We start from the raw sequence: 144,179 nt of genomic DNA, 5'->3' as shown, positions 1-144,179 counted from the left end.
GTAACATGAAAAAGAATGGTTGTGGCTGTGTTCCGATTAAACTTTTTGTTTACAAAGACAGGCATGGAGCTTGGGGATTTGGCCCACAGGCAAGAGTTGGCTGGCCCATGATCTAAGTCACTCACCATTGCCCATGAGAACATGTATTTCCTTGACTCAACCTCTTAGCGCTCCGCATAAAATGGACGCCCAGATGCATTGCCCCAAGGGAAGGTTTTCTCTCACCAGCGTCTTTCAGGGCCACCACTGACCAGGGCTGTACTGTAGTGGTCCATTTTCCACCTACAGCTACATATCAAGTCAGTGAATCAGTGGACTGAGCTTGAGCTAATTTCTCCTCCTTCAGAGAGTTGTGGGAACCCCACACGAGGTTTGAAGGGTGAGCCCTGAGAGAAGAATCAACGGAGCACTGGTAGGTGACATGAGGATCTGGGCTACTTGTCTGTGAAGCTTCCTTGTGCCCTCTGACCCTGCTTGTGGTCAGGGTCAGAGGTACCATTGAGGTACCATTTCTGTCTAACAATGGTTTGTCACTGGCTCTGCTTATTTCATTGCTTGGTTGATTTGGCAGCTTCCAGCTTATGACAGGCAGTTCTGGTCACATAGTCATTGATGTCCTATCATCAGGTACTCTGTTTCTACCAAGCCCAGTTACGTGCCAGGAGCTGTATTTTGAATGGCCTAGAGTTCTCTTCCATAGACTTCATGGCCTTGTTCCAGAACTCTAGGGGTTTCTGCTGTGTCTCTACTATTGGAACCACAGGTTCCTCACGGTATCTTTCTCTTGCACAGATACTTCTAGTACCATGGGGTTTCTTGGTTACATAGTGCAAATGACAGGGATGCTTATGCCGTAGCCTAGTCCTACTGTAGAGCCCTTGCATGCTCTGGGCCCCACTCAGAGCTCGAAGCCTTTCAGGTCACCTGATGTGTTGGATTGCATCAGTTTTCTCAAGTGTGAGATATGCTGCCTCCAGAACCCAGAGGCCTACCAAGTTTGTGCTTCCTTCTTGGTGGTAAGAGGTCCAACTTCCAAGAACTTTACTTTGGATGGAATGTCCTGGCTTGCCTCAGACCACTGAACATCTATACAGTTCACCAATGTGGCAGGCCTCTGATTCTTTGTAGGGTTTATCTCCCATCCCCTAGAGTGTCCTACTGTGGCATCCATAGTACGTCTTGCTCATTGGGTCCAATTCATATGGTATCATTAACTTAATAGACCAATGCATTGTTCTTCAGGATGTCTACATAGCACCCGTCCCTTCAGACTGTATTATAACAGAGATCAGGATCGCTCTGGGGCAAACCTTGTGCGTAGCTCCAGGGCAAAACTGTGACCGTATACTCTTATCCATCTCATGCAAATACAAACTGCTTCTGACCCTCCTTCTTGATGGTTGTGGAAAAAACCACATTCACCATATTAATAGCACATACCATGTTCCCATGTTTGTGTTAATTTGCTCTAGTAAAGATACCATATATGGCACATTAGCTGAAATTGGGGCTATTACTTGATTAAGTTTGTGGTCATCCCCTTTCATCTGCCATGATCCATCTGATTTTTGCAGGGGCCAGACTGATGATGGGGACCAGCACCCATGCATCCTTTAAGCCTTTGATGATGGCACTAATCTCTGCCATATTTCCTCTCTCAGGACTAGATAGATGATAGGTAGAGAGGTAGATAGATAGGCATAGATATACATATTTATATTTAGAAAACTCTATATAAATATGTATATATTTTTTACTACCATGTCTTGACAGGGGCAGAGGGATGCTGAAATTTTAGGAGCTTCCGCTTGGTGTTTACTCTGCGGATTAAGAAACCAATGTGAGGGTTCTATCAATTGCTTAGTATATCCATTCACATGCATTTAACCCAAGAAATGCCCAGTGGGTACTATCATGGCCCTAGTGGACCTACTGTGAAACAGACTTGCCCCAGGGTTCCATTTATCACCTGATCCCATATGTCTGCTCTAACAGTGTTGCTTTATGCTTCCGGGTATCAGCGTGTATTTAGACCTTGTATCCAAAATCCCTTGAAATCTCTGGGTATCCACCTTCCCCAGGTTACCCAAATTGATGGATGTAGGTCCTTGAGGAAGAACTGACACTTGCTCTGCTGTTGCTGGAGCCACCCTCACCGGGACTTGGCTTCTCCTTCAGTCAATGCGTTCCTGGTCTGAGAAGTGGCACAGGTCTGGAAACTGGGCAAAGCATTATGACTTTCTCCTGAGACAGCTGACCTCAGCCTTTTCCTCATCCATCCCCGAGCTCTTGATTATACACATTAAATGGTACCCTTGCTGGCTACCCAGCTGTCTTGCCCTAGGGTGGTTATGAAGGCATGGAATAGCTGGGGTAAGCAAGTGTGAGTGTGTAAAAAGACTTTTACATACGTAAAAGTCTTTACGTATGTTAATAGAGGGTCACCAAGAAGGTGAGTTGGGACCATGGGGCCTGGGGCTAAGTTCAGAGAAATCCTTGTTATGGGGTCAGGTTGGGTTAACTAGGTTTTCCGTCATCTCTCAAGAACCACTTTGGCTTCTACCTCAGCAAAGGGAGAAATGACTCAGCATTGATCCAATTAATGTGATAGAAGATACAAGAAAACCTTGAGGTTTATATCTTAGCATCTCAATATCCTAACAATTGTGCCCCAGTTTTTTCAGAACCACCTCTAGAGTCTAATACATACATTAAACTTCCTGCCAACTTCTTGGGTGAAGATTAAAGCAAATCTTCACCCTATGTTTCCCTCTAATTTTGGGGTGGGGTGGGGTGGGGGGGTGGTGTCATTTAACTGAATTCCCTAGAAGAATTTTATCTTTGTTTCTTCAAAAAGGTTCCTTCAAATGTAACCTAGGTACGACACTCTTCCTTTTATTTCCACCAGGGGAATTTGGTCTTACTGTCTCTCATGCCTGTTATCTGGGCCACTGTGGAGCCACGGGGCCTTCCAGGGTTGCCAATAACTTGGGACAGCTCCTTAGTGATCCAGGCAGTGAGAGGGGAGGTTGGAGTGAGGAAAGCCCATCAGCCTCAACTCCATTGGATCCCCCACCAGATGCTACGGAAGCATTCATTCCCTTCTCATCTGTCATCCACTCACCAGTCCTCTCCAGATCAAATAGACAGTGGGTGACAATGGGAAGAGGAGCGAGTTCTCTCAGTGGGGGATGAGCACTTTACTGCAGGGTCAGGTGGATCTCATAGAGCAGCACGGAAGTATCAGTTATCTCCAGTGATGTCATGATCATCTCCTAACAGAAATTCTCAAATCCAACCTTCTTATAAAATGTCATTTACAAAAAGACAAATGCCCATGATTCCACCTATACGAGGTAACTAGAGAGTCAAATTCATGGAAACAGAGAGCAGAATGGTGGTTCCCAGGGGCAGGAAGTGGGGAGTTATTGTTTAATGGGTATAGAGTTTCTGTTTTACAAGATGAAAAAGTTCTAGGAGGGTTTGGGGGGAGGGATGAATAGGCGGAGCACAGAGGATTTTTAGGGCAGTGAAAATACTCTGTATGATACCATAATAATTAATATATGTCATTATACATTTGTTCAAACCTGTAGAATGTACAACACCAAGGGTGAATTGAGATGTAAACTACAGACTTTGAGTGATTATGTGTCTGTGTAGGTTCATCAGTTGTACCAAATGTACCACTCTGGTGGGGGATGGTGATAATGGGAGAGGCTATGCATCTGTAGGGGCAGGGGGTATATGAGAAATCTCTGTACTTTCCCCTGAATTTTACTGTGAACCTAAAACTGCTCTAAGAAAATAAAGTCTTAATTTTAAAAATTCTCGCCAAAAAGTTCTGGAGATCTGTTTCACAACAAAGTGAATACATTTAACACTTCTGTACACTTAAAAATGGTTAGGATGGTATATTTTATGTTGTGCGTTTTTGCCACAATAAAAAATATTTTAAAAAGTCATTTAAACTTCACCTACTTCCAAACCCAGGGGGCCCCAAGCAATTAATAATAGAATTTTCACATGTATGAATAAAGCCGGCTGTTCAAGGCATGTACATTTGCACACACTACATGTAGATGTGCACACACATGCCCCATAGTACTTCCAGGAGAGTGGAGTTGTGAGCATCCTAAAGCCAAATGGAGAGAAATTGTTCGGGACACTGGGAATCAGTGCTCCCATCTCTGAAGTGGTAAGAAAGTGGAAGCTCTGAGAGAAGGGCGGTCTAGTTGAGCTGAGGCGATTGGAGCAGAGGAAAATGGGATCCCACCAAGAAGAAGATTGTAAAGAGAAAGGAAAGGCCTCGCCCTTCAGGGACCTCCTCATCCTCTAGGATCGCAGGAGCCACGTTTACATAGAGCACTGACCCTCTTCGGAGTTTCAGAGGGTGCATCTGCCGTGCGGGCTTTTGTGAAGACTTGGATTATTAAGATGCAAATTAATAATCGAAATTCCTGGCCCTTAAATGGCACCTCTTCCTGAAGGCCCTCAAAGAGCTCGACTATTTACTGTTCTACACAAAATCCTGCTTTCTCCAACAACACTGTGAGTTATAAACGGCCACAAAAGTGATATAAAAGAAGACATTTTAAATACAGTCACTATCGCAGGTGCATTTGGGATGGGAAATGTATTTGGTTGGATAAATTATTATCAGCTAGGCTTTACCTTCTTCTCTCCCTTTTTAAGCCACCATAAAAACCCAGAGTAAGTTACCATGAAAAGCTATAATAATGCTCATTTTGTTCCCATTTCCTGTTTTTTTCCACTAGACTTGAGGCTCTTTAATATGACTTTAAAATTTTTTCCCATTAATAATACCCTTTCTTTTGGGCTCTGCTCTTTTGAAGTTGTGTTATTATTTCCCTCTATGACTGACTGCGGCATATTTGCTGTTTTAAACCAGCTCCTAATGCATGAAAGCAAATTTTCACGGGCCACGCTGTCCACCCCAAAGTTTAAAAGCTTCCAAAAATGAGTGAGGATGCATCATCCTGCATGGAAACATTCTGGGGCAGCTTGCCCTGAAGCTTCCTTGGGAACATGCAGATCTGCAGCACGGGGTGCATCTCAATGAGGAGACGTGCGTCTGATCTGTCACTCGACGCCTGCGGTCCTGGTAACCGCCCAGGCACGAGCCATCCCCACACGTGGTAATCACCCACCGCGGGCAGCAATTTCCTGCACACTCCTGCTCACGGCCCCTTTCCCTCCTCCCCAGCAGGGGAACAGCTGCTTTTTCTCCAGAAGGGGTCCCCGAGGATACACAGATGCTGAGCTGGGGTGTCGAGGGCATCTGAGTCCGGATTTGAGAAGCATGGGGAGCATTAACGCAGAAGTGAGAATTAGGTCAACTCCCCGTGGCAGCTTTAGCCTGGTCTCGCTCATCAGAGGCCCTGAAGGACCATCACACGTGCCTTAGACCCAGCCCCAAACTGAGGAACAAGTTTGTTATCTTAATAAACACAGCTTATGTGGTGGAAAAAATCTGTTTATTGAATAAATGAATGAATGAGTAAATGAAAAATAAAGGAATGATTTGCATTAAACCCCACCACAACTCTAAGAGGTAAACAGTATCATTATCCCCATTTTATAGATGAGAAAACTAAAGATTGGAGAGTGTAAGCTTTTGCCAAGATCGGGGAGCTGGCTCCTGGCAGAGCTAAGATTTAAATCTTTATCTTATTCCAGAGCCTGGGATTCTCCACTTCCCCTTCCAACCTTGTGCTCACACTCATCGGCCCAATTCCCACCTCGAAGTCCACTGGATTTGGGGACGATCTTGAAGCATTTTTACAACTTTGTCACCAGTAAATGAAAATAGTAAAATGGCATGGAATCATAATAACTAACATTTATACGGCACTTATACTGTGTCAGGCACTGTTCTAAGTGTTTTGTGTATACTAGTTAATTAAATCTTCACAAGCCTCCAGTGAAGTGGGGTTAGACTCCGCCTTTACAGATGAGGAGACTGAAGACAGCTGGACTACTTGTCAGCGAGTGGTGAAGACTGGACTCAGAGCTTGGCAGTTCGGCTCCAGAGTTCGTGCTCACAAGATCTGTGCTGTCACCTGTGATAGAGATAGGAGCTCTCTCATGTCCCCTCTGCCCCCTCGTGGGGCTGAGGGATGTCAGGCCATCCCAGCCTCTTCCCCCCAGCATGTACAATCTCCGTTGTCACTTCTCAGGTGGGGAGAAACCAGGGGAGAGGAATGGCCCTGACATGCAGACGGTGTCTTCAGCCATGCGCCTCTGGCATGAGCCTGGCTCTCTGATGCTTGGCACAACCATTGACTCTGTCACCCATCCTCTGTTCACAACCACCTCTGCTGCCCCCTCTGTGCACCTGCAGGTTTCTAAAGCAACCAACCACCTAAGCCAAGAGCCCTGAGAAGTCTGTGCCCGAATCCCTGACAGCATCTTGGAGGAAAGACCCCTTCTGTCTCATCCTTCTGCCTACTGCCCTCTTCCCTCAGAGGCAGTTGGGTCCTTTCTGCATAATTTGCTACTCTTGCTTAGAGGTGGGTCCTCTCTGCCACCTCAGGAGTTGACAGAGCCAGAGCCCCCTTCCGTGGTTTCAGAGCAGCCAGGAATGAGAACTGTCTACACGGCCCCCTCTCCCAGGCTCTGGGTCTTTAGTATGTGGTTTATGTGTTTGCAGAATGTGTGTGAGCCCCTTGAGACCAGGAATCACATCCTGTTTATCTCAGTCTCAGAGTCTAGCACTGACTCTGGCTCACTGAGGTGTTCTATTGACGATCGTCGAATGAGTGAATAAATGAGTGTAGGAGCTCGGTCTATTTCCATTACATTGGATGAGGGAGGCCCCCTACCTCTCTCCAGGTGATGACTTGGGAAGAAACAGCTTGGAAGTTTCTTCCTGCACAAGACAAGGCCCCCTTAGGCCCAAGGGGTGGAGCACATTGCGTGCAGGGCTACAGTGCCTGCTCCGGCTAGAGTCAGAGCAGCTCTTCTCTCAGCTTTTACCTAAGGAGTTTCTGCGTGCATCAGTCCCAGCAGGAACGAGATGTCACATTTCTGTGGGATAACTGAGGAGAATTTAAATAAGAGTTTATTTACACAGGTGTGGGTAGGGTTAAAGAAAATGAAGCTCTTGAGACGAACAACAGTAGTTGTTCCCCATGTCTGAAGGGGTAAGGTTGGGAGATGGTTCTGGAACCCAGAGGGAGAGAAAGAGAGGTAGAGCTGAAGGAGAGGAACACCAGGCAGGAACACAGGCGCTGCCAACCAGCGGCCTGGCAGGGAGGGAGCTGGGGGAACAAATACCTTGATCTGACTCTTCTTCCATCCTTTCATCTCCTGCTGGCTCCTCCTCCTGGCTGAACCCGAGTGGAAGCAAGGGGGTCTGCTGATGTCATCCTCAGCATCCCAGAGCTCACGGCAGGGTGAAGAAGGCTGGGGTTTTAGTCCAGATAATCTGCTATAACAAAAATACCCCTAGATGGGTGTCTTAAATAGCAAACATTTATTCCTCACAGTTCTGGAGGCTGGGAAGTCCAAGAGCAAGGTGCCAGCAGATTCAGTGCCTGGTGAGGGCCTGCTTCCTGGTTCACAGACTTCAGTCTCCTTGCTGTGTCCTCACATGGCCCAAGGGGAACAAGAGAGCTCTCTGGGGTCTCTCTCATGAGGGCACTAATCCCATTCATGAGAGCTCCACTCTCATGACCTCAACACCTCCCAAAGGCCCCACCTCATACCATCACACTGGGGATTAGGTTTCAATACACAAATTGTGGGGGTCACAAACCTTCAGTCTCTCGCAGCTGGAGTATAGGTCTAGAGGAGCAAATCAAACATTCAGCCTAGTGAGATGAATTCACTGATAACAAGCCTCCTACTATTAAAAAGGCAACACAAAACAGAACTTTGAAAACCATTAGTCTGATCTGTCTCCCTTATTTCCCAAGCGAGGAAACAGAGGTATAAAATAGGGTTTCGAATTAATCCAAATTGCAAATCTAGAACCCTAGCTATCTGATTGGAAATCTTTGATTTGTCCTCAAGGATATCCTTCTAGCTTTTTCTCACGGACACACTTCAGAGTCACATGCTTCTCTAAGCCTTGGTGTTCGCAACCACTTGCTGATTTTTCGTGATAGGTTTCTTAAATCATTGCCATAACCCACTGCCTGGCCTCTCCCATGCCTCTGAATTTACAGTTCCAGTTAAAGTCACGTTCATGAAGGAGGAGGGACCAAACGGCTCTCCCCATCCCTTCAAGCCCCCAAATTGATTTGGCACTCGAAGTCACTGTTATATTTTATACTGTCTTCTGAATCAGTTCATTGAATTTTAGCTGTAGCTATATAAAATCCTCTCCAGTGAAATTATTTGGCCATATTGCGGATGGTTCTGCCATGATTTATCAATGCCACTAACTATCAGCAATAAAAAAAAAAAAACCTCCTTCTTCTCTTTTCATTGTAATGAATTTTCTAAACTTGGATTGAACCCTAGAATGCACTTTACTGGCTTTTTAATTTTTAAAAGGTAGCATTTTGTATCTTTCTATGAAATACGCAAGATGAGTTGTGGCAAATTTTGAAGATTTCCTATGCTGTAGAAAGGTTGCTGGGAAGATTCGGGAAAGCTTGGCTCCGATTTCTTGGCAGGAAATGACAGGCTTCAGGAGGGCTCACGGGAGCCTGGTTTGACTTAGATACCTGTGATTTAGTGCAGGTCAGAGGGGTGGAGTTTGTTAAGCACAGAGCAGGTATGAAAATCTGGCTGGGATGATTTCAATGCATTAGTGCATTGATAAAGGGGAAAAACATGGCATAATGTATCCAATGGTCACAAAAATATATATTATGGTCCTGCACAGGCACGTGATTTCCAGGTCAGGTAGGGAGCTGTGGAAGCTGACTTTAGAAAAGCATGACAAAGTGGCTTAGACGGAGGAAGCAGATGGCATCACAAAGAGGAAAACATTCACAGTTAAGGGAGGAAAAGCTATGAGCACATGTGAATCTTAGACATCACAAATAACTGTGTATTAAAAACCTGAGTCTTAAACTCTAAGAGTGCATCTGGCCTTGACAATAAATGAGATTTTTAAAGCAAATCTTTAGGCTAATGATGAAGGTGGAGTTAATATTAACTTGCTCAATAGGCTGGCAGAGAGGAAACTCCCACCCCTTGCTAGGATAAAGTGGCCACATAGCCACCAGTGCTCTGGTGTTTTGAGAGAGCTGTTGAATATATGTGTTCCCTTCTCAGGGGAAAGCCGTTTAGTTAATCAACAGTTTTTCCTCTCACTGTCTATACAATGGCATTTTAAACAATGGAAAGTCAAGCAAAAAGATTTTGTAAAAACCCTTAGAAAGCACTCTCCCTTTGTGGCAACATTTGCATTACTTTTGTAATTAGGGCAAAAAAAATCCAAGAAGATATTTTAAGGGAAAAAAATGTTATGTTTGAATGACAGAAAATTTGACATAAAAAGTTAAGTCCTCATTCCTCTACAACCCAGCTAAGTGTCGACCACATCAAAGACACATATGAAGACAACAGATACTCTGTATTAGTTTAGGTTCTTTGGTTGCAAGCAACAGAATCTGACTCACAAAAAGGGATTTGCTGAAGGATACTGGGGACTCACAGAATCTCCAGGAGGCTTGAGAACTGGCTTAAAAATGGACAGGATTTATCTGGAGGGCTAGGCAACCAAACCATGACACCCACGTCATGGTGATGTCTGATCATAGCACTGGGAAGAGTCAATACTGTATGTTTGTGTCTGCATCTCTTGCTTACAATCCAAAGTCCAAGGAGAAAGTGTGATTGGCCAAGCATGGGTCACGTGCCCACCTCTGTATTAGATCAGGGACAAAAAGGGCCCAGCTTCAGAGTAAAGTCCCCTGAAATGACCATTTCAGTGGCAACTCCCCCAAAGCAGTATAAGATGATTTGACACAACTCCAAACAGCACATGTCCACTACAGAACCCAAAAGAAAAAAAGAACCAGGTTAGAACTTCCCTTTTCTCAAAAATATTTTATCACCCAAATTCTTTTATATTTTCCCCTGGAAAAGTACTTAGCGTTTTTTCCTAGAACACTGATCCTCAAGTTGTGTTCCCCAGACCAACAGCATCAGCACCACTTGGTGTATTAGTTTCCTCGGGCTGCCATAACAAATTACCACCAACTGAGGTGGCTTAAAAAACAGAAATTTATTCTCTCACAGTTCTGGAGGCCAGAAGTCTGAAATCAAGGTTATGGCAAGACCGTGCCCCTTCTGAAGGCTCTTAGGAAGAATTATTCCTTGTCTCTTCCTAGTTTCTGGCGGTTCCTGGCAATCCTTGGTGTTCCCTGGCTTGTAGATGCATCACTACAGTCTCTGCCTCCATCATCACACGGACTTCTCCCTGTGTGTCTCTGTGTCTATTTTCCTCTTCATATAAGGACACCAGTCATATTGGATTTAGGGCTCACCCTAATCTGGGCTGGTCTTGTGACCTGTTTTCACCAATAGAATGCAGAAGAGTTGGCAGTGTGCTGGTTCCAGGACTAGCCTTTCAGAGACCTGGAAGCTTCCACTTTTGTTTTCTCTGGGGGGGCCAGTTGCCATGCTGTAAGGAAGATCAAGCTAGACTCCTGAATGATGAGACACCATGGAGAGAGAGAGAGAGAGAGGACACGTGGAGGAGCACTGAGACACCAAACACGTGAATGAATTCTTGGACCTTTTGGCCTAGTCCAGTGCCAACTGAATGTGGCCAAATGACTGACCCCAGCTGACACTACATGAAACTACATGGAACAGAGAAACCAACCAGCTGAGCCCTGTCCAAATTTCTGACCCACGGACTCATGAAAAATAATGTCATTGTTTAAAGTCACTAAATTTTGGGGTAGTTTGTTTCCAGGCAATAGATAACTGAAATATTTTCTAATTCCTCATTCTGTGCTACAGATTGAGTGTGTCCTCCTCAAAATTCATTCATTCATTCAACCAAAATAGGTCGATGGTATTAGGAGGTGGGGCCTTTGGGAGATGGTCCGGTCATGAGGGCAGAGCTCTCACGAGTGGGATTAGTGCCCTTACAAAAGAAACCCCAGAGAGCTCTCTTGTTCCCCTTCCGCCGTGTGAGGACACAGCGAGAAGACAGCCATCTATGAACCAGGTATCAGACCCTCACCAGACACTGAATCTGCCAACCCCTTGATCCTGGACTTTCCAACCTCCAGTACTGTGAGAAATAAATTTCTGTTGTTTGTAAGCCACCTAGTCTATAGCACTTGGTTATACCATATTTTTATGGTATTTTGTTACAGTGGCCTGAAAAGACTAAGACACTGTTTATTTTTCTTCATAGCAATTATCTCAGCAAGAAATTACACAATTATTAGTTTATCTGTCTACTGTTTATTATCTGTCTCTCCCTCTAGAATATAAACTCTATGAAGAAAAGGACTTTGTTTTGTTCACCTCAGCATTACCAGTGCTTGGAACCATCCCTGGCCTAATTTAGGACTCAATAAATATTTGTTGAATAAATTAAAACACCAAGAACTCTATTTGATATATGAACCTTACTGATCTACAAAAATCCTATCCATCTTCATGAAAGCATTTTCCTTTAAATCCCAACATCTATTTGCATTTCTCTTTTAAGCCAGAGATCTCTATCAGGCTACTAGGAAAACATCACACTTTTTTTTTTTTTTTTAAATCTAGAAAATACTTTAGGTCAAGATCTACAGTGCATTTTAAGATGACTTATTACCATTCACTGCATAGTGCAAAGCAATCCTGTGGGTAGGTTAATGACAAAGTACCACTTGGTCCCCTATCCTCTCAAGATAGACTTCTCATGCCACCCAGGCCCTCCCATTTAAATACATACGAGTCCCCACTTTTAGGATAGAACGTCCAAGCAGGGCTGATAGTTCCTTTTTAATTCCTGAGATCCCACCAATTTGTCCATCAGGGCAACAGGAGAACAGCCCCCTCTTTGTTAGTCATCGAAGAAGATCATTTTCTAGTATTTTTCCTCCTTGACTCACTGGCCCTCACCATGCATCAGACATGGGACACCGCCACATTGGGGAATGCCTTCCTCTGAAATAGGTTTACTGCAATTTCTTTCATGCCTGGTTGGAACACAGAGTCATAATTAGAGCAAGGCACCTCTCTCAGATCATTGCTCTCATGGTTCTAAATTGGTTCATACAATCCCATTTCTTTCTAAATGACCAGGATCTTTGCCTTTCTGACTGTAGAAGTGTGAGATTGACCACCGGGTCCCTGACACTGCCCTCTGACTACTGTTTTCCCTGGTGTTTTCAGGTATGCTGCCCTATACATTTCATTTTGGGAGCCACATTGCTAGGTTGTAATTTAATTTTTCTAAATTTAGAAGGGTCACGGCCAATGGAAGGGGATTACAGCTTACCAGGAATCCACATTTAAGAAAAAGAAAGTCCTCCCTGGGGATCTGGATTTATTTATGGAGTCTGGGGACTCAAATGAAGACCAAATAGACTTAGCAGCCACGCTTCCCCGCTGCAATTTAACAGTCTCTTAAGCACAAAATCAAACAGAATATAAATAAAGTGGTTCGAGTCTTTCCTGAGTGTCTTACCTTAACTTCTGCTGCCTTCTGTCTTGCTGTCCCCTAGATGTCCCCAAAGACCCCTTCTATCTTCTTGAAGACCTGTAGCATTTTAAGGAGAAACAATCGCATCTCCTGAAATGCTTCCTGATACCTCGGGAGCAATCCAGCAATGCAGAAGGTAGAATTACTAAAAGAGCAGATCTGTTGAAGATCTTGATTAGAGAAGGTACCAACTGTGTGCAATACCACTTAGAAAACCTGTTATGTGCCTAAACCTTACTTGGCATTATGGGAAATAAAGAAATAAATCAATTTTGTATCTCACTCTCTGCTAGTAAGGTACTTAGACAAGCCATAAAGTAGTCAAGTGGTTCAGAGCACGCACTGTGAAAGTAAACTGGCTGTGTTGTTAAAATGCTTAGCCTTTTTGTGCCTCAGTTCCCTCATCTGTAAGTTGGAGACAATAAGAGTAGCTACCTCATAAGGTTATTATGGGGATTTAAGTGAGTTAATCAATGTAAACAGGAGAGTGTCTGACGCAGTAAGTGATTTCTATTTTCTATTTTATATAGATATGGATATGGGTATTAATATATATGTGTGTGTGTATATATATATTTTTATATATAGATATCCATACAGTGTAGAAAACACCTATTACAAGGGAGGGGCACATACAGCGCTATCAGAATTCAGAGGCAGGACATCGTTTGCAGCTGCAGGGAACCAGGAGCCTTCCTGGAAGAGTGGCAAAGACAATAATACTCACTATATATTACATTTGCTTTGCCTACTTCCCAATCCTTTTGTCAGGGTCACGTGACAAGTTCTGGCCAATGGGATACATGTGAAAATCTGGGCTTGTTTGGTCTCTTCTCTCCTGCTGCAGTGAATGAGAGGCCCCCCATTCCAGGTGTTGCAGCTATAAAGGGTAGAAAGGCCATCAGCCTGGGTACCTGAGTGTTGGTGTGGAGTAGAGACACCTCCTTTGACCCAAACACACACAGACAATCCCACAATGGATATGTATCATAAGCAGAATATAAACCTTTCGTAAGCCGAGCCATTGGGACTTGAAGCGTAATTTGTCACTGTAGTGTAACCTAATTTGTCTTAACCAGGGTTGTGTGTGTGTGTGTGTGTGTATATATATAATATTTTATATACATTAGATAATATATAAAAATATAAATGTATATCTATATATGATGGTGGTGGTAGAACAGCCCAAGACAAAGAATGGAAGTAGGGCAAAGTACAGCATACTGGACAAATATTTTTTTGATTGGAAAGAAAAACTGGGGTCAGATTATGGAGGGCCTTAAATTCTAGACTAAAGAGTTTACACTTTAATCCATACGGCAACAGGGAACCATTAAGTACGTTTCCTGGGATAATTACACCAAGCAGGTAGCACCAGTGGGAGCTCTTTGAAGAGCAAGAGGCTTTCATGAAGTCCAATATTTTGGTTGGTACCTTCTGGAGCCAGAGGGTCCCTCCCTTCCTCAAACAGCTCAAAACACTAGAAGTTTGTTCTGTAATTCAATACCAAGAAGAAGTGGGTTTTATGATCTCTAAGACAGGAATTTCTACCATGACTCCTAACCCATCTCCATAAACTCCCTCTGTCCAGAGTAGCAGGAACCCACTCTGCGTTTGTTGTTGGAACTAGAACAATGTCTCAGTACGACAGCTTCTAGGAAGAACAGCCAAAACTTGCCTGCTTTCCTTCGCTGAGTAAAGGGCTTAGCTGAGTGAGAGTGTTCCTGGAAATGGAATGGTCTTTAAATACTTCCACAACCAAAAATAAAACTTAAAAAGGAACATATTTGTGCCCAAAGTGGAAAAGAATCAATTGCCTAAGAAAATCAAGAATTAAGATTTTCATACTTTTTTCCAGAAATACTAAGTCTGATTATATTGGTCAAGCTAATCCTAACTACTGTAACAAATAAACCCAAAACTGTGTATTGGCTCAAACATGGTAGACATTTATTTCTTACACAAAATCCCAAAATAGTGTTTCTAATTGGTAGGCGGCTTCTCTCCATGTGATGATTCAAGGACCCAGGCTGCCTCTATCTTGTGGCTTTGTTATCTTCCGGATGCAGTTTCCAAGGTCACGGTGCTAACCCGGATCAACTGAGAGAAGGGGAAAGAGAATGGAGGGTCATGCCTGGAAGCGTGAGGGGCCAGATCTTGAAGTGGTACACATCGCTTCTGCTCACTTTCCATTGGCCGGAACGCAGTTATAGAGTCTCCTCTAACTGCAGAATAGGCAAATGTCCTTTACCTGTGTGTCCAGGAAGGAGAGGAAAGATGCTTGGGGAACAATAGCCAGCTCTGCCACACGTGGAATTGTTCCCCCTAAACACTTTTCCTTTTGATATATGTCTATTAAAAGAACGAGTTAGGAAACTTGTAGTTTCTTATTCTTTCAACAGACATTTATTGAGGACCTACTCTGTTCAAAGCACACGCTTGGTGGCTGGGGCAGGAGGGATGCCGAGAAGAACAAAGCAGAAAGTCTCCCTCCAGGAGTTTGTAATCTAGTAGAAGAAAGAAACTATATATGTATAATACAAGGCAGAAAATGACAAAAGCCCTAAGAGAGGTTCAGATACGGCTTTGTGGAAGTTCAGAAGAAGGGGTAGATGGAGGAGTACGTGATGGGAGTGGGATGTTGTAGACGAAACACAAGCAGAGGCACGCGGTAGGTGATCAGGGAGTCTTTATGGCAGGAAGTCAGAGATTCAGTTTGACTGGAGTGAAAGGCGTAAGAAGAGGAGAGAGCAAGTTTAAGTTGGAAAAGTGTGTTGGGGTCCAATGCCCACAAACTCTCACTAATCACATTTCTGAGAGAGGATATTCAATCACCTATCCCCACAGTTTCTATTTTTTCCCCATCTATTTTTCATTAGGCAGGTACCCTGCTCCCTTTCCACTTCAAATAATTATAAAGATGATTATGGAAATGATAGCGGTGGCGGTGCTAACGATTAGGAGGGAGAAGAGATTTTGCGTAATTTCCTAATCTACCCAGAAATCTGTCTGTCTCACTCTGAGAAGAATCCTTGAGATCATCATTCGTGAGCTGCCGTGCGTCGATTTCCGCTCCTTGGGAGGCCACACGAGAAAAAGCATAGCAGATTATGGACTGCTTCTGAGAATCGGCAGAGCAGGGCGACTTGACAACCGGTTTGGCGAACACAGAAGTCACAGAGCAGCACATTTAGGCCAGCTCTGAATAGGACCAAACATCTTCACCAGACCATGGGCCTGAAAACCACTAGTATTGAGACTGGTTTTCTCCATCCTCAGCCTTTCAAAAAAGCACCAACGGGTAAGAGCTAGGGCACTATGCTAATAAGGGCACTTACTCTTCATTTAAATTAGGCAGACTGACCAGCTAAGGGCAACTTGGTAGATAAGGTTTAGCAATAATTCAAGATCATTTCAGTTGACTACAAATATCACCTAAAAAAAGGGTGTGTGCTGCCCAGCCTGTCACATGGAGTGCAACCTGCTCCTCTTGTTCTTTGCCTTCCTTCCTTACCTTCTGGATTCATCTCAGCTCCTGGACATATTAGGGGGTGACAGGAAAACACCTCAACTCTATGAAGACCATGACACATCTGTGTTAGTTTCCTGGGGCTGCCACAAAAAGGTACTTGGTGGCTGAAACAACAATTTATTCTCTCACAATTTTGGAAGAGCATTCAAAGCAGAAGGAACAATCATTGCAAAGGCTCTGAGGTGGGAGGGTACCTGGTCGGCGTGATGAGAGCAGAGAAAGCAAGAGAGAGAGTAGTGGGAGCTGAGGTGAGCCCTGGGTCACCTAGTAATGGTCAGGGTCACACACCAACAGTGGTAAGAAGTCAGCGAGGCCACGAGGAAAGTGACAGAAATACAGGAGGTCAGCGCTGAGCCACTTTCTTTTACACACACCACGCACCTTGTTGGAACTCCTACACATCCTTCAATCCATCTGGTGCCCACTTTCCCTGATTCTGCTCCTCCTCCTTCTCTTCCACCACTTCCTCCTTCCTGGGCACCCGCCCCCTCTACACACAGTGCTAATCTTGACCTCTTTCATACCAAACCATTCAATGTAGGTATCTCTAGAAAAGCACCTAGCATGTTGTTTTGGACATAGTAAGCACTGAGTGGTATTTCCCTTGTTTATCTCTTAAAATCCTTACTGCAACTTTCAGGATTTTCGCTGCAAATCAAATTTGAACTGAGTTTTTAGAGAAGACTTAGTTTATGTGCAAAGACGCAAAGATGTAATAGAATCCTTTCAAAGAGCTCTCTTGGTAATGCTAAATCGTAGGGAACAATGTATTTCCTGACATTTTCAGAGTCCCACACCAGAGATAGAATGTGATAGGGGGAGAGAAAGTGGGGAGCAGTTTTGTAAAGATTCTTTGGTCCCATCCTTCTGCCAGACTATATCTTTATTCATGGGGCAAAAGGAAGGAATTCGCATAGAGTAGAATAGATTTCATGGATGTGCACCAGCGTGTGTGCCCTGACTTTTGTCCAAGCCTAGTTCTAGCAATAGAAAATACACCTCTTCTGTAAAGGATCTAGGGAACTCTAAAGGACTCCAGGGTGGTACAGGAAAGTTTGTGTATGCGTGTGTGTGTAAGTGCGTGTACGTGTGTGTGTGTGTGTGTGTGTGTGGAGAGAGAGAGAGGGACTGAGTTCGTGTATGTTGGAGATGGGAGGGGATGGATCAAGTTAATACAAGGAAGTTATATTTTATATATGTGTGTGTGTGTGTGTGTGTGTGTGTGTGTATAAGCATTTGACTGCTTAGCCAAATATAGAATTAGTACCTAGAGAATACATCATTATATGGGAAGGGGGTTGTTTGTAAGAGGAGCGCTTCAGACTAGGAGAAGGTTTCAGCACCTGCTCTAATCAACCTTACAACTATTTTTATGAAGATTTACACTTATAGTAGTTTGAGTAGTTTTCTCGAGTTCCTTCCCTTTGCTTATAGTTTGGCATTTTTCCATGTTTTTGGACACAAATAAATGCAGCTGTTTGCTCTGTGAGAGCTGTGGGAAACATATATTTATGCTGCATTTGTAATATAGAGAATGTTCAATTGAGAATGAATTTGGCTTCTTGCCTTATGTTTCAACTTTTCTTTTTAATAACATAAGGTCCTTCATTCATGCAAATGATGCTGTTGATTCATCAGCATGGTATAGCAAAAGAACAGGGGTCTGGGCATAAAAACAACTGAGTTTCAAGTTCTGCTTCAGTAATGACCTTCTTGGATGTGGCAGTTTATATTTTCCAAAGATGGCCTCAAAAATCTCACATCCCATCTACTCCTTTACAATGTGACCTTGACAATTTCCCATCAGGAGGAAGAGTCTGTGTCCCCTCCTCTAGAATCCAAATGGGCTCGTGACTTCCTTGTAACCAGTGGAATGCGGCAGAAGTGACCACACATGACTTCTGAGGCTGAGTCATAAAAGGCAATGCAGCTTCTGCCTTGTTTGCCAGAACATTTGCACCTGCTACTATGTACAAAGTCTGACCATCATAAGGCCGCCATATTGTGAGGAAGCTAAGCAGCATGGAGAAGTCACCTACAGGTACTCTAGTCCAAAGTCCTGGACTTCAAGTTCTTCTAGCCCAGGTGCTAGACTGATTGAAGTAGCCTTCAAATGATCCAAACTCCCAGTCATAGAGTCACTCTCAATCCTCAAGTATCTCCATCTCCATCTGAGGCTCCAGACAAGCCAGAGATAAACTATTCCTACTATGAGCTTTCTGAATTCCTGACTCTCATAATCTGTTAGTCAGTATTTTATGCCACTAAGTTTGGAAGCAAGAGGAATAGAATTAGCAGCAATGGAAACAGAAAATTTGGAATCTGGATGTGGGGGGCTACTGTAACAAAAACTAAAACATGTGGCACTAGCTTTGGGACGCAGTGACAGGTGGACCCTGACAGTCAGGGCAGTTAGAGCAATCTGGAAGGGCCTCAAGGAGAGGGCTTATGAGAGTTTAAAGGAAATTGAGGAGCATGGTACCAGGAATGGAAGGAAAGGGGATCCTTGTTATGTAGTGGAAGAATTTCAGCAAAACTGTTCCCTGTAATAATGTACAAAATAGAAACTATATCTAGTAAACTTGATTTCCAGGCAGAGTATTGAGGGTGCTACCTGACTTCTAGTTGCCTGTAACAAAATGAGAGAAGAGTGAGATAGATTAAAGAATGAATTCTTAAGTTTTCAAGTGTGATTTGGAGACTATATAAAGGTCCCAGAATGGTATTTTCAGCCAGGAAAGGGTCTCAAATTGGGAAGTGTTTTCTGGAAAAATATAAATTTAAGATATGGTTGTAAGATCCTTTGTTAAATCTCAGAAAGATCTAAGGTGCTACCTCAGAAATTCTTCCAGGAAGATAAAAGGCCTTCTAAGGACATTTAGTGTGTGCCTTGTAGATCCTCTTCATTAAACAATAAGACTTCTAAGAATCTTAAGGGCATTGTCCCACAATAGCCACAGGAGGGCCGGAGAGAGAGAAGGGCCTGACTCAAAGAGATTTGTAAGTGTGGCTTTGTCTAATAGAGTGGATTATATATTGATACCCAGTAAAAAAACAAATTTTTTTTTTTTTGAGGAATTTTTTATGTGAGCTTTGACTGAAAGGAACAGAGACTGTATAAAATAAAAGGAGGTGTTTTGATCCCCAATCTTTTAAGGACAAGAGGCAGGCAGAAAAGTCTATTCAATTGCATGAGGGAGTCATTTCTTATGGAAAAGGGAGGATAATCCAGAGGGGAGAACGAAGGGCCACAAAGAAAAACTCCCAAAGAGTAGGACTGAGTCCTAATGTGCCCAGAGTTCTGAGCTGCTATGGACCAGTGACCACTGATGCCTTCTGTTTTCCCTAATTTTGAATGGAAATGTTGACAGCAGTTATCCTATGCCTGTCCTACTGTTGTATGCTGCTTGTATGGGGGACAGATATCTTTTTATCATCTCTTTAGTTCATAGATGTACAGATCAAGAGGAAAGGTACTTAAGGAGACTGAAGCAAAAAACTGTACCTGAGGAGTTCCATCCACACTTGGACCTGATTTAAATGATGAGGTTCTGGACTTACAACTGAAGCAGTTAAAGGATGAGACTTTGTGTGTCGTGGGAGAGAGGTGATTCATTTTGAATGTGCAACAGGTATTGTGCCCAGTGGGTGTGGCCAATGTGGCAAACTGTATTTTCCAAAGGGTACTGCAACAATTTCTCCCATCCCACAGGCTCCTCTAAAATGTAACCTTGATACTCCTCCTATCAAGAGGTGGAGACTGGACAAGTTTTTGACTCACTCATGACCAGAAAAAAGTAGTGAAAATGATGTTGAATGACTTCCAAGGATATATCATAAAAGGCAATGTAGTTTCGCCATTGGAATAGTCATTCTTGCAACTCCCCGGCACCATGGGAGAAATTCACCACCCTGAGACTTCCATGTTATGAGGAAGAACAGCCGCATGGAGAGACCACATGTAGGCACTCCGGTCAACAGTCTTACTCTTAGAGTTCTCTCAGACCAGGTATCAGGCATGCAAAAGTATGAGCCTTCAGGTGAGTCCAGCCCCAGCCACTGAGTCACTCTCTGCCTTTCAATCTCTCCAGCCGAGACCCCATGCATCATGGAGCAAGCTGGCCCTCCTGTGCCCTTTCTGAATTTCTGAACATAGAATCTGTGAATATAATGACATATTTTACATCACTAAGTTTGGGATGCTTTGTCGTGCAGCAATAGTAACTGGAACTCTGGACTTCATTTTGTTTTCACATTTGTAAGATGAAGAATTTGGTCTATATGACTTCCAAGGTCCTTTTTCAGCTACAAAGACTTGAAAGTCTGATCTCATCACTTTGTGGCATAAAAGCCTTTGGGTCAGACTGCTAGTTGGGCCCCTTACCCCAATCTCTTTTATTCTTTCTGGGCACATGACCACGCAGCTGGCAAGTACATTTCCCAGCCTCCTTTGCAGTGTTATGTGGCCATATGACTAAGTTCTCACCAAGAGAATCTGAAAGGAAGGGACACACGACATTTCCCTCTCACTTGCTTAGAAGGAAATTGCTAACCCTGGACATTTTTCCCTTCCCACAGCTGGAACACACTTGGGTCAGCAACTCAGCTTCAAACCTGCACTTGAGGACAGTGTCCGCCGTGAAGGAAGACCTACAACACGTAAGGAACCTACGGCCCCGAATGGCCTTGGGGAGCAGGGCTGCCCCGCCAGCCTGTCACGTGTTTAAGCCACTACATATTTGGGTCTCTGTTACTGAAGCTTCACTTTAATCCTAATACACCCTTCAAAGGCTCCCAGCGCTTGTGTGATAAATTCCAACTTCCTTAACGTGGCTAAAGCTCTGGCCCTCCCTCCAGCCAGATCTCCTGTCACTCTCTTCCCCACTCTCTGTGCTTGGGTTAAGCTGGTCTTCATGAAGTTCTTTTGTCTCACACGGTTCTCTCTGCCTGGGGGCCCTCCTTCTCAGCCCATCCTCTTGCCTTGCTAACTTTTACACATCCTTCAGGTCCTGCTTTAAATGACACTTAATTTGGATTCCCTATTATATGCTCTCATAGCATCTTTGTATTTTTCTTTCATAGCACTTATCACCTTGCTAATTAAATAATCATTTGCATAACTGTTTGATATCTGCTTCACCGCTACACTGTAGACATCACAGGGACAAGGACCATGTCCTTCTTGTCCTAAACAATGCCTGGCACATAGTAGATATTCAAAGAGTATTTGTTGAATGTTATTGAATGAGCTTGTAAAATGGCTGACCGAGGTTTGTAGTTTAGGCTTGTGGCCATATGAACCTGCCCATATGGGTATCAACCTACGACCTTGGCTTCGTCGTTATTATGCTCACAAATCAGCTGAGCTCACTCCACCAGGCTCTGGGCCTCCTGAGTTTGTTCCTTATAGGCCATCTTGAGTGTCAACAGGGACACTTCTGATAATAGAATCTCTCTCTTTAAAAAATTGGTTTATGGATGAAAAAGTCCAAAGTATATAGGATGCTGAGTTTAGCAGAATCTGTATGTAAATTGGTATTTTGCTGGTGATCAATCTTGTGCTAAAACTGGAAAATCAATAAAAAAAAGAAAATCTAAGGGGAAAAATAAGTTGTAGACATTTTTGGTCCAATGAGTTTCCAAGGCCGAGGACACTGCATCTGAGACCAAGGTTACAGTCTGTTTGAAAGGAGTGTGCAAGAAAACCAGACGACCATCTCACACACGCAGAGTAGAGCAGAAACTCCCAGTGAGAGAAAAGTTCCAAAGGCAATGCTTCCTAGAGCACTGCCTGGGAAAGGCCTGTGCAGTCTTCTCGAGACTAAGAAGGGATTCATCAGACATGAACAGCAGTTCCAGGATCTCTCGAGCTGCAGAGTTCACTGAACTGCTGAAGAGACAAGAGCTGACCTCGTGTGCCAGTGATTGCAGAAACAGCAGTGAGATTTAGGACATTGAAATATAGCGAAAAAGAATAAAAATGAGTAAAAACACCTCATCTCAGAGCCTTCAACTAGATATCAAAATGGGTTGGCACAATAGAAAGATATGGATTGCGTGGGGGAAGGGCAAATGACGCTGAGTCAGCCCTAGCTCAAATCACTTGTGATGGAAGAAAGGGAGAAAGCCTTGGGAATGGTTAAGCACTCATTGGGGAGCTAGGAGACCTCTACACTGTGAACTTTCTCCAGATAATTTATGTAGATGCCTAATTATCTTTGTTATTAATGGAGGAAGTGTTGTTGAAAAGAAAATAGCTGTTATGGGTTAAATTGTGTCCCCCTCCCCAAATTCATATGTTGAGATCCTAACTCCCAGTACCTCAGAATGTGACCTTATTTGGAAATAGGGTCATTGTAGATGTAATTAGTTAAGTTAAGATGAGGTTGCACTGGTGTAGGGTGGGCCCCTCATCCAATATGACTGTTGTCCTTATGAAAAGGGGAAATTTGGACTCAGAGACAGACACGCATAGAAGGAAGACAATGTAAAGAGACACAGGGAGAAGATGTCCATCTACAAACCAAGGAGAGAGGCCTAGAACAGATTCTTGCCTCACGGCCCTCAGAAGGAACCAACACAACGGATTTTGATTTCATACTTCCAGCCTCCAGAACTGTGAGACAATAAATTTCTGCTGTTAAAACCACCCCCTCTGTGGTCCTTTGTCACAGCATCCCTGAAAACTAATACAGTAGCCTAGCACAAGTGCAGACCGCATGGAGCTGTGAGTCAGCTTAGTCCTGGATCCACCCCTTACCAGCTGTGTGACTTTGGTCAAGTCATTTAAAAACTCCAAAATTCCCAGCTTCCTTTTCTTGCAAATGCAGATAATCAGCAGCGATATTCAAATTATTTAACAGCCCATAAGGTACACTGAAGAGGCTAGCAGTTCCACAAGTGGCCACAGAAGAGTGACTCCAGGCACATTAGTTCTTGAAGATTCATTCCAGTCTTGTTTAGGCTAGGCGGGCACCAAGCGTTTACCTGCTGAGGTGCCAGCACCACCACCAGGGCTCTGTCTACCCCTTCAGCATCCAGTCAGCTCAGGCCAGGGAGACACATGGGGACAGGAGCCATTGTGTGGGAACCCCACAGAGTCTCAGACATGATGGGGGCCCCCTGGCCAAGCCCACTTGGGCCTCTCCCGGGCTGGAGTGTTTGGTGTGGGAGAGGTATAGGGTAAGGGATTCATTCAAGGGGCACAGAGCAGCTGTTATTTACCAATCTGTAAAGGAGTATTTTATAATTTCAATAATCAATAGGGCCTTCCTGGTTTTTACCCACTGAACATCAGAACTGGGATGATTACCAGTTACTTATACAGTTTTGTGAAGATGAAATGAAGTGACACATGTCAAGTGCTTAGCAAAGTGCCTAGCATACAGCAAGTGCTCAATAAATGCTAGTTGACATTATAAGTAAGAAGAATGGTATTTAAATAGAGCTCAAGAAACATTTATTAAGCACCTGCTATGTCCTAGGTACTGTCCTGGGCAGTAGGGATACAGAGATGAATATGGCACAACCCCTGCCCTCAAGGAGTCTGTTTTTATTCTTTTTTACTTCCCTGGTTTTCATAATGAAGGGAGGTGGAGAGTCTTTTAGCGTTTCGGTGCCTGTCTTTGTCGGTTCCCCCTTCCTTTCCACACAAGATGTCCTCATGCCTTCCTCATTTGAGTATTTCCTTAGGGACTCTCCTGTGCCATGGTTTGGCTTAAATAATCTCTGAACTGATAGATTCTAAAAAAACAAAACAAAAAACTTGTATGGAGGCCTGAATTCAATTGATTTTGTTTCTATTAAGATAAAAAATGTCAGGCTTGGTTAATACTTGCCCAGTATTCTTTTTTCAAACGGCACCAAAGGATCATTTGTGATAAAAATTAGATGCTGATAGCTTGTTTCCAAAGATGACGGCCATCAGATTCTTCCCTTCCTGTATGCACATGGCTCCACCATGCCCATCTAGAGTAGAATCTATTCCTCTACCTTCTTGAATCTGAGCAGACCTGTGACTACTGTGACCAATAGGATATGGTGGAAGTGACGCTAAGCCAGTTCTACAGCTGGCCTTTAAGAAGACCGGCAACTTCCACTTTGCTATGGTCTGAATGTTTGTGTTACCTCAAAATCCATATGTTGAAATTCTAACCCTAAAGTGATGGCGTTAGGAGGTGGGAGGTGATTAGGTCATGAATGCTCTGCCCCAATGACAGGGATTAAAAGAGACTCCAGAGAGCTAGCTCACCCCTTCCATCATGTCAGATCACAACAAAAAGATAGCCATCTAGGAAGTGGGCACTCACCAGACACTGAATCTGCCTGCACCATGATCTGGGACTTCCCAGACTCTGGAACCGTGAGAAATAAATTTCTGTTGTTTTTAAGCCACTCGGATTTTGGTATTTTGTTATAGCAGCCTGAATGGACAAAGACACACTTCCTTTCCTTGAAACACTTGCTCTTGGGAAGCTCCCTTTGAGAACCAGGCTCTATGTTGTGGGAAGCTCAACATGAAGAGACATGAGTAGGTGTTCTAGTTGCCAGCCTCAGCTGAGTTCTCAGCTGACAGCCAGCACTGACTGCCAGCCATGTTAGTGAGCCGTCTGAGACATCCAGTCCAGTTGAGCCTTCAGAGGACCACAGCCCCAGCCTCTATCTGACCTCCACTCAGCAGACTGCACATGAGAACCACTCAGCTGAGCCCAGTCAACTGACAAAATTTAGTATCCCACAAGAATAGACAATAAATTGATGTTTAAGTCACTAAGTTTTGGGCGGTTTGTTGCTAGCAATAGATAACCAGATTCTGCTCTTCATGAACCTCAAATATTCTCAACTTCAAAGCATTGAGAGGGAGCCAAGGCATGGGAATCAGAAGTTCTGGGCTCTTGCTACAGCTCTGTCCTTAACAAGCTCTGTGGCCTTGGGCACAGTGCTTTATCACTCTGGGCCTCTATTTCTTCTCTTGTACCATCAGGGGTCCAGATCTCTAAGATTCCTCATACTTCCAACACTCTATGGTGCAGTAATCTTTCTTGGATGATATTAACAGCACCTCCACTAACCTTTTGTAGAGAGTTCCACCTAAATGTAAAATTCTGCTTAATTTCATAGAGTCATAGACCTTCAAGGTCATCTGGCCCAATCTGTTCATTGCATGACACTAAGTCACAGAGAAGTGAAGGTGCCCCAACTCCCACACGCACTGCTCCAACTTGCTGCTCTCTTTTTAAAGTTTTTGTCCAGTTACCACTTCCTTCACCTTGGAAAGGGGTCATTGCTTCCTTTTTCAAATGTTCTGGGATTTGGTGAGTAAACTTGCTAGCTCGTGCTTCCTGTGTCTTTGTAGTCTTTGATCCTGCCCTCTCCCAGCTTTCCAAATGGACTTGGTTTTTCTTTTTGTGTGTTTTTAATTTTTTTCAAGGTTTTTTTCTTTTTACCTTTTTTATTACAGTAAAATATAGGTAACATAAAATTTGCCATTTTAATCTTTTTTTTTTTTCATAAGGAAGATTAGCCCTGAGCTAACATCTGTTGCCAATCCTCCTCTTTTTGCTGAAGAAGATTGGCCCTGGGCTAACATCTGTGCCCATCTTCCTCCACTTTATATGTGGGACGCCTGCCACAGCATGGCCTGACGAGCGGTGCACAGGTCCATGCCCAGGATCCGAACCTGCGAACCCTGGGCCGCCACAATGGAGCACGTGAACCCAATCACTATGCTACCAGGCTGGCTCCAACCCATTTTAATGATTTTTAAGGGTACCAGATGGATCTAGTTTTCATGGTTCATTCCTGGTTCCTGAAGAGGCTGAATGTATGACACGTCATAGCTGAAGAGGCCAATTCTGGAACAATCTCTCCATGTTTCTGCAGTGTTCAGCTGCTTGGGGAACTTGGCTACTAGACTAAGAGCCTTGTGGACAGAGGACCCGGTCTTAGCCTGGTTGTCATCCCCACAGCCTAGCTCAGCATGTTGGACAACCTCAAGAAATGTTTGTTGAGTGAATAAATGAGCCTGTATGTTAAAGGAGACCCTCCTAAGACTCTCTTATATCACCTTAAGGTTATTTTTCCTGTCTCCTGGGAACAAATAGGGTTAATAAATGGCAACCATTGTGTCACATGTGGGCATATAAGGGGCGTATATGTGCCTCTTTTCCCAAAGGTAAGCTACTCGATGGCACGGACATGATCAGCTCGTAAATACCCTTGCTGACTGTCTCCCTTTAGAAATCATGTTTACTTGCCATGTTGTGTTTCTGTTAGAGAACAAAGAGAAACATGCCCTTAGGTGACTGAAGGAGGTCAAAGCATTATAATTGGTGTCACCAAGGGCTGACAATTTCCGCCCCACGGATGTAATAAAAGTGAGCAGATCACTGCCATCCTTTGAAACATTTGCTCGAGAACGCCCACAAACCGCGCAGTGGGCTGCAGCCAAACACCTCTGCGTGTGCCCCCAGCCCAGGTGAGCCACAGCAGCTAGGGCCCCACAACAGTTGGGACATTGAAAGGAATCGCAGCTGTGGGGGAAAGCATTTGTCACTAATGGAATGAAGGGACAGTGAAACCCGTTGGTCTGGCTTTGTCTCTTGGAGTCTTGAATCTCCTGTCTCACTCACAAGTTGCAGAGGAAGGCGTGGCCCAGAGAGGCTATTCTCAAACTGTGACAGGTTCTCTTTGCTGTCGCGGTCACGGCCAGCTGAAGAGGCTGCTACCAAGTAGGAGGGGCACACCATTAGACAAACGCCATGACCCGGTATGAGGGCGGAAGATAAAAATCGACATCCAGTGTTCTGAAGGACAGCCTAATGGACAATAAATATTTCACCAGCTGCCGCCATTTATATGGAATGCCACCTTTTCACCTTCTCTATCAAATTGTTTTCTTTTTTTTTCCTCCCCCAAGCCCTGTTATTCTTGCATTGTGTGGAAGGAAAAACAACATTTCTGTCACTTCATTAGCGAATTCTGTGCACACAGTAGGTGCTTGATAAGGTTAATTCTCTTTTTTGTCTCCCCTTTCATTGAAATAAGCCTGCCCATCTCTACTGGATAAAAACTGTCCCCCCACCCTACGACAAAAATCAGACAGGAGGACAATGTGGGTGATCCTATTTTAGACTGTCATCAGACTTTTTTTTAATAAGCCTTCCAGAGCAACAGGGTCAGTTCCTCTCTTGGCCTGCAGGAGAGGCCAGTGGCCCTCAAGTCAGACGTTTCTATTTTCAGCTCCCCAAGTCCAGAGAGCTGTAACCTCTGCCTCGCTGAGGGCCACGCAGCCAACCCGCCAGCCGCAAGGGCCTGCAGCCTCTCTGCATTTACATTTCCATAAATTTACATCAAATTTGTGCTGAATCATATCCCCCCCCATGAAGAAGAAATGAAATACATTATCAATAAGTAAAACAAATTTGAATAATCTGAGAGCGGAGTGACTTTCCCTGACTCTTTTCTATTTAACTCCTTCCTTGGGCTGCAGTCTCACTCCACTCCTCAACCAGCGCGGGTTGGATTTTTCCCAAACCACCCCTGTGCCCAAGGATTTCCGCTTTTCTCCCACGGTACTTGATTTTCTAACCTCTCATCAGGAGCCCCAGGCCCTGCATCTCCCTCTGCCTCTCCTTTCCTTCCTCCCCTCCTCCAGCTCATCGCCCTTTCCTGCTGACATCTCAGTCCCTCTTCTCAGAACCCTTCCATCAGCAGAAGGAGCTGCACCTCTGCCTCCCGGCCCCTACTCGGTGCCCCACAACACCCAGGCAATCACACCCACACCCCGCACCTCCTCAGGATGGCAATTGCAGTCCCCAGCCTGCCAGGTTGTCATCAGCCCTACTCAGTCATATTGAGCACCTCCACTGCGTTCAGCGGGGAGTTGAACTTCCTTCCACCCCCTGCTGCCCGGCTGATTGGCAGCCAGCGGGGTTTAGGGGCAGCAGCAAGCAATTGATTGTTTGCTGCTGGGCAGGGAGGGCTCAGCAGCGGCAGAGAGAGGGCCCAGGAGCTCAGGGGGCTAAGAGACAGAGGATGCTCTGAGTCAGGATTCTGGCCAGAATCTCCTGTCTGTCTGTCTGGTGTCTGGCTGCCGGTCCTGGTAGGGAAATGAGGGATGAGACCCTTTGCAGAGTATCCCTAGGTTGGGGGGAGAGAGAATGCTTATCTTTTACAGAATTGAGGCCAGTGGCCCAGGGTACCTCAGGTCTCAGGGCTCTGCAGGAGGCCAGACTGCAGTGTCCCCTGGGATCTGTAGTCCCCTGCCCCTGGATGAAATCAAGAACAAAGGAAGGCATTTAGCAACCAGCCCACGGGGGGCTCCCGGCAGGACCTGTCAAAATGGCCCTCCCTTGACAAGAGCAAGAATTGGGATCCTTGGCTCATATAGAGCTAATTAAAAAAAATTATATATATATATATATCTCACTATAAGCCACAGTCATTATGAATCATTTTCTTCCTAGGCTCATCAGACTGAGTTTCTTTTTTTCTTCTTGGTGAGGAAGATTGGCCCTGAACTAACATTTGTGCCAATCTTCCTCTATTTTGTATGTGGCACGCTGCCACAGCATGGCTTGGTGTGTGGTATGTAGGTGCGCTCCCGGGATCCAAACTCATGAACTCTGGGCCGACAAAGCAGAGTGCGTGAACTTAACCACTACGCCACCAGGCCAGCCCCCAGACTGAGTTTCTTAATTCAGGTGGGAGAAAAGTGACTGGGAGAGGTGTGGCCATGAATATTGCCCCAATTGTATTGTTTAGAGAAAAACTGAGCCAAACATCTCTCCTGGAGATTTGCTTAGTTTCCTTCAGTGAGAACTCTGACGTTTTCGCTGGGGCAGCCAGAAGCCGAACTGAAAATGCTGTCTGGAGAGGTCGCATCAAAAGCTTTAGGGCTTTCCCGCGTGTCTGGGGCTGTTGGGACTTGGCTAAAGTCATCTTGCAAGTTAGTGGAGAACCGTGACCAGAGGTTTCGGTTTCTACCAAAAGTTCACGTCATCCTTTCTTTCCCAGTCTCTCCAGAGATCTTATGTTTTGTTTTGTTTTGTTTTTGTCAGTATTTGCTGGTTCAATTTCTCAGATTAAGCTATTTTGGAGTTTCCACATCTAAAACCCTCTCAAACTTTCAAAAGTGAAAAGCATCACTCAAAAGCATCTAAGCACTTTCTTTTAACGCTACATGTGCATAAAAATAAATAAATAAAGCTGGCCCTGGGGCTATGAATATGTGTAGAAAAACTGGGTCCCTAGAGATTTTTCAGAGAGCTGAGGGGATGTGAAAACAGAGGCTAAAGCCAGCATTTCAATATTTAGTGCCGGGGTGGCAAATCTAAGACAAGGTACCTTGTTTTAAACTGGTCCTGTGAAAATGAACTGTCAGATGTAGCATTTAATGCACTGCTTTTATCAGAGGTAAGGATAGTTGGGGAGTGGTTTTATTTTTTTCTTTGAAAAAAGTTAGCCACAATATAATTTGTTTATTTTTGTCAGCCTGGGCTGCTGCTGATGAGGTGTCTGGAGGCCTTCTGGTATAGGTGCCTAAAAGCTTAAACTGCATTTAATTATTATTATTACTCAATGTCAGGCTACATAAACGAAAAGAGATAAAACAGCATTGCTTGCAGCTATGTCGCCTTGGTTTGTGATTTCATCACATCTCACAGGCTAAGCAGGTTCGAGCAGGCACTTGGGACATGAAACCTCGAAGGGAAACCCAGACAACTGGAGATGCCGTTTCAACTGAGTTGGCACTTTCTCCACGTGCTGGGGGAGGGTAGAGGCTTGCCACTCTTTGATTTTCCTCCCCAATTTGTTTTTTAATACCTGAATAGCTGGCTGACTTTCTCCAGGGAAAGGAAGCAAATAGGGAAAATGGAGTCACACAGAGAGTTGTCTTAAAGGTACATGGTCTCTAATGTGAAAATTTTTTGGCTCCCAGAAGCTCTCTGATTGTCTGTCCTGCTGCCTGAAATACCAGTCAAGGCTCCAAAGCAGCAGCCGTACAGACAGCCGCAGCTAAACATGGAAACTGGAAGGGGCGGGCTGCTTTCCCACCTGACTGCCAGCAGAGAGCAAGGTGCAGACCGGGAGGCAGTGGAAGGCAGATGGACTAAGTTATGCCCACTCTTCCTACAGTCTATTTCATGGACAGGTCAGAATGAAACCAGATGGTCTGCCAGAGGGCAATAGATCGGCAAACAGTACCTTGCTTCTTAGCGTGAGACATCGGGCTGTTAGGAACAAGTGCTTGGCACTGAGTTAACCCTAGACGTTCAGCTCAGGGATGACCTTCTTTCCACCTCTTTGGATTAAAAGAAGAAAGGATCAAGTGGCCCATAATGGTCAGAAGAACAGAAGCCTTAGATGAATTCTAGCTCCTTCTTTTTCTCTTCTTGTTCCCTATAGCGTTAGTTTGCAAAACCTCGATGGCAAGGTTTGCAAACTCCTCCCAGACAGGGACCATGGTCTGCGATGTTATTGAATGTCCCCAGGATGAATACAGTATTTGTACGCAACAAGCATCGAATAAACATGCTGCCTAGTAGACTGGGTCCTTCTCCTCGCCCCTGGCCTGCCAGAATCTCTTGTAGAATCTTCTTTAGATGAGGACCCAACAAGCCATGATGCCAGGAGCTGTTGTTTTTTAAGGGCTGCCAAGGAGAGTTCAGGTCATCCAGGGTCTACATCAGTAGTGTCACCGTCTACATCAGTTACCACCCCAAACCTTAGCGGCTTAAAACAGCAAGTTTATTTAGTGCGTGATCTGTGGGTCAGCAAATTGGGCAAAGCTCGGGGGGTAGTTCTTCTGCTGGTCTCAGCTGGGCCCATGCACGCATCGCTGCTAGCTAGGGGTCAGTGGCCTCACTCACATTTGTGGCAGTTTGTTAGTTGTTGGTCATGAGTCCTTCATTGTCCAGCAAGCTATTCTGGGCTCGTTTCTATGGTGGTGATCACAGGTTCCCAAGAGCGTAAGCAAGGATAAACCTCACTGCACAAGTGCTCTGCAAGCCTCATTGTGTAGCACATTTGCAGACATTGCATTGACCAAAGCAGGTCACATGGCCGAGCCCAGAGTCAAAGTTACAGACAGCGGCTGGGACACGGGCAGGGAATAATTGACGCCATTTTGCAAGCAATCCACCACCCCAACAAAACAAGGCCAAGAGCAGAATGCAATATGTTCAGCTCCCAGGGGTGATGCTTCATTTTTAGGTTTCCAAGAAGCTGAAGAGGGCCCCTTGAGCCTGAAGTCCTAGTAGAGTCTCTGTTTCTCCACTTTTCAGGCCTCTGTTTCCTCATCTGATAGATGGGGATAACATCCCTCTCACAGGGCTGATCCAGGATCAACAGGGACTAAAAATAATAAATGTTGGCTGTGAGGCTCCCACAACTGTAAAATGCGTTCACGACTTCACCTACCTGCTCATCTCCACAGGCAGTGCTCCCGCAAGTATGGAAAGCTCACTGTTGGTGGTGGTCCATCAGAGGATTTTAGGCGGCACACGAAGACCACCTTGAATAATATTGACTCATGTGTGAGATTCGCCCGCCCTCCATTTGACGCTGTCTTGAACACCTCTCGACGCATGCTAAGCATCACAGAGCTTTTGGTCCTATTTAGAATTCAGTATTTTATTTTCAGTTTTTACATTTGCTTTCTATTTATGACAGCTGATAATTTAAGAAATAAATATAAATAAACATGAGTAGCTTTGAAAACAATGTTAAATGTATATAGCATGTGGTGCATTCACGCCCGCGTTCAACAAAAGCGTATTTGTGGACGACCCACTGTGTGCCAGGCCCCGCACCTGCCTTTCATCAGAGAACAAAGCTGACCCCCTGCCCGGGTGGGCTGCCACTCTGGTGGTGGGAGTCGTGATGGAGGGCAGGGAACGGCTGGATGGGGGCATTTGCTTCTTGCGGGGGACGCACAGGTGCCCGCCTCCAGCCCTGGAGCGCCGTAACGCTGGGGTCGGGAGTTTCCCGCGGGCGGAGACCCGGGCCGCCCCTTCCCTCCGAGGCCGGGCGCGGGGCCGGGGCGGAGGTCGGCGCTCCGGGGCTGCGCGGGTCGGGCCGGGCTGCGGCTGCGGCTGCGGCGCGGGCGGCCGCGGCTCCTCCTCCCCTTCCTCCGCGGAGCTGACGTGGAGCCCACAGCGCGGGCGGCCCGGGAGGCGGCGGCGCGGCGGGTCGGAGGCGCCCGGCCCTCTCCGGGCCCCGCGGGGCGCGGGGGCGGGGGCGGCGACGGCGGCGGCGCGGCGGGAGGAGGAGGAGGTGGAGGCGGAGGCGGAGGCGGAGGCGGAGGCGGAGGCGGAGGCGGAGGGCGGCCTCCCCGAAGCCGGCCCGCGCCTGCAGGAGGAGGCCATGAACAGCGACCGCACCGAGAGCGACTGGCAGGGGCTGGTGAGCGAGGTGAGGCCGAGGCGCCGGCCAAGCGGGATGCGCCGGGCCGAGCAGCCGCCAACCCCGGGCCCGCGCCCCCGGGGGCCGAGCCGGGGCAGGGACGCGCGGGAGACGCGCACCCGGTGGCCGCGGCGCGCTGCCCCCGCGCGACCCGCCAGGTGCGCCGCTCCTCCCGCGCTTCCCGGTCTACCGGGCGCCACTTTCTTCCGCGCCATCTGGTGCCAGCCTTTGGGGAGGGGCCTTCCCTCCGGCACAGGGATCCGGTGGAGAAGGAGCCAAGCCCCACCTGCCATCCTGGTCACCACTGTTTTGGAGCAGAACGATTGGACGCCCAGGGCTGAAGAGGAAAGGTGGTGCCAGGGAGGAAATCCGGGCCCTGGGGTGACACCCGGGCCAGATGGAATAACCTGCAGCGGAGGTTTGGGTGGGAGAGTTGGAGGTCCTCCGTAGCCTTCATTCATTCACTTATGCAGTTCAATCAACACATGTTTACTGCGGGCCTACTGTGTGTAAGGTGGTGAGCCATTTATCAAAGGAGTGAAACAGGTGCAGAAGTCATTCGCTTTGTGGAAGCAGAAAACACCATGTCCCCCAAACTATTTTGTCATAAACACCCCTGGGGGCTGCTTTTGGATCCCAGAAATTCTCCATTCTCTCGGTCAGGAGAATCATCCCCCATCCCCGAGGCCAACTTGGGCCTTCTTTTCCTTTACTCCTGTGCACACACTGCACGGTGTAATGGTTTGCTCTCTTCCTTGCTTTGTGGGGTTTTGGAAGGGAAGCCCTGTACGGTCTTCCTCCTTTAATCATTTTCTGGACCTCCAGGTCAGTCTGATAACAGTACTTAATGTCCAGTGTGTGCAAAGCGTTGTATTTCTGAAGAGGAATGAGATGTCATAGCTTCTCCCTAGTTTAGTTTGGTTACTCTGGGTCTAGTAGTTGAAAGCTCCTAACTGTACAGTATTACAATACATTGTACTGCAGCCTGTTCCTATCTCCTCTAACTATCAGGCTTTATGTCAAGGGACAGATCCTCTGGGAATCTTTTCTCCTGGCCCATTAAAAATCAGACCCAGTAGTCAAGGAGGCTGGAGGTGGTTCTTCATGGAAGTCCAGTGTTGGGCTCTGAAATAGGAGCAGAATGTTCATTACTCCAACAAGTACTTATCGAATGCCTGTTAGGGGTCAGGTGCATTGCTCGGTGCCTGGGATTCAGTGGTGAAGAAAACAGACAACCCCTTCTGCCCTCAAAGAACTCCTGGAGCATATGGTATAGTTTGGGAGGAGAGTCACAGTAAACACTAAGAGAATACTAAAGAACAGAATGTAAAGGATGGAAAAACCAAAGGAAGGAAGTGCTTAATTGCACAGATGTCCTTGGAGTGTGCCTCTCAGTGGTGGGCTCACCTCTGCCTTGCCCTGACCACACTGTGTTCTAGCCTAGTGGTCTCCTCACTAGGCTGTGTTTTATTTGGCTCTTTGTTCCAAGTGCTCACAAGCTGAGCTCCATGCAAAGCAGGTGGTCAACAGATGCTTGTAGAATAAGCCAAGATCCTGAAATGGGTCTTTCGGGAGTTGTCTTGCCTGTCCCAGCTGCATTTCTCCAGAGTAATGCCTTGTTGCCTTCCAAGGACATTCGTTAAAGGCATAGGATGTGGAAGGCACATAGTGAGGGGCTGTGGGGATGTGAAAAGGAATACAACACGCTTCCCACCTTTATAATAGCTAATGGCTATTTCTTTCCCCCCCCAAAGCCCCAGTACATAGTTGTGTATAGTTATATCTTCTTCTGGTTCTTCTATGTGAGCCACCACCACAGCATGGCTACCAACAGATGAGTGGTGTGGTTCCACACCCGGGAACTGAACCCCGGCCGCTAAAGTGGAGCATGCCAAACTTAACTGCTAGGCCATCTGGACTGGCTCTAATGGCTATTTCTTGAGTCCATCCTCGATGTTAAGCATTTTACGTGGCCTCATTCTCATAATGGTATAAGGTAGGAATTATTTCTAATTTTACAGATAAAGAGACTGTGCTCAGACAGGCTAAGGAACTTGCTCAGAGCCTTACAGCTGGAGGGGGCAGAATTTAAACGCTGGTCTTTCTGACTCATGAGCCTGGGATCACTAGGCTACACTTTGTATTTTAACCATCGATCCATCTGTGTCTTCCACTAGACAGCAGATTCTCCATGGGAGGGGACCGTGTCTTATTCATCTTTGAATCCTCAGCAACTGGATTAAGTGTTTCTCAAAGTATGATCTATAGATCGCCTGCATCGGAGTGGGTTGAATTCTCCCCCCACCACAGATATGTCTAAGTCCTAATCTCCCCTGCCCCGACCCTCCTGAATATGACTGTATTTGCAAATAGAGACTTTGCAGATATTATCAAGTTAAGCATCTCAAGATGAGATCATCCTGGATTTAGGGTAGGCACTAAATAGAATGACTAGTGTCCTTTTAAGAAAAAGTAAAGATATTCAGAGATTCAAGGGAGAAGGCTACGGAAAGACAGAGACACACTGAGAGGAGGCCATATGAAGATGAAGGCAGAAATTGGAATTCTACAACAACAAGCCAAGGAATGCCAAGGGTTGCCAGCAGCCACCAGAAGCTGGAAGAGGCATGGAACAGATCCTGCTTCAGAGCCTCCAGAAGGAACCAATCCTGCTGACACCTTGATTTGGACTTCTGGCCTCCATAACTATGAGAAAATACATTTCTGTGTTTTAAGCTACCCAGTTTGTGGTACTTTGTTATGGCAGCCACAGGAAACTAATATACCTACAGCATGAAAGTGCCCGGGGGTGTAGCCTCTAAGTCTGCCTATCCCACAAACTGAGCTACTCAGGTGGTTCTCTGACCCACTCAAGTTTCGCTGGCCAGGTGTGGACTGGGTCCGGCGTGGAGAAACTGTCTGGTATTCAGCCAAGTAGGATTCAAGGAAGAGTGGGGTCAGTGGCTAGTGGTGTTTCAGAATGATTTTGGAACCCAGCCGAAGGCACTGGGGAAGATGTCACCAGACACCTGACCTGGGCCAAACGGGCTTTTTGATGGGCTCACATCTCTTTCTGCGGAAGTCCTGCTTCTACCTCCCGCCCTGGATCTGCACTCCTCTGCCCTTCCTGCCCAGAGCCCTGTGCTCTCTTTCCATCAGTTTGCTTCCTTCACTTGCCTGTGGGAAGCAGTTTTCATTTAAAATGATCCTACAGAGATCAGTTTTATTTTCCTATTTTTTGTATAACAAGCTGAAATTACAGCCTTCTCTCAGACCCTGAAGTAAACACGGACACGCACGTGAAAGAAGCACGGCAGGGGTCCTGTTTTGGAAATTAAATGTCTGGGGAGGGGACAGTGTTCTTCCTATCGCCACCTGAGGTGATCTTTCGAAATCTGGGGGAAATCTTGAAATGCAGCTGTGCAGATATCAATAACTTTATTTCCAAGATAAAAGTCCTGGTCCTCTGTCAGCCTACTGCCCTATGATAAACCATGCCTGATTCAATTTCACCATTTGAATTTTGGTTAATTAATTAGATTGCAGTACATCTCGTGTTCCTTGAGCGTGTGGTATGCAGTGGCTGTGAGGCAGAGAGAAAACAGTTAACCCTGGGCCTCTGTCCAGAGTAGAGCCACTGGCTTTTGGAAGAGAGGGGTCGAATAGGCATGTAGTCTGGCCCTGTGGTTAAGGGCGCAGCTTTGGGTCTCGGTTGTTGACTGAGATCTGAGAGTGAATCTTGGCTCTACTTCTTTCTTTTATTTTTATTATTTGTGCTGAGGAAGATTCACTCTGAGCTAACATCCATGCCAATCTTCCCCTATTTTTTTTTTTGTTTGGTATGTGGGCTGCCAGCACAGTATGGCTGCTAACAGAGCAGTGTAGGTCTGCACCCGGGAACTGAGCTGGGCTGCAGAAGCGGAGTGCACCAAACTTAACCACTAGGCCACCAGGGCTGGCTTCTACCTCTTTCTTGATGCTAATGATCAAAACAGGGAAATTTGGACACAGATGCACAGAGGGAAGACAATGTGAAGACACAGAAGAAAGAAGACCATGTCATGATGGAGGCAGAGCCTGGAGTTATGCAGCTGCAAGCCAAGGAATGCCAAAGGTGGCTGGCAACTACCAGAAGCTAGGAAGAGGCAAGGAAGGATCGGCCTCTAGAACCTTATTAGGGAGCATGGCCCTACTGACACCTTGATTTTGGACTTCTAGCCTCCAGGACTATCAGAGAATTAATTTCTGTTGTTTCAACCCACCCAGTTTATAGCAATTTGTTACAGCAGCCCTAGCAAACTAATACAGCAGATGTGACTAATAATTCCAAGATAGGGGTGGCTTTGGGCACAGCTGGATTCAACACTCATATGGACACTCTCTCTTCATCTTTGGGTCTGCTTGCTGCCTGGCTTCAGTCTCAGTCTCCGTCTCCCATTCTCCCAAGTACAACTCCAGAGAGGAAGACAGAAACTCTTATGTAGAGATCCCATAAAACCCCAAGAGTCATTCCATTTCAACCCACTTAGATCACTCGCCTGCCCTGGAAGAAATCGCTCAGGAGTTTAGTGATCTGATTGTCTTAGGCCTGGAGTTGTGCACAGAGCTCTGCCCAGAACACTTGGACTGTGAGTGGGTTGGGGCAGAAGAAGGGGAATGGACATGGAGGGGATCACGGCACCCTGCAACTTCTCTGAGCCTCGTTTTTCACATTTTTAAGTAGGATAATAGAGTACCTACCTCATAGGTGCTACAATTGTGAGGATCAAATGAAATAATGCTTGTTAGTCCTTTGCTCTCTGCCTGGCAAGTAGTAAGTGTTTAGTGAATATTAGTACAGTGAGGGTGAACTTCAGGTGTTCATGACATGAAAACTTCTTTATTTGGCTATAACATCTTAATTTAGATGACAAATTCTCATTGTAAGGGTAGTGGAAATGTAATCTGGACTGGAGTTATGCCTCTCCTTTTCCCTGATTTGTATTTAAGTTCTGGGGCTTAAGTAGTACTCAGTCATTGGCAGGGCTGATGGGGTAGGGGGTGTGCATTTGGTCTGGGCTATTTTTGTTTAGCCACACTGTGCTCATTTCAGTCTAGTATCTGGTCATTGGTCACTTTAGGTCACTATTGTGCCCTCCCTTGTTCCCCTCTTAAGCCTCTTCTGGCCCTTTGGCCATCTATCTCACATCCACATCACTTTGAGTGAATGAAGAACAAGTTGCTGTATTGCTCTTTCATTGCTCTGGGCATAGGGGACTTCACTCTGTTGCCCAAGTTGGGGTCAAGGTCATATTCTGCTCCCTCTGAATCACTCCTGAGCTGAGGGAAACTTTGGGAAACTATTGTGCAGTTGTCTCCATAGACACACCACACAACACAGGCTGGGCCCAGGGAAGTCGGGATTATTTTTTATTTCCTGGGAAAGAAGGGTGTATTTGTTAGGGTAAAGTCTAAGCCACTGTAACAAAGATCCCTATTCTCAAAATATTTTGTTTTAAATAAGCTAGACATTTAGGTCTCTTTCATGTCCCAGTGTGGTGGTCCAGGCTAGGAGGGCAGCCCTGCTTCATGAGTCATTTAAGAACTCAGGTTTCTTCCATCTCCTTGCTCCACTGTGTCTTAGGGGGTGGTCCTCAACTGTGTGTTAAAGCTGGGGTGGTGCCATGTTTTTGTTCCAGCTCAGGGCAAGGTGCTTTTCTTTAGTTAGGGATGCCTGGAGAGCTGAGCATATCACTTCTGCTCACATCCCATTGGTCTGAGCATGGTCACATGGCCACACCTAGCTGCAAGGGAGGCTAGGAAATGCAACCTTTAGCTGGGTATACCCAACTTAAATTTGGGAAGATTCTATTAAAAAGAAAGAAGGGTACATAGGACATGAAAAAGACAAACCATAAAAGAAAAAGAAAAGGATAAGTAGGACTTTATCAAAATTAAAAACTTCTACTCTTTGACAGACTCTGTTAAGAAAATGAAAAGACAAGCCACAGACTGGGAGAAAATTTGTGCAGCACCCGTATCACGTATATTATATGCAGAATATATAAAGAACTCTCACAACTCAATAGTAGGAAAACAACCTAATTTTAAAAATGGGCAAAAGAGTTAAATAGACACTGCACTAAAGAAGAGATTCAGATGGCAAATAAGTATGTGAACAGATACTCAATATCATCAGTCGTTAGGGAAATGTAAATTAAAACCATAATAAGATGCCACAACACACCTATTAGAATAGGAAAACAAACAAATAAAAAAATGGATAAACCAAGTGCTGACAAGGATGCAGAGCAGCTGGAAGTCTCATATATTGCTGGAGGAATATAAAATGGTACCAGCCACTTTTGAAAACAGATATGCAGTTTCTCATAAAGTCAAACATATACTTAACCCAACAACCCAGCAGTCCTGCTGCTAGGAATTGACCCCAGAGGAATGAAGACACACGTCCACACAAAAACCCATATGTGAATATTTATAGCAGTTTTATTTATAATTGGTGAATGCTGGAAACAATCCCATTGTCCATTAACTGGTGAGTGGATAAACTGTGGCACATCTATGTAAAGGAATCTCACTCAGTGTTAATATGGAACATAACTACTAATCTGTGCAAAAATATGGATGACTTTTTAAAACATTTGGTAAGTGAAAGAAGCTGGAGACTCAAAGGTACCTACTATAAGATTCCATTTATCTGAAGTTCTTGAAAGGCACAACTAGAAGGACAGAAAACAGATCGATGGTCTCCAGAGCCTAGGAGTAGGGTGAGTGGATTGACTGCAGAGGGACATGAGGGAAATTTTTGGAGTGATGACATATTCTATGCCTTGATTGTGCTGATGGCTACATGACTGTATCAGTTTGTTAAAATTCATAGAACTGTACACCTGAAATGGATGAATTTTTCTCTATGTAAATTATCCCTAAATAAACCTAATTTTTTGAAAAGGGGGAAATAGATATTCAACACAGCCATTGCTGTAGAGAGCTTTACTCCTTACCTCTCCAGTTCTTCAACTCATCAGGTTTCCATCACCACTAGCCATGCCTCCACCACCACTGCCTCAGTCCCCTGGTCCTTGATCTGCTCTCCCCACCCCAGGCTGATTAGGCAAAACTCAGTTTTCATTCTTAGAGACTCACTGATAACCAAGCTCTCCTTCCTTGCACTCTGATTCTTCCCTTTCCTCAATTTTGGAGATCTTTTCTGGTCTTTTGGGGGAGTCATGGAGGAGGGAGCTACTGGGGAGACTCTTCTGTGAGCTGATGTCTTAAGGACCGGGCTTTCAAAACTGAAAAGCCAATCACTTTGTTCCCTGTGTTCTGCTGGGCACTCCGTTCCTTGAGACATGAAGGCAGAAGGTCTGGCTTCTAAAAAGGGACAGGGCTATGTGGGGAGAAACAGGGTAGAGGTTACAGGAAGTGGAGGCAAGGTGGATAGAAAGGATATCAGTTAATATTTTAAAGTATTATTCATATTAATAGTATTATTATTAAATGGAAAAAGTGCACAAGAGTGAACAATATTATCTTAGATATGTATAAAGGCAGTTGGTGAGGCTTGAAGTGAGAAAAAGCTTCTTAGAAGAAGTGGAGCTTGAAGTGGTTCCTCCTCTTTGGCCAAAGAGGGCATGGGCGATCATGACAGGCCTTTGAGGAAATGATCCAGATAAAGGCTGAAACCAGTGGGTTGAGGTATAGCAGAAATTGAGGTTAGGTAGCCAGGGTAGATCAGATGGTGAACAACTTCAAAAGCAAGACAGAAGGGTGTGTGCTAATGTAGCTGGTAGTAGAGAGGGACTGAGTGCTTTTTTAGCTGGAGTATAAGTTGATGAAAATACTTGGGATAGATTTGTTTCCACTGAACTCCATAATCATTGAGGCTTTATCATCCACAAGGCACTGTGCCAGGCATTGGGAATGTAAAGACAAATTTGGTAACTGCTGGGAATCAGAGAAAGACAAGTTAAAATGAGCGATCAGTCTTTTCCATCACCATCAACATTCCCAATTACCCCTGTTGCACCTAAGTCATACCACACATCACATGATTTTATAACTAACCATTGACTTGTCTCTCTTTCTACTGGACCCAAAAGATCTTGAGGTCCTTGAGAGTTGGGACCATATGTTATTAATTTGTGACCTTAGCACTTAGCACTGTACCTTGCCATTTGTAGGTACTCAATAAATATAGAATATATGAATGCTTGGATGCTTGAATAAATGAGGTGATAAGGGGATACAGCATCAGTGGGAATACAGAAAAAGGGATGGCTATAAGAAAAATTTTAAAGGAAGATGCCTGCAGGATTTCATAGTCAACTGGATTGGGAAGATGGAATAGAATGAGTCCAAGATGACCCTTGATGGATGGCCAGAGAGTGGTGATGCTGGGTATGACAGAGGGTTGGGGGGTGACTGAGTCTGGTAAGAAGAGGACGAGCTCCATTTAGAATTCTGCATTGTTCAAAGTTTCCTGGGAGTGCTTGAACTCTTGTGAGGCAAGCTGAATGCTTACTGGGAACATTTTTGATGAGCAGCTATCTTCATAGTGGCAGGCTAATTTCAGAGTAAGTTTATTAAAATTAGCATGTGGGGGAAAGTGAGCACAACTGCTATTTTTAACTAATGGGATTCATGTTCTCTCCTGTGCATGGAAGTTCGCATATGTGCTTCTAAAATTGACAATTTCTACTCTTATTATGTTAAAAAATTAATTTAGTGACTTTCACATTGAATAAAATACAGTGACTGAAGATTAGAAGAGGACTTTGGCTAGTCCCTGAATGAAAATGACCAGAGTGAGTGACATTTCTCACTCACTGCCTGGTTTTCTACCAATAAAACCATACTGGGGCTTTGGGTACCTCATGGCCGAGGACTTTGCTTAGTGGAGAGTCTGCATCTCTCTCTGGCCCTTTGGGTAAAATGGCGCCAGTGGTAGGAGATACCTGGTCCCCAAGGAACGTAAACTTTTGATTTATTTATTTTGAAGTCTTCCCATTTTCATTTTACCTCTTCTAGTCTACTCTCTTTCCATTATCTTGTGCTATTTTATTGTAACAAACATCTTAATTATGTTCAGGATATCAGATCTTCTTCAAGCCAGTCCACCCTCTAACAACTAGCCTATTAAGCCACCTTAAAAAAAAGAAAGAAAAACACTTATCCTCAGGTCCTCTTACTCAGAAACCTTCAGTGGCTCTGCGTTACTGGTATTCAAGGCCCCCCTCAAGTTGGCCTTGACGTATCTTTCTAGCCTTTTGTCTCCTGCTTCCTTCATAAATTGGCTGCTCCAGCCAAACTGATGTGTCATGCGTTCTGGCTTCCACCTTATTCTCACACTCTGACCTCGTCTGGGTGGGCCTTCCACTTATTCCCTGACCACAGCCTTTACCAGTCCTTCAAGGTGGAATAGAAGCCCACATTCCTCATAAAATCACCCATGACCACCCACGCTTGAAGTGAGCTCTTTGTCTTGTTGCCTTATGTAGCTTAGGTTCCAAACCACTCATATAGTACTTATGTGCTCTCTGAGAAAGGAAGGGACCTTCTCTGTGTGTGGATCATGACTCCTGCACAATTTAGTGAGCTCCGAAGAGAAGGGACTATGACCGCTTGTGTTAGGGTAGGAGACAGGAATTCTAGAATTATGAGCTTCATGCTATGGCTCGGGAGGTATAGGTCCTAAGTGAGGATACTGATATAGTATCCCAGAACCTGCTGAGTTCTGGCCAGTTTGCAGGGCCTCCACTTTGATTTCACATTCTCATTCATGAAAAGGGTCTCATAGATGTGCTTGCCAATCTATAGCTTTATTAATGGCAGATGCACAGGTGAGGGGGAGGCCAGTAACATCAGGATGGATCCATCACTGTGTTAGGTTGGTTGGTTGACATGAAGGAAGAATGAAGCACAGCTCAGGGATATTTCAATGGGAGAAGTGGATAGCAGGGGAGAAAGTTAGCGTTCAGAGTACCAGATGCATATTGAGTGCTACTATGTGCAAAGCCTTATTCAGGAGACAGTTACTCTCAAGGGGTTTACAGTCTAGTGGTGATAGAGGATGGGGATAAGGTCCATACACTACACACTGTGATAAGTGCTCTGCAGGTTAAGGGGAAGTTAATTTAGATTGTGGGACTGAAGAAGGTTCTTGGTGAGGGTAGCACTTGGGCCAGGAAGGTTGGGCAGGATTTCATCAAGTGGAGATGTAAAGGAAGGGTGTTCTGGGCAAAGGAATGGGGATAGCAAAGGTGCAGAGGTGGTAAAATGCAGGGCTTGTGGGGGACATCCCAGATTGTCTGGTCCCTGGTTGGAGACACAGAGTGGGGCATGAGGTGGTGTTTGTTAGGCAGACATGGAATGCTCTATTAGGGTATAGAGAGTGCTAGGGTCCTGAGTGTGGCCTTCATCTTGGAGGTGACTGATGGCATGATTGTACCCTTTGAGCAGCGAAGTTGCCTGGATGTATTGGGAAGGTAACTGATCTGTCAAAAGTGTATGTGAGGGGCTGGATGGGAATGAGGGTTGAGCAGGACACAGAGGCCCATCTGACCTGTAACTCTGTCCCTTGCTCTCATCCACTCTCAACCCACCTGAGTCTGCCTTCCATTCTTTCTTTGCTCCTGAAAATGCTCTTGCCAAGGCCATCCAATACCAGCTTCCTGTTTGCCACACCCACTGGTCTTTCTTCAGGCCTCAACCTACTTGACACCTGGCTGAGCAGCCTCTGACTCTCGTCTCTTCTTTTCCTACATGCTGGGCTTCTGCATCCCTCTGCATGGCCACTGGCATGTCTCACGGGCACCTTACACTCAGCGTGCCTTAACCTGAATTCATCCTCCTTCTGCCTTCTGCCTTTCCTCTCTCTTCCCTTCTTCCATCCCATCTCAATTCATGACATTGCTATGGAGCCTTCCTTGATTCTTCCTCCCACATACCCTCCCCACATCTAATTCTTCATGAAGGCCCATATTTTCTGCTTTTGAACAAGTCCTTAAATAAGGGCTCTGTGTTGCCATGCCCACCATCCTGCCATGGCCCAGGCTTTCATCTACTCTCCCCAGAATATTTGCAACATCCTCTAAGATCTTCTTTCCTCCATGCCGTTAGTGACGTTGTCATTCAAAGCACTGAAATGATTTATCACTCCTTTGCTTAAAGCTCTCTGATGGCTTTCCAGGGCCTGCAGAGTGAAAGCCAGTCCCTCAGTTGGCATCCAAGGGCCCTGCTCCCTCCTCATCTCCAATAACTCCCCTTATGCACCCTTATGCCCACCACCTTGCCCACTCTCCATAGAACTCCTGACTGTTACCAGATCATTCTATGCCCTGAGGCATCTGTAGGCCTTTGCTTATGTCCAAAGGTGACCTCCTACTCATATTTTAAAGCCCAGCTCAAATGTCATATCCTCCACTTGAGTTTCCTACCTCCCTTGGGCCTCAATAAGTTGGGAAGTAGATGGTATATTTCAGTTGGGAAGATGATGTGGGGGACTGTTGGCAGGATAAGAAGGCAAGGTAATGGGCTTCCTAAGGATGAGAGACCGTCAGAGAGGTGGGTGGTCACCGATGTCAAGCACAATCCTTGGCTCATGATATATAACAGGTGCTTGTGGAAGGAAGCAAGAAGGGAAGGGAGGGAGGGAGGGAGAGAGGGAGAGAGGAAAGGCGGGAGGGAAGGAGGAAGGGCATAAATAAAGAGAAGGAAAGAAGGAAGGAAAGACAGTCCACCTTGCCGTTTCCAACATTCTCTTTGAAGCCAGCCCTGCTCACCTGCTGGTGTGTCCCGCTTCCAACTTCTCCCCCAGACTGATCATGGCCCTGAGGGAGCTGGGAGTGAGTGTCCACACGGCCTCAGCACATGCCCAGTGTCCTGGCCAGCCTCTTGGCTCAGGCTGCAGTGAATTACAAAAGTCATCAAGCTCTGCCACTAGGTAGCTACGTGGTCCTGGGAAAATCTGATTTCTCTAAGACCTCAATTTCTCTGGACTTTATACAATGAGGATAACAATACCTGCCCTGTGTCTCTCACCCGAGATGAGGATAAAGTGAGATAATGTATGTGAAAGTGTGCTTTAAAGTCCCCAACCCTCTGCAGCCAAGGTGGTGGTCGTACCCTAGCCTGGGCTGGAGGAAAACCCTTCTCAGGGCTTCAGAGGTGCTTCTGCAGAGGGAGGTGATGTGTCAGCTGCTGGCTGTCAACATGACGCCATTGAAAATTCATATTGATGGGGTGCAGATTGACGTACCTGCTTGCTCTGCCATCTGCAGACCCCACGACCAAGCAATATTGGAGGTGGCAGGGATGGGACTCCCTTTTCCTAGCCAGTTCAATTTGCTTTTTAATTTGCTCCAGCCTGGTGAGTGCTGTCAGGGTCAATCTGTAACCTTTCGTTCTTTCCCAATAGGCTCCAGCTTTGCAGGCTACTCGATCAATTCCTGGGCACCTTCGTTTTCCGTGGCCTCTTCTGTGCTCCCCTTACTCACCTCCTGACTTTATACCCCTCTTAATGTCCCCCAGTCCAGTCTCCTGCCCGAATCGTTCAGCCCCTCCCCGTTTGTACCCCTCCCTGGCCTTCAGAGTCATTTGCTGACACCTCTACTTATTTGTTGACTAAGCCTCTTATTCAAGCTGATTGCAGTGCTTAGGAAAAGACACAGCACTTGCTCGCAAAGACCTACAAGTAACCTCCCGCCTGGATTCTTGCAGGTGCCTCCTTCTCAGCCTTCCTCCTCCTGCGTCTGTTTCTGCCTGACCCAGTGCCTGGAAGCAGAACTCCTGTCCTGACCCTTCCTGGCTCAATATCGCTCCTGTTGGCTCTCATTTTGGCTCAAACTCTGTTGTCATTTAAGGCCTTTCTACTTTCATCCAAACCAAACATTCCAGCCTTACTCTGTATTTTTCCTTTTCACATGTCCTGTGCTCCTGGCAAACAGAACCACTTTGGGTTTCCACACACCTGGCCTTTGCTCAGGCCGTGCCCTCTGCCTGGACTCTTGTTGTCTTCTCCTCACTCCTCTTTCAAGCCTTGGTCATGACCGCCTTGCCCCCCAGCTGAAAGCACTCTTGCCTTCTGCAATCCCACAGCATCTCTGCACATGCCCGTGACCAGTGGGTCCCTGGCCGCCTGACTTTGGAATTATTTATGTACATGCCTCGCCTCCGGCCTGGAGTTACTCGGAGCAGGAACAGGTCGATTCGTGTTTGAATCTCCCACCGTGCTCAGCGCAAAGTCCTGTGTGTAGTTAACAAATCTAAAAGAGATGACAAACCTATTGGGTTCTCAGTTAATACTTGAACTGAAAAAGTACTGAAGTAAAACAAGGACATCTATTTCTTTTTTTGTCAGAACAACATTCTCATCTGTTTCTTTCCCCAAAGTCCCCTTGTATCCATTTTATCTCACAGACCTTCTGACTTTGAAAATATAGATTGTGATCTTTTAAAGCTAGTAAGTCAAATCTCCTTTTAATAAGCTCTAAGGGATTTATGAATTTACTAGAAGCCAATTCCTCCCTCCCTTCTTTTCCTTTCTTTCTTCCAAACTGGAATTTTATTGTGTGAGATACATTGCTTGAAAAGAGTCAGGCAGAAGCTGTGGGTGGGAAATCATTTGGTTATAAAGAGCTGCTTTCTGTAATGGGCTCTGACCTGTATCACAGTGTGTCTGAACACACGCCAGCCTTTAACTCTGCTCTGGACTAGAAGTTAAGCTTGCTCTTATGTTATTTGCCACCCACGGTTGACTCTCATGTAAAGAAATTGTGCAATTTCTTTGGTCCCCATGGTTGTCTTCTCATCATGAGAAATAATAAATAAAAATAATTCCTTACATTTGTCTTTCTTCCACTGATATTTAAGAGGATTTACCATGTCCCAGACGCTTTGCTGAAAGTTGGAATGCTAAATCCAACAGGATGTTGTCCCCTTCCTCTACATTCCCTTATCTAATCCTCATAACCACCTTGTCAGTTAGAATGAGCAGCGGGTAGTGTCCTCATTTTATAGACAAAGAAACAGAAATGCAGAGTGTTTATGAATGTTCAGAAATGCAGAGCCCTTTTTTGTGGTCACTCGGCAAGAAGTGAATGTGTGGAGCTAGTCCTTTTAGCTTCAAGTCGGATGTTTTCCCACCAGGAGCTTTGGGTTCAGACCCTCTACACACTCCACGTCAGCTGACTTAGCTCTAAATCCAAGAACTTGAGCTAAAAAAGAGACTTTTGGGGTCTGGTTCCAGGTCGTTGGTCAGACTTCAATATAGGCTGGACGTTGAGCAGAAGTGGTGTCCAGAGACCTGCAGATGTGACCATGTCCTGTTGTGGCTGAAGGCCTGTGCGCCAGGTGACCCGGCCCTATCCGAGCAGAGGCTCCGAGGAAGTGAGAGACTCTAACAAGGCCGAGGATTCACCTCCCCGCCCGCTCCTGCTTTCACCTCCAGCCCAGAGAGTCTCCCCTGCAGGGGCCCTGCCCTTGGTGGCCTGAATCTGTGAATGAGGAAAGGTTTGCGAAGAAAAGTGAGTGGCTGAGGATATTACCTAGACATAATAAAACCTTAAGTCATGATGGATTTAATTTTAAATATCTGAGTAACATAAATTCACTGCAAACCCCTGTTTAGAAAATATAGATACATTTAAAAGAAGAAAAGTATAATTCCAGTATCTAGAGGGAACTGCTCGACATTTTAGTGTATAATCTTTCAGACATTTTCCCATGCCTTCATTTCTAAAACTGAGTCTATTGTATGCTATTCTCCTTTTTTATCTGTTTTGAAGCTAACACACGTACAGTAAATGCACACGGTGACTGCTTGATATATTTTTACATACGCACACACCTGTGTAACCACCACCCATAGAATCTTCCCAGCTCCCCAGAAGGTTCCGTATGCCCTTGACTGGTCAACACCCGCCCCCCCCAACCAAGGTAACCATTATTCTAACTTTTTCTCTCTATGCTGTTTTTGTAACTTGTTCTTTTTTCCTACTCAGCAATAAGTAGTGAATAGTTTCCATGTCACTAATTTAGCAACATCATCATCATCAACATCAGTCATGGTGGCAACATAGGACCCCCCGGTATTGACAAAACACACGTTTGTTGGACTTCGAGCCTATGTCTTAGAAATACTGATTGTCTTGTTTCCCACTATCAGAAAACCCAGATGTCTGACATCAGGGGTTCTATTTAGAACAGGCTGCAGAGTCAGTGACCTCAAGATTTCCCTGTGGTTTTTGTCAAGGCCTACTTGTGCCTTCTCTGGCTTACTTAGTTTCTTTGAATACATGTGTGTTATGCTGAACATCCCAATACCCACCCCTGTGTGTGTTGGAAAGGGCATCTCGCATCCTAGCATGTGGTATGAAGGTTTTTACAAGAGAGTGGATTCTAGGTTCCTCCCATTCCTCGATTTCTTTTAAAGAATTCATTTTTAAAGGAGAAGAGAAATTCATTGGACAAGTTAAACACCTGGGTTTAGAGAGAGGTTCTTTTAAGATGTCACTGGTGAGCAAGGAAAATAGCTATTTTGATTATTGGAATCATTCATGAAGACACTGACAAGGAGAAAAATGCCACGCATGTCCCAGAACCAGTCTCCTCCTGGGGGCCGAAGAGTTAAGTCTTGATCATGAAGGCATTAACCATGCACGTTTGGGAACCTTCCCCAATTCCACCCCCTCTCGGTTTAGCTTTTGATTGTTTTGCTACCACTGTGACTATGGCCACTACTCCAATTGCTACTACTTCTCTTAGTATCATTATTATTACTAATAGCAGTAAAGTTGTTCTTATATTGTTTCCATTTATTAAGCACTTGTTGTATGCCAGGCACGACATGAAGCATTTTTCATATAAGGTTCAGTTCAGGTGCATATTTGAAGGAAAAAGGATACATTATATCAAGCCCTTTTTAATGTGCCGAGTCCTGTGCTGGATGCTTTATGAATGCAATTTCATCAATTCCTCACAACAGCCTGGGAGGCAGCTAGACTTACACCACCGTGGGATAGCTGTGGTCAATACAACTAAGAGATGAAAAGTAAACGTGAGGGAATATGTGAGTAATGCAAGAGCTGGGATTTGAACACCATGCTTTTCTGATTCCAAAGCCTGTGTTTTTCCCACTCTTCCACAGCCTCACCAAATGAATGAATGAACAAATGAATGAGTGAGTGAACCAACCAGCCTGCTAGAGTGAAGTACTCATTTTTAAGAAGTATGTGTTTTGAATTATGGAGCTGGAAGGAAAATATTCTTTCATTTAAATTCTATTTAATACCTTGATATAGTCCTTACGGACTTTTGTGTTGTGGATAGCCAAGGCCACTTGTCAGTGGTGACATAGAGCTCTATTATGAATTCAATTATATATTTTACATTCTAAGATGCCAGATTTCTTCAATATCAGTTGTTTTGGCATATCAGTATATTATTTAGGATTAATTGTAATGTAATACCAGAAACAACAGTGGTTTAAATAAGATAGAATTATCTGTATTTCTTTCTCAAGTACAGTAAATTTGGAGGAAGGCAGTTCAGGTATGGTAGGGCAGCTCACAGATTGTCAGGGATCCAGGCACCTTCCATTTCTTGGGTATATTACTCCATTCCAAGAGTGAGGCTTTCCATTTTGTGGACCAATATATTTCAGGAAGGAGGAAGACATGAAAAAGTTATGCCCCTCCCTTTAAGGAAACTTCCCAGAAATCCCACAGGACACTTCTTCCATCTTGTTGGCCAGCACATTATATAGCTATGAGGGATCATCTTAGTACCTACCCGATAGGGCCTCATTGAGAGGACTAAATGATCTACTGTGTATAAAGTGCCCAGAACAGTCCCTTGCACGCAGTAAGTGGTAGAGGAGGGTCTGCCATCTGTGTTTTGACTGATGCTTGCATGGTCATATCTGGGATCTGAGCCCACCAGGCTTGGTAGGTCTTTCCCAAGTACTTGTTTTAACTACTTTAGTCTTGGCACCCTCCCATACAATGTGGACAGCAACCAGTCCTGATAATATCCATGAAGATGATGATTATGGATGATGATGATAAAGATAACCCCTCAGTAAATGCCAGCTCCATGCCAGTTACTGGGCTAAATACCTTGTTTCATTATTTCATTTAATCTTCTCACAAACCCTATGAAGGAGGTACAGTCGTGGTCCCCATTATACAAATAAGGGGTCTTAGGCTCAGCAAGAGATGGATGAATTTGCTCATGGTCATTTGGCTAGATGTGGCAGGGCAGGGGTTGGAATCCAGGAAAGTCTAACCTCCAAGCTCAGGTCTCACTTGGGATATGCCCTGCCCTCTGTATGCTTTTAGGTCTCTCTGCCTCTGTAATTTCCTCTCCTTTTGGAGTGGTCAGACTGATCACATATTTAGCAATTCGTCACAATGCTACTGTCTATAGTGATCCTGATTATCACTGAATTTTCTTTACTGAAAGAGCAATGCCCAAACTTTGACATTACCTGCATCAATGATGTCTGTGTGCCTTTCTCCAAGGAATTTTTTAAGTGTCAGGTCTTAATTCTGTACTTGCAGAAGAGTAAAGTGGAATAACCCATTTTATTGTCATTTAAATGCTCTCCTAATGAACAGTGATGACGGAGGTAGTGGTGGTGGTGGACGAATTAACTGTCAAGGAAAGCAATTAAATTTGTGCCCAATATTGCCTTGTGGTCCATTGGTGATGTGTAGCCCATGAGGATTTTGCCATCTTCCCTGAAAGCCATAATTAACTCAGGTCACCCAGGGGAGCCTTTCGCTAACAGAATCAACCCATTTGCGTAGTTACCAGCCAGAGAAACAGACCTGGACAGAGTCGCCACCTTAAGAAATGTTTACAATTTAGTCTGGTCTCTGAAATCTCCGGTGATTTGAGTCACCAGGATTGCACGCCCACCCATGTTCCAGAATGAATCTCCACCTAACTTTTTGCTGTGGGGCTGAGTTCTGAACTGACAGTTCTTGTTGAGGAAAATTTCTCACTAATCAGTACTGCCTGGATTGGCGGAGAGACAGTAAGAACGACGAAGATGAAGTGCAGGAGCAAATTAACAGTGCTCAGAAAAATATGAGCAAGGCGTAGAGAGAGGGAAAAAACAGCTCCCAGCCAAAACTTCAGCTGGGGAGACCATCCTGTAGGCAGAAATTTGGGCCCAAGCGGCCCTTTAGCGATGACTCTGTGGTTCTCATCCAGAGAGAACCACTGGGGGAGCTGTAATGATCACGATTGGTTGAAATCTTGGCAGGTGTTGGTAAGAGCTCTGTTTACTTGGATAATTAAAATGGTGATGGATTTGCATGGCTGATTTCAAGATCTCTAGTCTGCAGATGACTGCCTTTTGGGGGCAGACTGGGATGGAACACCTCCTTGCTGTAGAGCACCTGCACCTGACTCAAGTATCAGAGCGATGGGAGCCAAGGAGTAGTCCCACAAATGCTCCATCTTGAGTTGAATCTTCATCTTAAGCACTCTGGCCCTCTTGCGGAACTATTCATCCCAGTAGGGAGATCATATTTTTCAGAAAGGCAAGGTCTGCTGACCCACTTAGGAATGGAGATTGTTTTCTTTCTTTGAATAGGACTAAGTTCTTCTTCTTCTTCTTTTTTTTTTTGTGAGGAAGATTAGCCCTGAGCTAACATCCGATGCCAATTCTCTTTTTTTGAGGAAGACTGGCCCTGGGCTAACATCCGTGCCCATCTTCCTCTACTTTACATGGGACGCTGCCACAGCATGGCTTGACACGCAGTGCATCGGTGTGTGCCCGGGATCCGAACCTGTAAACCCTGGGCCACAGAAGCGGAGGGCGCGCACTTAACCACTACTCCACCATTCCGGCCCCTAGGACAAAGTTCTTTTGATTACTGTGATCATTAATAAGATTGGTGCCTTTAGAATTTAGTGAGTGCTTTTTTTTTTTTTTACATGCATTGTCTTACAGAATTCTTACGACTCTTCTGTGAGGGAGGCAGGGCACTGTGGCAGAGAGGGCATGGAACAGGCCTGGGTTCAAATCCCACCTTTGTCACTTACAAGCAGCAGGATTTTTTTTTCTCTTTTACCTCCTAGAGCCTCAGTTTCTTCATCTGTAAAAGGGGGTCATAATGTCTACCTTTTGGGGTTGTGATGAGGATTAATGATTTATATACGTGAAATGCTGAATCATCTCTGCCTCGTGGTGTTCGGGGGCAGACCTGAGAAGTTAAGAGCTGATGGATGTGCAAGGGGAGCTGTAGCTCATCAATAGTGGGGGTTTGGGGTCTTTTTATGATTTCTTTTGAGACAAGAGGAAGATGAGCCACAGCAGTTTTATAGCTTTTAAAGACAGTTTGACCAAAATATTGTCCATGCTTTGCTGGCTTTTTACTACTACCCAGCCCACAAGAAAAGCCCTCTGCAAATGAATTGCATTTTTACCATATGATGAAGTAACCAGTGAACCTATCATTACATTCCACGTGTGACTGTTATATGTTATAATATGTCATTGCATACATGAGGGTTGGTGCTGTGGGCTGTTGCATGTAACCAGCATATCCAATGCCCCTGGCACCCTGGAGAGAAAAGAGAGACCCTCAGATGCATGGATAATTTTAGTGCCCCATTCTGAACACCTGATTTCTGAAACAAACCAGAACTGCACGCCCCGCCATCAGCTTCTCAGCTCGAGGCAAGGTTGGATCAGCCTAGCACTGGGAGAGAGCAAATTCACTCCAGGCAGCAATAATTTTTAAAAATATATGCTCTCTTCAGCAATTGAGAAGGGGTTTCCTAGCCCAATTATGGCCAACTAGAAGGAAAGCCAATCTTTTCCCCTTCTGTTTCCTCCTCATCTTTATAGACCTGAAAAGAGCAAGGGCACACTCATTGGAGAGTGTAGAGACTAAGATGGTGGGGAGAGGGAGGAAAGGAGAAGTGACGGGTGTGCAAGGATTGAAATAGATATTCAGGCGAACCTTCGTTATTCAAAACTTCAGTTAACCAAGACTGTCAGTGAGTTTCACATACCCCCCAGCTACTATAGTTCACATTATAAACTCTTCCAATTACCTGAAATCTCACTTAACTTAAATTTCAGCACATCCCCGGGGGCATTCAAATAATCAAAGTTTGTCTGTCGCAAGTAATGCTGGAGAAGGGAAGCCGCCCTGGTGACTCTGGGACAGACAGATCATAAAAACAGTCATCGTAGAGAATGGCGTTAGAATCATTAAGTTACCAACTTGAAATTGCTGAAGTGTTATCTAAAAATTACAGAGGCGAACATAGATTTAGAAGAAGGCTGTGGAAATGCTCAGGGAGCTGTACAATTGGGGACTGGGGTACAGACGCGGACGGGAGAGGCACCAGCGAGTTAGCCTTGCGTGGTTGGGATTGCTGCGGGCTGGAAGACTTCAGTACAATGGACGGCGGTGCGTGGTTAACCCCACAGGGCATTTTGCTCTGTAGAATTTTGCCAAACTCGGACTGGCGAGATCAGGTGTATGTGTATCTCCAAGTGACAGTCCCATATGTCTGCCTCAAGTGGTGAATCTGCAAGACTTCAGAGAGTGAAGGTGGTGAAGGAAGTATATGCCCATATGATGTAAGGTAGTGTTCATTTAAAGTGTTAAAAATGGGGCTAGCTGGTGGCATAGCAGTTAAGTTCGCGCGCTCCGCTTTGGCGGCCCAGGGTTTGAAGGTTTGGATCCTGGGCACACCAATGCACTGCTTGCCAAGCCATGCTGTGGCGGCATCCCATATAAAGTAGAGGAAGATGGGCACGGATGTTAGCCCAGAGCCAATCTGCCTCAGCAAAAAGAGGAGGATTGGCATCCGATGTTAGCTCAGGGCTAATCTTTCTCACATACACACGAAAAAAGTGCTAAAAATGAAGTTAAAATACCAATGCCATTTTGATAATTCTATAGGAGCTATCCTGTGGCCTCTTCATACATGTTGAGTTTATGTAACTGGACTTTTTTTCCTAAACATGATGCTGAAATGGGATTTAGAGATTTAGGCTTAATAATAAATTGATAGCTACCTTACTAAAATATATATATTACATGTATATATTGTATAATATATATAGAAACAGCTGTATAGTATATATTTATATGTATTTTATATATAACATATGTATGTATATATTTTTTCAGCTTAGTGGGAACTGAAACTCATTTATTTCCCAAATACTCTGAGCACTCACTCTGGGTCAGGAGCTGTGCTCGGCTTGGGAGATACAGAGGTGAATGAGTCAGACCCTGGCAGCAAAGAGGCCTCAGTCTGGGCAGGTGGACAGGTGGGCCGGTGCTGTGATGCAGCATGATGCTCTCATCAAGGTGTACCCAGAATGCCGTGCGGCCACTAGGAGCCAGCTGTTACTCTCCCTGGGGAGTGGCAGGGGACTTCCCAGACAGGGACTTGTGAGCTGGGTCCAGGATGGACAAGAAAAGAGAGAGGTGAGGGAGAGTGAGCATGGCGTAGCAGTAGGAGGGACTGATATTAACATGGGGGGCAGGAAAAGTCAGAGAGGTCGATTGTGGCCAGATAGTGATGGGCTCTTGTTTGCCAATCTCCTTAAAAGAGATATTTTTAAAAGAGTGGCAGGACCTGATTTATGGTTTTCAAAGGGACTGCAACCTGGACTAGACAGGTAGGGGGACAAGAGAAGGCTGTCGTGATGACCCTGGCCAGCGATCGCTGGACAGGGCAGAGAAGGGGTTCCGGGAGTGGAGGGAGGGCGTACTTGAGGATGGAGAAGCTAAGGTGGTGGTTGAACAGTACTTGCCTAAAGCTACGTATTGGATAGGGGTAGGGAAGGAGGTATCCCGGGTGGGTAGGCAGTACCAGAGTAGAAAGTAGATGGGGACCAGAGGAGGAAATAGCTCTAAGGGAAGAGTGAGTCAGCAGTTGAGAAGTTTCTAAATTATTCCTGAACAGGAACCCTTCAGCCACATGTGTTTATCATCACACTGAGAAGCCCTTCAGGATGAGCAGGCCATGTTCTTGCAGTGGCTAACGAGGGCTAGCCTGATCCCATCAGTAAGTCACCGAGGACCATGCGTCACTGTTGGTGGAGAGGGTCACCTGGTGGAGAGGTCCCCTCCCTCACACCCCAGCTACCTTCATCTCTCCCAGCAGTTATCTGGCTGTAAAGCCATCCAAATAGTAATGTAGTATGTCAGATAGCCATTTAATTATTATGATCTTCCTTGTAGCAATTATGACTTGCTTTATTGTAGATAACAGTAAATGGGTAGATAAAAGCCACTTGGTGAAAACTGTGGGTTTGGGTTCTTAGGATGATGAGCACAAGGCTACCTTCATGGCGTTTGTGTGTGGGCATGAATGAACATCAACAAATGAGTTATGAGCTCTGTTTTAAAAATATAAATGAAATGCAATTCAAAAGAAATCTGTTTTTGAGAGGAAAATAAAAATATTTCATGATATCTAGTATACATGCCAAAAGCTGGGTGTATTTTACCAAGTTTATTCCATTCACATTTCACTGATTACCCAGTATACTTGTGTGTGGTTTTTTCTTTTCTCCATTTGGTAGGTATATACCTCACTGCAGCCACATACACTTTATCACTGTATATGTGTTTCTGTGCATGATTAATACAGGCTCAGAGGTTAATTAAAATAAAAGGAATTGTTATTAAATGATGGTCATTTCTTTTTCAACATTTATTCATGAGCCACTGGAAGGAGAACCTGAGCAAGGCTGAAAAATAAGCTCAATAGAATGGATTCTACCTAGGTTAGTGTGGTGAACATTTGTTGTTTTCTTACATCCCAGCATTTATTTCTCTTTCTCAACAGCACCCCATTTTGGAGGGTATTATCACTGGATACAGTCTGGAGGGATAGCAGACAGGCATCCTGTCCTCCCCCAGGCAAAGGATGGCACGTGATCTGCTTTAGGTCAGTTGGAGACACTCCTGAGCAGAGAGACCAAGAAACTGAAATATAAGGGAATTCAGTTCTACACCATTTGATAGTCTCTGACCCAACCTTTCTTGGGCTGAAACCTGGTGGTACCTGGTCCTTCCTCCAGCCTCCAGAGTTGCCTCGCTGCCTACCTGTTTCTAAGTCTAACTCTCTATCCTCCTGGCAATTCTCTGAGTGCAAGTATCCTTCCAATACTTTCCTATGTTAGAGTGTCAGTTACTGTTGCTTACAACCAAAGGGTCCTAATTGATGTATGCAGAGAACAGTCTGGCTCTGCCGCTTATTATCTTTGTGATGAAGGATTAACTGACCTCTTTGAGCTTCAGTGTCCTCATCTCTACAATGGAGCTAATAAAACAACCTATTTCATAGGGCATCCATCTGGATTAAATATAATGTTTCAAATAGAGCATTTAACACAATTTGGAAAATGGTAATGTTCACTAAATAGTGGCTGCTACACTTTCTGTTATAATCAAATAAAAGTCTTCTTCTTATTACTCCCAACAGTACCTAGCACAAAGTAGACATTCAAAAAATACTAATTTGTTTTCTCCTTCCCCTGTCCTAAAAACAGCCCCAAACCCTTCGTTCCTAGGGTAGAAAGGAGAGCAAAGGGGTCAGCTCCCTGGCCCCTATACTGCATATGAATTTGACAAGCAGAATTGCACCAGAATTACACGCAGAAAACGGAGGCATAGGAGAACCGAATGTGTATCCCTTGGCCCCACCTGAGTGACCAGAAAGTGGGGCGTTTTCCTGTGGGTTGCCCCTCTCAGCTCAGCCGTTTGGAGTGTGGCTGGGCGGCCACGTGACCCACTCACCCACGGATGTGATTCTGATACCAGCTGCCGTGGCGGAGGCTAAACCCATGCGTGCATCTGGTTGCCTGGGTAGCACCCTGCCTAACAATATTGCATTAGACAAGGTGATAACAGACCCCACATTAAGAAACAGCAAGCCAGTATGTTCTTTGTAAGCCTGACAGATCAGATCAAACCACAGGATCCAGAGGCGTGTCTGCAAAGCGGGCCCTGAACCCCAACTGCCTTCCCCTCCCCTGTGAGCTTGCCAACAAATTCCACCCAAGCTGAACAGTCCAAGATAATTTACACCCCGTGAGGTCAGGACGAAATTGTCTTCCTAAAAGGATTCTGAATGTCACTCCCCTATTCAGAGAGCCTCGGGGCTCTGCTTGCTGGAAAAATAAAATCTGAACTCCTCAGCACCACTTCCAGGCCCTTTCTGAGCTGGCCACCATCGATCTCTCTTTCCAGCTTCACCTCACGTAGGTTTTATTCCCATCTCTCCACCAAGGCCAGCCCAGTGCATCCGCTCGCTGTTCCGACAAAACGTCTCCTGGCATCTCACCTTTGTGCTTTGCTGTGGCTGCTTCCCTGCCTGGAGTATTGTTTTCCCATCACCACGACCTGTCACAACTTCATCTCTTCCCAGACAAAATGAACCCCTCTACCTGTTCTTCAGGATCCATTTCAAATGTTCATATATTCCTCCAACTCTTTGAGTACTTTCTTGGCCAAGCTGTGATCACTCTCCTGGTGATAAAAATAATAGTAATAATTAACACGCATACAGCACTTACTATTTTAAATGTTTTACATATACTAATTCTTTTAATTCTCGCATCAGCCCTATGAAGGTACTATAATTGTTCCATTTAACAAATGAGGAAACTGAGGCATGGAGAGGCTAAGTAATTGATCACGTAGCTAGTGAGTGGCAAACCCAAGATTTGAACTCAGGTGTTCTAGCTCCTTCTGCCATGCTCTCAACCACTACTCTGAACTGCTTTTCTTTGTGTTCTGGGAGCTTTGTCTCGCTTTATAGCATTTAGCATACTATAGTTAGTAACTATTAGTGAGTGATGACCAGGATGCTTATTATCATCTATTTTATTATAATAATTATTATTACTATAAAAAAAGTACCAGGCACCTGTCTATTTATAAACTTATAAACCATCCCTAAGTTTATGGGGATTTATATTTCTCTATCCAGGAATGTGTGCCTTAACTTGGTAGTGTGGAGAGAGTGCTGAACTTGGAATGAGAAGAATCCTCCATTTAGGTTTTAGCTCTGGTTCCTACTAGCCAGCCTTGGATAAGTCAGTTCACCATTCTGAGTCCTGGTTTCCTCTTCTGTAGAATGAGGGGCCTGGCTTAGATGATTCCTGAGGTCTTCACTAGCTGTGTCTTTGAGAATCTGTAAAATGGGGATAATACCACATGTATCACAGGTATTTTGAAGCTACTTTGGAGTAAGATAATGTATGAAGTTTTCTCCTTCATTATATATATATCAAGCACCAGCTATGTATCATATATTGTTCTTAGTGCTGGGGATCTGGGATGAAAAAGCAAAGTCCTTGCTGCCATGGAGAGAGAGATGTTGACAATAAACCAATAATTAGTTATATAACTCAAGGTCAAGTGATAGTGCTATGAAGGAAAGTAACAGCATAAGGGGTTGAGAGACTGGGTGGTGGCAGACAGGGACAGGCTTCCTGAGAAGGAGACATTACAACAGAGATTTGAATGAAGCCAGGGAATAAGCCGTGCAATTCAAGGAGAGGGAATGGCAGTGCAAAGGCCCTGAGGTTGGAGTGGAGTTGATGTGGTCAAAGACTAGTAAAGAAGCCAGTAGGAACTGAGAGCAGTGAGCAAGGGTAAGTGGAAGGACTTTGGATTTTGTTTTAAATGTCATGGGAGGCCATGGGAGATTTTGAGTCACCACATGGCACCATCTGCTTTCGTCTAACAAGCATCTTTCTCATTATTGTGTGGAAAATAGACTGTAGGTGGGTGGAAGCAGGAGGTGAAGGCCACAGTCCCATCAAGAGGTGATGGTGGCTTCAATGAGGGTGAAACTGGTGGAAGTGGGTGAGAAGTATTCAAATTCAATGTATCTTGTGAGGGTATCACCCACAGGATTTGCTGATGAATTTATTGAGGGCTGGGAGAGAAAGAGAAGAGGCAGGGATGACTCCACAACTTTCATGGAAAACCAAACATGGTTTGTACCATTTACCAACTGAGAAGATTTGGAGAGGGGCAGGTTGGAGGGGATAGCAAGGGTTCAGTTTAAGATGCCTCCCAGATGTGCCGATGGAGGTACACAGGTGGATATCAGAGTAAGAAGTGCAGGTGAGGGGTCTGAGCTGGTGGTACCACTTTGGACGAAATCAGCACAGAGATGGCGTGAAAGCCACTGCACTATATGCCATCACTTTGATAGGGCGGTAGGAGTGGGATTAGAGTTAGCGAACGGAAGAGGGCTAGGGCCTGGGTCACAGTTTCCACAACTATGTGTGCAAGTGCTCTTTGCAAAATAAAGTATTTCATGCCTGCAATTCAGCTGGTGAAGACCCCAGTGTGGTGAACCACCTGTCATCCGATGCTGGCTTAGCCAGAACTCATTGGGACGTGGAGTTGGCTGATCACTGAGCAGATCTGTAGGTGGCCCCTTGTGCCTCCGCCATTCCCCATGGAATACATTGAAAAGGCCCCAGGAAGGTGGCCTGTCTTCCAAACAGGGCCTCAGAATACTAGGAATTAAAATGCACTGCTTTCAGCTACACAGTTACCTCTGAGAGTGTCTGTTAAAAATATGGTTTGACCCAAGAGAGGTAGTATGTGGAAATGCTCATAATTTATTTGATATTAATACAGAATCGCAAAAAGAGCCTGGAATTTGTAGTTAGAAGACCTAGTTTGAGGTGACAGTTGTTAGTTACGTGACTCTGGGAAAGACATTTAATCTCAGCTATTTTGTCTGTAAAATGGGAAAAACAGTTTTTGTCCCACTTGTCACATAGTGTTGACTATAAATGAGAGAGTGTCTGTGAAAGTGTTTTGGTAGCTTTAAATGCTATAAAAATAACACCTTTAATTTAAAAAAGTTTACGGAGCCTCTTAGCACAGCACCTTTCGTTTCAAGTTCACAGTAACCTCAGCGAGGCGGGCAGAGCCAAGTATTAATTAATTAGAATTGTGCCTCAATCCCAAAAAGCTCCTCCGTTTAGCTTTTCCTTCCTACCCAGCAACCACCCCCCAGCCCCACTCTGCCTCTTTTGGTGACTTTCATTAAATATTTGTGGAATGAATGAATAAATGTGCAGAGCGGCTTATTAGAGAATAGTAGTTTTCAGACTTTTAAAATGACAGTCCAGGGGCCGGTGCAGCGACGTGGCGGTTAAGTGCTCGCGCTGACTTCGGCGGCCCGGGGTTCGTGGGTTCGGATCCCAGGCTCACACTGACGCACTGCTTATCAGGCCATGCTGTGGCGGTGTCCCGTATAACGTAGAGGAAGATGGGCACAGATGTTAGCCCAGGGCAGATAATCCTCGGCAAAAAGGCGAGGATTGGCATTGGATGTTAGCTCAGGGCTAGTCTTCCTCACCAAAAAAAAAAAAAAAAAAGACAGTGCATAATAAACGTGTGAAACTATGCACATATGTGTGTTTATTCCTACACACGTACTCAAAAAGCAATGTTTCATGAAGCAATACTTACCTTTACTGCTTAGGATGCATGCTGATAATTTCTGTTCTATTCTGTTTCTTTTTTTTTTTTTAAAGAAAATGAGGGTTGCAACTAAATTGATTTTGCCACCTAGAACTCACAACTGGGAAAACACTGTTATGGAATACGCTGGCAGCTGGGAACCTTATTCTTTGCAGGTGGGCAAGTCACTTGGGTTGTCTTCGAGGTTTATCACAGCTCTGCATTTGATGCTAATTCTAAAGAATAAAGAAATTAAGAGGCTATGGGAAGAGGTGCATAGCATTATGGCAGCTTGAACCTTTACTGTATGTAATGTACTTTTAGTTTTTGTTGGCTTACATGAGGAAGTCGAAATCTAGTGACTGCTTAGGTTTTGGACAATTACTGTTTGGGAAAGGTTTGATTTTAGTCACACATATGTCATCAAGACTATGTAGAGATTTGTAAGGGTGACTTTCAAATAAAAGTCAGGTTCTCTGTCCAAAATCCTTGGGCCCCAGATGAGTTTCGGATGCAGGAGTTTTTACATCTGAAAGGAAATGCGATAAGCGTACTGTATTTTCTGTATCACCCCCAGGAGAGTTGTGGGCAGCTGCCAGTGATCAAACACATTGATTTGTCTTCAGCAAATGTCTGAATATTCACACTCAGTGGCATAAAGACCATAAAAACCCTCACATCAGCTGAGGTCGTGAAGGGCATAGGAACACGTTTTCAGTTTTCAGACTTTTGAGGTTTCAGAAAATCCCATAAGGGATTGTGGAAATAAAATGTTGTTGTCCAGGTATCATGTTTTTCCTTTTCACAATCAACAGGACCATTTCCCCCTTTAGGAGATCAATGCTTGGCTCAGTGCCTAACACATAGAAGGCACCCAGAAAATATTTGTTGAATGAATGATTGAGACCAACTATGGCTTCTAGAAAACTCCTGTTACCACTGGGCTGCTGCTTTGGAGAAAATAGCCCTCTAGTTTTATCTCATTTCTTGTAAGTGGATGGAAACCTTATTGCTTCCCCTTGGCTCCCGCACAAGGACCAGAGGGGAGAGATGCTTATGGGTTCCTTTATTTTTTTTCCTTCTTCCTTCAGGCCTTGATTCTGAGGAAAGAGGATGCAGGCCCACTAGTTTTAGAGGGGGTGAGGTGAAGAGATAAAGATTTTACCTATTTGTTCTAGGTCTGAAAAGTAGCCAAACTCAAAATTGCCCTTTCTTAGCTTTCTTGTTCTGGGAATACCAACTTGATGTAGTAACCAACTCCATGAATATTCTGATTTTTTTTTTTTGGCACAGAGTGCTTAGTTTGTCAGCAATTGGGATTTCACAGGCTTGGCTCTACCAAGATCTCAGTTCAAATTCTGGCTCTGCCAACCCCCTGGCACATTACATAAACTCTTTAAGTTTCACTTTCTCATTTAGAAAATGTACATGATGACAACACACGGGAACCTCATTGTGCTGTTGTGAGGATTAAAGGAGATCGTACCTAGAAAGGATTTGTCACGAAACTTTTGTTGTTGTTGTTGTTAATAGTAATAATGATGGTGATAATATTAATCCTCTTTTTCATTGTGGTGACTTAGCAGAAACCCACACCAGGGGCAGATAGAATCTCCACCGTTCTCCCTACCCTCGCATCCTTTGATATGGACTGTATTAGTCAGGCTGGGCTAAGTTATGCTCTGGTGACAAACACCCGCGCCCGCCCCTTCCCGCCCGCCCCACAACCTCTGTATCTTAACACCACAAAAGTTTATTTCTGGATCGTGCACATTTCTCCGTGGACCCAGATGACTCTGCAGGCCAGTTGTGTGCTGTGTTGGCTCCACCCTCCAGGCTGTTTTGCTCTTAGGCTTCCTCCATAGCAACACATGTTTCCACAGCTGTTGCCGCCAGGGGAGGAGACAGCTTGGCGATTCGCACCTTCACTCTTGGGAGCTTCCACCCTGGACATGACTCATGTCTCTTCCAGTCCCATTTTACTGGATAAAGCAAGTTACATGGCTCTGCCTTACTCCAAAACAATGGGGAGGACAGTCCTGCCAAGTGCCTGGAAGGAAAGGAGAACTGGAAGTGTTGGAGAGAGGTGCTACTGTTGACCGCACTCTGTTGTGAATGGCTATTGCAAACACAGCTTCGGCCCCAGCACCGTTCCCAACCAGGTGGCGATCCTGAAGCTCCTGCTATACAAAGATTCTGGAACTGCCATTGTCGCAGACGATCTTTGGAAATCATTGAGCTGGCTCTGACCTAGGGAACACAGAGGAAGTAATTTCTGTGTGCTTGAAGTGAGTCATACCTGCTGGACCGGAGCCCCTCACCCCCAGGGTTTTCCCACTACCCTTCACCCTCCCCATGATATTGGATAGTGGTGTTAACATTGTTCCTCAAGTTGGAGAGTACCCAGGAACTCCCGTTATTTTCCGAGTGAGGAAACAGAGGCCCAGGCAGTCTGTGTTTTTGTTCCCTGTGTTCTGTGGCTCTCCCAGGGTCCCAGTAGTTCATGGCCCATCACTAGACCCACGTCTGGGTGGAGGCCTCCCGGTTCTGCCTGGTGACTTTCTGCTGTCCACTTCGTCCATCATCTGCACTTATTCATCCTCCTTTAGGAGCCAAAACATCCCAACCGCAGTAACTGGGCTTGTCTGGCTTTCTGTTCTATTTTTGGTCCCTTCTAAAGCTGAGGCTGGATCCATGCTTTGCTTGTTGTTCAGAACTGCCAACAAGGGAGGATCTTCAGGACCTTTTTATTTCCTTCCAGATTTTTTGTTGTTTGTTTCCAATTGGAGGATATGGGACATTTTAACAGTTGCCGTCAGACAGACTAAACTATCACCATTTTAGAATGAGAGTGAGAAATTCCATGAGATTCACCCCTGCCATACACACACCTTCCAGAGTTCCTATTGATATTTTAATGAAACTCTGCATTTATAGGATCTTTGGCCAGACAGTAAAATACAGTTCATGCTTGTACTTGTGTAGAATCCCTCTGTGCTACAAAAAGGGGCACAGACACCCCCGGAATGGCTCTGAGACTATGTCTTGCTCCTGAACTTGTGAGCTACTGTCACGTGCTACAGTCACAATGCGCCTATCAGTGTCTCCAGACTATTGTAACTGGTTCTAACTTTTGAGACACCATGAAACTTGAGGCCTCCAGAGCCTGGGTTTTCAAAGTGTGGATTGAGTAAGAATCACCCGTGCTGTGTGCTAACAATGCAGATTCCTGAGCCGGCCACCAGAGATTCTGATTCAGGGAGTCTGGGCAGGGGCCCAGGAATCGGCATTTTCACAAGCATCCCACCCAAGATGATGCAGAGCAGTGTTTCCTAAGGTTCCTTGTTGATGCTGCCTCACCAGGGTGGGGAGACCACAGGGGAGGCATCCCACCTTCGGCCAGGGCAGCACCGCTTTGAGCCATTGTAGAAATGAGGCTTCAGTCTAAGGTTTGTTCTACTGATAAAAACAGACATAAAATATTTGAGTAAAAATTTTTAGAATTTTTTACTGCAGAAGAAAGAGCAGTCCAGCAGTGGCTTTCTAAAAACCACCCTTTTCTTGGTGTGGCTTCATCTTCTATACAGCATGTGTTTGCTTTCTGACCCTTTGGTGGAGTTATTATAATTATCCTGTTTTCATGCCCGAGGGGGAACTGAACTGCAGCGATTCTGCTCCTCAAATCCCAGGTCACTGGGTCTTGGCAGAGGCCTCTGTGTCAGTTTTCTGCCAGGTACCTTAGACCCAAGGGAGGAGAGGCCTATTACTGCCCTTCAGAGCTCCCGAGGCCCCATTTGGAGCAGGCCTTGGGAGAGAAATGGCTTCTCTCTTGGACTCTAATGGATTGCAGTTGAAGGTCAGGAATTTGCATTTCCACTTAGCCAATACGTGGTGGCCCTTACCTGTTCCCTTTCAGTAGGCTGGATGTTGCATCTAATCTGCCTACCGCACTTGACAAGGTCTCCAAGTGATCGGGATTTTTTTCCCCAAAGTCGGAAGGCACTGAGTATCAGGGGGGCCTCGTATTTGGATCTGATAAATTGGAGGGACAAAGGTGGCCATCTTGTGTCACTAGTACTAAGAGCACTGACACCCGAGGCTGCTGATCACGGGTGAAGACCTGAAGGCACAGGGGCAGATGTGTTAAATTGTGTGTAAATGGTATTTTTTCCTGTGAGGTCTCAATATCTCCCTTAGGACCTTGCAGCTGATGGTTTTGAGCCACTCTCCTCTGATATTTACTCATTGGGGATTTTACTCTTGGGAAATCGCTGTGGCAACAGAACTGTTTTGCCTCCATGAAGACGATGTCACAGTCTTAAAATCCAGGACGTTTTAAGGCAGGATTCCAACCTCATTACTGCCAGGCATAACATTCATCCAAGGTGGAAGTGTCCTCTCTTAGAACTCAAATCTGTCTCAGAATGGCTTTTCTTTCCCCTTTGTTTTTGAAGCTAAGCAATTACATTTTTTTTTAAGAAAAAAAAATTGTGCTAATGCACAAAACTCTCTTTTTTGCCTTTCATTTATTTGAAATTGAACTTAAAAAAGTCAGTTCCAAGCAAGCACTCTATATGAGTAATGCTTTTTGTCCATAAAAGAGCATTGACTCGAATGGTATGGGAGCGCTGATTCTCTCTGCTTTGTGTGAGCGTCCACAATGACAAAGTGCTCATGTCAGAGTGTATAATGAAACTATAAATTGTTTTCATGAATGCTCTGAATTTGGTCTTTTACGGGGCAAATTCAAAAGGTATTTAGTGCCACATTTCACATATGTGAATAACACCAGAGGGTGCAATATATCCAATGAAAGTAGGGTCCCAGACGGGCTCACAGTGGCCCATGTGGTGGGTGATCGTCAAGTGAGGGTGGTTCAGGTTGGGTAGAGGGGAGAAGGAAGGAGGAAGATATCCTGTAACTCTGAGGAAGAGTTCCAGCTAGGTACACCCAACTGTTCTGGGATAATTCAAGGTGTGGCTAAAATACATAGCTCCTATAATCCGTCTCTGAGTGGTAGGTGCCTGTATTGGAATCAAGTTGTGCATATTTTGGCCAAGTGCGTGAACAAAAATTCTCAAGTGAGAAAACGTCTGCTGGGTTGCATGGGCGGGTGCAATCTATTGCAGTGATTTAAGGTTCATTAAATTATATTTAATAAGATTTTTTGTATTTTTTAATTATAGAAGCCATATGGGTTTATTCTAGAAAATTTAGAAAACACAGAAAAGCATGAAGAATAAAATAAAAAAACACATGCAAATAATTTTGCTACCAAGAGGTAATTGCTAGTAATATAAAAAATTTTTATTAAATATCTTTCTGTGTATATCATTTTATCTTATCTAGATTTAGAAACCCTTTTTAAACAAAATTGGGGTCCAGCTGTCTATTTATTTATGTAATTTTTAAAAAGTATTCTACTGTTTTACTTGTTTGTCAATTAAATTATTTTATCTGTCCTAGTTTGCCAAAGTTCATGAAGGTCCAAGGTTTTGGTTCTGTCATGAGGGGAATAAGTCAGGTACCAGAGCAGACTTTAGGTACATATGTCATTCACTAAGGAATGTCTCTGGGTGTATGAGCTCTAAAAACAAAAAAAGGCAACAAGACAAACCAATCCAGGGTGGGTTAATGCAGTGTGTGTTATATGGAGGCCGGTTGACCTTTCTGACTAGTCGTTTCCATTTGTTGGCTTTGCAGTACCTAGTGTGTAAAAGGAAGCTAGAGAGCAAAAAGGAAGCCCTGCTGATCCTGTCCAAGGAGCTGGACACATGCCAGCAGGAAAGGGACCAGTACAAACTCATGGCCAACCAGCTCCGAGAACGCCACCAGTCCCTGAAGAAGAAATACCGGGAGCTGATCGTACGTGTTAACGTCACAGTGACGTTCTTACTCCCTCACTGAGATAGAAAGAGGGGATTTTTACATGCTGTGTCTGCAAAAAAGGATTGAATCCAAACAGTTCCAAAGTGGAAAAATTAAGAAGTGAAGGTTGTCACTCCTGTTTCCTCCACAAGCCAGTGCCACTCGCTAGTCGAGACGTATATGCTTCCGGGCTGCTTGCTCGGGCACCTGTGAAATATACACGTGTACGTGTGTGTTCGTGTGTGCCTCTTTACTGATTAACCTATTTATATGGAGTTTTTTAAGAGGATTCGTATTGTAAATCTGCACTGTCTAATACAGAAGCCACCAGCCACGTGTGGTTATTTAAATTTCATTTTAAATTAATTAGGATTAAATAGAATTGAAAACTCAGGTGTTCATCTCATTTATCACGTTTCATGGGCTCCATCACCCTAGGTGGCTGGGGGCTACTGTAGTGGACAGTTAGCTATAGGAGATTTCTATCACTGCAGAGAGTTTTATTGGACAGCATTGTATAAATCTTGTTCTATAAGTTACTTTTGTCACTCAGCACTTTATTTTGGACATCTCTCTAGGCCATACATAGAAATTTGATTTGTTTTTAAGAATAGTTGCATAGTAATATTTCCATATTTTTCTTTAACTTTCCCTTATCCTGGGCATTTAGATTTTTTCTAGATTTTCATATGGTAAGATTTTTAAGGATGCAAATTATACTGAAATGGAGGATACCAACTGCGTACTGCTATTTTGCATTCTTGCTCCATTTTTCCTCACTGATGCAATCTCTTTTTTAAGTGCTGACACTATTGCTAACATTTAACCATCTGTGCCGGGATCATTGAACTGACCTGGAACAGAAATAGAGTAGAAAGATTCCTCAGGTTAAAATAGCGTTGACCTCTATGTGGACTGCATCAGATAGAAGAATACTCGTTTACTGAGCATTTACTCGTTAACCTGAGATATTTGCATTCCCAGATGGCACACAAAGGAGAGGAATTGAAGTTTTAAGACAAAAAGTCTGATAGGACTGGAAGTTGTCAGTTAATTTTCTTTTATTTTGAGCATATCCTCCTATACCCACCCCCCAAAATTATTTTGCCGATAGGAAAGACTCAAGTTGTGTGTGTGTCCGTCCATTACTATTTCTTTGGATCTAACTATTTAAAAGAGGACCTCAACTCAAACCAAATGAAATATTATTTCAGTTTAGGCTCTGCTCAAAAAGAATTTTGATAAATCCAATTTATTTATTTATTTAGGTTCACATAGTTTTAGAAAATATATCCGTTTGGTCCTAATTGAAACTGATTCCCTAGAGGTTTTCCCAAAGTAACTCTGGTTCAGTTTACAGTTCATTTTTTTAAGTATACTTGAAGTTGGTTCAGCACATTACTGGTTTCAGGGGGCAGGAGTGGGGAGGGTCTGAATTTAGTTCATAGTTTGATTCAATTCCTTGAATGTAAGCACATCTATATTTTTTTAAAATAAAGTGTAACCTTTGTTTCTTTGTAGGATGGAGATCCATCACTTCCCCCTGAAAAGAGGAAACAGGTAATACTTATTCTTGATTTTTAATAATTCTCAGATTGTGCATATTGATGCCTTACAATTGGGGAGATTAGGGAATCCCACAATGTATAGAGAAATCTTTGAATTTCCCAGAATCCTTTTGTATTCCTGCGGGGGGAGTGGGTGGTAGAGAGATACTGACTACAGAGAGGGGTTAGGGTTGGGGTGAAGGAAACCCAGTGTTGTCTGACAGGGTGGAAGAGGACCCCAGTTGACTGCATTCCCTTTCTTGTTGGGAATCCTGTTGGGACCCATGAGTGAGGGCTCACGGCTGTTGCACTTTACTGTTGCTGTTACTTTACGCTTCACTGTTCCAGGATGGATACTATTCTGCCGTTTAGCTTCTGCCACTTTAGACTTTTAAAAGCCATCCTACTAGCAAAACTCACAAGCCATTTATTTTCTTTTCTCCTGAATGGTAGCCAGCATTGCTTATTGACGAATCCATTTTTTCCACACGGATTTTAGATGTCCACTTTTATCAATGAACAAATTCTTATATATACACGTTGGATCTGTTTCTGAACTTTCTGTTCTGTTCCATTGAGCTTCCTGTACAGTCCTCGTCCCATATTGTTCTGTTTTTGCATGATAATACTTTTAATATCTCTTTGGGCTAGTCTTCTTCCCTTTGCTCTTCCTTTTCAGATGTTTCTTATTTGTTAGTTTTTTTACATAAAACTTACAAACATTTTATCAAGCACTCCTCTGACTCCACCAAAAAAACCCCCATACCTATTGGTATTTTGATTGGGGTTTTGTTAAATTTATAGATTAATCTGGGGACAGAACACTTTCATAACATTACCTCCAGGAATATGGTACATCAGATTTCTTTTAATCCAGTTGCATACATACATACATGTATATATTGCTTTTTCCAAAGATATCTTTGTTAGAACTTTCCTTAACTCTACAATTGTTCTGTATACTGACATGCCCTGAATTACAGCCTTTTATGGGCTTCAAGGGAGCCTGGATGATGGTGATGTTAATGCTGTGTGTTCCATGTTATGGGGAAGCCTCTGCACCAGAGCAGGGCTTCAAAACTGGTAGATGCAATAAGGGCACATGTATTCTTTGGTCTCTTCCTAGCTGTAATGGCTAACTCAGCATCCTGTTTTTGTTCATTGATCATATACATGGCACTGCATATAAACTCCTTGAGTTCATTACCTTGTGATTTTTGATGCTGAGTAAACAGTATGCCCAAAACACACATACACACACACACGCAGTCACACAGAGGATGTTTACCCTTAAATAGCAATTCAGTCCTGTGGTCATCTATTCAGTCACTCAGTTCTGCTCACTCCTGTACTCCCTTTCTATTTTATTTGATTATTTTCTAATGCTCCAGGTTTGATCTAAAATCCGATTTTTCTATGGAACTAATTGATGTTTTTTTCTAAACAAAATTACGTGGAAATTTATCATAAATGTTTAAAAATTAGAATCCTAAATCTGGAATTGCTGGATGTTTTTGTATTTGTGTTTTTGGTGGCTATAAGCAGTCATCTTTGCTGTGGTTTTAGAGTTTGTTAGTATTCATGGAGGAGTTTTACAGTTTAAGTGAATTCACGTTCCGTGACGTTATAATAAAAAATTTACATCGACTGAGGAGAATCTGATGAATTCCAGTGAGCCTGTCAAGCTGCTTTCTTACAGCTCTGAAAAAACAAGTTCAGTGTCCTAAGCTCTGGCTTTGTAGCTTTTAATGTCGTGTTTAGTTTCTGTCCCTTTAGGATTTGATATGGTGGTCTGAGTTTGGACTCTGTGGCCTTCTTGCTGGGTTGGAACCATCGACTTGCTGCATAAGATAGGATGCATTGGGGTGCAAGTGACAGAAATTCTAAACTGGTCAAACAATAAAGGCATCGATGACCTTACATAACCAGAAGTTCAGAGGTAGTGCGGGCTTCAGATGCTGTACAGTCATCATATACTTACTCTCTCCACTGTGCCACACTTAGCAAATGAAAAATACAAGACACTCAGGTAAATATGAATTTCAGATAGACAATGAATACTTTTTTAGTATACAAGCCTGTCCCACACTATATTCGGGGCATACTTATACTAAAACATTATTCATTGTTTATCTGAAATTCAAATTGATCTGGGCGTCCTGTATTTTATCTGACCGCTCTACCATTGTGCCACTTTTAACATCTGCTTCCTCTTGAATTTAGCATCAGCTTCCTCCTAAGGCTGGTTTCCTTAAGCAGGAGAGGCAGAAAACCCAGCCATGGAACATAAGTCCTTCCCTCCAGTGTGACTGGGCTGGTGTAGGACATGCTCCCATTCCTGGTCTACTAACATTCACCAGGAGAGGACTATACATTAATTGGCTCAGATTAATCACCTGGAATGGAGGGCCATTAGGGAGCCAGCAAACTAATTGTGTGGCCTTGGGAAGGTTCTTTTGGGTGTCTGAGTCTCAGCTTTCTCATCCATAAAATGGCAATAAATATGGTGCCCACCACATGGTGTGGCTAAAAGGAGCAAATGAAATAACGCAAGTAGAGTCCTCAGCACAGTGCCTGACACAGGGTGAGCATAAATAAATATTTATCGTCCTCTCCTCCTCATCATCATCCCTTTTTTAAAAATCAATTGTGTATTAGTATGTTGATTCTGTCCACCACTGCCCTTGTCAGGACCGTTTTGGTTACACTTGGCAGCTTGAAGTATCTTGGGCCAAAGAGGACTTTCCTGGCTCATAGGACCTCAGAAGGGTTGGTTGAGCAGCCACCATGGGAGGCAGAAATGCAGCCGGGCCTCAGGAACAGCTACCACGAGGGCTCGGGTGCCCCCAGGTCCCTCCACTGCCCTGAGTTCTCTCTGTGTCAGTCATCATCTCTTTTTCTGGACTTCCTTTCTCTGTAGACTGGGAAACATGGCTGCTGATGGCACGAGGGCTACAGACTCCACATCTTTGATCACTAGAAAAAGCTGCTCCCTGAGTCTCAGGGGAGAGCTCCCCTAGGCCAGGCTCAGGCCAAGGGCCCATTTCAGGGTCAGATGGGCATGGCCAGGCATCCTGTAGACACAAGGCAGCTTCTACTACTGTCATGTTGAAAGGGTGCTGAGTAGACAAGGTCATAACCATTGACTCTACACGCCTTCTTAAGACAGTCTTGGAATGACAGATAATAATGATGGCAGCCAATGTTTCTGAGTGCTCACTCCTGCAGTGTGCTGGACCCTGTGCCCAGCGCTACACGGTGGATGATCTCATTTAGTTCTCACACAACATATGAGGTAGGTGCTCTTATTATTATGGCCATCTGACAAATGAGGAAATTGAGGCCTATAGTGGTCAAGGAAATCACCCAAGGGAAGTGACGTAACTAATTGGTGATGGAGCCAGAGTTTGAACCCCTGCAGTGCACTCAGAGCTCATGCTCAGAACCACCATGACTCGGTATTTACTGAGCACCTTATGGGCGTCTTGTGCTAATTTAGACAGTAGGGACACAGGGGTGGAAAAAGTCAGATCCCAATCCCAGAGCTTACGGAAATTCCGTTGTATTTAGGGTGGCCATACGTCCGGTTTCCCAGGACCATCTCCATTGACACCTCTTCTCCTGGCATAATTGGTATTAGTGCTCTCTTTTGCTCTCGAAGGTGTCTTGGTTTGGATGATAAATAATATAGTCATCTTAATTTTTGTGGAGATGCTATGAATTAAATATATAGGATGTTAAATGGTGATCAGTGCTACAGGAGAAAGATATAGCCCAAAGCAAGGGAGAGAATTCTGGCTTAGTAATGGAAGGAATGTCTTGATAAATAGTGGGGGAAAATCATTCCACTACTTGGAAAAATGAAGAATCTTACTCATTTAAAATATATACCTTTAAATTTTGTTTACCTTTAGTTAGTTAATTTATTTAAGCATGTGGTTGCTTTTTGGGTAGAGGGTGTTAAGATGCCCTCTTCATTAGCTCAGTGTGGGGAGGGAAATGCACCATTAAATTTTTACGCACTGGTTATAATGAAACCTTCCATTTAGCCAGAAGCAGACAGCCTTGGCACACATATGCCAGTATTGGAAGAGAGGCACAATTACTTTCTAAACTTTTTCATCAGCAGGAAGTGGGTAGAAGTGTGCACTCTGACCTAGTGTCTCCTATATTACATTGCATGTTTATCCCAAAGGCAAACAGTGGGTGAAGTATTTACCCCTCCAGCTGCAAAGCAAATGAACCTTGTGTAAACAGAAGACCCTGGGACAAGAACCAGCAGCCTGGTTAACAGATGGGGCAAGGAGGTCAAGAGATCCACATATTGGAAAAGGAGAGGATGCCACATTGAGCATTTTGTTGCCCATCAGCCTTGAAGCTGTGGGGCAACTTTACTCAGAAGGAAGAATTTCTATGATCTCTCCTTACTGGACTCTTCCCCTGTTTTTTGACTCAGGGGGAGAGATTGCTATGATCACTCTGTTTGTGTCCCCCAAAATTCATATTGAAACTCTACTCCCCAGTATGATGGTATGTGGAGGTGGGGCCTCTGGGAGGTAGTTAGGATTAGATGAGGTCACGAGGGTGGAGCTCTCATGAATGGGATTAGTGCCCTTATAAGCATCACCAGAGAGCTTGCTTTCTCTGCTCTGCCCTCCACCATGTGAGAATACAATGAAAAGTCTGCAACCTGGAAGAGGGCCCTCCCTTTGCTGGCACTCTGATCTCAGATTTCTGGCCTCTAGAGCTGTGAGAGATAAATTTCTGTTGTTGATAAGCCACCCAGTCTGTGGTAGTGTGTTATAGCAGCTCAAGATGACTATAAATGTATTGAGGGTTCTTCTCAAACGTAGGTAGAAACAGTACCACATCTTCAGTCTTTGTGGTGCTTTGTACTTTTCGGAGACCATGTATGCATGCATGTATGTATGTGTGTATGTATGAAATCTCCCAACTATCTTCTGAGGTCACACTGGCAAGTTTGGTCTTCCATAAATTTGCAAGGCAGCGTCATGGGTGGCAGTAGATGATAAGAGCTTGGGTTCTGGCATCCAATTGTATGGATTCAAATTTAATCCTTCCACTTGCTGACTGGGTGATCTTGGGTAATCTATGTCACCTTTCTGAGACTCAATTTCCTTCTCTCCAAAATGAACATAATAATGAGACACATTCATAAAGTTCTTTTGAGGAATTGGTGTGATAATGCTTATAATGTTCTTTGCCTTGCACTTGGTTAGTGCTCAATGGATGTTGGCTATTTTTTATTCTTCCTGTGACTTGTCAAAGGTCACACAGCAGGTTCATAGAACAGGACTAAAATCCAGATCTGCTAACTTGTAGTTCAACGTTCTAGTTCGGGTTTTTTGTTCTATGTTCGACTCTTAGACCGATTGAGCAGGGAGGAAGCATAGTCAACATTTAATCCAACCCATTTTGGAAGTCCAAAGATTAAGTGCTTTATTCGAAGCCATCTGCTTAGGAGTGGTGGAGAACCAGAAACTGAACCAGGAATTTTTGCCTATTAAGCTAGTGTTCTTTCCTGTGGCAACCAACATCTGGCCATAATATTTTTCTGTTTGTTTTTTTTTTGTCTCCTCCTCAGAGGACAGACCAGAACTTTCATGTTTGTAGTTCTAGAAATACAGTTGTCGAGACTTTCTTTTAGAACTTAGAATCCTTTTTAAAACAACTCAATTTCCAATGGCAAATCGTCCGTTAAAGAGGCTGTGAAGAAATCACGACAACAGTGATGGCACTAATAGCTTCTTGTGGGATATTGAAATGAAAATTTCCTCTTGATACTCCAGGCAGAACTGTACACAGAGCACCTCTTTGCACTGCAGTGAAGATCACCAAAAGATCTCAAACGACCCTTTAAATATTTCTCTTTCGCTAAACAAGCAGTCCCTCCAAAGGAGAATTTAAATTATCTTGGGTTAATCTTCTTATAAGATAGGATTCTTTGGGGTCACGGCAGCACATTTTCTCTATGCAAACTCCTCCTTGAATAAACATTCAAACACGTCTTTGTCTTTTCCTGTTTTGATTTCAAGCAGACGTACCACGGGAGGTATTCCTCCTGGTCTAGAAGGGAGCCTTTGCTTTCTTCCCTTAAAAAGCAGTGGCTTATTTAGATGGTGACACGCACCAGGATGACAACCCTAGAGAAATCAGAGCATAGAGTGGCCCTTTGTGGGATGGGAGGGAGCCTTTTACTTCAGTAGGAAAGTCTTCTTGGTCAATCTTAGTTTAGTCCTTCACGACTGCAAATCAGAGCAACTTTGTGTATGCGTCCTGGTTTGATGCTCAGAACCTAAATCTTCCTTCAAAGATCTCGAGTGCTTTGAGATGTTTCTTTTTATAACACTTTGAACAGTACAACTTTACTGTTACACCAGGGAAGCTGGGAAGAAATCCAGGGTCCAGCCTGTGGGAGCCCTCCCAAATCATAATAGTAACTTCATTCTGAGCACTAATGCATCCTATTCTAAGCCCTTTGAATCCTCACAATGATTTTGTAAGGAAGGTGAGAGTGTCCTCCCCCTGCCGCCCCCATTTATAGATGAGGAAATTTAGGCTCAATGAGTCCAAAGAACTTGGGAGCTATTAAGGGAGCCACTAAGTGGCAGATGCAGAATCATAATGGCCAAGATTAAGCAAACATTTATTTAAATAGCAACTTCCCAAACCTATTGAAGAGTGTTTGCCTGTGGGCCTGGAAGTGCATTCATTGGCAAGTGTGTGTTTTGAGATTATGAGCTGGGAGTAGACTGCTGAGGGCTCCTTGCGCAGCCAAAAAATATGTACGGAGTAAGCTCTCGGGTGGTTGTTTTTTGTAAATAAGAAAGCTGTCGCTGTAGCAGAGGTCATCGCTTTGGCAGTTGCTATGAATAGGGGGCCCTTGCTCAGCAAAGCAAGTTTCACTCTGTTACTGTTAACACAGGAGTCGCCATAGACCAAAGCAGCAGAGTAGAAATTGCAATTAAATTTGCTATCAATCACAATGCAAGTACACTTGATGTTTCATCAAACATTTTTTTTTTAACATAGTCTTGCATAATCTAGTCATTTCCCCTATTGAAGGTGTGGGTTTAAGGGGTCCAGACCTTTTTAACACCATGTAGTTGAGCAGCATTTTCTAAATCTCTTCTTCTCTCACACTCTTTTTTTCTCCTTACTCTTCTTGAGGAAATGCCTGGGTCAAGGTTTTACCTGTCTCTCTTATTTTTTTTTCCCTCCCATTTTTGAATTCCAGTTTTGGTATGTCAGCAAATTGAGAAGTACGTTACAGAACTTTCTGGTATACATCGTTTTTACGTTATGATGTAGAATAACTTTTCCATGGCTAGGTTACTGGAATGATGTATGTCTAATAAATTACAAATATTTGGGATGACTCGAGGGATTGTTCCAGGAATGTTGCTCCTTTCCCCTCCTGGTCACTGGTCTGAATTATTTAAGGACTCAGGTGAACACATGTGGCCTGACCCTTTTAGTGCTCTTCCCAGGGTCTGGGCTAGCACAAGGTTGAAAGGTTAATCTTCAAATGTCATCATTTTCTTTCATTTTGTTTTTATCTGTTGGAGAGGAAAAACTTTTTCTCTACCCTTTTAGGTTCAGTGAATGGGGGCCTGCGAATTTAACTGACAAAAGATAGATTAACAGGAGAAAAGCATACAATTTTATGACTATTTTACATGCACGGTTGTTCACAGAAAAGAAGAGAAACTCAAAGAAATGGTTAGACTTGGGGGCTTATATACCATTTTAACAAAAGAAAGGGGGTTTGGACTTCAAGGGATGATAAATTGTGGGAATTGTGGGAAATATATGGGGAAACTAATGGAAGATAAGGGTTATTTTAGTAATGTTTGTTTATGCAGACTCATTGTGGTGCCAACTCTCCAGTGATAAGAGTTGCTCTCCTCTTCCTGATACAGGAGAGAATGGGACACCCTCACAAAGGGACATTTATGCCCAGCTTTTAGGCCTAAAAGGGGAAGGAAGAGAACTCTCTGTATCTGTTGATTCTTAATTGCCTTCAGCTCAAAATAATCCTTAGGGAAAGTAGCATACTTTGGAATGGCGTATTCTGATCCTCTCATATCCATCTTTTCATTTCTTACATCAGAGAGAGAGCTGGTATATAGTGGATCCTTTTCCCCCCATCTAAAAGATTTAGGGCTGTTTCTTACAACTAGTCTCCTAAAATCCCTTCCTCATGAACCAGTGTTGATTACCTCATCATTGAAAACAGAAGTCCTTAACAGTGATTGTCATTGCCAAATGTGATATATCATTCATTTTTTTAAAAATTTCCCATCATTTCTTATAAGTTTAAGAAATGTATTACACTTCTTGTGTAAACTGTTCTGACATACTGTGTGGGAATTGAAACACAGTAGCAGAGGCAAGAGCCGGAGTCTAGGATGCAGAGGGACTTGAAGAAAGGTGGAGGAACAGCTCCCCCGGCTCACGTGAGTGACCTGCCTCAGTGAGGATTTCTGCAAAAAGGCGGAGGGGTGGGGTGAGATCCACACTGCTCTCTCAACTCCCAGACCTCTGCCTTCACAACAGCTGTCAGGATTTGTGGTCTTCATCTCTGTGCAGAGAGAGTGTCCATGAGTATCGCAGTTCCCACGCCGGGGCTGGCCTCCGTGGAGTGCTTCTGCAGGCATCAGTTGTCATTGGGGGTTGCAGTCTTCCTTGACAAAGGAAGGTGTGTCACAGTGGAGAGCTGTAACATCCTTTCAGCCTCGGGTCTCCTGGCTATAGTTTCATCAAATCTCTCTTCCCTCCCTTGCCCATCACAATTTTCACAGAAAAACTCCTCCTAGCTAGAGTGACTTAAATGTATGGATTCTACATTATATTCCACTATTTTTAGCATTCCGCTATTATCAGAGCTAAAATGTCAGCCTTTCACATCGGCCCTGGCTAGATCTGAATATTTAAAAGAGGCTTCTTTTCAAACCTTTTCATGTTTTGCTGTTGATGCTACCCCTTGCCCCAGAGACTTAGAGGAAATAATCACTTGGTTTTGTTTTCCTTCCCTGTGAAATCCTCCCCAGTGTTAAGACTGTCTACCACTTTTTCCCTGACATTTTCTTTACATAGTGCTGCTTCTCTAAACTGATGGTCACAGAGTCCTTCTCAATAACATGGAGACAAAATGCTCTGCATAGCTGATAAATTATGAGCAGGCGCCGCGTGTTAGCTTGATGGATTGTTATAGTGAATGTGTGTGAGTCATGGGTGTTATTTTTGGTCGAAAGAATTGTGTGAACTTTTCTCCTCTATTTTGAGTGCTTTGAAATGTACTACTTTTCTTTTTTTCTTTCTTTTTGTTCTTTAAGGTGTATGTCAAGGAATTAGGCACCATATCAGAATTGTCATTTTCTAGTTTTCAAAGTTATTGTTTTAGAGTTGAGGAGGTGGAAGGACTGAAGAGAAAAGAATTGTGTGTTGACAAGTAATCCAGCCTGTGCAACCTAAAAGAAAATTACAGTCACCTGCTTTAAAGGGGGGCCTCCCCCACCTCACCCTACCCCAGGGGTCAATTTTAAAGCTGGGGTAGATTTACTGTGAATTCGCTTGGAGGCGATGTGATTCTAATTAACCATGGTTTTGCGGCTCCTGTAGAAATGCCTGCCTTTATTTTGGTCGATTTCTTTCCAGTCAGGCTGCAGAGTAAATGATGTTTGGCGATCACATCACTGGGTCTCTGAATCGCTGTTACCTAAAGCACCTCTGTCCTCTGCTTCATGCATCTTTCTGGCGCCTTCGAGGTATATACGGGGTGTGTGCCCTGCTCTATTATCCAAATACCTGCGAGCATCCTTGAGCTCAGTGCTATTCATATAGAAGCCCAAGGACCAGTGCCAGGCTGCAGGCTGCTGTTTCTGGTCCACGACAAGATAAGTGCGGAGATTGAGAGTAAGTGTTCAGGAACTTTTATAGCAATCTGACAGCATGATTTGATGTCTGTTGAATCTAACAACACTTGAGGTTTTATCTTGATGTCTTATTAAATTCATTCTCCTAGTAATTGATTTTTATTGTATTTTGCAAAAAGTACGGGCCTGTGATGGATTGGAGGTAGAGAACCAGCCTTTTACCACTGACAGATCAAGTTGTACTGGTCTAGCTTCTGCTGTTACCTTGGTGAGCAAACGTCAGGGTCTTCCCACCCACCTGGGGGGCTCAAGCCATATTGATTCAAAAAGGGAAGGTTAGGGACGTTGCAGATTTTTTTTTTTTTTTTTTTTTTTTTTTTGTCTTTTGTTAAGTTTTCACGGTTACAAGCATTTCTTTCGGAGCATCTCTTCGCCGCTCAGGAGAAGGCAGGCTCCTGTGAAGGTGAATTTTGCTGTGTCTCCTGCAGATGGGGCACTGCGAGGCCTGAACGTGTGCAGGCACGGCCGGCTCCCTGGGGGCCGTCTTCAGGCCAGCACTGGGCTGCTCCTCCCACCCCTCCTCTCGTCCAGTCACTTCGCCCTGGGGGCCTGCCCCTCCATCTGTTGGGGAGGGATTATGCTTGCTGAGCTAATGTCTGGGACCTGTTCTGGAGTTCTGAGGAGGAAAAGCAGAGGCCGCCCACTTGTGATCCCTTGTGCTAAGGAAGGAGAGCTACGGGACTGAGCGGAGGAACCAGGAAAAGAACATCAGGAACTGAGTCATCTCCCCTTCACTGCAGTCTCGGTCCACCTGCTCTTGTGGCCTTGAACTGCTCTCCAAAATAGAAGTCTTGGATGTGATGGGGGAGAGGGAGGGAGGGAAGCCAGTGCCTTTTCCCCAACCTGGAACTTTCCCCAGGATATCCACAAGGCTCCTGCTCACTGTCTCTCCTCTTTCAAGTCTTGGTTTAAATGTGGCCTTCTCAGCGAGGCCTCTGTGTGCTTTTCCCCAGCACACTCAGTGCCCTTTGCTGGCTTTATTTTTCTCTATAGCGCTATCACCCAACTACTGGGTCATTATTTATTTTATTATAAAATAATGTAATCCATGTAATAGCCTCTGTTAAAATGTAAGTTTACAAGGTCAGGGGGTTTCATGTGTATTGCTCGCTGCTGTGTCTCAGAGTCTAAAACCATGCCTGGCACATGGCAGGTGCCCAGGAAATGTGAGTTGTATAGATTAATGGCTGAATGAGGAACAGTGAAGGGCAGGTTCACAAAGGAGCCAACCGTGTCCAAGGAGGCATTCGGCCACATCCACACAACTGTCCACTGAGTGATGGATTTGGAGCCACTGGAAGGGCACAGTCAAGGGGAGGTAATCAGCCTTCAACCAGCACCTACTGTATGCCAAGCACAGTGGTGGGTGTCCTGTGTTCATTATTCAATTTAAGTATCAAATCACCACATGAAGTATGTATGGTTAGCTCCCTTTTACAGATGGGGAAACTCAAGAGGTTAAGAAACTCACCCAAGGTCATCCAACCCTGTAAGTGGCAGAACTGGGATCTGACTTAGTCTATTGGATTCCATCAAGAGAAATTTCCAGAAATAGTCAGTCGGTCATGGTGTCTCTTGTTTCTTTGCTTTTCTCTCTATAAAATGGGAATTAATTTTCCTCATCCTTCACCAGATTTTTCTCTGATGAGAACGTAAATCTGGGAAAATTGGAGTACAGCTATTACAAGATATGAGCCTTGCAAATATGAGGCTGATAATTAGATCACGTTATTATTGAGTAAAACTGGGTGGAAATCAGGGCTTGGTTAAATCCAGCCAGTGGGGATGAGCTGGGTTTCTATGCAAGACTCCATGCCAGGCACTGGTTTCAGTGTTTGTATGTATTGTTATTATTCCAGATCCCTCCCTAGGCTGAGACCACAACCTCCAGACTCAGCATATTGTCTCTCATTTTAAAAATATTTAGGGAGCATCTACTAGGTGTTTGGGGCAGGTCAATAGAGAGAACAGTTCCTTGCCCTTTGTGAAACTTCTGTTTTAATAGGGAGAGAGAGACAGGACATAAACAGTAAGCAATAAACCATGAAGTAAATTACATGGTATGTTAGAGGATGGCATGTGCTATGGAAAAAAAAGAAAAAGTAGCGTAGGGGAAGGGGCTTGGGCATTCAGGGGGAGGTGGGCAGGTTGTAGTAGATCGAGTGGTCCAGGTGGGCTCCATTGAGGTAGTGAGCTTTGAACAAAGGCCTGAAAAAGAAGAGAAGTGAGCCAACAGGTATTCTAGAAGGAGAGCATTTCTGTCAGAGAGAACACTGCAGCAGAGCTGTGATGGGATCGTGCCTGGTAGGCATGAGGAACAGCAAGGAGGGGAGCTTGGGGGGAGCTGGGTGGGGTGGGGGCTACCTAGAGGGTAGAGACAGCCAATATCCCAGTAGGTGGGATATGTGAGATGAGATAAAGTGAGGCGTCAAGGATGAGCCAAGGTTTAATCTTTACATTCTTTCCCCTCTGTTCCCTTTTTCGTACCTAACGTAATCGAGTACTAGAGTACTACAACCAAGAGTATTAGGTTGCAGTCTTTGGAGATTTAGCCACCACAGTTACACTAGTCTCCTAATGTCTCTGGATTTGGGTTTCTTCATCTATAATGTGAAGGTAATCTACAAGGTAATCTTTAAAATCCCTGTATCGCTATTTCTGAATGATTCCTTCCCAGGAGTCATATTCTGCTTGCTTGCTTCCCTCCTTCCTTCATCCATTTATTCAACATGAATCTTTAAAACATTTGCTGGAGCACAAGCACTTCCTGGAGCAATGTACGCGATGCTGAGGAAGTAGAAAAGAGAACCGCTGCCTTTCGATCACTCACAGTCCTCTTGCTAAGGTTAGATCAGAATGCAATAAGCAAGGTGAGACTTAGAGCAAGTCACAGCTAGCAAAATACAAACGTACCATAGAACAAGAAGCCACGCGAGGCAAAGTGGAACGGTAAGTTAAAGGCTTCAGTGAAAGCTGAAATATGGAATACAATACAAAATGAAAGCTTGTACAGAGTTGGAGAGAGTTAGCAATTCCAGCTCAGGGAATCTGTGAAAGGGGCAGAGTGTGGTTAAAAGGTGGTCTTGCCCCCACGTGCTCTGGGGAAAGAGGCAGTGATGGTGTGAGATGAAGCTGGATTGAGATGGGGAGGCTGGCTGATAGAGAACCACCCACGTGGGCCAGAGGGATCTGGGTCTGAGCAAGAGGCAAATCTTAAGGAAGGGATGACGTCATGAAGATGCAACTGGAAAGTGATCATCCTGGCTCATTGGTATTATGGGCACTAGAATAGAGGAATAAGAAGGTGAGAAAACCAGCCCAGGAGACTGTTGAGTTACCTCTGGATCCTGATTTCTGAAATTGTTGCACATCACTCATCTCTTCTCTGGCTGCCTCATTTTGTGATCTAAATTCTGGGCATTGGGGTACTAATGAAAAGCTCATTAAACAAGATCTACTTGAAGAAAAAAACTGTCTAAACGAGGAAATGAAACTTTTCCTATCTTGTTGGCCCAAATTTTAGAATTGAACTCTATGTCCATTTGCAAGATTTTTAGTGAGGAGCACTTAAATATAATTTTTTTTAAAGCCAAATCTGACTGACGATTCCATTACTTGTCTGTGAGCCATCCTGGAAACAAAGAACATCCCCAAATTGAGGTTCATGGCCAACTTCATTTCCCTCCATGCAGTTGTAGTGGTGTGATTTGCACACTTGCTGCATTCATCTATGTGTCTACTCTAATGGGCTTTGTTTGGTTCAGCTGGGCTTGTATGCCAGCCTCAATAAGCCGAATAAAGCCCCACATTTATCCACTCCTCTGTTTCTGATTGTATTTCATAATGTGTTGATATTTCCAGGCTAATCTTGCACAACTATTGAGAGATTGTCAGGACCGAAATAAACATCTGGGAGAAGAAATTAAAGAACTTCAGCAAAGGCTTGGAGAAGTCCAGGGTGACAATAAGGTACCATGAATATTTAAAGGGAAAAAGCTGTGTTGCATAATTGTGCGCTAGGGGTTTATGTATAGCACTTCAGAAAAATGTAATGCGGCATTTGCTGAAAAATTTGTTATAGATTTTTACATTTGCAATGAAAATTCACAGTTTAGCATTTCTTATCTTTATTACATTCCCTTTGTGGGTGCGCGTGCATGCGTGTGTGTGTTTCTGGTTGCTCTAAAATATTGTCACAATCCCTTGTCGAAGTTTCATTACGTTCAGCTTGGTGGTAAGTAACATTGTGGTTGAGGGCAAAATAAAACCCAAATGCTATACTTTCCCCCTTCTATACAAATAATGGATTTGTGGCTCAGATGATTTGGAATTATTCGCATTCGGTTTTGAATTTTAAGTAGTCATCCTACTAATTATGTTCACATAACCAATTTATTTTATTGCTAAATTTGGCAATTTGTATGGAACATTGCTCAAAATCCACTGCTTGGTATTAATCAAACTCCCCTGTTGGCAACGTTAATTATAAAATATGAACTCATAAACTCCAAACTAAATGTGTGCACTCTCTCTCCCAGCTGAAGCTGTGAACAAAAGTACAATTGAGAAAAAGAAGAAAAACTACTGAAGTTTAATTCTGTCCCCTAAATAATTTCCCGTTTTGCCAAGACAGATTCATTTTCAACTCCTTGCCAGAGGTGGCTTTCGAAACAGAGATGGCCGTTAGAGTTTGACTCAAGAAAACTACATGGTGGGGAGGAAGTGCTCTCTTGGGAAATGTCTTTTATTTATTTATTTTTTGTGAAGAAGATAGGCCCTGAGCTAACATCTGCCAATCTTCCAATCCTCCTCTCTCTCTCTCTTTTTTTTTTTTGCTGAGGAAGACTGGCCCTGGGCTAACATCCATGCCCATCTTCCTCCACTTTATGTGGGGCTCCGCCACAGCATGGCCTGACAAGTGGTGCGACGGTGCGTGCCCGGGATCCGAACCGGCGAACCCCGGGCCGCCACAGCGGAGTGCGCGCACTTAACTGCTTGCGCCACTGGGCCGGCCCTGGAAATGTCTTTTAAACATTACCAAATTCCTTGACAAATGGTGGTGATGTTCATCGTTTCTGGGAGTTGTTGGTTATTGGGAGGCGCCATTTTGAAACATGCTGGCTCTTTAAAAAATGCGCAGCAGTATCTCGGCTATCCAGAGAACTCTTCCGTAACAAAAGATCAGAGAGGATTTTGTGCGTAGTACTGGCTTGAGAGGCTCCATCTGAGAGTATACTCGGGTCTTCTTTATGTAGCCTTTTCTCTACTTAATCTGCCTTAAAATTTTTTTTTAACCTCTTGGATTTAACATATATTTGAAAAATTAGGCTCTACACTTCTGGGTCATGAAATAGGGGGTGGGAGAGAATGCCTAAGAAAGGTTCTAATTAACACTGGACAAGCTAATCAGGCCCCTGGGGTGGTTTTGTGCATCGTTAAAAGGATTTAAACTCTGTAACCTAGGTGTTTGGTCAATAATTAAAGGCCAGACCTTCTTAGTCACTTCCTCAAATGATAACAGCAGGGTTTTCCAAAGAATAAAATGAAGTGTGTGCAGTAGTTTCCTTTAAACCCATAAAAATACTACAGGAATTTTGGAGACATTATAAACCCACAAAATATGGAAACATTTTGAAATGTGATTTTTGGATTCATGGTTTTTCTTGACTGACTGATTTTTTTTTTTTTTCTTATTTTCTTTCTGAGCTACCCCTGCCCCCAACCTCTGCCCCATCTTTGGTCGCTTTTAATTTTATCACCTTTTAGGCATGAGATATTTTTTTTTTTTCCCCCCTAAAGCCCCAGGCGATAGTTGCACATTCTTCTAGTTGCTGTATGTGGCACGCGGCCTCAGCATGGCCGGAGAAGCAGTGCGTCTGTGTGCGCCCGGGATCCGAACCCCGGCAGCCTGCATCGGAGCGCACGCACTTAACCGCTAAGCCACGGGGCCGGCCCTAGGCATGAGATATTTTATGAATTGATGTTTGCAACTTATACTTCAAGGAAAGAAAGGGAGGATGTGTGTGTGTGTGTGCACGTGTGTATATGACTGTGAATGTGTGTGTATAAATGTGTATGTGTGTATGCCCATATGTGTGCATGTATGTGTATATATGAGTGTGTGTGTATGCCCACGTGTGTGCACATGTGTGTGTATGTATACGAATGTGAATGTGTGTATGCCCATGTGTGTGCATGCATGTGTGTGTGTGTAACACTCAGCATAGGTCTGGGGCTTCTTTGGCATTGGCACAGTCTAAACTCCATGATTTCTTGTGCTTTGGGTCTTTATTCCAGAAGCTGGACACATTTATCAAACTCTATTTTCTCTCCCAAGGTTTAGGATTTAGTGACTCATATTCATGGTTTGTGAAGTAATTCACCTGCCAAAAGGTGCAAGGAAGATGTTATAATGTTCAGCAGACCCTGTATCTCGGTAGCCAGCCTCTCCCACTCAAAAAGACTGCCGTGAGCCGCAGAGATCCCATTTATTCTCATTTGCATCTGAAGTTATAGGGCTGGTTATTTTCAGCCCCTGTGAGTCACGGTCATTCCCCCCCCCCACCCCACCCCCAGTCATCAACATTAAGGCCAGATTACTCATTTGATAATGGCACCAGCATCTTGAAAATCTCAGAGGCCCCTTTTCAAAGCTGGCTGTGACTGTGTGATGGAGAATAGGTTAACCCTTCATTTGTTTTTTTGTTCATCATGTCACTCACTGCTCCAACCTTTCCACTGCCGCCCGAATCCAGTCCCACCTCCTTGCCATGGTGTGCCAGGCCCTCCATTATCTGGCTGCTGTTGATTTCTCCAGCCACATCTCTTGCCATTAGTCACCTCACACTTCAGCCCTGCAGTGCTAATATCAACCCCTTTGCTGAGCTGAATTGCCCTGTGCCTCAGGGCCTTTGCACCTGCTGTTTGCGCTGTCTGGAACACTCTTCCCCTTTGCTTCCCTTATAAACTCCTGCTCATCTTTCAGGTCATAGGTCAAATGTAGCCTTCTCTAATTCGTAGGGGCAGGTCCTGTGCATGCCCACAGTGCCCTGCTCTTTCACCTTTGCTTGCACTGTGGCACCGCCACCCCCCAAGGGTAAACTCTGCAGGCTGAACTTCTGACTGGTATACGACTGTATCCCTAGGAATTAGCATTCTTAGTTCCTGATACTTAGACATTATTTAATAAATCTTTATTGAAGGAATGGGATGGAATAAATGAGTGAATGAATAAAACGAATGAATAAAGGGAATGAGAAGAAGAGCATAGAGATCAAGAAAGAGGAAGAGAAAAAGCAAAAGTAAAAAGAATACAAGAAAATAAGCAGACTGCCACTCTGGTTGTCATCAGTAACTCTCTTTATGGGGGAGGAGTAGTTTAGAAATTTGGAGAAAGGAGCTAGAAAAGCAAACCGTTCCATCCAAGCAAAAACAAAACAAAACCAAACCCCATGGTCTGAGGCCTTGGGAAGCCCCATGCAGAGAGCACGGCGTCTGACGCTGAGCCTCATGGACACGGGTAAGGGTCCTGCTCATAGGCTGCTCAAGCCTGTTAAATTCAAGAACACTTACTTAGTGTTATTGTTGGACTCCAACTCCTCCCATTCCAGACAGAGGGCTGATGACATCGTTTTATGAGTGACTGTTAAAGGGGAGGATTTTTGTCTCCGAGGTGCCATTTTAATTCACGACCCTTATCCATATTTTGGGAAGCCCAGATTCTAGATATTAAGTGCATTTAAGAAGCAAAGTGATAGGAAATTACTTGCCTTGGGTATTTTAAGGTAGACTAATTTTTCCATTTGTTCGGCTAGAGCCTAGTCACCCTATGTGCCATAAAGCATTTCCAAATAGCCTTTTGAAAGATTTGTTGCCCCCTGGTTACAAGCAGCTTAGCACCCACAGGGGGTTGGGGGGTCTTGTGACAAGGCGGGTGGTCCCCTAATCAAACACCACCTGCCATCTCTCTGAACAGTGCCCAGGAATTTCTCGGGGCTCCCGGACAGACACAAATCCCCAATCCACACCAGAAGAGAGGTGTGAAAGGGAGCCCTATGGACCCTCCCTTCCTTGATAATTATAGCTTTGAAAGCTTACTGAGGGAAGAGGAGGTCTGTGGGAAGGGAGGACTCACATGTCCGCAAATCACCCTGGGAAAAGCTCCTCATGGATGGTGGGTTGCCCAGCGCTCTCAGTGTCAGTCTGTGGGGAAATAAGGACCAATTACGTAGAAAGACCCAGACAATACTGGGGCTGCAAGTCTGAAAAGCAGACCACTGAGAGAATTGCAGCTTGCCTTCCAGCCCCAGAGGTATGCCTGCTTCCTCTTCTGGGCATTAAGAAGATTGGATGGTGACAGATAAAAACTGGACTGTCACTGGTGAACATTATACAATCTATATAGAAACTGAAATATAGCAATGTACACTTGAAATGTACACGGTGTTGAAGGCCAGTATGACCCCAATAAAATAATTAAAAAGAAAAGAGTGGATTCAGGGAGAGGGAACTAGGAAAAAGATCTCTGAGAATTTAAGGATTAATAAGAGTCAATCAACAAAACTAGCAGAGTGCATTTGAATCACAAATATCAGAGGTGAGCTGGTGAACCAGCTGTCTGAAGGAGGAAGCCTGGGTGGTAGCACTTTGCTGATATTCGTGGTATAAATACTGATGCCATGACACATATCAGGCTACCAAAGTGACATCACTAAACTTGGAGTTGGAAAGATTGGCACTCCAGAAAGAGCCAGCTCCAGCCTGCCACTGCCAAGTGGTGTAGTGTAGTATTTTCTATCTTTGGAAATTGCTAGGCCCAGGTTTATAGTCTAGCCCTGCCAGTTATTGGCTGCATGGCCTTGCACAAGTCAATTTTCTCTTCAGGCTTCAGTTTCCTCATCTTTAAAATGGGAATAATAATACCTCATGTAGAATTATTGTCAGGTTTCATCATTTTTTCATCAGCACATAACTGGGAACTTGCTATGTCCTGATTAATGTTCTAAGAGCTGAGGATACGTCAAGGAATGAGAAAAACAAGTTCTCACACAGCTTATATTCTAGTTAGGGAGACAGACGATAAGAAAATAATAAGTAAGATCATCAGACAGTGGTTAGTTCTGGGAAGAAAAGAAAGCAGGACAATGAGATTTCATGATGGAGGTGTGTGTGCATGCAGTATTAAGTGTTTGTAAAGGCTGTAGCATCGGGCCTGACATCGGGCCGTACAGACGTAAAGCTTACGTCTTTATGGAGGCATAAAGAGTAAGTGTTGCTATTATCTTTAGCACAACCTGGGCCCAGATTGGCTTAGAATCCTCTTGTACAAAAATTCCACCAGAAATCTCAAGGTCTTCCTTTCTCTTGATCGACTATTTCCAGTGAACCGGGTATTGCCTCCAGTAGAGACAAAGATTGGGGTAAGATGCCTGGCATCTGGCAGATGGATCCCAAAATCTCAGGCCCCCTTATCACCACCCCAGACTTTGCCAGCACCAGGCATTATTGCTTTGGTGCCGAGCTCCGGGAAGCTTCCTTGCATCTTGTGTGTCCCTTGTGGAATAGCACCTAACAGGATGTGCCAGGGAGAAGCAAATCCTCTTCCCGTTGAGATAGCCAGCAGTTGGTTTTCTTGTCTATTTGCTTTTGTTTTTCTTCATTTTGCAGATTAAGGCACTTTAGTGCAGAAGAACAATAATGCAATGAGAGGTATTCGAAAGCATGGTCCGTTCAGGTGAACAACTGCTCCTACCAGTGTCATGCATCTGCATTTCCTGGGCCCCCGCTGGCCAATTTCAATGTAGCTGTTTGTGATATTACATAAACACGGGGTTTTGCCCTTAATAATGAGCTTTATGTGGCACCAGCTGACAGTCCTTAAGTACCTCTGTTTTATCTGGTGTTGGCACCATAAAATGATAGAGCCCTTCTGTGAACATACCTCTATTGACATGGGACTTTTGAATGGATTCGGCGAGCAAGCCAATTAAATCAAAGCCACGAGCCAATAAAGACAGACCAATGAGCATGCAGGTGATTAATTAAAATATACTTTGTTTAAAAATAGTGCTCAGCTGTGGATGTTTGTAATGGTCCGGGATGAGGGATCAGAGAGCTCTCCGTAAATGGTTTCTCTTCGCGCTTCAAAGAAGCACAGAGATGTCTTCACCTGTAGGAAACCCAGATGAAGAGGGCACTCTAATGAAAAGCTCTCACCTTGGGGCATTATACAAGTTAATTACGAAGAATTAAAATGAGTGATAAGGGCCCTTCACTCGCTCCAGCCCCATCGTATCTTATTCTACCTGGGATCTTGGTTGTGAACTATAGGTAGTGCTCAGCTAGTTCAGCAAACAGCCAGACTAGTTCAGCATTCCTTAATGTTTTCTTGGCAAACGAATTAGATGCATTTGGTCTCAGAGACCAGATTTGAGCCTGTCCTGGTTTATATGAGCTCGTAGCCTGTGTGGGCCATGCGAGCAAAACAGTGAGGTCTTGGACATTCGTCCTGTAGACCATGCATTGTAATTACGCTGCTTCGTAGAGAACTGGTTCTGAAAGGTCTCTCTGCCTGAGACTTATTGTATAGTACACCATATCCAAATTACACTAAAAGAAAAAGATATTGAAGCAGCTTTAAAACTGCTTGGTGGGACGCCATAAATATTGTGGTTCTGGGAGCAACGTGTACTGAACTGTGTGAAGGTAATTCAGGGGCTTCCTAGCTGTGTGATCTTGGGGCAGTTCTCTGACGTCTCTGTGTCTCAGTTGTTCTCATCTGTACAATGGAGATAACGGTGGTACTTGCCTCATGGAGGGTGTTTCAGTTCAATTCATTTCAACACATCTTTATTGAGGACCTGACTATGGTCTGAGGATAGGGCAGTAAACAAAACCAATGAGTCCCTGCTTTCATGGGGCTTCCATTCAGGTGGGGACAGATGGACAATAAGCAAATAAACAAATAAATATATCTCACAGATTCTGAGATGCACAATTTTTCACATTTGAACATCTCTGATATAGTCGACAGTATCAAGTAGTCATGATTGGTACTTTTTATTCTTTTTAGATGTGCACGTGGTGGGTCTTAAAGTTGTGGAGTCTTATATTTAATGAGATGCAGTATAATACGTCAGAAGGTGCTAAGTGCTAAGTAAAAGAATTAAAGCAGGCTAGGGGGCTGCAGCCTGGGCAGAGTGGAGGGCACTGTATTGGGTGATCAGGGAAGGCATGTCTGTTCACATGCCCTTTGCTCAGAGACCTGGAGGAATTGTGGTGGGAGATGGTCAGCTAACTGAGGGACAAGGTGCAGAGACCCTGAGTTGGAGGGAGTTTGGGTGATAGAGGCACGGCAGGGCGGCCAGTGCTCCTTCGTGAGGATTAAATACGAAAAGTTATACAAAGCACTTAACACAGAACACGCTGCATAGGGGGAGCACTGTGCAATGATTGCTAAAGTTGTGGCGAGAGGCGGCAGAGCGTGAACTCCAGGACCCTCGACTGCCAGGGTTCAACCCCTGGCCCTGCCGTTTATAAGGTTTGTGAGGAGTTACTTTACCTCTCTGTGTCTCCGTTTCTCATCTGAAAATGGAAGTGGTAACAGAACCTCATAGGGGGCCTGCTGGACTGAAGTGCGTTAATATGTGTAAGCACCCGGGATGGGGCTCGGTGTGGAGGCGGTGCTGCACTCGTGTTTGCTCTGTGTGTCAAGAGACTGAAACCGTTGGTGAGGGGCACTGTGGCCCACTGATCTGAGCATGGCCCAGGGCAAGGAGACCTGGCTGCAGAGCCCATGTCAGCCTCTCTGGGTTTCTCACCTGTAAAGAGGACAGGGCGGTGTCTGCCTCCTGGAGTTGTGGGAAGCATCAAACAAGAGGCTTCCTATATTTAAGATGCTTTTGAGGACTCCCTGCCGTTAGCCAGCCACTGCTCTGGGTGCGGGGTATTCCAGTGCATATGACAAGTGGAGTCCTGCTGTGGTGGAGCTGCTGGGGAGGGCACGAGCGGAGGAACGAGATAATTTCGGTAAGTACGATGAAGACAGTGGGGCAGGCAGGTGTGAGGGAGATCCCCTTGGGGGTGAATGGCTTCAGTGATGGTGTCCAGGAAAGACTTCTCAGAGGAGGTGACATTTGACCTGAAACCTGAAGGAGACGAAAGAAGTGGGTTCTGGGCAGACCTGTGGACAGGCTATTCCAAGGGCAGAGGAAGTGCAAAGGCCCAGAGACGGGCAAGAGCATGGCATGTTTGAGGCACTGAAGGGAAGCCGGTGTGGCTAGAGACAGGGGAGATGATGGGAGATGGGGGCAGGATGAGGGCCAGAGCAGCTCATGCCATGCCTCATCAGCCCTCGTAAGGGCTTTGGTGTTTTTTCCAGTGCAGTGAAGTCACTGGAGGTATCGTGAGTAAGGAAAGCTTCTAGCATGTTGTTTGGCCCGAACTGGGTGCTCGTTAACCAGGAAACATTAATAACACTAATGGGTGTGTGCATGATTATCTCCAGAGCCTTGGGAGGAAGAGAATGAAAACTGCTAGTGTGTGTGTTTTAAAGTAACAAATTCTTTTGTTTAAAGCTAGAACTGGACTGTCATATAGGTCTGGGAGTTTCGACTCTGGTTTACACAATAGAGTTCCCACTTGGAGCCTGTTTAATCTCTCGCGTCCAGTTTTATCAAGGGTATTTCAAAAGTTCAGGGGGCAGCTGAAGAGGATGTGGAGAAAACCAACAGGAAGAGAAAAGAAAAGCTAGGCAGGACCTTGTTTACTGAGCCGCCCGGCACAACACCGTGCCACATGGACGTTTAACCAGTGCCTTCTGGTGCTGACCTCTCCCTGGGCGTGCAGTTTGCAGCAGTGCACAAGGACTGTGGGTGGGGAAGGGCTGGCGTCCACTTCCTGTTAACAATGCTTTCACCTGGTCCTCCCGGTAACCCTGGCAAATACAGTCACTGTGTATGACTTGTCACCAGACCAGCTGTCACTGGGGAGCACACTTTTAAAGCTCTGTGGAGAAATGCATCAACAGTGATCATTGCATCTTCACGTTGTGAGGATGGGGACCCCAGAGTGGTAGTTGTGCAGTGTGCTGGCTGGGCAGCCAGTGTCCTGGGCAGGACATAGCTGTCCTGTCTACAAGATAGCTTTTATCCTTACTATAGACTGAATGTGTCCCCCCAAAATTCATATGTGGAAACCTAATCCGAAATGTGGTGGAATTAGGAAGTGGGTCCTATGGGAGGTGATTAGGTCATGAGGCTGGAGCCCTCATGAATGAGATTAGTGCTCTTATAAAAGAGACCCCAGAGAGCTCTCTCATCCCTTCCGCCATGTGCGGACACACTAAAAAGATGGTCATCTATGAACCAGGAAGCAGACTCTCACCAGACACCAAATCTTGCCAGCACCTTGGACTTCCCAGCCTCTAGAACTGTGGTAAATAAATGTTTGTTGTTTATAAGCCACCCGGTCTATGGTAGTCTGTTATAGCAGCCTGAATGGACTAAGTCAATCTCCACTTTCAAAACAAACTGCTTTAGCTTGGGGCCCAGCAAGGTTAGATGACTTGCAAAGAACATATGACTAGGATTAGCAGAAGCAGGATCTGAACACAGATAACACCTGGAGAATAACAGCTGTTGCTGCCCCCCGGCTGCCTTTCACTGTCTGCTGGGGAAATGGATTCAGGCAAATGAAAGCAAGATGAGAGAGAGAATGTGTGAGGGCTGTGAGGGATGCAGCCTTCTCGAGAAGAGATCAAGGAAGGAGGAGCAAGTCCTTGGGACTGGGGGACCTTGAGGACCAGAGTTTAAGCAGACCCTTGGCAGAGGAGTCAGACTCAATTGGCAGGGTGGGGGAAGGGCATCCAAGAGCCATTTTGCCACGTTGTTTCACAGCCATGTCCCTCATCCGCATCGCAGCTGCAGCTGTGCCTCATCCATGAGCTGACGACTCACACCCGTAATTCATTCATAAACATTTATTTCCATCTAAATCAGCAAATGAATGCATCTATTGGTGGCAGTGCACGCTCCTCTCAGGGCACCCATCCACTTCGAGGGTTGGCACGGGGAGGCTGGCCGTGGAGCTCTGACGGCCCTGTATGAGGGAATTAAGTGCCCCAAGCAGTTGCTTCATAGCCATTTCCAAGGTGGGAAATCAACATCATGGCCTGCAGTCTACAGATAAGGTTGGCCCGGGAGCTCTGCTTCGTCTAGCTTAGAAGCAAGATCGGACTTCCCTGTTAGGCGTATGTGTGGGAGACTCCCGTGGAGGGTGACAGTGATGATCATCATAACAATAATCGTCATAGCAGCTAACACTTATCAAGCACTTTTTATGTCCAGGGACTGTGCTAAGTATCAGAGAAATTCCATCTTCTCTTACTTAGGATTAGATTCTGAAGTCAGCGTGTGAGAGACTAAAACTTGTGTCTAGCCACAATTCCCCTTGATGGCCCCTGAAATTGTCCATAAAGTTCAGGGCACGTGGTCATGTATCCTTCTGAACAGTAGAATTATGTATAAATACGAACAGCATGATTTTGCCTAAATGTGTTTGTCAGTCCCTCTCCCACCTTACTCTCAGTCTGGGACTTTGAAAGCAGGGGTGAGTAGAGTTACCCAATTTTTAAAATTTTTATTTTTCTCTCATCCTCTCTTCTCCATCTCTCTCTTCCTCCTCTTTTTTCTCCCCTTCATCTTTTTGCCAAGCACATATATTTGAATTCCCCCAAGTTAAATGCTCATTTAATGCAACTCCATTCTCTCTCACTTCATGCTTACATACCCTTGACAGTAAAAAGCTATACTGTTACCATCGTATTCTCACAGTGGAGGATGCTAAGGCTCAGAGAAGTTCAGGCACGTGCCCGAGGCTGTACAGCTTGCAGACTGTAGAGCCAGGACATGAACCCTTAGGCAGGCTGACTGCAGAGCCTGTAAGCTGTCAGCTGGGAAGGCCAGAGAACTCGCCTTGAGGTTCCGCCGTCCCTCTTTCAAAGCCCACTTGGGCCCCATCAGCTGATTGCACTTGAGTGTCAGGCCCAACCAATGATCCAGCTGTTACCAACTTGGGCCTCACTTTTAAAAATAAGTGTTTCAACCAGTCCAGCCCTGAGATTTAATAGCCAATATTGTATGCACATTAAACACCAAATGATTGTTAACATATTTATTGAAGCTTAACAGGCATCCAGTATATAAAAGATGACTCTCTTCGATGGCTGTCAGACCTCAATAAACATGTTTAATAATTAATCGGCATTAAGCAAACATAATTGTGTGATTCTAAATTAAGTGTTCGGCAAAGCGTATTGTGAATGGAAAACCACAGTGGTGTTTTATTACTTAAAGTTCAAGCTATCAGTCTGGCTTCTCACATATCAAGAAAAGAGCCCTGCTTTCAAGGCCGTGTCACAGGCCTCCTGTTGCCTTATGCCAGAAAAGTCACGAGTCTTCTTATTCCAAGACCCTTTGATCTGAGAAATGGTTCTTATATGGTTACCTGTTTGTCCTTCTGTATATCTACCTGGGGTTCTGAAGTCCTAAGCCAAGAAATTGTGTGACATGAAAGATGTTTACACACATCAGCTTCCAGTAGAATTAACCGGTTCTGCCAGAAACTCCGTTCACCCCAAAACAGTTGATTCTTGTTATTTGCTGGTGTTAAATTCTCCAAAGCTGCTGTGAACGTGGAATTAGGGAATACTGAACCACTGCTTCTAGGGGAAATGCAGTATTGGGTTCCTGCAAGCCTCTGGTCATGACATTTTTGTCAACTGATCAATATGCAACCTTGACTTATGTGTGTTTCTGTTTAAAGTCACCTTTTTAAATGTATATTGTTGATTCTCACGGCCGTTAGCACTGTAACTCACACTCAAATGAAGCTTATCTAACACACCTATTTTCTTTGTAAGACACATCACAGCCTTCTTGTGCTTAGGAATACTAGACAGCACTTCAGCACTGTGTATGGGGGCCATTTTAAACAGCAAAACACCAGCAAAAAGCGCAAAATGTGAAAAAAGTGGCACTAAATGGACCACGAAAAAGGACACTTGTTCACAGTAGAGAGCTGAAACAAGAGGCAGAGCACTGCCCTGTTCAGCCTCAGCTGGAAACCTGGCTGTCAGATGATTCATGTTTTTCACAACTCTGCGCTTGTACACCCGTGTCCGCACATGATTTGAAAGCGCTGTGAGTCTAGATTTTGAGGTTATAAATAAATGTATGCATAGGCAAATTCATAAATACAGAATCTTTGAGTAATGCAGATCAACAGTAATCAGATTCCATTAAGCACAGCCTCCTATATACCTAAGTGTTGTATATCCTCTGCCAGATCTTTACAAGCCATTCCACTGCCTGGAACGTTGTCTGCACAATCCCAATGATGCTTTCCCTTGTATTTGGTGCACAATAAATATTTGTCCAATTCAATTGAGTAGTTTTCAAATAAGGACCCAAAATAGATGTCATTTGAAAATGCTCTTTACTTTTCTTTAGTCATCATTTCTTTCAAAGTTCATTGCTGTTATTTATTATTTCAATGTAGTTAATACCTTGACTTTTAACTTTCTGTCTCTCACCTGCCCTTAAATCCTTCAGAGATCTGAAAATACAGCCATTTTCTCACTGGCAACTAATCCCTTAAGACTCATGCAGGAACGAGGAAGAGCATGCCCCAAACAGGCACTTTTAGCTGGGTCGGATCCGTGTCACAGCAAAAAACTGTCCCCAGGAGTCATCCGTATATGAAGTCCATCTACACACACCCTATAGGGAGGTGTGGGAATCAGGCTTGCAACCTCTTTTTAGAAGAAGCGTCTGGAAGCAGTGCCATAATTTAAAAAGTCACTCTAATGGCAACCTGCTTGGCAGTGATGGACATGTAGGGGATGCTCTGGGACAATGGGAACTTCCTGGGGACTCTCACATAGCTCCCAATGTGGCCCTATCTGGAAGGTTTGGAGCTGCACATGGAGCTTGGCCCCGGAGTCTTGGGAAGCTACGGGTTCTGTAGGGATCCTTTGGAAAATTACATTTCTGAAGACTGGAATTTTATCCTTAGGGATTTTAAGACATATAAATAGAAGTATGTTATGAAAGTCACGCAGACTTATTTTAAAAGTTAGAAAACAGGGGCCCACCCGGTGGCGCAAGCTGGTAAGTGCGCGCGCTCCGCTGCGGCGGCCCAGGGTTCGCAGGTTCAGATCCCGGGCGCGCACCGACGCACCACTTGTCAAGCCATGCTGTGGCGGCGTCCCATATAAAGTGGAGGAAGATGGGCATGGATGTTAGCCCAGGGCCAGTCTTCCTCAGCAAAAAGAGGAGGATTGGCAGATGTTAGCTCAGGGCCGATCTTCCTCACAAAAAAAGTTAGAAAACAAAGAACAGATAGCATACGCAGTCTCACCATCACCTAAACATATACATTTTAATATTTTGATATATTTGGTAACTTTTTTCTTTTGTGCGTGGGTTCTTAGTTTAATTTGAATCATACTGCACATAAAAGTTGGTATTCTGCTTTTTTTCCCACTTAACGTAGCATCCTAAACCTGTCTGTGGTATTACATAGTTCATATCACCTTCATTTCAAACAGCTGCAAAGTAGCCCACTGATCAATTGCATTATAGTTTGCTAACCATTCCACTGTTGTTAGGCATTGTTTCCAGTTTTTTTACTCTTTTTTATTAGTAACAGTACAATCTACTTTTTCTTTTTTCGTAAAGCTTGTCCATGTCTGGGATTATTCCTAGCCCAGACTGTCAAAAGTTAAGTTACTGGATCACTGGGTAGGGACATTTTTAAGACTCTTGGTAATCTAGCTTAATTGTTAAGAATATGGAAGTATTCCCATCTCAGCATTGTGTTATCATTTTTTAGTCTTTGCTAAGTTTAAAAGAAACCCAGAGTTTGTTTCCTCATTGCAAAGGTCGTCCACCTTCAAATGCACAGACCTGTGTTCCCATTAGCCTTATACCATGTGTGCATGCACATGCGTGTATGTGCATGCATGTACAAAATACTGTATATACTAAAATTTTTTTTTTAATTCATGATATTGGCAAGAAATGTCTTGTGCTTTTTCCCAGTATTTCTTGAAAAATCTTCTAAAACTTTCTGCCTAGTATGCTTGAATTTTTGTTTGGATCTATTCATTTTAACACGTGCTCTCTCTCTCTCTCCTTTTCGACGAATGGAAAATGCAGCTCTTGAGGATGACAATCGCCAAACAGAGGCTCGGAGACGAAGAAATCGGTGTGCGGCACTTTGCGGCCCATGAGCGTGAAGACTTGGTTCAGCAGCTGGAGAGAGCTAAGGAACAGGTTATTGCTAACATCCGTCAAGAGCGGGAGATGTGTTTGCACAGCTGGACACAGCACAGAGAAGAGTAGACTGTGCCCCCTCTTTCTCAGAGAGTGTGGGGTCCCGAGGATGCAAGTCAGAGGAGGAAAGAGGATACAAGTTGAATGCTTTTACCTCCTCGGTACTCTGATAGGTTCCCAAGCTGCCTCTTGTGTCTCTGGCTTCCAGCAGATCTGCTCTCTTACTTTGGGTACCATTGTTCTGAGCACAACAGGAAAATCCCCCCGCCCCAGCCAGGATAGACAGGGAGAGAACAAAACATTATGACAAACTGGCCTTAATTTGCAAGTTTCTGCTGAAATGCTGAGCGATGCTTTTTAGGTAAAATCTTAACCGGTACAGAGCCCTAGTTACACAACAGCTAAGAGAGCCTAGACTTTGTTTTCCTTCTCTTATTAAATGGTTTTGAAGAGCAGATCAAGATTTCTGGGTCTAGAGTGGTCTGAAGAGTATGCTTTTGTAGACACTGGCTCCTGTTCCCCCCGATGTCTGGATTTGCTCTCTCCGAGCCTCTGGCTTTAGGGTGCGCTGCAGTTGGTAAGGGGTCGCTTCTGTTTCCAGTCTGCTGCGCCCTTCCCATCTTAGATATAGTAAATCTGGCAGGAAGTCATACCCTTGCTTTTAGCTTTCATCATATTCTAGTGTGTGGTGCTTATAGTTTTATAGCATGCAGCAGTATTAATAAGCTCTGTAAAAGTCCGTCAGCCAAGCGGAAGTCTCCATCTCTAGCCATAAAACCAAGGTCTGAAGAACATCTTGAGTAAGGGCGCTTCCTTTGGTTTCAGATTGAGTCTCTGGAGCATGACCTGCAGGCCTCTGTGGATGAGCTTCAGGATGTTAAAGAAGAGCGGTCTTCCTACCAGGACAAAGTGGAGAGGCTCAACCAGGAGCTAAACCACATCCTGGGTGGGCACGAGAACCGCATCATTGACGTGGACGCCCTGTGTATGGAGAACAGGCAAGTGGCCAGACCCGGGGCGGGGGGTGGAATGCTGGCTCTCCACCGGCCTGCAGGCTGGGAGTTATTTGCAGCCCTATTTACATTTGAGAAAATTGCCTTACAATGAAAGAAAAGTCACAACCCCCAGATGATGATATTAACATCACGTATTAGTTGTAAAAGTCAGAAAAGAAGCACTACACGCCTACACACCTATACATGTTCCCCTTTCTCCCTTTCCCCCTACCCTCCCCAGCTGGGCGAGAAGGGTATGGAACCAGCGAAAGCGGCTTGTTATTGCTCTCAAGGAGAGAGAAAAGAATAAGAAAATAAATTGAGAAATTCCCTTAGCTGTTTCTTTTCCCCGAGGCAAATTTCAGTGTATGTGTCTAACTCAATGTTATGTCTGGTGTTGCTTCTTCCTGCCTTCCTTCCCCAGTGGAATCATCTTAATGAGAATTATGTGAAAACTGTGTTGATATCCCTTAGGGAGATCTCTGCAGAGGGCTGTTCTAAAGTGGGGTTTCTGTAATTTGGGCATATTTGACCTTGATCGCATCCATTTAGAAGAGGTCACTGAGATGCACTTTTCTCCTCCTCCGCCTGGTGCCGAGAAGGCATTCTGTGTAAAGACAGCTCTTCAGCCATGTAGTTTTGGTTTTTTTCCTCACCTACTAGAGTGTATGTTTTTTATTTTGCAGACACACTTTCTAGTTGCATGTATTCTTTTCCAGGTACCTTCAAGAGAGATTAAAGCAACTTCACGAAGAGGTCAACCTCTTGAAATCTAACATTGCCAAATATAAGGTAGAAAATCATGGGGACAATGGTGATGGTTCGCTACTGTTCTTCTAAATGTCATTCTATTTTAATTCTCTTTTATGTGCCAAAGAGATTTTAGTGCTTGCTTGCCCTCCCAGATAGAGTCCAATAAGAGCTTTAACTGAGATAACTGGTAAGAATTCACCCCAAAACAACAAACAAAAGCAAAACAGCTTTTGCAAGAGCTCCTGCTGTGGCTGTTATCTGGACAGGGCACGCTGAAGCCACTAGAATCTGGACGTGGTCACCATACAACCTCGGTCCCTATGAAATTAGGTTTCTTATCCAGCTTTTCTGTGAAATGTTCTGCCATCCAATGCTGTTTGTCTCATAATCATCCCTAAGAAAATGGTTTCTGAGCGGCGAAGAAACAAAGATTGGGAAATTGAGAAATCACAATCTGAACGAGCATGTTCACGTCACATGGAAAGGACAAGTTCTCCCCACTGTTATTTTGTCTAATTCCAGCACCATTAGTTTGATAATATCTATTTCTGCAGATGTCAGTTGTAAGTGTTATAATTAGAAAAGTCTCCTGGGTTTCTTTGCTTTGAAAATAGATTGATTTCTCTTCCTGGGGGTGAAGTTGTACAGCAGTCTAGATGCTTGGAGAACCTTCTCGTTTTCCTGGATTTTGACTGTCGGCTTTTTGCTTGGAAGTCTCTGTGCTGTTCTTCCTCCCCATTCTGTGGGGGCCACACGTTAGTGTACACCCGTCTATATATACACATGCAGCCAAAGAAGAATACAGCTTTTAAAGTTGTATAATTAATACATAATTTTTAAAAATGTGCGTATGCATTCATTTAACAACATTTATTCACTTCTTCCATGTGCCAAGCACCAGCTTCGTAGTACGTAGCAATGTTAATGTAAGGGTCTGTTTGAGAAATGACACTTAGGTGGCACATTTGCACTTCCTGAAACTTGTGTCCATGGCAGATATCACTAATGGATCATGCCTTATTTTCCTGTTCAGCCGTAGAATCCTTCCGAAAATCACGAAGGATCTTTTGGCATTGGTACATAAAAGTAAACCTTTTCTCCATCTCCTGTCTGCTTGAAAGAGGTTTCTGTACTAGTGACTTTACACATGAGACTGAATTCTTGCTTCGGATTTGATTTAATTTAACGAATATGAATTGAGTGCCTTTTATATATAGGAGACTGCGATTGCTGTCATTCTGCCGGGCACCAACTTTTTAGAAAACTCTTTACCAGGTCCATAAAAATCATAACTCTTTGGCAGGGACTCAGAATGCTAAAAGTTGGGTCAGTATTTGGAGTTTGCAAGGGGTTCTTGTGTGCTGGATGGGAAGATGCCTCTACTGTAACTAGGTATTTTTCTATTATTGGCTTTTCTGACAGAAGTTTTTATTTTCTCCCAATGCTGCTTTAGAATGCTCTGGAGAGACGGAAAAACTCAAAAGGCCAGGGTAAATCCAGCAGCAGTGCTCTGACTGGAGTCCTATCTGCAAAGCAAGGTAGGGTCGGTTCTCCAGGAGGGACCACTTATGAGCGTAGAATGCTAGAACTGTGAGCCCACATCCATCCAACCTGCTTGTTTGTGGATTGGGAACCGAGGTGATCCTTAGAACGTGGTTCCCAGACTTCTGCCTGCATCCGAATTGCCTGGAGGGGAGGGCTTGTTAAAATACAGATCTCTGGGCCCCACCCAGAGTTTCTGATTCAGTAGGTCTGGGGTGGGAGCAGACAGCATGCATTTCTAAAAGGGTCCCAGGTGACAGTGATGCTGGTTTGGGGACCCTGCTTTGAGAACTGCTGCCTTAGAGATTTTACTAATGACTGGACCCTGTTTGCGGATATTCCCATATACCGTGCACTCCTTTCAAGAATGTTTTCCCTTCTCTAATTACCAGTTTGGCATCTCCAAGTATGTGTTTCAAGCTCGTCGACTTTCTCCTTTTCCTGGCCCCCATGATCGGAATAGAAAAGTCTTACAGCTGCTGAAATCATTTTATCATGGAACATGTGCCTTTTTCAAAGAACCTTTTATTGATTGCAATTTTATTCCTCCTCCTTGTCGATTGCAATGAAAAATAATGATCTTCCAGGAACAGACCAGGGGATAAATCGCAAAGAGCTTGCTTCTGACACTTAATATTTGGGAATTCAGTTCCAAATGTAAGCCTCAAGTTGAACATGCTCGGCTGGCACACTTTTGGGCTGTTGGCAGTGCAGACCAGCAACGATCAGGTGGCAGTCTTAATCAGAGCTAGAGTGGCTTAAAAAAAAAGTGCTAAATCTTCAGCCTACCTAATAACCAAGGCACTTTTCCAAGCAACTTCTTTTTTCCACTCAACTAGAAAAGGACATCCTAGAATTGTTTTTTTTTTTAAATAATTTTATTTATTTATTTTTCCCCCAAAGCCCCAGTAGATAGTTGTATGTCATAGTTGCACATCCTTCTAGTTGCTGTATGTGGAACGCGGCCTCAGCATGGCTAGAGAAGCGGTGTGTCGGTGTGTGCCCGGGATCCGAACCTGGGCCGCCAGCAGCGGAGCGCGCGCACTTTACCGCTAAGCCACGGGGCCAGCCCCCTTGAATTGTTTTTAAAAAGAAAACTACAATACTCTATAAAAATGTGAAGTCACCCATCTAAATTTAGCTCTAGATACCCTTGGTAGCCCAACATCTTTGAATGTTGAGACCCAGTGTTATCACTGACATGGGGAGTGCCAGCCACACTCAACCACCGTAGCAGAACAGTAAACCTGGCACAGCCTTTCTAGATCACCATTTGGCAACCTATTATGAAAAGCCTTAAACTGATCTCCTTTGAACCAGCAAAAAACAATTACAGACATTTGCAAATATTTTGCTTCAAGAAAGTTCTTCCTACATTAATTATAATAAAAAACATTGGAAACAACATGAACGTCCAGCAATGATTAAATAATTTGTTATCTGTCTACACCTGGACTATGAAGCAGCAATTACATTGTATGTTTTAGGAGATATTCATGATGAGAAAAAGGGTTAAGTGAAAAAAAATCACGGCTTTTTCCCAGTTTTAGAGAATAACGTATGAATTTGTATATCTACATAGGTGTATAGGAAATGGCGTTCAAAGATATATAGTGAGAGATTTATACTATTTCTTTTCTTCTGTCTGGTAGGAGTACAAGTGGTTGTTGTCTTTCCGTGTTACCTCTTAGTTTATCTATCCTTTCTGAAAATGTGCATATGCAAAAATATTTCATAGTTTTATTATCTCCTAAATTATCTTGCTGTCCACTGAGGGTACCACACTGTGGGAAACTCTGATATAAAGCAGGGACCTCAGGGCTAGAGTCATTGTCACTTGCATGGGTGTGTGACCTGTAGCCAATATTTTTAATCTATCTGCACCTTGCTTTTCTGTCCATGAAATGGGAATAAATACTATTTCCCAGGTGGGTTTTTAAAAAAAAACTTTCAATCTCAAATGAGTTAGCCAGTATGAAGGTGTAAAATACTGGACAAATGCAAAAGATTATTATCCTTTTAAGAAATTGTTGATAAAAGTCCATGAGGACTTCCTCCTTTCTGTTTAACCCTCACACTGAGTTGTATTTTGTTTTACTTTTGACGCTGGAACTGAACTCTTCAATACAACATAGTTAACATTTAGAAGCTGGGAACCTATCATTATCCAGGAAGAACTGACGTGGGTTTGCATTCCAATGTTCCAGAAGGATGCAAGACTGAGCTGTAATTTTATATCCTACCTAGTTCAGGATCTGTTATCTGAGGATCACGGATGCAGCCTCCCAGCTACTCCACAGTCCGTTTCTGATCTGAAATCTCTGGCAACAGCCCTGTTGGAGACGATCCACGAGAAAAACATGGTCCTCCAGCACCAGAGGCAGACCAACAAGTAGGTGGCTGGACCTTTGGGTCAGGGGGTAGGCGGGAGAGAAGTGGGTCCGAGGCCACCAGCAGTGGGTGGAAATGGGTGGGACTAGAGGCCTTAAGGAAAGGAGATGAGAGCCCTCAAATCTGGAAGGAAACTTATCAAACCAGAACTGTGCTTCTGCCTTATGTTAGCATCTTGGCTATCAGCCGGAGCCAAGCAGGGAAGTAATACCAGACATTGCTGTTGAATGCTTATCTGAGCCACTCACTGAGTAATGCACAGGACATGGGCGATTTTGATAGTGTCATTGCCTGGGTAACTTAACCTACCTCTCCTCTAGGTCTCCCTTAGCGGAGGCACCTCCTCAGTGCCATTCTAACTGACAGCATGATTTTGAGGGGCTCTGAATGGCAGGAACACCCAAGTATCAGCTTCCACAGGCAGCTGGGCCTGAAGAAAGTGTCCTGTCTTCTAGATCCTGTCCTCTAGATCAGCAAAAAAAGGTGGTGGAAAGGAACAACACTTAAAACAGAATTCTTATTTGGTTTTTATAAACATATTGACTATGTTGGGCAAAACTAAGCCAGTTAAAGTAGCAGAAATGACAAAAACAAAATTGAAAGTGTTCAGAGAATGGTGAATAAACAATAAATTAAAGCAACAAACATTGCAATCAGAACTGGCTTCAAGGGCAAGTGACCCACACAGTTGCATAGGGCCCTGTGCTTGGAAGGGCCCTGCATTTGGTCTAATGCTCTGTTATTGCCATCTTGAAATTAATTATTTTTTAACAAGGGGGCCTTGCAAATGATATAGCTGGTCCTGCTTATAAGACCTACACCCGGAACCAAAATGAAAGTGTGGAAAAAGTGAGCAGGTGCCAAAATGCTGGGCTTCCAGCAAGAAGGGGAAGGCTCGGGGGCCTGGCGAGGCGGGGGCACAGGGAGAGGCAACTGGAAAGTGATTGAGAGTATTGTAAAAACAAAATAGAAAAAAGAGAAGCCCAGAGTAAAGGGAAGATCGAGCAGGAGATTAAGATATATATAAAAGAAGGCAGAGAGCAGTGGAGGGCGTCTGGGCAATCTTGGAGGGATGACAGGGGTAATTTATTGACAGAACAAGTTTTAAAAATGCTTTTAAAAGAAATCTTAACCAAGGAATGAAACAGCCAGATGCTGAAATGCAGATACTTCTCAGGGGAGGGAGAAGAAATGGAATCTCCCCAGAATAGGTATGACCTCTCTGTTATTCAGGCAGAATCCCCGCAGCCAGCAGTGTTCCCCATGAGCCTTCTTTGTCCTCCCCGACTCCTATAGACCACCCATCAGTGCTCTTTCAAACCTTCTCAGGTCTTCTAAACCCTGTCTGTTCTCAGCAGGTGACCCCAGCTCCTCTTTTACTGAGAAAACAGAAGCTACTCGTCAGGAGCCCCAAGACTTGCTGCTCCCCTGAAACCAGTGTCTTCCACCCTCTCTCTCCCTCCTGTCTCTGGGAAACACTCCGGCCCACCGTCCAGTCGGCCCACACCATCCTCCCTCTTCTGGGGCCTGGCTCCCCTAGGGCTTCCTATTTCAACTTCTGCCCCTCCTCTGGCTGCTGCCTCACAGATCTTCCTGAACCACCAAAGCCTTTCCTCAATTCTGCAGCTTCCCGTGAATTCCACTCACCTTGAAGCTTTGTAAACAGGAGGCCACCTCCACTTCTTCAACAGACACCCCCTCAAAGCGTTTTCTGGGGAGCACCTAGGTCAGAATTACGTGCATGGGGCGCTTGTTGAGAAATGCAGATTCAGGGGAGTGTTTTAGGAGGCAATGTCTGGATTCTGGATTTTAGCAAGCCCCTGGTCATGCCATGCACAGGAAAGAAAGATCATGTTGGCTTTGATACTTCCCAAGACCTCTTCCCGAATTTTCCATGGCAATCTTCCTTCAAAGGTCACCAGTACCCCCAAACCCTACTTTCTGAGTCTCCTTCATTTATAATTTCTCTACATCTCGATTTCCGTCTTGAAACCCATCTTCCTGGATTCTTCCGACTTTCTCCACTGTCTTATTCCCTTTTCCCCCATCCCTTCCGCCCCAGCCCCGCCATCTTCTCTTTGTTCTTTGCTCTTCTTACCCCACGGGGGGACCTCATTCCCCTCTGTCTTTGCCTCTCCTTCTCTGCAGACTCTTCTCAGAACTCTTGTCTCCAGCTCGCCATCAAGAGCAAGACCCACATTTCTAACTGCTAGGTCGACAGTTTCCCCTGATATCCCTTTAGCCCCTCAAATTCAGCAAGTCTAGAGTCTGGACCATCCATTCCTTAGTACATTTTAAGACACTTTAAAATGCTTGTGCCCTTTGACCCAGGTGGTCTGCTTCTAGGAATTTATCCTAATGAAAAAAATCAGAATGATGTCCTAATTTATACGTAAGGTGGTGGTTCATTGTGGATTCGTTTATGAGTGAAAAAAATGGAAACAACCCAAATGTTTTTAAGTTGGAGAATGGTTAAGATTATAGTAAATCTGTAAGGTAGACTATTATGCAGCCATTAAAAGCATGATTTGAAGAATATTTAATGGGCTCTGCCCACCGTCTTAATACTCAGGTTCAACAAACCTCCATGTTACTTGGGTTGAAGCTCTTCCTCGGGCCAGAATGCTTGTCCATTCTGGTCACTGTTCTCTCTCAGTGTGTAGGACAGTGCTGGGCCCACGGTGGGCACTCATGATTATTTGGTGAATGGGTGATTGAATCTTCTAACCCTTTGTTCCTGTTCCCTTAATACTCACATCCCAATGGTCATTAAGCTTTATGGTTTTCATGCACTCATTTATTCAGTGTATATTTCCTGAGTGCTTCCCATGGGCCCTCAGTGTACATCTGCTACCTGCCCCATCTACTTTCTTCCCACCAGACCTCCCATCAATCCTCCATCCTCAGATCCCAGCACCCCCCATCCTCCCGCCCAGACCTCCCCAGGCACTGTCACATCCACCTGCCAGCTACAGTTCTGATCATGTCACAGGCCATCACAGGCCGGGCTGAGCCCACTGCCTGCCAAACTCAGTATCCCCAAGCTGTCGGCCTGACACTTGCACCTCTTGTGACAGACTGATGTTCTACCTTGTTCCTATCATACCCCACTGCAATCACACACATCCCCAGGTTCTGTGGGCTCTGCTCATCGTCTATTGAGAAAAACATTTTCATTTTGCCTGGTTTATTTTTGTTTTGATGCACCTTTCCATTTTTAACTGTTATTTAATAATTTTGAACCATGTCATGGTTCAAATTTTAAAAGATTAAACAACAATATATCTCCAATTATCTCTCAGCCACCCAATTCCCTGTCCTAGAATAAACCACCATTCCTCATTTCTTATGTAACCTTCCCAAGGATGCATATATAAGCAAATGCATAGTACATTTCTATAGATACACATATAGATATTCTTTTCTCTTGTTTTTTTTTTACAAATAGTAGCTAGTATTCACCAAAAAAAATAGTTTTTTTCATTGTTCTGCACCTTGCTTTCTTCCCCTCATAATAATAGATCTTGAAGATTGCTTCATATCAGTACATAAAGTACCTAATGTGCCATTTTTAATACTTAGAAGGTCTTAAGTTTCATACTTTCAATAAATGTTTTATTTGGGGGCATGTTAAGAAACTAATTATACAACCCATGGAGTGGGATCTAAGAATAGAATGTGAAGTTGGTCTGCTTGCTGTTATCCCCCATAATCTAGCTTTTGTAACTAAAATAATAGAATAGCTTTGTTTGGGTGGAGCCTTGCAAGTAGGAATAAAGGTATTCTGTTCTGTAAGCATGTGCTCCCCCTGCTGGTTTTCCACTGCCTAGCAGTTACTCCCCTTTGAGAAGGCCCAATGGGAGCCATCTTGAAGAACTGATGAATAAACCTAGGACTTTACATTTTGAGAGGATGTTCAATTAATAGGCATTTTGCTTGAGGTACTTGTTGCCAAAGAGTTGGCAGTTGTCTGGTATTGCTAAAGAAGGGATGAGGTTCGTTTGTCTTATAAACAGGTGGCAAAGGGTTAATAGAAGAGGCGGATGTTAAAGTACTGTTTCACTGAATACCACATTTAGTTCTCCAGTTTTTCCCAACAAGCCCCCCTTAGCCAGTGGTGGGGCGGTGATGGCGGTGGTGAACACATGAGGACTTATTGGCCTTTTGTTCTCCTTCCCGTTGTGCCTAAAACTGTCTGCTGCTCTTCTCCTTCCCTGGCCAATGGTAAATAGCTTGGAAGTTCAAGATCTTGGTAGCACCCTGAGCTGTCATGGGTCAAAGCAGAGATTCAAAAGAAGGCCAACTGTGGTGAAGCAAGGGTTATCTCCAGGTCCATGTGGAGCCACGGCCACCTCTTCCTTTTTGGGATCAGGCTCTCCCCAAGGACCCTCACTCAGGGATTCCTCCTCCCTGGGTTGTCCCGAGAGCAAGGACGGAGGCACCGTGGTGGCCAGTTCCTGAGTTAGTTCCATCTTTGCAGATCCCCTATGATGTTATTATTATCAGAAACTACTACTGAAAATCTGTCTAGAAGCTTGTTGTCTTGAGGATTTTCCCAGACTACGAGGTAGACATATGCTGAAGTCTCCCCATCTGAAGACAAACCATAGTTAAATAAAAACTTTATTTTAAAATCTCCCCTATGCTACAAAAAACAAAAGTAAAATCCTCTCTCAAGCCTGTTTATGCCTCAAGCTACTGCCCTCGCTGTCTCCTTGGATTCCCTGCTGAACTACTTGAAGAGTCATCTATATTCACTGCCTCAACTTTCTAGTAGTCTGCTTTTCTCAACCCTGTCACTTGGATTCTGAATTTCACCCCTTCCACTGTCCTGAAACATCTCTCTCAAGGGTCAGGCACATCTTCTAAGTAGGCTTTTTCCTTCTGTGTGACTACTTTCTAGAATAAGACAATACTGCCCACGCAGTCCCAACCGTAACTCTCTCTCCCCTCGGCTTCCGGGCCCCACATTGCCCTGGCTCTCTTCCTCTGTCTCCAACTGTGCTTCTGCAGTCCTTTCTTGCCTTACACAGGAGGGACTCTAGTCCCTGTTCTTCTGACTTCTCTCACTCTGTTGGTGAGTGGGCCCACCCCCCAGCCCACACTCTCATCTCTGCACTCCCACATCTTTCCTTCCTCCCATGGGTCCAGCTGTCTACCTGGATACCTGTAGGCACCTCAAACTCCTCACCTATCTCCTTCTTATTGCCCATTCCCTTGGCTTCCCCACACCCCACTGGCTGAGTTTGGCCACCACATCACTGACCTGGACGATATCCTTCTAACTGGTCTTTCTGCTTCTACTCACACTCCTTCCAGTCCATTCTCAACTCTGCATCAAGAATGCATTTCCTAAACTGCACTATGCTGCTTCTCTGCTTCAAACCCTTCAATGTATAAAAGTCTGAACATTCTCAACATGGTAACAAGATCATTCATCGTTGGGGTCCCTGGAAACCATCTTCCATTTTCTCTTCACTTCTGCTCTATCGTCTTCTGCTGAAGGTCTTGTGTGTTTCCAGAGCCCGGTTTTGATTCTGGCCTCTCTGCTCACCAGCTGTGTCACCCTGGGCAGGTTAGCTGACCTCTCTGAGACTCACTTCCCTCATCTATAAAACTAGGATAATAAGAGCTGCCTCATTGGTTGTTGCAAGAGGCTAAGGGAAATAATATCTGTGCAGTGCTTAGAATAATGCCTGGTGTGGAACAAGTGATTAATAAATATCAACTGCTATTAAAGCCTCCCACTGGCATTGTACGTGTGTATGTGTCTGTGTATACCCATCTGTCTGCGTCTCCCGCCAGACTTTTAGTCCCTGAAATACAAGGACAGGGCCTGCTTCTCTTCGTTATCCCCTACAGCCTCAATAATCATTTGTTGAATTAGTCAAACTGAATTGAACGGACTCTGTTCCTACTACTACCGTCTCCATCTATGAATACTGCCAGCGGTTAAGACTCAAATAGCCCTCTTCTCTCCCTGGGCTGCATCACGCCACGTTCACTGAACCACCTGCCATATTCATTCGGTGCAAAACCAGGCAGGAGGTCCCTCTTTGTCATTTGAAGCATCTTGGGTTATATTTTGCAAGTCAGCTGTGGCTTCATCCATATTTCAATTATGAACGGTTTTTAAAGAGTACTTGCTCCAGGCATGAGAATGCTTGTTTTAAAGTGTTATTATGGGATATTGGTTAAGAACGTGCACTTAAGAGGCAAACTGAAGTGTAGGTTCAAATCCACACTCATCACTAGCTGAGTCCTGCATGCAGTTTTGGTCAAGTAAACTAACCTCCATGCCTCTGTTTACTAAGGGAAAGAGTAGAGGGTGGTGGGTGAGAGCACTGGGGGTTGAGAAAAGACACAGCTTTGAGATGAACTGTGTGTCCTTGGGCAAGTTGCTTAACCTCTCTGTTCCTCAGGGTCCACATGTGTAAACAGAGGATAATAATACAGTGTATACTGCAGAGATTTTATCAAGTCAGGTGAGATCATGCAAGTTTGGTATGTACTCAGCATGGGCTCCGACTCATACCCAGGACTTAGGAAAGCTTAGATGCTGTTTGTCTTAACAGTAGTGTGGTGCTGTTGTTATTGATGTGTTATTGCTGTCATTCCTACTACTACAACTTCTACTGGGTCCCTTTTACTACCTTCATCCCTGCATCAGATGCCTGTGTCAGGCCAAAGAAGAAAACAGTCATCACTGACAAGCTTAGGCAGGATCCCTCAAAGTAGAGTGCTGGGGACACCAGCAAATTCACCTCAGTCCGTTTCTGGGAGACAGGGCTGTGTTGTCCAGGAACATCAGAAAAAATACAACCAAACGTCTCTTCACCACGCCTTTGAACACTGCCCTGATGGCCTCCTTCAGCGTCCACAGAAGAGTTAAGCCTCATCTTTTGTTTCCAAGAGGCAACCATGTACAGATGATCTGATCTCATTAAGAAACAGGCATCAACTTGAACACCGCTGTGATTGCATCTCAAACCCATCAGCTGGTGAAAAGGGAGCTCGGATCAGGAGGTCTGAGCAAAATATTGAAAGCGAGATTACGAATAATGGTGTTTATTGAAGGGTCAGAGACATGACAGCAGAATAGACCCAACAAATGGAGTGAAAATTGAAAGTAATTGATAAAGACTATGCAGAGTTTAAGACTTAAGGGAAAGAAGAAAAGAAAAGCTCTAAGTACCTAGATGAAGAAAACCACATATAGTAACGTCAAAGAGTTTTCTGTGAACTCAAAGGGAATATTAATTAAGACGCTGCAAGTCAATTCAGGTAAAATAAGGAGGAATCCACAGCCATATATATATGTGCAGATAAATACATATTCATATCTCTGTATGTCTGTGGGTGGGAGCAGCTATCTCTGGAATATAAAGCGAGGTAGGAGAACAATTCTGGTGTTCTGATTTCTCCTGCTGAAAGGAATTGAAACTTTGCTATTAAGGTGATTTCCACATCATTTTAGCACAGCAGTGCCAAGAAAATCCCCCAAATAATATAAAGACTGGTTCTTCAATTTCCAGGCCAGTGGAAAGTGATTGAAGTTTTAGATGACTATCAAATCATTTCCCAACTATATTTAATTTCATGTAGAGTGAAGGAGGGGAAATATTGCCCATATTTATGTCTTTCCACGCGTATAGACAAAGTTCGGCTTCTGAGTAAACAGTGTAATCTTTTCAAATACCCGTGCCAGAACTTACATGTCATGGTGAGTCAGAATGGTCACCTTGAAAAGCAATATAATTATTCTAGTGATTCTGCAATTAGTGAAAGTTCTTTTGAAATGTGTATTTTTTAATTCTCTCCGTAGATAATCACAAGCCATAGAAAAAAGGAAAGCATTTATTTAATCAAATCTGTTTATTGAACACCTACCATCCACCAGGCATTATGCTAGATATCAAGGATATGGACATCAGTCAGTAACACACAGGTTAGGTCTGAGAAGGCAGATCTTGTTATTTTACTGACTCAGAGTAACATTGCCAAGCATATTCACTCATCTTATTTGTTAGACTTGGTTGTGTCCAAAACTCCGATCCATCCTCAAAGAATCAAGGTGTGATACTACTAAGGCTATTCAAAATTAATTGTCATCTTTAACAATGAGCAATTCCCAAATAGAAATTCTGTAAGACATTTGGGCAATGGTGGAATAATTGTTTAGCTTCACAGGGGAACCACCTTTGTGGGAGAGGGCAACATTTTAGTATTTTTTTAATCATTCACTTTACCTTTTCATATGTATTTTCAATAGAATATATATATATTATTTACACACACACACACACACACACACACTTCATTTTTAGCATAGATCTTAAATCTCAAAACATTTTCTCTCTTTTAGGACACAAGTATGTTTCCCTAGTAGCCTGCTCACAGCCCTGAGAGCTGATGAGATGCTCATTAATCCATCTGCTGTCATTTTCTTTTCCAGAATCCTAGGGAATCGAGTGGCTGAACTGGAGAAAAAATTAAGAACTCTTGAAGTTTCTGGTTTGTGGAGTCTTCCAGGTAAGCAGAACTTCATGAAAATCATGTTCCTTTTTTTAAAAAAGGAAGCTCTCATATGATTTGCAAAGAAGAGTCTACCTTTTTAATGTCCTTTTATTTGAAGATCATTGGTGAGAAATCTATAAGTGTTTTAAAATTAGAAACCATCATTTTGGAAGGAAATCGGGAAAATACAATAAATAGGCAGGTTCTCATCAGTGGAACTGTGAAGTTTTGGTAACCTAAATTCTGAAATTGTCATTGTGTGTGTCTGTATATGTATTTTGTTTTAACTTTTGTGAATACAGTAAATTGTTTTATTTTTTTTACTCATAGGTGTCTTATAAAGGTTTGTTCAGTTTACTCATCATCCCTACAAATGAAAGTAAGAATGTACAGTCATGCGTTGCTTAACAATGGGGATACATTCTGAGAAATGCATCGTTAGGCGATTTCGTCATTGTGTGAACATCATAGAGTGTACTTACACAAACCTATATGGTATAGCCTACTACACACCTAGGCTATATGATACTAATCTCATGGGACCACCATTGTCTATGCAGTCCATTGTTGACTGAAACATTGTTATGTGGCACATGACTATACAAAGATTTATTCAATTTATTCACCAATCGTAAAAATGAATATAAGAACTTATAAAGATTTGTTCTATTTAATCATCAGTTCTAAAAATGAATATAAGAAAAACACAATTGTTCTAACCCCAATGCATTTTAAAGATTTTATTTATTTATTTTTCCCCCAAAGCCCCAGTACATAGTTGTCTGTCATAGCTGCACATCCTTCTAGTTGCTGTATGTGGGACGCGGCCTCAGCATGGCTGGAGGAGTGGTGCCTCGGTGCGCACCCGGGATCCGAACCCGGGCCGCCGGCAGCGGAGCGCACGCACTTAACCGCTAAGCCACGGGGCCGGCCCCCCAATGCATTTTACAACCTCCTTCTCTTCTCTTCCCCCATGCCATTTTTTATGTGGCTTGAAAATCAAAATTTCCTGTGGAGATTTTTTTCACAGTTGTACATGGTGTGAGGAAACTCTGACTTTCCCTTTAATTAGCTATTTTTATCCTGTTTGTCTTGGTAAAATACCCCCTTCCTGAGACCCCCATCAGCTTTTCCCCTTTATCTCTACACTCTCCAGGAACTTGTATTTATCATTGTCCACCACCTCCTCTTTCCCTGGAAGCAACGTTGTACATATATTTTTAGTTACTTAACCTTTCTGCACCAACCAGTCTCCTCTACCCTTGAATCATTTCAGTTGCTGCCCTGTAACGTATGAGAAATGAAAATTGCCACAGGGATGTAGACAACAACGTGTTTTCTTAATGTAATCTGAGTAGCCACCTTCAGTTGCCTGGAATTGCGTTTCATAAATTGGAATTTTTAGCAGATTCCTTGAACTTGATGTCAAAAGACCGAACAGAACTAATTAGTGGCGAGTGCCATCCTGGGGATTTGAATGATCCATTTTGCACAAGAACATTTTGATGCGGTAAAACCTTATCTTCTTTGAAGGCCTTTCTTTTATTGCATTGAATTTCAACACAGTCAGGCAAATTTACCGTTTATTTGTGCAGTGAGATTGCTATTTCTGTACATGTACTGGAGTTTTGATTTTTTTTTAATCTCCAAATGACTTAGTGAAATTTCACAATGTTTTATTTCTACAACTTATGTAAAAAGATGGAAGTTGAATAAGTGAAGGAATGCTGAGAATTTTCTTTCTCTGGTGTTGTTTGGTCTAGATTAGAATGGCTATTATGCAATAACAATTGTTTCTTTCCTTCTTTTTGCTGCCTGAAGGCCTGAGCTACAATGTTTCAGTAGGATTTGGGAGTATGTTCTATTTGAAATATCTGTGTTTGTGACTAATATCAGCAGTGCACTAATATCATCCCTGCATGGAAATAAATAGAAATGCATTCTCTGTGTATCCTTGCACTTTTGTGATTAGAAGTCAATTGAAATAGAGAATTCAATTACTACAAAGCAAATATTAAATGGTAAAATTAGCTTTGAGGGACCCGGCTGCCTGGATTTTATGCCATGGCTATGTTTGTTTTAATCTCTGGGCTCCACATAGATACAAAGTGGGAGGACAGGGAAAAGAGTGGCAATTCCCCATATCTGATACAGTTTATGTAAGGACAATAGCATTGCCCTGGTACAGTGATGAAGGATGTTACAATGAGGCATTGCCTTATGATCATTTCCAAACCATGGTGGGGGGAGAGGGGAACCTCTTCAGGTGTGAATGAGACCAGTCCCTTCTGTCTGCTCCTTGTTTTATGGTCTCTATTTAACCTACCGAATAGGGGAGCAAGAGGAAGTATGTTCTTTTCTCCTTCGTTCCTCCCTCTCTTCCTCCCTCCCTTCCTCTTCCTCCTCTTCTACGTTTTCCTCCTCTTCTTCCTCTTCCTGTTTCTCTCTCCAAGTAGAAGCCAAATCATAGTGTTTCAGCCAATTGGAGGGGATTGAGTCCCAGTGGTTTCAGAGAATTGCTAGCTCTCTCATATTTACCAGCATCTTGAAAAGGATCAGTGCCTCCTCCAATAAGTCAGTCCATCAAAACATTGATACCTTTTTGAGCACCAACTTTGTGAATTCAGTTCTGTCCCAGGACTCGCCCCCTCCAAGAATCCCCAGTCCCATTAGGGAAGCAAGATGAATAGGTATCAAGCAGTGAGGGGAAAGCACAAATGATACATAATTAAGTGCTGAGTGATAAAGATGTTAGCGTGTGAGGGAATATGTGATGAGTCATTGAATGCTAGACCTGGAAGGATAGTTGAGAGCAAAACATTCCAGGCTGGCAGATACCTGGTATATATTGCACAACACCAGTTTCTTTGCCAGTGGCAGACATTGCTAATCAATCACATCTCTCTTCCTTGCTGATCTCAGATGTGGCCCTCAGAACAGTTTTCCACATTGGCTTTCCAGGAAGCCACCTCCTGGTCGGAGTTGACATGTGAAAGAAAACATTTTCCCCTTTCCTGATCTTGTCTGACCCCCTCATTTTAGGTAAGGAACCAGAGCCCAGGAAGTTAGCTGATACCTAAGGCTACAGAGGCTGGTGTCAGAACGCAGGTGTTCAGATCTTCATTTCAGTGTACCACCTGTACTGGGGAACAACAGTTCAGAGAAGAGAGAGATGAGCTGGACCAGATCTGCTGGGGACTGGTTCTCAAAGCAAATTGGGTTGGAGAAGAGGAATTCAGAAGCCAGAACAATCTCTTCTGAGACTCTAAAAGATGATGGTGGAGGAGCCCACCCCTCATTCCTACAAGGCAGAATTATTGCTGGACTTGGAGCATGCTATGATTTTTCTTTGACTCTCTTCTCCCTCCCTCCTCACTCTCTCAGCCACAATATATAGCTCTTGATGTTGTTTGATAGAGTTGGGGCAAATTTCTGATCTTGCTGGGAAGTACCCAAGTTTGGCAAATGTCACAGCCTGCATGAAGAAATGGTTTGGATAGCAAAGCGTATTCCAAACTGTTGACCCAGTCCCTGAGAGGTGGAGAAAGTGTGGGGCTATTGGGAGGAAGCCAGAGGATGGGCCGGGTAGACCACGCCCCTCAGGGAGGAATGGCCCTCCTCCCTCCCCAGCTCCCTCCCTACCAGCTTCATTCACCCAGCCCTTTACTGGCTTCTGCAGGGAGAACGGTGCTGGGGGCGCTTTGAGGGGAGGTTTCCTGGATGTGCTCATGCTCTAAAAAGAGACACCGAAAGCCAGAATAAAAGTCTGGCAAGAGAAGAGCCTGACGCTTTGAGTTTTCATTTTAATTCTCTTCTCCACTCTAAGCATCATCCTGAGAGGAAAATGTCCATTTTGAAAGTACTTGGTACATTTTGGAGAAGAGATGAGGATGTCGTTTTTCAGAGAATTGTGGGGCTTCCAGAAACTCAAACACCAGTTGAATGGAAGCGCCTGTGTCACCTTCTACACTAGTTGTGGTTTGACTGGTGTGTGGATCACCCTCACCCCACTCCTCATCCTCCAGTTCTAAGAACCGAAATGAAACTATGAAACAGCAAATCATCAGACCAGAGCTCAGTTTAGTCAACACAGATGGAATCTGAGCTGAGTTAGAAACAATAGAACTAAGAGCCTTCTAAGGAAGGTCTTCGAATCCTTCAACTATTTTGCAAGAATGACCAAATCTTGGCATTTTATCTTAAGATTAGGAAATGATCTCTCCAGGCAGAAATTTCAGGAGATATTTATCTTCTCCCCAACTCTCACCCTGATTGGACTTGGATGAGTGGTGGCTTCTATTTCCCTTCTCTACATGCTTGTTGCTCAGATTCTCAGAAAGATTGAATGTTGCTGGTACCAGCATCTTTGAGGAGCCGTTGTGAATGGATGATGCCCTATGGTTGGAGAGGGTCACGGAGACATTCCGCCTTAAGGAATACCTCATGACAGGAAGGGCAGAGGATCTCCCTCAGGCTGCCTTAGTCACTGGGCTGCAGCCAGCTCCCAACTCTGCCCATAATTCTGATTCTTTGGCCACCAGGGCAGAGGGGACTTGGAAGGCTGAGTGGGACACTGAGGGGCAGAGTGTGTCTGTCTCTGAGTCCCCTTAAGGCTAGAGAGCTGCCAGCCTACCTGCTAGAGAGAGATGGGTCAAGAAAAGCAGTCCTGTCCCTGACTTGAGAACGGTAACTATTGCCTTGGTGGAGAGAAACAGAAGAAGTCTGCTCTGAGGCGTCTGCTCTCTGTTCATGATAACTGCTAATCCCTCAAGGTGTTTCCAGATTGTATCTTTGCAGCACAAAGGGAGACCTGATTGCATTGACTTCGTTCTGAGAGCCCTGTAACAGTATCCCAACCTGTAGATCAATGGTTCTCTTTGGGAAACCTCTCCAGACTGTGGCCCTGAAGATTTCTGGATTTTTTCCACGTGAGACAATAGCTGTGCTGGCGGAGAACTTCAGGGTCGGCTCCTATTGGATTTCTATTCTTCTGGGATGACCCTCAGATAGCAGAGAAACCAGAGTGCTGTGGCTGCTAATAACATACTCCGTCTGCCTGAGGCAGCAGCAAGCACTGTGCCCACCAAGGCATCAGGATTCCCAAGAATGTGCCAGCCATTTAGTCAGACATTTATCAGATATTTATTAAGCATCTACCATGTGCCAAACTCCCTACTACATTCTTGGAAATCAAGTTAATAAGACATGGCCTAATGGGAAGACAGTATTATAAACAGATAGAGGGCTCAGAGGTACAGTGCAAGGGTCACCTGGTTCTCCAAAGGAGGAGTGGACGTCTACACAAATACCATTCTGTGCTCTGCCGAGCCTGAAACTGAGTAAAATCATCAACTTTAGAGCCTCTGACCTGAGCCCCCGAGATTTTTAGTGACTTGGCTTTAGAAGCTAAGGCTGGAGCGTAGGCTGGGCCCATGGCCCCTGGGGTTTTCGTTTTTGTCGTAGTGGTTCCCACCAAGAGAAGCCCAAGGGCTCATGGACAGAAGATTGGGATCAAGTCTTGCCTGTTGGGCTCTCCTGACCACTGGGGCAGCTTCACTTTGTGTCCACATGTTTTGTGTCTGTGTGTCTGTGTTCATCATGTACATGTTGCGAAGCCACACTTCCTTGCTCCTCACCTCCATAACTTGCCAGGGCCTCAAAAATAGAGTTGTAATGGTATTCATTTCCTCCTCCTCTTTGCCTCACACTTTCTCTATCCCCTTAGGGAGTTCATATGAATAGATAAAAGGGTTTGGTTGGTATGGGACTGTATGTTCTAAAGTGAAATTTAGCTGTGATAATTTGGGAGACCTGATACTATCTGCCTTATGACGGAGTTATTATTCAGTCTAAATGACCAAATCAAGTTAAATCAGATATGGTGTGTACGGCAGTGCTATCTACACTGTAAAGTAATCATTTCAGTAGACAACATTTACTGAGTGCTGACTAAACACCTAAGCCCTTTACATGAATCAGTTCATCAGAACCGTGCAATGAGGTGGGTGCTGTTATGTGTCCTCATTTTACAGATGCAGGTTATAAGACTCAGAGAGGATAAGTGACTTGCCTGAGGTCACCCAGCTAGCAAATAATGGGAATCCAGAACACAAACACGGTAGTGTGGCTTCAAAGCCGCACCCCTAAGCACTCTGCTGTTGTTATTATTGTTATAGTCTCACCCAGACCAAAGCCACTGAGTTTTTGGCCGACGTAACAGGCTGCCCCTTAATGGTGGCATTTGTGGGCAGCCATGTCCTGAGCAGACTCTCAGGACTCATAGACAGCTGGCCCTGGACCTCACTGTGCTGTCTTCACACTACAGAAAGGATCTGCTGGCCATTTCCCCTCCACAGCGTTCCCTATGATTGAAGAAAGTGCCTTGTTCACCCCAACAGCCAGTCCGTTGTGTGGGGGTGAATGTAACCACAACTCCACTGGTGACATAACGCATTTTCCCCTTTTCCGTGACAGGGGGCAAGGACACCATACTCTTCACCGACCCTGCTCTTCCCACCATACAGAGGTCGAGATCCCCACTGCTGAAGTTTGTTGAGAAGCCCACTGAGAGCAAAGCAAATCCCAAGGACGGTAAGCCCACCTTGACTTCTCTGTCTGCCTGGCCTAGCCTGGCACGGAGGAGGGGCTCGGTGGACATCAGCCCCCTCCCCTTCCCGCAGCTTCTGTGGCACTCTTGGGTCATTCTTCGGGTTTCCTCTTTTTGCTTACATGAGTTTGTCTTATTTGGAGTTTCTGGCAGAAGAACAGAGGCCCCTGCACTCTCGGCACGGTGGAGTAGAGGCTAAGAGTGAGGGCTCAGGAGTTGAGCAACTTGGGTTCCTATTCCAGCCACATGTTGTATTGGCTGTGAGAACTCGGACTGGTAACATCAGCCTCAGTGTCCTTACCTATAAAATGGTGAGATGAGGGTGCCAACCTCAGGGAAATCTTGGCACATTGCCTGGCACATGGTAAGTGGTCTGGAAATCAGTTGGAATGGAGGAAAAAAGCTTCTCTTCTGCCAGACACACTTTCTGGAAGCAAGGGGTTTTGAAGAGGATCAAAGACTCGTTTAGGGTGCCAGATGAGCCAACAGGTATGAGAGCCAGATCTCTTCCCATGTGGCAGTCTTTTTTCCCCAGCTAAACTATCCTTCGCATCTTTCTAAGATTTACTTGTCTTCTTCCTCCATCCCCAGTGTGGTTGCCAGCTTCCAAAACGGCCCCTAACAATCCCCACCTCCTGGTATTCATGCCCTTATGTAATCCTCTCCTACATTGTATCAGAGTTGGTCTGTGTGACTTATAGACTACAGTAGAAGTGATGATGTGTGAATTCTAAGGCTAGGTCATAGAAGACATGTGGCATCTGCCTTGATCTCTCTGTCTTGGATCGTTTACTAGAGGAAGCTGGCTGCCAGGTCATGAGGATACTCAAGTAGCCCTACATGCTAGTCATGTGGTGTGGAGCTGAGGCCATCAGCTGTGTGAGGGGGCCATCTTGGAAGCAGATTCTCCAGCCCTTGTCAAGTCTTCAGATGACAAGAGCCCAGTCAACCTTTTGAATATGACCTCATGAGAGACCATTAGCCAGAATCACCCACTTAAACTGCTCCCAGCCTCCTGAGTCTTAAACTGCTAAATTTTGAGGTAATTTGTTACACAGCAGTAGGTAACTAACACACCCAGCATGCAGGTGTCAAGGTTCTTTCCCTAAACATCTACATTTCTTCTTCATCTTTTCTTGTTCAGAGTTATGCCTTCAACCATCAACTCTATGAAAATATTCTCAAAATATTCCCCCCCCCCAACTGGGTCCATCTGAAGAGTTACAGTTCCACATTTCCCAAAGCTCATACTTTCCCACCCAAATATTCTATGGACTTCTCAAGTATGACATCACCAACTCTTCTTGCTTCCCCTTTTTTTGTCACCCTCTCAGCTTTAATCTTGGAGTCATCATTGACTACCGTCAACTTTCCTTCCTCATCTACATCAGGTCTGTAGCCAAATTCTTTCTTCAGAGTTTCTCGCCCCTCCATTCCAACCACCTCTGGCTTGGTTCAGGCCCTCTTTACTTCATCAGCAGGGCTTCTGTCCTGGTTTGCCTGCCTCCCAGACTCTCCTTACTTCATTCCCCTCTTTATCCTGCTGCTATAGGATGAAACTTCTAGATCACTGCTTTCCATCATGTTTGTACCCTGCTCTAAAATCTCGAGTGGTTCCCAGCTGTCTTCCACTTAAAATCACAACTCTGCAACCTGGCCTAGCCTATCTCTCTAACCTTCTGATTATCTGATGTAAAAACTGTGCTTTTATCAAACTGTACTAACCAGTTGGATCAGTTAGCTATTATTGTGTAACAAACCACCCCAAACTTAGAACTGAAAGCAACAACTATGTATTATTTATCGTGAGACTTTGGGTCAGTTGGGCAGTTCCGCTAATTGGGCTGGGCCTGGCAAGGCTCACTCATGCATCTGTACCACTGTGTTTTGAAGCCTGTCCAAATCACTCATAATAGTGCATAGAATGGTAAGAATGGAAGCCAGGACAGATCTGGGATTTCAACAGAGAGGTTCCCCAAGCACATGTGGGGGGAATTCTTGGAAAAAGCTCCTGATTTGGGTGGGTTCCACACTGGCCAGAAGGCAAGGCAGGATCGTTCCAGCCAGCAGCATGTGGCTGTGTGCAAGGCTGGCCTGTAACACACCATGGCCCACTGTACAGTCTGGAACATGTCTTACCTTGTGGTCATCCCATGCTGGCGTCCAGTGTCCACGTGGAGATCCGAAGTACACTGTCTCCTCTGGGCTCGCTGAGCCCATGAGTGGGTCTGGGCCTGCTAAGCTGAAATGGAGCATGAGCCTGGCTTGATTTTCACAAGGGTGGCATAAGTAATGGCCTGATTCAAATGATAGCTTCCAGAGTTCCATCATTAGCTCTCATTGTTCCAACCCAGTCCTTCCCCAGCGCGGGTGGGAACAAGGAGGCATTTATGTAGCGGCTGTCAGCGTCTGGGCTGGCCTCATCACCGCTGCATATCTGATTAATTCCAACTGAAAGCAGCTTACACTCAGGAGGACAAAGCCCATCAGAGACCAGTTAACAAAAGAAGACGAATGTCCCCTCTGGGCCAATGGGGGGGGAACACATTTTTAGGGGAGTAACAATCTTTCGTACAAAGAACTACTGTTTTTTCATCTTTTGGAGAAAATATTTTTTCTTTCCACACTATTTGTGTCATAATATGTTTGTATCAGTTAATTGCCTCATCGTTATTGATATGTGTATTGTTATTAATAAGTATTAATGATGCTAATTCTGTTTGCTAAAACAGCACAGAATAATTACTATTATTTGTAATAGTATTTTCCTATTCTAAGCTAGTTCAGAAATCTTTCTGTTATGGAAATGGCAATGCTACATGTATGTCTGTTCTCAAAAGGAAAATAAAACTCCCACAGCTTAAGAGTTAATGTTCCAGAATCACAGACTTAAAGGAAGATTTTGCTCTCACAGCAAGTAACCAGAGGTCCTAGTTGTAGCTCAACAGTTGTGACATTTTCACTAACTTCTCTTTGTCTCTTGATAATGACAGAATATACTTTTTAGATATCTTTTGGATAAATAAAAGGGAGGAGTGGATTGGTAAATCCTACTGTTGACCCATAAACTAATCCTGGAGCCTGGCCCCTGTATCTTTCTGGTCTTGAAGCTCTGAAAATCATGCCTTTCTTAGAAAAAAATCCCTGATAGGACGAAACAATAGAATTACAGCCTTCTCATCCCCTTAGTGCAGCTGTGTTTTGACCTATAATGATGACAGCGGTGTTGCTCCCTTCCCCTTGCCCCCAAAAAAGTTAAAAAGTTCTCCCTGCTAATCTCAGAGATTTGCCATTTAAAAAAGATTCATACATTTGGAAATGAGTGGAATGTCATCTAAAGAAATGGCACAAGGCAAAGTACCAGTGACCAAAGGCCCCAGTGTAATTTAGACCACCCTCACTTAGATGTAAATTAAGGTAGAGAAGATTAACCTGACCCATAGTAAAAACACCGCAAATGGTTTAGGGGTTAGGTTGTTACGAGTAAGGTTAATTAATTTTTCAGGGGCACCAGAATATAGTATTAAGTGTCCTGGAAGAAGTAATTTCATAAGAGTAATTTCCAGAAGGAGTTTATTCATCTCACGTTGGTGGAAGATTTTGCTGCAAAAAGGACCGTAATTTACTCCTTTTGAATAAAGCTTCTTCCACTGTGCTGGAAACTTGCTCGTTTTGACTCAAGGTTTTCCACATCCCCTGTACAAGCACTATACAAATTTTCATTTGCTAGTATTAAAAATATGTAGTTGCTTCCCTGAGCTACTTCAGATATAGCTTAATGCTTGTGTGAGTTAGAAATATTTTTTCTGAAAGTGGCATTTTAAGAATTTTTAGGGTAGCAACCTGGAACAAATACCATACATTCAAGGATTTCCTTTGTTTATGAATGCACGGTATTTAAATATATGTACAAATATATTCACTTATTCGTGCATTCGTGTACATGTCCATAGATGCAAACCTTTACTCAGCTGTGTATTGAGCCCCACTATAGAACATTGGCAAAGTTAATCAGGTAAGATTTTATACTTCAGGTGGTTTTTATAGGCTAAATATATATGAGTAACAATGTAAGGGTAAAAAAATAAAAAACACTAAGTTCGCTTGGAGGTCCAGACACAGCCTTGTGGGAATTTGGACACTGAGGAGATTCGTTCTGGCCGGATTTAATCCAATAGTCTTCACAGAGGAGGTGGCAGTAGAGCTGACTCTTGAACCTGGTCATCTGGATACATAAAGGAATGATAGTCGTGGAGGAATCAACCACCTAAGCAGAGACTTGGCAGGCGGGGCTGGGGTGCCATGAAGGGTCCAGTGTGTCTGGAGCGTAGGGATACACGGAGGAGAGTTGAGATGCCAGTAGAAAGGTCGATGGATGTTGGGTCATTGAAGGCCTTGAATGTCAGGCTAAGAGCTTGGGTTTTGTTCTTGAGAAAGTGGCAGACTTTGAAGGTTTTATAGCTGGAGAAAGGCATGGTCAGATTTGTGCTTCAAGCTCACGGTGCTTCTCGAATTGTCATGTGCGCCGAAATCGCCTAGGATCTTGTTAAAATGCAGATTCTGAACCAGTAGTTCTGGGGTAGGGCCCGAGATCCTGCTCGTCTGACAAGCTCCCAGGTGTTGTAGGGCCCGAGATCCTGCTCGTCTGACAAGCTCCCAGGTGTTGTAGGGCCCGAGATCCTGCTCGTCTGACAAGCTCCCAGGTGTTGCCGCCGCTGCTGGTCCACGGGCCCCGCTTTGAGTAACAAAGCTTTAGGGAAGGTCCCTCTCCCCACAGGGTAGATTTGAGCAGGAGGAGACTGGAAGCAAAGAAACGTACTGGGAACTAATGTGCTTCATCCTGGCTGAACAGATCTGAATGCATAGTTTTTTTTGTTTTTTTAAATCAAGGGCTTGATTTATTCACTCATTTATACATTCACGAATTTCATTGTAAGCACAAGTAATGGTCTTGTTCTCAGGTGCAATACTTACTGAGTCAATGAGTTCTTAGGAGAGCAATACCTAGTTGTCCATGACTAAATGCAGGCTTTAGAAAGTATAAAGTAGATTTAGTCGCACTTCTGTTCCTGGGATTTTGTCTATGGACATCAAAAAGGCTAAAGAGAAAGAAAACAGCTTCTTTTGAATGTGAGAAGCAAATTTGTATCAGAAGACCTAGAGATATGGGGCGTGGGGACAAGCGTCAGGGCCGCCTGCCTGAGATGGGACGCATAGTGCTCTTCCCCAGTGATTCCAGTCTGTAGATTATCACATCCACCAATTCTGTCTATAATCATCTTCTCTTTCTTCATTGTGCTCCAGCCTTCTTCGTCTTAGTAGTTCATTTCAGTCTTATGGTCCATCCGATCTCACTAATATTTCGTATCTTCTATAACCCGGGTTCAGCCATTTTTAAGTTTCTTAAAACTTTTAAACACTTGATTAGGTAAATAAATGCTCAAAAACACATACGGTTATTTAATTAAATAAATAGATGCTGGCCGGCCCCGTGGCTTAGCGGTTAAGTGTGCGTGCTCCGCTACTGGCGGCCCGGGTTCGGATCCTGGGCGCGCACCGACGCACCGCTTCTCCGGCCATGCTGAGGCCGTGTCCCACATACAGCAACTAGAAGGATGTGCAACTATGACATACAACTATCTACTGGGGCTTTAGGGAAAAAAAGGAGGAGGATTGGCAATAGATGTTAGCTCAGAGCCGGTCTGCCTCAGCAAAAAAGAGGAGGATTAGCACGGATGTTAGCTCATGGCTGATCTTCCTCACAAAAAAAAATAATAATAAAATAAATAAATAGATGCTAAAAATATATATTATTCTTATTAATGAATGCCTTTATGCATTGTATGAAAATGAAAATGGATCACACATGTAATAATATTGTTACAGGTTGCAGAAATTCTAAGCTGCATTTTAATTCAAACTTTTTAGATTATCCTGGATTATCCAGGTGGGTCCTAAGTGCGGTCACATGTATCTGTAAGATACGTGGGTAAGAGGGAGGCAAAAGGAGATTTGACACATAGAAGAGAAGGCAGTGTGATCATGGAGGCAGAGATTAGAGGGATGTGGCCGCAAGCCCAGGAATGCCAGCAGCCACCAGAAGCTGGAAGAGGCAAGGAACAGCTTCTCCCCTAGAGCCTGCAAGGGAGTGTGGCCTTGGTTTTGTAAAGAACGTGAAAACAAATGTATTCATTTGTAGTCAGTGAATACATTGAATACATGTATTCATGTATGGCCCAGTGAAACACGTTTTGGACTTCTGACCTCCAGAACTATAAGAGAATGAATGTGTATTCTTTTAAGCCCCTAAATGTGTGGTAATTTGTTGCAGCAGCCATAGGAAACTAATACAGTGGGCTCACAGAACTAGATGGGAGGAGAAACGGAAGAATATGGTGTTGTTCTGGAAACCAAAGGGAGAGAGACAGCTTGAGAGGAGGACGTGGCCAGTGGAAACACACGCTGCAGAGGAGCAAAGGAGGGGACTGAGAAAAGAACATTGGATCTGGTGATGGAGAGCTCACTGGTGGGGAAGATGCGAGGCAGACTGAAGGATCCAAGGTGTGAATCAGCGCTGGGAAATGGAAGCACTGGACATAGGCTCCTAGGTCTACAAATTAGTGCAGGAAAGGAAAGACAAGATGATAATTGGTGGCAAAATCTTGGAGGTTGTATATCTTATTTTTTTAAACTAGTGATACAAGTTTTTTAAACTAGTAATACAAGTACATGTTTAAAAATGTAAATGGCATGGAAAGATATAAAATTAAATTTAAAGCCTTCTTCTACTCTGGCTTCCTGCCCTGACCCTCAAGTCTGCTCTCCAAAGGCAAGCTAAAATTTTTAGTGTATACCACCAGAAAAAATTTTACATCTCGGCAAGTATGTACAGAATCCCCTGTTGATGGGCACTCAGATTCTTTCCAGGTTTCTGCGATTAAAAGCAGTGTTGTAATGAACATCCAGGTAATATGTGTTGAAATATTTGGGCTAATATTCATAAGTAGATTCCTAATAATGGAATTACTAGGTCAAAGGCTAAATGCATTTAGGATTGTGATAGATATTGCCCAAATGCTCTATCAGAGTCTTGCTAATTTTTATTCTCTTTCCTAGTATATGATTGTGTTTCCCCACATCCTCAGCGACACTGAGCTCTATCGAGCCTTTTAATTTTTGCCAATCCGGTAGATGAAAAATTGCATCAAGTTGCAATTTAGATTTCTTCAATTATGAATGATATTATGAATCATTTCATGTTTGCCATCCATTTGTATTTCTTTGTGAATTGCCTGTTTTCATTCAATACTTAAATATTTGTTGAAAATTGTGGTGCATTCAAATGAACCAATTGTACACCTAATAACATGGACCAATTGCATAAACACAAACCAGTACAGACACAAACCAGCAGATACAGTACGATTCCAGTGTATGAAGTTCATAGACCAGGAGAAACTCGTCTTTGGCATCTGACGTAGGATAGTGGTCACCCTTGGCAGAAGAAGTGATGGGAAGGGGGCTGGGGGACTAGACTGGGCAGTGTTTGTAGGGGTTTCTTGTCCTGGCTGCTGGTCACATGGGTGTGTTCACTTTGTGAAAACTCATTGAGCTGTAGACTTAGGATGCGCATTTCTATGTATGTTATACTTCTATCAAAAAAAAGAAAAGTGAGGAACTATTTTTATTAACATTCTTGAATGCTTAGAATGTGCAAGCACTGTGAACAAGTCAGATGAGGACTCTGCTTACATTCTGGAATAAGATAAACGTGTAAAATGCTGAGCACCAAGCCTGGCACCGAAAAGCACCTAACAGGCGTTGGCTGGCATGGTTCACCTTAGAGAGGGGAGAAACCCGTGGAGCACGCAGAGACTGAAAGATAGCATCTAATGGAGAGGAGGACGTGTGTATGTGAGGGAACGGTGGGAAATGGGGCTGCAGGTTGTGAAGCAGGAGCAGATCAGGTAGGACCTTGTGAAGGACGCAAGTGAAAAGAATTGAAATTTATCCTAAAAGTGACAAGGCTCCAGCGAAAGGTTTTAAGCAGGAAAATGCATGGTCAGAACAGGTCAGCTTCCTTTCTGGCCCTCCTGCAGTTCTCCCCCAGCTCCCCCAGGTTCCAGCTTTCAGCCTTAAAAGCGTGTATCTGCGTGTATCTGGTGCAAGCCCATTGCAGCGGGGTTCTACTCTGGTTCCCCCGGGGGTACCAGGAAGTGTTCCCTGGGCCCTCACCCCGGGAGACCCCTACCCAGGCTGAAATCAGCCCGTGAGGCTCTTGCATACATTTCATCACTGTTTGGCCTGAGGGTTAAGAAAATCTTGCCTTCTGGGAACCTCAGAGTCTGGTACTGAATGCACAGTCTGAGTGCTGAGAGCTCGCTCCCAGTCCCGCAGAGCCACCGTTGCTTGTTAGGTCTGGAAGGAACATCAGCGAGTCCTGCCCCTCATTTCGTATCTGACAAAAGGAGGCCAGACAGGTCCTCCCGATCGTAGAGCAAGTGAGTAGGAAAAGGGGGACTAGACGCTGGCCCTCAGGTCCCCGTGTTCCCTCTCGTCCCCCTTCCGTGGCAGCTTGAGAATTTCTATTATATAGAGAAAGGGTTTAGGGACAACATTCAGTTGGGAGGAGAGGGAACTTAAAGCTGCTTTTGCATAGGATGTTTTATTTGAAATTGAGGAAGCATCAGCAGTTGCATCAAAGAATGAGGTGCTGATGGAGGATGGGGGGATGGGGGGTACTACATCCCTTTCACGCTACTCCTTCAGTTTCCTACCCTGAAGGCAGCCAGCACCTCTTTTCATTACTAAAGAGCCCCAGGTCTTCCCTGAGCTACAGAACCTACAAAACCTTTGTCCTCAATCTAAATATTTAATGGGCATGAGGAGTCACTGTTAGAGAGAGAAGCAGGAGATAACCAGGTGCTAGGAAAAGATGGATTATGAACACGGTGCAATGCTCCCTGTCCCTCTGTTAATGACACAGTGATCATCAGAGTGGCTGCTTTCTTCTGTTATGTGGGTCCTGTGTTCCCTTCAGCAGCCTTTTCTATCTCAGAGGCCCTGTGACAGTGAGCCGGAGGTTGGGAGGAGAGGGGAAGTGAGGGCTGACTTCCTGCCAGAGGTTTGACGCTGTCCTCCGTCTGTTTCAGGGGAGATTCAGAAGCAAGAACGAGATGAAAGTTGTGCTGCTGCTGAGGCGTTGACAGCACCAGAGGATGCTGGGAGGCCCGCTGTCAACTCCCCAGCAAATCCGAGCCACGGGAACCAACGCAAGCACTTTCATCCTTCATTACCCCAGTTACCTTCTGAGGAGGAAGAAGTAAACAGGCTTGGAAAGGAGATAATGAAACTGACAGAGGAGCAGGCAGCTGCAGAATCAGAAGGGGTCAGAAGGGGGAGTCCCGTGGAGGGTCAGAGGAAGGAGATGAGGCCACCACTGCCAGGCCCTGCCTCCGAGGGGGAGTGCCCCAAATCTTGCCAGGACTCCTTTGAGTCCAGCCAGCCAGTGGCCCAAGCTTCCACCCTGGAAGATGGCAAGGAGACCACAGAGGGTGGAGGCACGAGGAGCGTGGTGAAAACATGACGGGGAAAGGGATCGGACATGACAACGCGTCGAAGGCACCAGGGACGGTAAAGAATTAAGCGTCAGAACAGCTCGCCGAAGTCGCTTTGTCCTAAAACACCTCCAAGTCTGCAAGTGAGAAAAGACACCGATCCTGATGCAAACTCTGAATATTCTGATGATGCCAGCACAGTTTGATTTATTAAATGCGGGTCCTCGAGCTTCTCAGCATCATCTCTTTCTGCTGAAGACACACTGCTGTGAACATGGCCAGGCACGGAATCATGTCCACCATATGGCTGGGTTTTGGCATCCATCTTTCTGTCAGCATTTGTTTTATTAGAGATAAGATGTTTTTCTATTCCCGTTTAATGTTGTCGATCAAAATTATGGGAAGAGGTTGAAATGGATGGAGTTTTTAATCAGGTCGCCATCTTTGTAATGGTTAGGCGGCTGAAGAGAAAGGTGTAATTGAGCAGAATGGGTCCAGAGGGCCCACTGCTCCACTTCATCATGTCCGGGCCCCGTGGGACCTCCCAGTGTGGGTGTTCTTGGCATCCTGCCTGCAGCACTGTCTGTCATGGCACCAACTGGCAGGTGGAAAGGGGCTTGAGCAGTCTCAGAAGGTTGGGCTTCCAGTTTGAAATCCACAGCTCCTGAGGAGACCTGTTTGCTGACTGCTAGAGCTGCGTTTTCTAGCCTGTAATTCCAGAAGTTTAATTGACCTGAAGTGATGGGAGGAAGGGGACTCCAGTGGTATTTTGAATTTTTATTTCTGAGATGAGATGAGTACTAGAACCTGGAAATGCTTTCCGTTCCACCTGTGCTGCATATAGGACTTGATGACCATGTGGGGTTTGGGCAAGATATAGCTGCTTAGGGCCAATCCAGTTTTCCCACACCACCTGAAACCTCGAACCCTTCACTCCTCCAACAGAATGTCAAGGCTGCCTCCACTGTGCTGCCAGGCACTGGGATTTTAAAGACAAGACACAGAGCTCTTGGCCCTATAGTGGACCGAGAGAGGAAAACACAGTCACTTCATTGCAGCCTGGTACGGGGGACTAGAACCAAGTACAAGCTCCAAGGGTGGGAAGGAGGGAGTGCCAACCCTACCTGGGTCTTTCCTTGGGGATAACATTAACTTTTCTAGGTGGCATCTGGCGCTGCAGGAAATCGAAGGATCTAACAATAGACCTTTCTTTGAGCTGAACTCAGTTCATTTCCCCAGGAAGGCCTGACACCAGATCCCAAAGCTCAAAGCACCCCTGAAAACCAGAATCACTCCTTTGAGAGACTCTCCTGGAGGAAAAAGAGGAGCTTCTGAGGTGGCAGAGGTTGAAAATTCATCCTAAAAATTGGATGCTTATACCAGGCTTGTGATCCCAGGCGTGAAACCTGCCCGTGCATGGCCAGGCCACCTGATGCTTCCCTGCCGCATTTCATCTCCTGGCCTCACTCTGCCAGCAGAGTGGGAGCTCCATCAGATTTTGTGCTGTCTCACCCTGAAGGAGGGCAGAGTGCAGACAAGAAGGTCCAGTCCTTTGCCAGATGCACACTGCGTGGACCTCCAGCTGCTTTCTTCCCACTCAGCAGAGGTCACCCCGCCAGTGGAATGGGAGTGTGCCCAAGTCAGTGCTCCATTGCTCCTGGTGAGCTGGACACACCTTCCGCCCTTGCCCTCCAGGCCCCAATGCCCCATTCATCCCTCTGTGCTCCAGCCTCTCCCCTCTCCCCAGGTCCACCCCCTCCACTTCCCCATCAGGGAGGCTGCTTCTGCAGATGCAGAGCTTGCACAGGTCAGCAGCCACAGAAATAATCTTCCTGCCGCACTAGGCCTTAACTGTCTGCAGATGTTCAGTGCTGCTGCATGTGACGCCGGAGCCACCAAAGGAAAACGTGGCCAGATTTAATACAATAGTAAGAAAAAGAAAAATCTCTCCCCGCAGAAGCGCTGGTTTTGACACACAGTCAGCCAGGTGCACATCTTTAGGGCCCATTCATCACCTCCTGGAAAGCAGGGCTTATAATAAACGCCAACACATTCCATCATGGGCAGGAAAACTGCCATGAATCCCAAAGAGTCTGGGGTTCAGGGTGGGGAGGTCGTAGGGAGCCATAACCTAAACTCTGTGTGTGCAGTCAGCCCGGGAGGGTTCTGTGTTATTAGATGAAATTGGAGCCAATGAGTTGATCCTGTCACATATGTGACATTGACAATGCCCCATACACACATGTAACACTGTCCCACCTTTGCTGTCCCAGCCCAACATAGTTCTTCTGTTCCACAGACATTAAAGAGACTTTCGGCAATTACTTATGGTTGTCTTTTGTCTTTTTAAGAGTCATTGTGAAAGTGCAGCATTCTCTCTCCTACTCCCCCAGGTGACCCTGCATCAGTCAGAGTACTCTCAGCTATAATTCACACTTCGAGAACTTAAACAAGAAGGAAATGAATTATATTGCATAATATGAACTTCAGAAGTAGGGCATTCCAGGGCTGGTTCATTTGAGAAAGTTATTAATGTTGTGGGTTTCTGTCTTCCTGCTCTGCCTGCCTTGGTGTCAGCTACTCCCTCATGCTAACAAGATAGCTGCAACAGCTCCAGGCATCACCTGTTCTCTCATCTCTGTCCAAAAGCAGAAAGAAGTTTCTCCCCATGTGTGTGTGTTTTAAGAGCAACACACCCAGTTCTTGTCACATTTCAATGGCCAGAATTGTCACATGCCTATGTCTAAACATCCCTAGCAGGGGAGATGGAATTACTGTGATGGGTTTAGGGTCACCAAAATCACCCTCTGGATTGGGGAGGAGCCCTGTCCCTCAACATTCAGACTCTAAAAGGATGAACACCAAAACAAAATCAGGTCTTAAGAAGTGTAGGCGAGTTGGGAATAGATTTGAGTAGGCCACCAACAACATTGTCTTGTTTTGTTTTATTTTTTCCCTTAAAAAGCCAGAATATTATGTTACTGATGTGTTGTGGGGAGGGGCGGAGGTTGTTGTTTGTTAGTTTGTTAAGAAAAATGCCCTCTCATCTCTCCTCCTCCTTAGCTTCTTTATCATTTGTTCTATTTTGTAGCTGGAACGTTCCCACCTTTGTTTACCTCTTCAAGTGTGTCTGTCCTTCCATTATTTTTCTAGCTCGGTTGCCAGCAGAATGCAGAACAGTCTGGATAAATGAAACAGAGGTCTCTTAATGAAAGCTTGTTTGCACACGCTGCATTTCTTCTGATCGCTCTGTACCCGTGAGCCTTTAGGTGTGGATTTTTACATATGAGCGTTTGTCGTTCTTTTAATTAAGGCCCGTGGAAATGGATTGGTTTTTGTAAACCCGGCATTTCTCATCCCTGACTCCTCCTTTTTCCATGCCTCCTCTGCCCGCCTTCCGCTCCCCCTCCTCCTGTCTTCTTCGCCTGGCACAGCCATGCCCGAAGCCTCTAGCTAGGAGGCTCCTGATGGCACTCAGCTCAATCCCTGCTGAAGCCTCCTTCCACTTGGCAATCTTCAGTAAGGGAAATTCATTTTCCATCATTGTTCCTCTTCTGTGCCCTCGCTCCCAAACACACCACTATCACGATGCTAAGTTCCAGAAAAGGGGTTCTGGTATCAGTCATTCACGTGTTGGAGTGAATTTTTGGATGTGTTATTCCTACTGGAGCATTTGCACCCCGATTCACCCTGTGACATAAAAAGTTCAATCTCCTCTTTAAAGAATTTCAAAGACCAGCTACTTGCTCACTGGGGTCATCTTCCGGTCTCTCTAAAACGACAGCATGGCTTTGCCTCTCTTGGTTTCCTGCTCCTCCAAAAAATGGAGCTCTCTCCTGGCTCAGTCATTTTCCTGCAGCCCTGTGGATGGCTTGGTCCCCTACTTCTCTTTGAAAAATCTCTCTATGTAAGCACCTTCTCCCTCTGCCTTCTGCTTTCATTCTGGAAGCCTCCATTTGGAACAATCTTCCTCCCTATTAATACTGAGGGTACCTTCACTTGGCTCGGTTAGAATGTCAAAAAGCCAAACATTCCCCTCAACTTACTACTTTAATATATTCCACTTTTCCAGATGTCTTTCTGAACAGAGAAAAATTTGAAGATCAGAGAGAGGCAATAGAGAGCTCAGTGGTGAATCTAATTAGAAATGAGAAGCAGAAAAAACAAGAAGGACCCGTCTCTTGATATTATGTTTGCTCACAAAAACAAAACACGTTGATATAGCACGAAGGCAATTTAAAATGATGGATATGGATGTGCTGCCTCACATCTCATACCACCTCTTTACTAAATGAGAATTTTGGGGGGACACATAAGGAAAGTTTGCATCATACTGGTAAGTTTGACTTTCTGGAATCTATGTGAGCCCAGGAATATATTTTGGGATCTTAGCTGAGGCCAGTGATAGCCTATTAAATTTAAAACAACTAGCTTTAAAAAAGAAAAAAAGCAAACCAGCTGCAATTTTGTAGTTTAATTTAAAGAAAGAAGTAACTTCTATTCATTTGTAAATCTTGCTTTATTGGATTCTATGATCATGTATCATAACTATATCTTTTTTGTTACCTGAAATAAAAACGTGGTAATTTTCCTGATATAGATGATTAATTATCTTTATTATTTGCATCATTCTCCCTCTCCGCCCTCGCCACAGGCCGAGCATAGGCTGAGCATTGCTTCTAGCATATTGAAGCAACTTATCAGTTGCAATCTGTCACCTAATCTAATAGATCATATGGTCATCATGAAAATTATCGAGAATGTAAAGATTTTATGCATTCAGACAAAAACGCCAGATCTAAAATCAGTTGGTTTATTTCCTGCAGTCGTTCAAGTTGACCAAAGCACTCACTGATTTGCTCTATTTTCTTACGTTTTTAGTATTTCTGTATATACATGCACTGAAAAGCCCCACTCAGAAAAAATTCACTGCCATTCTGAGAAAAAGCTTATCCTAAACATCTAAAGATAGCATTTCTAATTATTGTCTACATTGTGTTTAAACTGTGCAAACTTGAGCATTATTCTCACTTTACCAGCTGTGTCTAGGTAGAGTCATTACATCAAACGCTTCTAATTTTACAAAAAGAAATCAAAACAAGTGTGTGTTTAAGCCTCAGTGACAAATGCAAACCGTGTGAGTCAAAGAGGCAAACTGATTAGCAAGCTGGCTGGGAAGTCAAAACAGCAAATATAAGGAGATTAACAAAATAGATCTGTAAGACGAGAGGAGTAAAAATAGCCTCCGAGGGCCAAGGGAGGTCAGTGGGCGGGTTTGGTCCACACATCAGGTTCTGTGCCAAGAACCAGATGCCCGCCTTTGTGGCCCACAGTCTTTCCTTTCCCTTAGGTCCCCTCGCCGCAGGAGCTGGGATCACAGAGTTCATCTCAGCCAGCCTCTTAATGGGTGCAGAAATCCTTCTTACAAACCTAAGAGGTAGCAAACTTTCCTTTACTGGAATCCTTCTAGTTGCATGACACTACCTTACAAGGTAGTCCAATTCATTAGTAGGTAGCTATTTTTCTGACCTTAGCCATTGTTATTAGTTAGACATTCATTAGATCCTTAGATCTTCCCACTGTGCTATATACCTCTCATGAATAACACTTGATTTAATCCTCACAGCAATCCAATGTGATAGTCTTATTTTATAGATGAGAAAACCGAGGCCCAGTGAGGTGAAGTGACTTGCTCCAGTCACACAGCTTATAAGTGTGGCAGAGCTGGGTTCCAAAGAGGCCTTTCCACCTGAGCCTGAGCTGTCAACTACCATGCTATATGCATTCCTTTGCCCTTACAGTGAGCTGCAATTTGCCCCTCTGTTGTTTCCTCTCTTTGTTTCTTGGCTCTGGAGCCCCATAGAATAGTTTATCAATCCCATTCCCATTAATGGACAGACAGAAATGGAGTGGGTCTGCTTGGGTGTCTCTTCAGTCGCGGGACTGAGGGTAGTGAAGGGGGCAACTAAGAACAGAAGGTGCTGTAGTCTGAATGTTTGTGTCCCCCCTCAAATTCGTATGTTGAAATCCTAACCCCCCAAGATGATGGTATTAGGGGTGAGACCTTTGGGACGTCCCAAAGTCAGGAGAGGGGAGCCCTCATGAATGAGATTAGTGCCTTATAAAAGAGGTTCCAGAGAGATCCCCAGCCCGTCCCATCACGTGAGGACACAGCAAAAAGGCACCAGCTATGAACCCCAGAGGGCTCTCACCCAACCATGCTGGTGCCATGATCTTGTACTTCCAGTCTCCAGAACTGTGAGAAATAAATTTCTGTTGTTTCAAAACTACCTAGTCTGTGATATTCTGTGATAGCAGCCTGAACGGACTAAGACAAGGTAAGTGATGAGAAGCACCAGCCTCCTTCTGAAAAATAAGTCCAAACTTCCCTTGATGATCCTGAATTGACCCATAATTCGGGCAGCAGAGTCAAAGATGGGGTGTTTGGCATTGTGTTCCTCTCGGTCGTGTGTTCCTATGTAAATGCTGCCTTGTTTTCACAACTTTTAATTGCGGGGAGAGGCAGACACATCTATTTGAGCTCAGGACATTTAAAGACTCAGTTTGCTAATTCCCTTTTGGTGCTGACCTGTACAGTTCAAGTTAATATTTCAAACCAGTGAAAACCAGTTGGTGGAGCAAAGTCACCAGGCAATAGCCTTTCTGTCCAGTTGTCCCTTGGGTTCAAGGAAAGATTTTTAAACAACAAGTTAGTCCTCGTAAGAAGTAAAAATAACCACTGGGGGTGGGTTTCTGGCTAAGGTTCAGTTAGACTCACTGCCATAAGAGTCTGGGAGGAATGGAGGCCGCCTCTGAGTAGCCAGGGTGGAAAAACTGCAGCTAGGAAGCAGGTCTACCCCAGAAGGTTAAAAAGTTATTATGAGTACTTCCGTTTAGTCAGTGAAGATGAATACCAGGACTGATGTAGTCTATGTATAGGTTATCGTTTTCAAAGAGAAACGCTGAGCCCTCAACTAGCCTTAATCAAACTCAGCCTGCCTTTAGATTCCACTGCTTGTGGAGAAGGCCGGCAACTTCAGATACCAACACCAACCTCCCTGTAACTTGCCGGGTTGACTCTGCTTCACTGGCCCTGTCTCCACCATCTGGGAAATGGACCTCAGGCTGCACAAAGAGGCACATGTGAGAGGCCACAGGGCCGGGTGAGTCGGTGCTCGCCTCACGCCAGGCCAGCGGTTCCAGCACCAGAATCAGTGGGAAGCTTGTTGCAAATAGAGTTCCTCCTCCTCCTTTGGATTCCACAGCTCTGGGATGTAGCCCAGGAGGCTGTGTTTTTGTTTTTTCTCATTTCCCTGAGTGATCCTGGTGCCCTCCATCTTAGGAGCCACACCCAAGGGCACAGCAGTCAGTGACGGAACACTGTGGCCAGCAGAGTTGGGGAGAGGAGAAGTCCTGCAGGGATTTGGGAAAATATCTTTGCCATTTCCAAAAAAATAGCTGAGCCCAAAAGAGAACAGACAAAAATACTAACCAAGGCCCCAGTGCAGTACTGAATTGCTGAGTTTTTAATGTGCAACATGAAGATTGCCAAACAGCCCCCAAAGGAGCAGCTCTCTGCAGGGTGGCAGTGGCTGGAAAGAGCTGAAGATGCCTGGCAGGGGTGCCTAACTGCAGGCTGCAAGTCATGGCTGAGTGCAGAGGTGATGGGTGGGGAGAGAGGGGGGTGCTGGCAACTTCAGGAGGGGTCTCAGAGTGCCTAGGAGGAAATTAAGGGGTGGGGGGAGTTGGGTCCTTAGGGCATAGAGGAATCTCAGGGCTCATGGGGTGAGGGTGGGGGTGTCAGGATGGAAAGGGACCTCAGGGAGTCTGGAAAGACCTCAGGGTGGATAGGGGTATTTAGCTACCTCTGGGGGTCCTCAGAACTAGGGGTTGGGGGCTCAGAAGTCATAGGCTGCCCTCAGGATAGAAGGGGGTGTCTCAGCATACGTGGTTGGAGATCTCAGGGTGGAGGGGATTTTCAGGGAGCCCTCAGCCATGGCAGAAGTGGGACCTCAGGGTGGAGGGTGTCTCTGGGAGCAGAGGGAGAAACTCGAGGCGGGGGAGGGGGGGGTGTCTCAGTACTCATGGAAGGGTCAGGGGATGAAGGGGGTCTCAAGGCTCATGGAAGGATGTCAGGGCATGGAGGGGGTCTGAGGCGCATGACATGGTGTCAGGGCATGGAGGGGGTCTGAGGTGCATGGAAGGGTGTGGAGGGGGTCTCAAGACTCAGAGAAGGATGTCAGGGCATGGAGGGAGTCTGAGGCGCATGAAGGGGTGTCAGGGCGTGGAGTGGGCCTCGGGTGCATGGAGGCATCTCAGGGGGCGGAGGGGGTCTCAAGGTGCGTGGAGGGGTCTCAAGGCTCCTGGAGGGGTGTCAGGGCGTGGAGGGGGGTCTCGGGGCGTAAGTGAGGCTCTCGGACGGCCCGCTGGGTGGGGGCGCGCTCAGGCGGCCTTGCACTCGCTCTCCCGCCTCCGCTTCTTGCGCTCGGAGTTCTTCTGCATCTGGCGCGCCCAGGGTTCAGGCCCGCACACGGCCACCACGCAGCAGGCGAGCCGGCGGCCGGCGTTGCCGTTCTCCACGCTGGCCTGGTTGCCGCCGCGGCCCAGGTCGTCCTCGCCCTCGTGCACCACCACGGCGCGGCCCATGATGGAGTGCAGGCCGGTGAGCGAGGCGGCGAGGTTGGCGCGGTACTTCCAGAGGCTGCCGTCGCGCACGGCGAAGTTGCCGAAGTCGCCCGGGTGCTGCGGGTGCGGCACGGCCAGCGGGTTGTAGTGCGGCCCGGTGGAGTCGCAGCCCCGGCTCAGGTCCCCGAACTGGTGCACGTGGATGGCGCGGCTGGAGCCGTTGGCCTCGGCTGGGAAGCCCTCCAGGTCGAAGAAGGCCTCCAGCCTGGCGCCGGGCGCGAGCTGCCGGAAGAGCACGAGGCCGGTCACCCGGGGCTGCGCGGCGTCCAGCGTGGCCGACGGCTGCACCTGGCAGGTGGCGTAGAGCGCGGCATCCCGGCCGCGGCCCGCCGCCCGCCGCTGCTTCAGCTCCTGCCAGATCTCCGTCACTTTGGCGTGCATGTCGCGGATCTGCTCCGCCATGTTGGAGCTGGGCTCCGCGGAGCCCGGGTGGGTCCAAGGGTCCGAGGCGCGGGCCGCCAGGAGCAGGCAGGCACACAGCAGCGCCAGCATGGCGGGAGTCGGGCACCTGCGGGCACCCCCGGGGGGTGGGGGCGGAGTGAAGCTTAGTCACTTGAAACATCGAATCTCAGGGACCCCAGCGCGCGGGATCCAACCCCTCCCCGCAAGGGGCTTCCTTGCCCAGCGTGCGTTCGTTCTTTCAGCCCGTGTTTCCCCAGGGCCTACTGTGTTCCAGGAACTGTGTTAGGTGCTGTGGTTGTGCAGATGGATGAGAGGCAATCTCCAGAAACTCACAGGGCTCTTTTTGAGCCACAAATCTGATCATGGTCCTCTCAAATCCTATCTTCATGGCGTGGAGGGCATCTCAGCGGCGATGCCTCAGGGGGAATGAGGGGGTATCTCATAGCCATCCCAAACCTCCTCCGTCGCCTCATCTCCCCACCTCATCTCCTGCGACTCTCTTTAAGCATCCTTCCTCACCTCCATACATAAGACTTGCTGCCCCTGCCTTCTTGGTCTTTGCACGTGCTGTGCCCTCTCTCTGAAATGCCCTATCCCCTCTTCTCTGCCACGCTCAGTAGACTGGAAGACAGAAACTCAGTTTTATTCATCAGTATCCCCAGCACCTGGGCCCGCAGCTGGCAGTAGGAGACATTTAATATGTTATTGTTGAATAAGGAGTTCATTGAGGGACAGACATTTCATCAAATCATTCCAATGCCACCCTGCAATTGCAGATGGAGCCTTGTGCTGGCGAAAGACAGAGAAAGTAGTGGCCATCTCTCTGGGGGACTCCAGGAAGCCTTCCCAGAGGAGGTGACTTTTGAGCTGGGTCCCTCAGGACAAGTAGGAGTTTTTCAGCCAAGCCAGGTTAGAAGCCCATTTCAGGCAGGAAGCACAATGTGACATGTTCACAGGCTGTGAAAGGACAGTTTGTTTGGGGGATGGGGGGAAATTCAGTGGCTAGAACATGGCCTGTGCCACCTGGGAGGGGTTGAGACTCAAGAGGGAACTTTGAGCCAGGCACTGGGGGCTGGGTTTGCTATGCTAAGGAGTGTGGATATGAGCAGGTGGCTCATGCTGGTGGAAGTTTTTAAGCAGAAAAGCGGGTGATGAGATAGTTTTTAGTTCATTAAGTCTGGCAGGAGAAAGGATATGGGCTGGACTCCAGGATGGAGAGGACAGGGGAGAAGGAATGGGACTAGCCTGTGGAGAGATGGAGACACAGAGAAGAACTAGAGACGGTCAGAGGGAGACGAGTCAGGAGGCTGTTGCAGTAACCAGACCAGAAATGACGAAGCTTTTACCAGGGCGGAAGCAGCAAAGACAGAGGAGGGCCTGGGGTCTGGAGACATTTTGGGGGGCACCAGCAGCAGGGAAGGAGAGGGAGCAGTTGAGGATGACTGAGTTCCCAGCAGGGGAGACTGGAGGATGGATGGTGGGTCCAGGCCACGAGAAGAAGGGAGAGAGGGTGAGTTCAGCCTGAGCCTACCGAGGGTGAGATGCTGGTGAGTGCCCGGGGGATGTTTGGCTGGTGGTTGGAAACTCTGGTCTGGCACTTGGAAGAGGCAGTGCAGCTGGGAAGGGTTCTCGGTGTTGGCTGCACGTCAGATTCTGGTTCTCAAAAGTCTGATGCCCAGGCCCCATCCCAAGAGATTCCGACTCAGTGAGCATGAATCGTTTTTGTTTTGCTTTGTGTTGTGTTGTTTTAAGCTCTATCAAGATTCTGGGACCCAGACAGGGATTTTAGAGCCAGACACAGATTCAAATCTCAATTCCAACGTATACTAACTGCAGCATCATGGGGAGGTACTGCCTCTGTCTTAGCTACCTGTAAATAAGGTGGGTAATACCACCGAGATCACGGTGAGGATTAAATGAGTATTATATGCCAGGCTATTTTTCACATTTTTAAGTCGGCCCACAGGGATCAATGCTGCCTCCAAAGAGCTGGTTTGAGGGTCAATTGCACTTTCAAAGGCATTCTCCAACCCCAGCGTAGGTGCCATGTTAGCAGTAAACTCCAGGGTTGAGTATTTATTCTCTGCATAACTATTACAGAAAGGCAATCTAGGATGGTGATTAGAAGAATGCATTCTGAAACTCGCCCCCTGAATCTGAAGCCCGACTCTGCCCCAGACTCTCTAAGGGTAAAAGGTTAGCTGTTATTGTTATTTTTATTGCAGAGTAGCAGAGAAAATGCTGGGCTGCAAACTCTAGTTGGGCTCCACCTCCTCTCTGAGCCTCGGGTTTCTTCCCTGCAAATAGGGATAATAATATTTACCTTGGAGGCTGGCTGTGAGGCTTAAAAGACACAATTAGAATTACTAACACATTGAACACACATACCAGGCTCTGTTACAAGCACTTGGCATGTCTTAATTCACGTAAGCCTCACGAGAACCCCGTGGAGTCTGCGTTATTGTTGTCCCCGTTCTGAAGTGTGGGAAACGGAGGTGCAGAGAGGCAAGTGTCTTGCCCAAGCTTACACATTCACTGAGTAGCTGAGGGCAAGATGTGAGGGTGTGTGGTCTGCTCCAAGCCCGAGGTTTAGACACCACACTGAGCAGCTCTCACTAAGACGCTGAGCACAGAGCCTGGTAGAAAGTTCTCAGTACACGGCAGCTCTTAGTGATCAATGGGAAACTGTGAAAACAGGCCCATGAGCTGAGAGATGCTATTGAAGCCGTGGGAGGAGGGGGTGCCCAGGAAAGTCTCCAAGAAGGAGTAGCAGAAAGGTAGGAAGAGAAGCCCAGAAAGTGACATCCAGGGAGCCACCTCTGACATGGCCTGGTGTGGGGTTACTATGCTAACCCCCCAGGGAATGGGTGCAGATGGGGGGCCACCTCCGCCAGGCCTTGGCCTCAAGCTCTCCATCATCAGGGAGCCGTCCCTTCTGAGGCAGTCCTGCCCCTCAGGAGCACTCTGCCTATTGGAAAGGTCTTCCTTAAAAACAGCAAAAATCAGGTTGGGGTGTGTTGGCACAGCTTTCTTTTTCAAGAATGCTTGGGTAATAGTTAACATTTTAAGGAGGCATTTTTCTCTTAACAAAAAGTAAATTTTTCATCAACCCCAGGTAACCCTGACTCTTTGTTCTTTAAGCCTTTGACTGCTAACCCTTGAGGCCAGCCTGCATGCGGCTCCTCCTTCTTGCACAGTCTCCAGCTTAGTTTGAGCTGTGATGACCAAGTGGTGTTTTGAGGGTCTGCTTTGTGTTTGGTCTGGGGGGGAAAGACAAGATTATCACAGAAAGGGGACAAAGGAAGCCACTGAGCCTGTGCCTCCTTCCTGGGTCTGGATCTGCAAAGACCACGGCCCTTCTGACACCTTTGGTGTGTCCCGATTCCTAGAAGGAACGCTGCCTGTGCGCCTGAGCTGCCAGGCCCTCCCCCGTGTGTCTCCCTAAGCAGGTGGCTTTTCCTTAGTCGCTCCTGCCACCCAAGCCATGCAACATCCAGAAAGGCAGCCTTCCTCACTCCAGATTTCTCTTTTCGGAAGCCCGCTTGGATTGGCCTTTGCAGATCCAAGGAGAACAATTACTTTCTCCCCCGTTGCCTTCCTCACCCCTCTCCCTACCTCCCCACTCAGCCCCTTGGGAGCCGCCAGGCTCTGTCGTTAAGTATGTTTCTCTCTCAAGAAGATGAGCAAGTACTTTTCCAGAAAGAGGCCTGATGCCCCACCCCGGTTGCAAACTCTTAATAAGCACACTCTGAGAAGAATGAAATGATCCTCGACTTGGCACCCACCTTTCCAGCTCTTTCAAGAGAGCTTTCCCTCCTGAGAAATGGGGAGCAGCGCGCAGCTGGTCGCAGGAACGCAGGCTGACTCCTGAGGCTGGGCTGTTTGTGGGCCTGCAGGGAAGCCAGCCCAGAGGAGTGGTCACTGGGAGGAAAGAAGGTCATTGGGCCGGTTTAGGGCGGGAAAGCAGGCCAGACTGTCCCTTGTTGTTGAATTGCCTCACCTCCTCCTCCTCTGTCCCCTCCTCCTGCACCCCCTCCAGGCCGGGTTTCCTGGCCAAGTATTCCTTTTTCGTGACTGCACTGGTTTGTGCAGACGTAACCAGTGACCTTCAGCACGCAGCAGAGGAATAAAAATTAGACAGAAAGTAGCCTGTTTGGAAAGGTGTACAATGATCTCTTTCTTGAGAGGCCTTTTGCTCTCCCCTGATTCCCCCACTATTGACTTATTTTTGCTGGATGCTTCTAAGATAGAAATGGGAACCTTGCAAATATGCGTGATGTTTTCTCCGGAACTGTGCTACCACAGCTGTGAGAGGTGAGGGGCAGGTGGGTAGCAGAGTCCCAGCTGGGTCATTTCCTAACCGTGTGCTCCTGGACCAGCTCCCTGGGCCTCCCTTTCATCATCTGTAAACTGGGGATATGATGCTAACCCTGGCACATAGTCACACTCATAAATAATCGTCATTCCCATTGTGGTTGCTTTGTTATTCAAGTTATGGAGGAGTCTTCTAAAAGTAAATGTGGTCTGGGGGATCATGAGCCTTTCCCTCCCCCACTGGCTTTTCTTCCTTTGCTGCTATGATCTTGTCTCAATCACAGCAGCTCTTTCCAGAAATAGAAGCTTATCTTTCCCAGAAAAGCCCACATGGGAAAAGGCAGCTTGCTGCCTGTCTGTCCTCCAGCCTTCCTTGGACAAATGTTTAGTGCGTTCTCACTCCACTCCAGGCACTGTGCTGTGTGCCTGGTACCCAAAGCCACCTGGGTCCCTGCCCTCTGTGGGGGGGCCATATGCTGGGGAAGGAACAGCAGTGTCAATAGATCCACCCAGTACAGAGTGAGGAGTGCGGCTGGGGAGGGATGGACAGGGACCTTCAAGATCCCAAACACTGGTCCTGGCGGCAAGAAAGCTTGCTCAAAATCCAGACTTCTGGGCCCCGCTCCAGGCTGAGTGACTCAATTGCCAGCAGGGCTTCCTACAATCATCTTTTTAAAAAGCTGATCATTCTGGGGGGCAGCCAGGTTTGGGAACCACTGCTTGGTGGGAAGAACTCAAACTAAAGATCTTTGTCCAGGGGCAGCCATTCTGGAAAATAAGATTGGGACTTCTGGGAACTCAGAGGCTCAGGCCCCTCTGCCTGGCCGTCCATCCTTCTGGCTCACTGAGAGCTCAGCGTCATTGACTCAATCCTTGGCGCTCCGCATTCTGTTGATGAGCATAGTCGTCCTTGACGGATGACTTCTCAGAGTTCCAGATGCCGCTCACCGCCCTGCCCCCACCCAGCGACATTCTGGTTTCTCATTGTGACTCTTTCATCCAATTGAAAAAAAATCTGTATTTTCATTCAGTTCTTGAAATAATAACATATACATTCATTAACTATTGTATCAAGTGGAGCTTTCTTCACAACATAATTTTACTTCTTTTAAGGTCCAAGAAAGAGCTCCTCCATTATGGTATTCTAGGATTGGTGTTAAAGTCCATCTTCATTTTCATTTTTATGACATTCTAGGGGAAATTTGCCATTTTTCCCCACTCTGACTCTGGCTCCATCCATTTCCTCCTTCCTTTGGCAATAGCATCCCAATTTCCTGCTTGGAAACCACTGTACTTTCCATCCACACAGGGAGTACTGACTCCACCCTTCGCTCCAGTAGTGGCTCATGGTTTAGGCGTAGGCTTGACCAATTATAACGTTGCATTTGTTCTCAGATAATCCATTTGGAGCCAATGATATGCAGTGACACTTTTGCTGGGATTGTTGGAAGAGAGGTATTCTCTCTTTCCCACTAGACTTCAAACTGGAGGAGAAAGATTGGAGTTATTGCAGCCATTTGTCTCACTAAAGTAGAACCTGTTTGAGGATGGGGAAAGAAGTGGAATAAAAGTTGAGTGAGATCTGGACCGATTGACAGTGTTTGATCCCCTGGATCTAGCCATACCTGAAGCTCTAACTGTTTTCATTATTTCAAAATGTGTCAATACATTCTCATTTTGCTTAAGTTTGAGTTGGGTCTTCTGAACTTGCAATTGAACACTTTATGAAACACTTTCTCATATAGCATTTTATTTAATGCTTGCAATGATTTTGTGGGATGGGTATTAATTTGCCCACTTTTTAGGTAAGGAAATGAATTTCAGAAAGAATAAGTAATGGGCCTAAAGTTGCAGAGCTGGAAAATGGCAAAGTCAAGATTTAAACTCATGACTCTCTGATTCCTAAGCCTGGACCCTTAATCTTTACACTTTACTGCCTCCCAGCCTAAAGGGGAGAGGAAAGAAAAGTTAGAAACAAGTAATAGATGAGTCTACACCTCGCAGTTATCTCTGTACCATCGGTGACTGTCTTGCACTGTTTATTATACTGTTAATGTATAATAAGACAGAAAAGCAAGTGAGTGCTGTTTCAGGATATGGATTCAAAGTACTCCCATCTGTGGAGAAGAGATCTCTGCTAGAGAACTTTGTACTTTTTTCATGTAGGGATACCAGTTGTAAATAGCTTCCTTTTCATTGTGTTCAGAAAACTGATAAAATTAAATTCCGACAGGAAATAACAATGGTTCCCATGAGGAGAAAACTTTTAAAAGCAACAATTAGGGTTTCAGATTATCCCCCTAAAAGCCCAGCTTCTGTGTAATGACAGTTTACCCAACCAGAGTACTTGAAACACTCCCGAGAAAACTTCAAGTGTGGCTTGCCCACCTAAGGTTCTTCCAGAAACCTCCTGGGAAGTGGAAGTGGAACAGGGGAACTGCATAGTTCAATCTTGGATCCTGTCTTTTTTGTGTGTGTGTGAGGAAGATTTGCCCTGAGCTAACATCTGTTGCCAATCTTCCTCTTTTTTTTTTTTTTTTTTGGCTTAAGGAAGATTAGCCCTGAGCTAACATCTGTGCCAGTCTTCCTCTATTTTGTATGTGGGTCGCCGCCTCAGCATGGCCGACGAGTGGTGTAGGTCCACGCCCAGGATCCGAAGCCACGAACCCAGACCGCCGAAGCAGAGTGGGCTGAACTTAACCACTACTCCACAGGGCTGGGTCCTTGGATCCTGTCATTTTGTCCAGACACATCTGGGTAATATGGAAAAAGGAGATCCTTATTGGCAAGGTAGGCAGGGAGAAAAAAGCATCATTCTTATTAATAGTCATAAAATAACCACACCTAACATTAAGTGCCTCTTGTGTGCTGGGCAATTGTTAAGCAATTTATATGCACTTTTTCATTGGTGAAGAAGAGAGATTACATTCTGTGCCCATGCCACATTCTGGCAAGTTTTCTTTTCACTATGAATATGTCATTCTTTTGTTCAAATGTCGGGACCATGTCTGTGAATCAGAAGGTAATCAAACCAGTCAGAACCAGGAACTTCTCAGCTAGTTACAGTTGGCTGGCCACGTGAGGAGAATGACCGGCAGTAGGACATGGAAGTAAAGTCTTGTCTGAGGAAAACATCAAAGTAAGATCCCTCCAAGCTCGGTTCCCCATGGACTCTGGCCTTGCCTCTAGGTCCACATCCTGCCCACACCTGAGAGAGAAAACTCAGGTCATTCCCGCTCTGGCGCATAAAAACAAGATAGCAGTGTGAATAACTTAAAAGCATATCAAATGTAGTGTTTATTTTCTCCAAATAATTGCATTGTACACTCCACTTGGGAAAGAGAAGCATTTTTCAGCTTACTTTCTAGTCATATTTATTTAAGAATATTTGTTGAGGGGCCGACCCAGTGGTGTAGTGGTTAAGTTCGTGCACTCTGCTTTGGCGGCCCGGGGTTCACAGGTTCGGGGTCTGGCATGGACCTATGCACCAGTCATCAGGCCTTGCTGAGGTGGCGACCCACATACATAATAGAGGAAGATGGGCACAGATGTTAGCTCAGGGCCAATCTTTCTCATCAAAAAAAAAAAAAGAATATTTGTTGAGCCCAATGGCCATATCTACCACTCTTCTTGCTGCCTCCTACTTTAAAAGCTGGAAAGCCAGACACTTGCTTTCCCAGTATCCCTTTCAGCTAGCATTCATGTGACCCAGTTATAGCCAACGAGACGTAACCTGATGTGGCTTGTGGAAAACTTTTACTTTCATTATAAAAGGACCAGGATGGCCAGTGCCACCTCTTTCCCCTTCCTTTTGCCTTGAACGTGGGTTTGATGCCTAGCAATGTGGCAGCTACCTTGGGACTATGAGTTGGCAAGAATGAGAGCAAAAGCCAAGATGCACAGGATGGAGGACGGAAGATGGGAAGAACCTAGGTCCTCAAGAAGCTCACTGAAAAAAAGAAAACAAAATAAAATAAAAACTAAAGGAAAAAATGCCTCATTGAGCACCTTAACCAGCACCAGCACAGCTCTAGTCTTCTTGTAACAGGAGAAAATAAACCTTGATGCATTCCACTGTTAGTGAGTTTCTATTACTTGTAGCCAAATTCATGCCTAATGGACACAATTATGTGCTAGACCCTGCACTGGGCATCATGACTATGAAGATGTAGAAATCATAGCCTAACTTCAAGCAGCTCATAGTCTATTTGGAGAGACCTATATATGAGAGCCATAGACTCCTCCCCAATGTCGCTCACTTACAGGTGTGGAAACTGAGACCCACAGTGGCTAATTGACTAGTCCAGTGTCACGCCTGTTATGTGCAGAGGAAGGACTTGAGCCCAAATCGCCGAGCCTTTAGGCTGATGACCTTCTACCTCCCCAGTTCTGAGGCTCCATTGGCCATCTCTTCAACTTTCCCCTCCTGATCCCCTCACATACACACCCTGCAACCTCACCTCACATACACACCCTGCAACCTCACCATGAGGAAGAAATCTCCCCACTCAGAGAGCCAGGTTATCCCAGTCTCTTTCCTGCACATCCCCAGAATGACCAAACTAACAGAAAAGATGGGCAGAAAAACCCCAGGGATCTTGTGCAAAATGCACAAATATCGCAACATGTAGATAATAGAATCT

General features: G+C 45.0%; 2 protein-coding genes across 2 annotated transcripts; one reads left to right on the top strand and one right to left on the bottom strand.

Moving 5' to 3' along the window:
* Positions 1–32,492: 32,492 nt before the first annotated feature.
* On the top strand, positions 32,493–128,459 carry CCDC149 (coiled-coil domain containing 149). The gene is made up of 12 exons (XM_087434147.1): positions 32,493–32,585; positions 65,768–65,929; positions 67,454–67,492; positions 81,300–81,407; positions 95,657–95,773; positions 96,599–96,771; positions 97,488–97,560; positions 98,975–99,059; positions 101,311–101,455; positions 109,910–109,986; positions 116,446–116,562; positions 125,731–128,459. Exons 1-12 carry the CDS (start codon positions 32,538–32,540, stop codon positions 126,162–126,164), a joined length of 1,578 nt encoding a protein of 525 aa, XP_087290273.1. The 5' UTR covers positions 32,493–32,537; the 3' UTR covers positions 126,165–128,459.
* A 5,179-nt stretch (positions 128,460–133,638) lies between these two features.
* On the bottom strand, positions 133,639–139,089 carry SOD3 (superoxide dismutase 3). The gene is made up of 2 exons (XM_004432318.3): positions 139,008–139,089; positions 133,639–135,328 (listed from the first exon to the last, which is right to left on the bottom strand). Exon 2 carries the CDS (start codon positions 135,310–135,312, stop codon positions 134,578–134,580), a length of 735 nt encoding a protein of 244 aa, XP_004432375.1. The 5' UTR covers positions 135,313–135,328; positions 139,008–139,089; the 3' UTR covers positions 133,639–134,577.
* Positions 139,090–144,179: the final 5,090 nt, after the last annotated feature.

Source organism: Ceratotherium simum, chromosome 8 (genome assembly GCF_057802395.1).
Source record: "Ceratotherium simum simum isolate JZ-2026a chromosome 8, ASM5780239v1, whole genome shotgun sequence".
Classification (NCBI taxonomy): Eukaryota; Metazoa; Chordata; class Mammalia; order Perissodactyla; family Rhinocerotidae; genus Ceratotherium; species Ceratotherium simum.
This window is presented reverse-complemented; position numbering and strand designations above follow the sequence as displayed.

Bases quoted from the DNA above. Each gene is read 5' to 3' on its own strand.
- CCDC149 (XM_087434147.1), top strand. From the start codon at position 32,538: ATGAACAGCGACCGCACCGAGAGCGACTGGCAGGGGCTGGTGAGCGAG. The intron at 65,930-67,453 runs GTACGTGTTAAC...GTTTCTTTGTAG, and splicing joins AGAAATACCGGGAGCTGATC to GATGGAGATCCATCACTTCC. The intron at 81,408-95,656 runs GTACCATGAATA...TGGAAAATGCAG, and splicing joins AAGTCCAGGGTGACAATAAG to CTCTTGAGGATGACAATCGC.
- SOD3 (XM_004432318.3), bottom strand. From the start codon at position 135,312: ATGCTGGCGCTGCTGTGTGCCTGCCTGCTCCTGGCGGCCCGCGCCTCG.